The 144,179-nt window shown below is 37.7% G+C and overlaps 5 protein-coding genes, 2 long non-coding RNA genes and 1 pseudogene across 13 annotated transcripts in view; 3 read left to right on the forward strand and 5 right to left on the reverse strand.

Annotated features, from left to right (window-relative positions):
• LOC132270433 (uncharacterized) overlaps window positions 1–12,587 on the reverse strand; it is a 23,033-nt gene extending 10,446 nt beyond the window's left edge. Inside the window, exons 1-4 of the mRNA XM_059771613.1 lie at window positions 12,506–12,587; window positions 12,062–12,307; window positions 11,903–11,955; window positions 11,646–11,847 (exon numbers count right to left, since the gene is read on the reverse strand). Coding sequence (XP_059627596.1) covers window positions 11,646–11,847; window positions 11,903–11,955; window positions 12,062–12,307; window positions 12,506–12,587 — 583 coding nt within the window. The remainder of the gene's footprint in view (window positions 1–11,645; window positions 11,848–11,902; window positions 11,956–12,061; window positions 12,308–12,505) is intronic.
• A 2,784-nt stretch (window positions 12,588–15,371) lies between these two features.
• LOC132271938 (K(+) efflux antiporter 5) lies at window positions 15,372–69,842 on the forward strand. 3 transcript variants are annotated; one of them, XM_059773440.1, is made up of 20 exons: window positions 15,372–15,953; window positions 19,368–19,411; window positions 19,980–20,047; window positions 20,186–20,261; window positions 20,374–20,435; window positions 20,585–20,660; window positions 20,808–20,882; window positions 36,653–36,724; window positions 36,901–36,984; window positions 37,103–37,171; window positions 37,271–37,348; window positions 37,470–37,558; window positions 37,725–37,821; window positions 38,378–38,431; window positions 42,231–42,326; window positions 44,600–44,788; window positions 45,511–45,588; window positions 57,670–57,714; window positions 57,797–57,889; window positions 69,327–69,842. In XM_059773440.1, the coding sequence occupies exons 1-20, from the start codon at window positions 15,722–15,724 to the stop codon at window positions 69,366–69,368; spliced, it is 1,719 nt and encodes a 572-aa protein (XP_059629423.1). In that variant the 5' UTR covers window positions 15,372–15,721; the 3' UTR covers window positions 69,369–69,842. The 3 variants fall into 3 exon arrangements, with proteins under 3 accessions (XP_059629423.1, XP_059629424.1, XP_059629425.1); XM_059773441.1 differs by having other exon boundaries at window positions 15,375–15,953; window positions 57,797–57,917; XM_059773442.1 differs by lacking the exon at window positions 19,368–19,411 and having other exon boundaries at window positions 15,873–15,953.
• Window positions 69,843–71,539: 1,697 nt separating this feature from the next.
• On the reverse strand, window positions 71,540–88,625 carry LOC132271940 (uncharacterized). Of its 2 annotated transcripts, XM_059773444.1 has the most exons (12): window positions 88,497–88,625; window positions 86,213–86,485; window positions 86,035–86,118; window positions 85,397–85,527; window positions 85,151–85,248; window positions 82,687–82,775; window positions 82,505–82,610; window positions 81,818–81,972; window positions 81,667–81,734; window positions 79,133–79,250; window positions 78,770–78,955; window positions 71,540–71,734 (listed from the first exon to the last, which is right to left on the reverse strand). In XM_059773444.1, exons 2-11 carry the CDS (start codon window positions 86,444–86,446, stop codon window positions 78,788–78,790), a joined length of 1,251 nt encoding a protein of 416 aa, XP_059629427.1. In that variant the 5' UTR covers window positions 86,447–86,485; window positions 88,497–88,625; the 3' UTR covers window positions 71,540–71,734; window positions 78,770–78,787. The 2 variants fall into 2 exon arrangements, with proteins under 2 accessions (XP_059629427.1, XP_059629426.1); XM_059773443.1 differs by lacking the exon at window positions 71,540–71,734 and having other exon boundaries at window positions 79,133–79,247; window positions 81,665–81,734; window positions 88,497–88,623.
• Window positions 88,626–88,740: 115 nt separating this feature from the next.
• Window positions 88,741–89,985, forward strand: LOC132271941 (uncharacterized). Its single transcript, XR_009469897.1, has 2 exons — window positions 88,741–89,213; window positions 89,408–89,985. It is a non-coding gene; the product is annotated as an uncharacterized LOC132271941 (long non-coding RNA).
• A 6,887-nt stretch (window positions 89,986–96,872) lies between these two features.
• Window positions 96,873–98,953, forward strand: LOC132271942 (uncharacterized). The gene is made up of 2 exons (XR_009469898.1): window positions 96,873–97,129; window positions 98,037–98,953. It is a non-coding gene; the product is annotated as an uncharacterized LOC132271942 (long non-coding RNA).
• Window positions 98,954–99,327: 374 nt separating this feature from the next.
• LOC132270434 (receptor-like protein EIX2) lies at window positions 99,328–100,618 on the reverse strand. Its single transcript, XM_059771614.1, has 3 exons — window positions 100,565–100,618; window positions 100,378–100,457; window positions 99,328–100,201 (listed from the first exon to the last, which is right to left on the reverse strand). Exons 1-3 carry the CDS (start codon window positions 100,616–100,618, stop codon window positions 99,328–99,330), a joined length of 1,008 nt encoding a protein of 335 aa, XP_059627597.1.
• Window positions 100,619–100,685: 67 nt separating this feature from the next.
• Window positions 100,686–104,667, reverse strand: LOC132270435 (receptor-like protein EIX1; annotated as a pseudogene).
• Window positions 104,668–122,053: 17,386 nt separating this feature from the next.
• On the reverse strand, window positions 122,054–128,650 carry LOC132271943 (uncharacterized). 4 transcript variants are annotated; one of them, XR_009469899.1, is made up of 6 exons: window positions 128,476–128,650; window positions 123,905–123,958; window positions 123,373–123,515; window positions 123,180–123,244; window positions 122,705–123,072; window positions 122,056–122,582 (listed from the first exon to the last, which is right to left on the reverse strand). XR_009469899.1 is itself a non-coding variant. In XM_059773446.1 (5 exons), exons 1-4 carry the CDS (start codon window positions 128,611–128,613, stop codon window positions 123,226–123,228), a joined length of 354 nt encoding a protein of 117 aa, XP_059629429.1. In that variant the 5' UTR covers window positions 128,614–128,643; the 3' UTR covers window positions 122,054–123,072; window positions 123,180–123,225. The 4 variants fall into 4 exon arrangements, 1 of the variants encoding a protein (XP_059629429.1); XR_009469900.1 differs by having other exon boundaries at window positions 122,059–122,582; window positions 122,705–122,762; window positions 128,476–128,641; XM_059773446.1 differs by having other exon boundaries at window positions 122,054–123,072; window positions 128,476–128,643.
• Window positions 128,651–144,179: the final 15,529 nt, after the last annotated feature.

Raw genomic sequence — 144,179 nt, forward strand, 5'->3', positions numbered from 1 at the left:
ATTTAAATTACCACATAAGCATAACATCAATTACACAAATAATTCAATTCAATAAAAATAATTAAACAAATAATTTTAAAAAATAAAATAATTTAACAGATAATTTAACAAAATAAAATAATTAAATAATTAAATAAACAATTAAGCAAAGAAAAATTCATAAAACGATTAATTAAATACCGAGACTATCCTTTTAAAATTAGGAGTATTACATTCTTCCCCCCTAACAAAAGGAATTTTATCCTTGAAATTCGCTCTTACCTTCTTCCAATATTTCAGGAAATTACGAGCGAATGACATCCTCCCGTTCCCAAGTAGACTCATTCTCATTGTGATGACTCCACTGAACACATACTAAAGGAATAACCTTATTTCGAAGAATCTGATCCCTACGGTCGACAATACGACACGGTGGCTCCAAATAGGTTGCATCCGGCTATAACTCAATCTCCTAACATCGACATGTTGATACCGATCCTCATCGTGCAGAAATTTCCGCAACATTGAAACATGAAACACATTGTGCACATGATCCAAATTATCCGAAAGTGCCAACCGATAAGCTACAGCTCCAACTCGATTCGTAATCATGAAGGGACCGACAAACCGCGATGACAACTTCTCTTTCTTCCCAAAGCGCATTACACCCTTCATAGGAGACACTTTGAGTAGAACCTGATCCCCAACCTGAAACTCCAAAGTACGAGTGCAATGATCGACATAACTCTTCTGTTGACTCTGGGCAGTGCGCATACGATCCTGAATAAGAGCAATCTTCTCAGAAGTATCCTTAATGAACTCAGGACCCAAGAATTTGCTCTCTCCAACCTCCATCCAACAAATAGGCGATTGACACGGTCGGCCGTATAATGCCTCAAATGGTGCCATACCAATAGTCTTCTGGAAACTATTGTTATATGAAAACTTCACTAGTGGCAAATAATCTTCCCAGTGGCCCTTGAAATCAAGAACACACGAACGAAGCATATCCTCCATGATCTGGTTAACCCGCTCGGTCTGTCCATCAGTTTGAGGATGATAAGCAGTGCTAAGATGCAACTCTGTACCCAAAGCCTGCTAAAAACTCTTCTAAAATCTAGACACAAAACTTGAATCCCTGTCTGATATAATAGACAACAGAATGCCATGCAGCTTCACAATCTCTGAAATGTATAGTCTCGCCAACTGCTCCAAAGTGAAGTCAGAGCGGATAGGCAAGAAATGAGCTGATTTAGTCAATCTATCCATAATGACCCAAATGAAATTGCGATCCTTGAAGGAATTAGGCAATCCCTCCATGAAATCCATAGAAATGCTCTCCCATTTCCACTTCGGTATCGGTAGTGGCTGTAGAGCTCCTAGCGGCCGCTGATGATCAATTTTGACCATCTGACAAGTACTACACCAAGAGACAAAAATGGCAATATTCTTTTTTATACCTGCCCACCAAAACTGCCGCTTCATATACTGATACATCTTGTCTCCTCCTGGATGAACAGAAAACTCAGAATGAAGAGTCTCAGTCATCACATCCTTCCTCAAATCATCAGCAGAAGTTACCACCAAACATCCCTTGTACCTCAAACCTCCATCAGTCCCAACATAGTAAAATGGGACCTCTCCAGAAGTTATCTCCGCAATTTTGTCAATGCACTGCTGATTCGTGAGTTGTGCCTTCAAAACTTTGTGAATAATAAAATGTGTAACTACCATGCAAGCCATGAAAGCATCCGACAACTCATCCACTATCTTCAAAGCATTCCACTCAGTGGTGAATAAAGTAGAAAGACTAGCAGCAGGTCGACGACTGAGTACATCTGCCACCATATTCGCTTTCCCTAGATGGTATTGTATAGAGAAATGATAGTCTTTCACAAACTCTAACCATCGGTGCTATCTTATATTTAGCTCCCGTTGAGTGAACAAATACTGCAGACTCTTGTGATCACTAAATAATCTGAAGGATTCTCCCAATAAATAATGCCTCCAAATACGTGAGGCAAAGACCACAGCTGCCAACTCCAAATCATGTGTTGGATAATTAAGCTCATGAGGCTTAAGCTTACGAGATCCATACGAAATCGGTCATTCCTCCTGCATCAAAACACATCACAGACCTTGCAAAGAAGCATCGGTGTAGACAAGATACTCTATCCTGCTCTGTGGAGTAGACAGAACCGGTGCAGAAGTCAACTTGTGCTTTAGCTCATCAAAAGCTTTCTGACAGTGTTTATCCCACACGAACCGTACACCCTTCTTAGTCAAATGAGTGAGTCGTCTCGCTATCTTTGAGAACCCCTAGATGAGCCTACAATAATATCCTGCCAATCCGAGAAAACTCTGAATCTCAGTAGGTGAAATAGGTTGTCCCCACTCAACCATTACGGAAACCTTTGGCTGGATCTATCGCTATTCCCCTTTCTGACACCATGTGACGCAGAAACTTCACTTCCCGCTGCTAAAATTCACACTTCTCAAACTTAGTATATAACTGGTATTCACGAAGTGTCTACAACACAATCTGAAGATGTCTAGCATGATCGTCCTCCAACTTAGAATAGATCAAGATATCATCAATGAAGACAATGACAAACTGATCCAAATAAGCCCTGAAGACTCTGTTCATTAAGTCTATGAAGACTGCTGGTGTATTAATCAACCCGAATGGCATGACACAAAACTCATAAGAACCATATCTAGTGAGAAACATTGTCTTCGAAATATCTTGCTCCCTAACCCGAAGTTGATGATATCCAGAACGAAGTTCAATCTTAAAGAAGTATGTAGCTCCCTTCAATTGATCAAAAAGATCATCAATCCTGGGCAAAGGGTACTTGTTACGAATAGTAACCTTGTTCAACTCCCTGTAATCTATACACAGCCAAAGTGAACCATCCTTCTTCTTCACAAACAGAATTGGTGCTCCCCAGGATGAAGTACTCCTATGAATAAAACCCTGGCTAAGTAATTGCTGAATCTAATCCCTCAACTCTCGCATCTCCACTGGTGCCATCCTGTATGGTGCCCTAGCAATAGGCGTAGTGCCTGGAGCCAAGTCAATTACAAAATCTATCTCACGACTAGGTGACAACCCTGGAATCTCCTGAAATACATCCAAAAAATCCTATATAATTGGTAGGCTATCCAATGACACAGTAATCCCCTCTTTCATTTCCTCCTCTATATGGAACAAATAAGTGCTAATGACCCCATTAGAATGTGGCATATCAACGACGTACATATTTTGACCAAATATGGTGAACACAATAGACCTATCATAACAATTAACTTGGGCATAGTAGTGCGATAACAAATCCATCCCAAGTATTACATCATAAGTGTGCATGTCCAGGACCAAAAGATTGGCTAGAAATCTAAGTCTACCAATATCTAGTGTCACAAGCCCATCATTTTCATGTAAAATGGCAGTGTTGCCTAACGGTGTAGAAATACCCTGAGGTATATCACATACCCGTGTCATCATCCCGGATAAAGTAACAAAAGACTGAGATACAAATGAGTGTGTAGCACCCATATCAAACAAAACATGACCTTTTGAACCCTGAATAAGAAACATACCCTCAACAGCCTGAGGTGCCTGAATATCCTGCAGCATGGGGTTGAAAACCCCACCGTAATGCAACTATTGCGGTGCCTGTCCATGAGGCTGTGGCGGTGCTGGTAATGCTGGATAAGTCTGTCCCTGAATCCATGGAACTTGTGGAGCGGGTAAAGGTACCGGTACCCTCTGTCCCTGCTGCACATGCTGTCCCTGTCTCTGTCCTGCTTTAGGACACTGCCTGGAAGTATGACCATACTCTCCACAAATGTAGCAACTACCCTGGAAAGTGCCAAATGGCCTCCTCTGTCGGTTTGCATGTGGCTGACCCTGTCCTACCTGTGGTCCACCATTCTACTACCTCTAAATAGGTGCCCCATTCCTGTGAGCATCTGAACCACCCTTGTGCTTCTTCTAAGGTTATTATCCCTGGAATTGTCCTTGTTATTCTGCCGGTGTCCATTGCCATTTCCTTTTTCAGCTGATTGATTAGCAGAGTCTCTGTCACCCCGCTTCTCACCTCTAGCATGTCTGAAGTCCACGGTCAACTGATACTGCTGCAAAGCGGCGTCTACCACCTAAGCATAAGTAGTGTAGGCTGGACTACCTGTAATAGCTTGCTAAATAGACCACATCAGTCCCTTAACGGAACTATTGCGCTTCTTCTTCTTTGTATCCACCTCCTTTGGAGCAAAAAGAGATAAACGCTTAAACTGCTGCTCATACTCTGCCACTATCATATTTCCCTATTGCAGATTAAGGAACTCTGTCTTCATAGCTGCCCTGACTACATAAGGAAAGTATTTCTTATCAAAGCGTGCACTGAACTGATCATAAGTCAATGACATCCTCTCCTCTGTGGTGGTAACTGACTCCCACCACTGTAGTGCATCTCCAACTAGCTTGAAGGTAGCAAACATCTGCTTCTGAACCTCCATGCTGTAATGACCCGGTCATTTTCCTTCCTTTCCTTTTCTTAGATTTTCACGGATATTTTTTTCCCGTTGATTTTTTCCTTTTTGAGTTCAGTTTATTATCACTTAGTGTCATCTTGAGTGCTTGAGGATGGTATTTGAGACTCTTTTCTTTGGATTGACAACCTCCTTTGAGGACCGAGTCATTTCCACATTTTCACTTTTTGGACACTATTCACTTTTCGTCTTTTTCCTTATTTTGTCTTTTCCCCGTTTGTCACTTTTTGGCACAACTTCAGTTTTTGTGCTCAAAGTTGGTTTTTGACTTCATGTATCTTCATTCTAAGTGATTTCCATGAAATACATATCTTTACTTTTGTAGAAAAGTACTCTAGTTGCTCCCGGTTCCCATAGGGGCATGGATGCACTATTTTTCATAAAACTTTTTCTTTTCTTGGGGTGTTTTTCATAAATATCTTTTGAAGATATTTATTTTAGGGGTTTTTAAGAAAATATCTTTTTGGAAGATATTTTTATTCTGGGCCAGTTTCGCAGTTATTGCTTTTTGGAAGGGTCATTGTGTAATTAATGAAAGTTATTGTAAAATACTTTGTTTTGAGCCTGGATAATCGTACGAGATTCATTTTCACTTTTCGTTGAGTCATGTACTCTTAGAATTTCTTTCTAGTTGTTTTTCTCCAGTTTCAGAATTTTTGGCCCCTGTTGCCACTGAACTTGTTCGGGGCATATCTTTCTGTTCGAGACTCAATTTTTGATGCCGTTTCTTCTGTTGTTCATTTTTTCTCATTATGGTTCTTTTTTGTTCACGGAGGTTTCGTTTGAGCGTGTCTGCTCAAATTTTACTTTTCCGGACCCGGCGGGGCCCTTTCGGGGCACTTTTAAGGTTTTTCTATAAATAAGGCAACTTAAGAAGAAAAATCAGATTTTTCTCTTCTTTTCCCTCTCGTGGTTGGCAGCCATGGAAGCCCATGGGGCTGCCACCTTCTCTCTCCTCTTTTGAGCTTCTTCCCTTCAATGAAAAGTCATAGTGCCTTTGTGTTTTATACTCGCCTTAACTGCGCGCATCTTTTCCCCTTATTCGAATCTATTTTTGGCCAATTTTTGAATTCGGGTTTAAGGCCAAGTTAGGATTTTGGTATGCCCTCTTTGGAGTTTTATGTTCACCTTGTTGTCCCCCTACAAAAACTAGAAGTTTCTTTGGATTCAGAGCGGTTTCAATTTGGTGGCTTTGAGATTTTCATCTTAAATTGAGGTAGGGGGTGTTATAGTTTCAATTTCTTGCTGTCTTGCATGCTAATGATACTTAAACAACTTGTATGCATGTTTTTATTCATAATCTAGAAATTTAATTTAATTATTTCTTGTATAAGATTTAATTTATATAGTTGTCTATGGCTTGGAATCAAATTGTGGCATGCTAGGAAATTAAGTCTTGATATGATTATTAACATATATTAAATTGGGTGGATTTGAATAAGTATTGAGACTTTTATTTAATATTTTTCTTTGATAAAAGTTTAATTTACATTGTTGTAACTAGCATGAAATCAACTCGTAATGAGATATTAAAATAGACATTGGCATGTTCTTTAACCTATGTTAACTTAAAAACATTTGAAGTTGTTTTAAATTCTAGAGGAATTTAATTAATTAGTCACTTAATTAGATTTTAACCTATGTTAACTTAAGGACATTTGAAGTTGTTTTAAATTCTAGAGGAAATTAATTAATTAGATTAAGTAATTTCATTTTAAGTGTTTTAGTCACTTAATCGGAGTTTTAACTTGATATTGTTGATAACCATGCTATGTCCCTTAACATATATTAAATTGAGGCCATTTGGAATAGATTTGAAATCTTGAGAATTTAATTATTTTTATTTAATTAAATTTTATCTAATTGTTCCATATATTTAACTGTGTTGTAGAAGTTATTTCTATATTTAAATCATGGATTTGGACTTATTGTGTAGTCACTTGGTTATGTTTTAAGCATTGAGTAATATTGTTGTTAAATTTATGTTCATGAGAACATGTTTCCAATATTAAATATATTATTATCTTGTGTAGTGAATTGCACACTTGTATATGACATTATATATGCCATTTTAGAATTGAAATTCTAAGGCATGGATTGTGTGGTTTCAACCTACTTATGCATGGAAGGTGATTTCGTGCATTATATAAATTATGCATAAGTTGTGAACTTATTTGGTTTATTTTGGAGTCTTGGGACATTGTTACAAATGATATGGCTAGAGTTTGGCTCTAGTGCGGGAGGTATGAGTTCTCCCCAATTGAGATAGTGCGCACTATGGTTGTCTTCCCAGCGGGTTAATGCCCGAAATAACCATGTTGTTTTTGGTTTAGTCCGAGACGTAATGTCCAAGTCTTCCACTATTTGATTTCGCATTCAATTCCAAGTTGACAACCAATGTTTAATTATGACTTGTGATTTTGGTTATTGACAATTTAATATTGTTAAGTACATTTATGCATTATGATTTTGAATGAATTATAGCATGCTTTTAATGTTGTTAAATACATTCATGTGTTATGATTTTTGATGAATCATTGTAAACTTTGATGTTGTTAAGTACATTAAGTTGTATTATTCAAATGTAGCTTAGGAATGATCCTATAAATTCAATTGGAACATAGACGTTAGGTGGCATGACCCACTTTTGTCGTTTTCGCATTTTAGATTTCAAATTAATGGCTTTGAGAATCTATATTTTGTTGCTTTGTATTGCATGCACCTATGTTGTTGAAATTTCAGGAAGGATATGTTTTATGCTAGAAATGATTTAAGGTAGCTTAGGATGATCCCTGAGTCTCACCTTTGATATAGACATTAGGTGGCATGACCCTTTTGAATTGTTTCAAGTTAATGTAAAATTCTATAAGAAATCGAGTCGATGCATGCTCATTTCCTACGAGTAGCTTTATGTTACTCACCCCGAAGTTATTGGGGGTATTGTTCAGGTACAGGATTCAAGATTCGAAGATTGCACTTTCCTCGGGTGATTTGTAGATTTGAGGTTACTTAAATGCATTCTTGTTCACATACAAGTGTTAGCATGTTTAAGTTTTGCCTATGAAATGTAATTTTTCTAACTTGGAGGTTTGACATGTCAAATGTTGTAAACGAATTATAATAAGGTCATTGGCCATTGTAACATGTTTAAAATTCCATATTGCACTTTCGTGTATGTTCACATCATCACACAATAGCACATAATGCAATTTAATCATGTTATGGGGGATCCATTTGAGACTTAGGAACTTCTTTTCATTTTTGGTGCATAACAGGTTCATTCTTCACATTTTCGACCTGTTTCGGTCGACCGGTGGCTTGTTTCGATAGACCAAAACAAAGGCTCATTCCCCTTCTTTTCTTGGTTCACTTCGGTCGACCGAACCATCATTTTGGATGACCGAAATGATGCTGCCTTGTGGGTTTTGTTTGGTTTGTTGCCTAGATAGGTTGACTTCATTTGTTTGTTCCCACAGGACCTTGTTTATCTTGTGTTAAGCTATTTGATGGCACACATGGTCTAGTTTGAACTAGATCTTGTTTCTTTGGTCGTTATTGGTGCCATAGGGTACCATTTGACCCATTTCATTCTAGCTTTCGCTTTTGATTATTTTCCTTGAGTTCCGTAACTTCATGGAAGGTCACTCTGGTGCCTTAGGGATAATTTATATCTCTAGAGACTTTGGTTTGTCTTTTGCTTCCGCATTTCGGGTCCGTTATTGGGTCAACTTTTGGCTCATCACTGACGCACCGGGTTACAAAACTTAGGCCGTCACATGTGCACTAAACCAAGCGAAGATGTCGCTCGATATCCTATTTCCACTAGTGAGCTGCTTGCACATCGGTGGAGCCGGAGAACTAAGGTGGGCTCCCCTTTGTGAAAGAACTCCTAGCATTTTCCTAAGTATCAGTCTGAACCACTGGTGATGGTATAGGTGCCTGCTGAACCTGTGGTTGATTCCGGAGTGCAGCTGTTACCCCTGCTTCTATAGCCCGAGCAATGAGGTCATTGATATGAGGAGGATACTCTGGATCTCCTCCTTTATCTTGTGTTTGCTGAACTTCCTCTTGCTCTTCGTAGAACTGACCATCATCATCCTGAAACCCAGGCAATTGTTGTTCTTCCATTAGTTGAAGCTGTAGGCGTTCTTGCTGCTTACGTGCCGCTCTCCTTTGCCTCCTATTTCCTTGCATGTTCTGTCCTCTTCTAGCGTTAACCATATGTTAATACGAAAAGACAGACATCAGAATGATTTAAACCGAATTGTAAAGGAATACAATGAATCCTAAACTTAAGCTCTAATCAAGAGAAAACGCTACGCGGAAGCCTTGTACGATACAATCCTAGAGACACTGAACCTGGAGTGCTCTGATACCAACTGTGATACCCCTCGACTTCGAGACATGGGTTAATCAGCCCAAGCCCAAACCCGAGGGAATATCAAACAATTAATATATAAACAAACACAGAATACAAAAAGATTTATGAATGAAATATTAAAGCTGAAGGAATTCTAAAATATAATCCCTTAAAATTAAAACTTAAAATCTAATAATCCCAATACCATTAGAAATAAATATGAATAATGATCTGCCAATCCAAAACCTCCAAGATAACAACTCGGGAATCCATCTAGTGGACCCCTAATAAAATCCCAAACTGAAACGAAAAACTAAAAGAAAACCAATACTAAATCATGAAGAGAGATCCTACATCATCGGAAGAATGAGTGACCATCTTTGCTCAGCGCGAACAAGCTCTAAGCCTAGAACTGACGAACACCTGGACAAAACAGAAGTGGGTTAGGCCCACGAACAAGTTCTATCCTACTACAATCCAAACAGAGACTCGATACCCATGTACATCCTAAACAACTCAACAATAGCTATATAATCCGTACATAGGTATATATCCACACTACGAGACTCTCACTGGACTGTGAAGAGGGTCTCAACCTGAATAGAAGGCAACATGCAAAACACACCTGAGTGGGCATGGGTACCTAAGCCTAACAGGGTATACCTCAACCAACATAGCCAGCTACGCATCCTATTACATATACGCTCCCTAACCGTCGACTCTGAGACTCAAGTTCATATCGCGATGCCATAAATATATATTTAAAGTTCTATCCTATCTATCCATAATAAATCTAGTTAGTCGTTCAGCTTGTTCAGCTGCACTGACTTACATATAAGTAGGATTTTATTTTTATAATCCATTCCCTTATTCCAAAATAGGTAGGACTTAGCGATTTGAGCTAATCCATCCATAGTATGCCACCATCCCATACCGGTGCATACAATTCAAACATCCAGTAGTTGATAATACAGACAGTGAGTATAAATATCAACCAAACCATAAATCCAACAATTGATAATAAAAAATTAAATATAAACATCAATTGTTCCGTACTAAGCATGATAAAGTTTTGTAAATCAACAAGCTTATTTGATACTACTCCAAAGGTCCAATAATTGATAATACATATCACACATGTAAACATCAATTAATCCTTAGCAAGCATTAGACAGATTTAAACATGCTTATTCCTACCACTGATACTTGATTAGAGTGGTCTAACCATCCACAGAAAACTGCTAAATTAAACATAAGTAATTAAAATTCTCCACGTCTAACAACAGTATACCAATTTGTTTTAAAAATTATATACTGTTTCCGCTATAAGCACTAGGTGATTTATTACACATTAACTAACCTCTGGAAGTTTTAATATGGCCTTAGACATTACTGAAAACCCCCATTACAACTCCTACCTGAATCTGAAAACTTCAAAATCCAAGCACCGTAGCCAAACAAGTCACTAAAAAGCTGAAAAATAAAAATAAAAAAATCGAGGGAGCCGCCTCCCTAGTTCATGGACCTGGCTCCCTCCTTGAGGGAGCCACCTCCAAAGGCTCTAGAGCCGGCTCCCTCCTTGAGGGAGCCTGCTCTTTCCTTAGGGGAGCCTACTCCCTTCAAAAGGGAGCCGGTTCTCCTCATATTCCTTCATCTTCTTCAAGTCCGGCGACTTTTCCAACATCTGTCCTCCATTCCTAGGGTTCCTAGGTGTCTAAACTAGGTTCCAGTGTGTTTCAGAAACAATTAAATTCTTTATTCATTAATCGACATCAATTAAAACATGAATTATGCAAGAAAATTTAAAAACAAGCAACCACCAATTAATGTGTAGATATACTGTTATAATTGAACCTAACATGCGAACCAAATTAATTTTAATATTTATATATTCTTGGAATTGTGTTAGGCATGTAAAGAACATAAGTTAAAGGGAGAGAGTTAAGAATAGAACTTGACTTTGAGATTTCGGTTCAAAACCTCAGCGTCGTCTTCCTAAATTCTCCGGCGATCCTTCATTGTTTTGCTCCTCTGTTTCCTCCTTGATTCAACACATGAACCACACCCCTTTAATCCTTCCTTGGTTAAATCTTAGCCCTAGCTAAACCCTAGTTTTCCTCTCTCTGTTTCACTCTGCCTCCAGTACGTGAATAAGGTTCCAAAAACCCTTGGTAAACCCCCTGTTGTATTTATAGGTTTAAGAAAAACATACCAACCCTAATTCTAATATAATTTAGAGGCGGGAACCGAACAATTCATTCTATATCTAAGTCGGCTAAATAAAACGTGACTACCTAAAAACAAAACCCTAATGAAATAATTAAAACAATTTCCAACAACTGATCCTAAGTTAACAATTAATGAAAACAACTAATTTAAATTACCACATAAGCATAACATCAATTACACAAATAATTCAATTCAATAAAAACAATTAAATAAATAATTTAACAAAATAAAATAATTAAACAAATAATTTAACAAAATAAAATAATAAAACAATTAAACAAATAATTAAATAAGCAATTAAGGGAAGAAAAATCCATAAAACAATTAATTAAACACCGAGACTATTCTTTTAAAATTAGGGGTATTATAGTTGTGCCTTACACCAGTACGTACAATTGTGATATCTTTATTTGGAATGATTTATCTTCACCATTTCTAGAGGCATAAATCCTCCACCCACATTTAGCCTTTCATATCACTGTGATTCTATCTCCATCATTCTTTATAAATGTTAGGTTAAACTTACCTTTTATAGTTTTATCCCCTACTGCTTCTTTAAATTCTGCTTGAGAATCAAACTTCATGCCTATTTCAAGTTTTTTATTTCCCAAGTCTGTATGAACATTGAAATTTGGATAAGATGGCCCACTTGTGGCACCATCCTCATATTCTCCACCACTTGAGTATACCAAACTCATCAACTCCTCACTTGGTGCATATTCAGAAGCCTAATACTGTCATTATCTTTATCAGATTAAATCTCAGGTTGTTCATTTTTTTTACCTCATTCACATCAGTTGCATCTTCATTATTTCTTACTTCATCAATCTCCTCATCTATCATAAAAGTGTCATCATAAAAATTCAAAAAAACATTGTCATTGTAATATTCATCATTCACATCTTCAATATCATTACCTATTCACATCTTCAATTTCATTACCATTTCTATCAACATCACTGTCATTTTCATTTTCAAGCAGATCAAAATCACTGTCACCTACATCTTCAGTTTCAGGCATATCAAAATCACTATCATCTTCATCTTTAATTTCAGGCACATCAAAATGACTACCATCTTCAGTTGCTATTGCAAGCACCTCTAGTGATCTATCTCCATCATTCTCACCTTCTGCATTTCCCACCTCTACTGATCTATCTCCATCATTCTCACCTTCTGTATTTCCCTCTTCAGTGATTGACACCACATATATTTTAATTAGGGAGAGCCTTTAGTAGTGTTCGAGCATGTTAATCACATCCCTGTCAGTCTTTAACTCCTTTAAAATCTCATCAATGTAAGACTTGTATAATAGTTTACTTGTTGTAGTAGGACAACCAAGCAGACCTATCATGTATTGAAGTTATATCATTGACATGAGATCACTGTCTATATCCTCATATATCTCAACAGACCCACTAAAATATGGACTTAATTCTGTATTACCAAACTGACCACCATAATGCATTTCTAGTGTGTATAACTTTTGAAAAGCAGGATTAAAACATAAAACAAGTAATTTCAACAAAACAATAGCAAACATAAGATAACTAAAAAAAATAATTTTGACACAGTTGCAGTAATTTTAAACAAGTATTGTCAAAGATCACTGGAATCACAACCTTATATTACTTAATTTAATGATGACTGAGACCACAAAGAAACCCTAATTTTTATTACAAAATCACTAAACCCTAATATCAATACTCCCACCCAACAATAAGGACCCACATTTAAAAGGAAAAAAACCCTAATTTTTATTACAAAATCACTAAACCCTAATATCAATACTCCCACCCAACAATAAGGACCCACATTTAAAAGGAAAGACTATAAAACCCTAAGTACTACAAAGCAAAAAAAAAAATAGTATTTACTACTAATTTCAACAATAAATTTCTAAACTCTAAATTATGAAAAAGTAGTTTGATCAATAAACAAACCCTAATCTTTGATCACTCGGACCACAGCCCTATAAACAACCTTAATTTTTATTACAGAAAATTTAAACTCTAATATCAATATCAAGACACAGCCCACCTCGAATTATACCCACCCAACATTATAGACTCATATTGAAAAGGAAAGAATATAAAACCCTAACTACAAAGCAACGACAATGGATGAAAGTTTGTCCATACCTGGCACCATTTTATCTAAGAAAAGTAACACAAACCACTTAGAATCGACCAAGATCTTCGACCACTAGCGATTACAGAAAAAAGACACAAACAACACTCGCTTTCATCAACACTCAACACTCAATTTCATCAACACTCGTTTTCATTAACACTTCATACTTGTTTTCATTAACACTCAGCGCATACACAAACATAAACACAAAACATATATGGATGGGGTTTTATATAGTTTTTGTAAACAATAAGGGGGTTTTGAGTAGTTTTTGTAAACAACAACATTTATTACAAAACGCTACAAGTCAAGGGAATTAAATGCTATTTACCCTAATACGGGTCACGAGATAGTGGGTTTAGCTTCTTACCATTGTTAAAATATGTGTGAATTCATGTAACCAAGTTTTATTCTTGGCTAACAATGAAGATTAGGTAGGTTGTGGTGGTCGAACTTCGGACTCGGACTGACAGTTATAAAATCAGATGTCTAATCAGACATTAAATTGTCGTACGAGGATTTATCTTCACCATCCACTTTTGGAGGTAGATGAAATAGCAGTAGAACACAAGGCCCTTGGTTACAATCTTTGATATTTATTTATCCTAGTAACCTGGGGGGGGGGGGGGGGGGGACCAACTACGTCATTGGGTAACGCCCAACCTTTGATATTTATTATTTTTTTTCTCAAAAAAAAAAAAAAAATTTATTTTTTTTGGCTTTGTTAAATAAACTTATTTTAATGGGCACTCCACTTTTCTCCAATTGCACTCAATTTACTTTTTTCTTTTACATGAAATAACAAGAAGATACTTAAATTTATTAATGCACCATCCCTTAATTTATAATGTCATAACTACCTTTTATACAATTTTAACCATTTTTTTTTTTTTTTTTTTTTTACCTTCTTTACTATTTTTTTCCTTTCTATTTGTTTTTTTTTCCTAAGTTCCTCTCAAAGAAAATAATTTATTCGATACTAATAATTTTATTTTTGGCTGTCAAAAGAGATAATTTATTCCCTAATGACTTCTTTATTTTATTTATTTATTTATTTTTTTTGTGGTACAATCGGAAGAAATATTTTCAACAAAGTTAACTTTTTTTCAATTTTGTCAAAAGAGATAACTTTTTTTTTTTTTTTGGTAATTTTTTTTGGGTCGTGTCAAAAGAAATAATTTATGAGATAAATTATTATTATTTTTTTGAGTCTTATCATAAGAGATAATCTATTCAATAGGGATATTTTTTATAATCCTTTTCTTTTGTACTTTTTTTGGAATCTTGACAAAAGAGATAATTTCTTCAATAAATATAAAATTTTTTGGGGGGTTATAATTTTTGTAATGGTTACTTTTTATTTTTTGGAAAAAAAATAATTTATTTAATAATTTATTATTATTATTATTATTATTATTTTTGCGTCTCCAATGGCCTCTCAAACTCAAAATATAGCAGATGGATGAAAATAAGGCACTCTAATGGGTTCTTAAAAGATCTCTCATATTTTGAGATTTTCAAATGTATTATCAAATATAGTAGCTCTCAAATGGCTTTTCAAACTCAAAATATAACAAGTGAATGAAAATAGGCACTCCAATAGACTTTCTCAAAAAATCTCTCATTTTTTGAGATTGTCAAAAGTTGATAAAATGAAAATAAGGCACCCCAATGGTTCTCAAATACATGGAATGGTTGTTGTGTCAAAAAAATAACATTTTGAATTAAATGCGTCATTAGAGCACAATACAAAAATATAACATTTTGACACTATAACTCCTCTCAAAATATAAATTTGGCAAAGAAATATAACATTTTACATTGAAAATAATCTAAGTGGAGGAAATTTAAAAGTATAATTGTGTCCTTTAAAAAGTAATATGATAAAAAAAATTAAAAATTTGGGCCGGCGGCTGGCGGGTGATTTCAATCATTGCTAGTTTGAGAAAAGACCGAAAGGGCCGAGGCCATGATCAATTAAGAAATAGATTTTTTAAAATAATCCTAGTCTCATACAAAGACTCAAAGATTTTATTAAATAATACTTGTCTTATTCAAAGACTCAAAAGTGACGAATATATATTAGTAGTTCAACATCCAAGCAACAAAAGAAAAAGAAAAAGAAAAAGAAAAAGAAAAAAAAAAAAAATTGTGCACTGCAAACCCGTCCAAAATACATAGTAATACACACAGATGCAATTACTAAATGTATTTTGTACGAGTAACGACTAACATGGGCGAGCACGAAACGGAGTTGAAGATACTGGAAAATCACAGGACTCTCTTCCATTTTACGATTGCATTTTACCATCCATCTACCAAACCTCTCTCCCTTTCTCCCTCCCTCCCTCCCTCCCTCCCTCGAGCCTAGAGCCTGTGTGTGCATCAACTTCTGCTGAGAAATTTTCTCTCTTCTCAACACTCTTCACATGAATTGCGATCTGCTTTGAAGTTCTCTACATATACATAATGGCGGTGATTAGCGCAAGACGAGAGAACTTTGGATTCTGGATTTGTCTTGTGGTGTTGACGTTTTGCGCGATCGCCTCTGTTGCAGCTAGATCTGATAAGGAAATCAGAGAAAGATTTTATGGCAATCTCTCTCTTAATTCGACGACATCGCCCTCCGGCGAGGGCAGTATTGCCAAAATGTTCGATAAGGTTCTCGAACATGAATTCTCCGAAAACGATCAGCAGGAAGGTTAGGGTTTATTTCTTCTTTTTTATTTTTTATTTTTTATTTCTTTTGTTTTTGTTCATTCGATTTTTCCTATTAAATTCACATTTATTTGGTTTAATCTGAGCGTTAATCATGCGAATTGGTTGGATTGATTGTGAAATTCTTGACATTTAAAATTATTGATGTTGTTTTGTCCGGAGAACATAAAATTGTGATGTAAAAATTTTAGCAAGAGGTAAAAATAGAATTATTTGTTTCCATTTTAGAGAAAAAAAAAAAAACCTTTGTTTCCTTAACTCTTAAACTTTAATTTGACAAGACCCAACTCGAACTATCTGAGTTCTGCAGTATGCTACATCAGTGGTGGTCATTCTTAAAAGTCTAAAGTGGTTAAACTCACAGCATTTTCAAACATACAGAAGAGAGGTAGTGGGAAATGCTGGAGTAGGACCATTTTTTCTCTCTTTCGTTGGCAAAAATGCCACTGATATTTAATGGCGGAGGTAGCAGTTGGGTGCAGGTTGTCTCACTGCCACTGAGCCTGGCTTAGTGGGAAGGCTTTTGAACAGGCTCGCTGGTGTGTGTTTTTCCCTCATAAATTGGTTGGGCAACTTGCCCGCTGCTGGGTTATCTACCACTAAGGGTGCAGTGGAAGGAGTGCCACCACTTAGGTTCAAGTTACCTCTTTGACAAATGTACAATCATACAATGAGTAGAAAAAAGCTAAAGTTGTTTTTTCATAGAACCCCTCAAGTTTCTGTCACAACTTCTTCCTCAGTTTTCATCTTTGTAGAACATATTAGTGCAGTGGGGGCCCAAATCCGTGATTTCTGGAGGGGTTTGCCTTTATGTGTAGGGCATATGGTGGTGTTTATGGCTCGAGAGAAATATGAGATCCTTTGAAGGAAAGGAGAATCCTACTGGAACGCTGAAATTTTCCATTATAAGCACCGTTTGTTGTTGGGTTCTTGGGGAAAATGTAAATCCATAGAGGAGTTTGCACATCTTTTGGGTTCTTTGAGGGGTTAGAGGCCCTATTTGGCTTTGTGTAGCTTTTGCGGGATGCGTTCCCCTTTTGAACGCTCTTTATACAATCTTTACTTATCAATATATATATATATATATATATCCCTCCTTACTTTTTGAAACTCACCAGGATTCCCCTATAGTGTGACAAAAAAAGGCATTTTTTTGAATTTACCTTTGGAGAACTTTCGTAAATTTTATTTAAAAGTGTCCTAAGATCTCTCTTTCGCTCGTAAAACTACCCGTCATTCCTAAAACTTCCATCGAACACAATTTAAACTCCAACATCCACTTTAACCAGAGAAATCCTTGACGCTGGAAAATAGGGAGCTAGTAGGAAATACAATTGAAAATTTAAGTGATAAAATTAGCTCCCTTTTTTAAGGAATCCACCAGTAGGATAAGAAATAAGAACAAAATGAACAAGACCTTCTACCTAATGAGGGAAAGGCTCAAATATCATTTAAACTTCATCAAAAGCTACTTATTTTTTACTTGACTAGAAATTTTAATAGAGGAGGCATGAAACAACTCTCTCGCAAATTGTGGATTTTCAAAGAAAAACATCACTTTCTAGGTAGACTTAACAGATAATGAACAAAAGAAGATCAAAATACTAAACTTGATAACTATACTTAATCAAGGCCATGGGATTTGAAAGGGAATCAAAAGGGGCCTTGGAAATAAGAGTTACACATGTTAAAAGGTGGCTGTAGCCTGTTGGAACCAAATTGAGTATTGCCTGGACAAATTAAAGGCTCTCCCCTGGCTGTAATTCTTGCAGTCAACTTTGACACTGATTCACCTAATTTACTTCTACATAACTTTAAGTATCTCAAAGTATGAATTGTTATATTTGAATTGAATTTAAAATCTTATACCTTTCCAAACCATGTGCACAGTTGCACACTGCACAGTTTTCAACATCATCTGATGACTTAGATGGAACGTTGGACAATATTCCTCTGGTTGGAGAAAATTTATTGTCAAATTTTATAATGAAGTAGGATTCCTCTAAATTTAACTCCTTTAAATGCACTTAATATTTCAATTGATAACTATAAGCTCTCATGACTTCAAAGGTGTGGCGACCTTGTGGGCTGGTGTGTGTGAGCGTGTGCTGGTGGCACCAATAGGCTACCAAATTGGGTGAGCTATAGGTGCACAATCCTACATTGCTTGGATGTGGAAGGGGCAAGTACTATATGTCGGTTCAACACCCTTCTATGACAGAACGTGTTTTAAAGCCATGATGGCTGTGAACCCGCCAGAACTCCAGAGTTAAGTGTGCTTAACTTGGAGGAGTACCAAGATGGGTGGCCTCCTGGGAAGTCTCTGGTCCGGAGGAGCAAAAAACAGACAATATTTTGTCTGGTAAGGGTGAGGGTCGTTAAAAAAGGTACCTTGAATAAGGTAATTTTTAACTCAAATCTTTCATTTTCTTTGAAAGTTTCTAACTTTATACATTAAAACACTCTCGTGACTTCAAAGGTACCTTGAAAAAGTCATTTTGTACTTGAAACTCACATTTTCTTAGTGGAGAAGTCGAAACATGCTCCAAACCTTACCATTCCACTTGAATGGTTCTATCTAGAGTTTTGCCTCAATTAATCTTAATTCTTCAATTTAATGTGAAAATCTTCTTTACGAATTATCACCAAGAAGTACAAAACCCAAATTTAAAGTTGGATCCAAGATTAAATACTCATCATTCTGAGTAATCTTCTGTGATTATGGAAGGTTCAATCTACACGTCAATTCTTTCTTTTTCTTCTTCGTTTTGGTTTTTTTTTTTTTTGTTTTTGTTTTTTTTGTTTTTTTGTTTTTTCCTAATCTAAGAAAAGTTTCACAAGTTTTACTATCAGTGATAATAGGAGTCACCTTGCATTGATCTCTTGTAAATTCTTAAATTCAATGGGACCCACCAATTTTGTATTATGTTTACCTTGTTAATCACTTGAATCAACTAGTTTATCCCAGTCGATAATACATTAAAGTTTCAAGTAGAATTTCTGAAGGTAAACTTGGTCTCATCGAGTCTTGCTTAGAAATGTCTCAAGTACACTCATCTTGCTAGAAAGACAACAGATTCTTTGGGTAGTAGTGGTCTGTGCTGCCATCTTTTGGTATTCTATCATCATCCTTGTATGGAAAAATCTAATTGATAAATCATTTCCATAGAAATGTGGACTTGAAGAATTTATAATCGATATATGATATGCTTGATTTCAATAATGAAAGTCACCTGAAAAAGACTTGAAATATACACCAAATTCTTGGACTTACTACAAGGTTCTGATTCTGACACCACAGTTTTAATGTGATAGAAGGGGATAGCCTTCTCCTGTTCGTCATTGATGCTTTATATACAATGTTTAGTTGATACTGATTCTGCCTTCTTTTTTCTAGGTTCTGATAAAAGTAGCTTTAACAGCAGTGTGGCTGATCAACAAGTACGTGTAATTTTCATATCAAACTTTCTGTTTAAAAGGATAATGATTTGAATCGATCTCACCTGATATCCTCGGCCTTAGTGCTCCCCCGCATGTATTGTGGAACTTTTTTTTTCTCTGTCAAACTTGTGATATCACAATCAACTTCTTATTTTCCTGGTTCTTACTTGAGCTGGCAATTTATACCCCAGTGATACTGCCCTAGATGCTTTGGCAAGAGCATGGCTTCCTAATAAATTCTGGGGAATAAATTGAAGGAAAGAAAGTCTAGCCAGGGATATTGCTACGTGTAAATTTGTGTATGTGCCAGGCCAAACAGCTAGTTAATGATTTAACTGGCCGTTGCATCTTCTATATTCCATTGGAATCTTGGGATTCTTACGATGCCGTTTTGAAAATTTAACATTCGGATGTAGTGCGTCCAAAATCGATTGTTAATGGAAACTTTTGGGCTATGTATATGCCACTTGACTGGAGAATATTAAATCAATGTAACCTTTTGCTATAATTTAGAATGTTTCACATTTCTTTTCTGCTAAAGATGAATTATTTTGATTATGTTTCACAGGCTGAACTGGAGACTGTTGCTAAAATCACCCATGACAAGGTGAAGAAAAATGAAACTCGAGAGGCAAAGTAAGGATATCCATGTACTTTTATTTGAAATTAAAAAATTAGTGCATAATTCATGGAGCATATTTTTTTCCTTTCACAGTTCCTCCCGGATCAACTTTACCAAAGTTATTTGTTATATATGTATATATATTTTGGCAGTGGTACACGATCATTCCAGTTTCTTTCCCATGAAAATGAAGGTTCTGATGACATGGCAACCTTGATAGATAAAAAGGTTACTGAACTCTATTAATTTCTTTAAGATGCCGAAACTTTAGTGCAAATAATTTAAAAATAACTGATCTTTATTCTACTTTAGCACTTACTTGCTTCACTCTCGATGGCAGGACAATGTGTTTGTGATGTCAAACAAGAAATCAAAATATCCAATACTTCAAGTAGATTTAAGGTTAATTTCTTTTTTATTTCCTCCTGGTTATTATGCATGAATTATTTGAGTTTTTGGGGTATCATTGATGAACGGTTGATGTTGTAAATTATCGAATTAATCTATTTCTGGTGACATGTGCTCTGGTTTATCATGTTGAATTTGTGCAGACTAATTTCAGACTTGGTGGTTGTTATAGTTTCTGCTGCCATTGGTGGAATTATCTTTTCCTGCCTGGGACAACCGGTTTGTATCTTTAGTTGCTAGCTGCGTTTTTTTGGCTGCTTCTGCACTGGATGGTTATTCATAGCCTTACGTTCATAATTCCATACACATTAACTATGTGCAAATTATGGTGGTCTCTGTTTGTTTATGCTACCTGTGGCTGTGCAGGTCATTGTTGGCTATCTTCTTGCTGGTTCACTTGTTGGACCTGGGGGTTTGAATTTCATCAGTGAAATGGTTCAGGTATGTTGTTCTGAGTAGTTGAAGACCATTGCCTGTTTAATGAAGAAATTATGTTTTACTTTTTATTTTTATTTTTTTATTCTCTCTTTTATTCTGCTTGTTTTTTGACATAAAGTGTGTTTCCTCGCATATGACATGAGGAGTATGCTTGTTTTTTTTGTCACTGGAAGAAGACTTTTGGTATCTTGTACCACTTGTTTTTTTTTTTTTTTTTTTGGGATAAATCCACTTGTTTTGATTTTGAGAAGTTGAGAGAACAGAGCAAAAATGAAATTTATTCTTTTGATCTTGTTTTGATTCCGGAAATAAATAAAAAATGCAGTTCAGCCTACCAAATAGCTATTTGATGCTCAGGTTTCTAAGTTTTTGGTTTCCTTGGCTCTCAAGTTACGAAAAACTTTTTTGCCAAACAATTCTTTTAATTCCCAGTGTCAGGTTTTGGCTAAACAGATCCCTTTTCTCCATTCATATCTAATATGTGGTGTATTGTTTTTTGTTGATGATTGGAAATTATGTCTTTTCTCATGACCTGATCTACATTCGTGTTGGCCTTCCTACTGCCGTCGTTTTTAGTTTGAATTAAACCGCTCCTCCTAGCGGGTTTGAGGTGATGCATAAAAGATAGAAGGTATCACATGCAATATTATGGGACTCCCTAGTGGACTGGGCTAGGGTAGAAGTTGAGGCTAACTCACCAAAGAGGGAGAAAGTGGCATTTGAGAGACTCCTTTAGGGCCTTGTTAAGACAACAAATGAGATTTCTTGAGGTAAGGTCCGGCTCAGGATAATCTTGAGGTGTTTAATCTAACAGAATTTATGCAGACAAGACAAGCTATGTATGCATTTTTCTTTATCTTTTTCTGCCCCTACGTGTAGGACGAGTGTCTATTTGTAATTGACGAAGCAAAGTGGTTCTACCTCAAGCCAATGGAGTGGCTCCACGTGCACTAGGGCTGTCCAATTTGAACAAGATGTGGTGTTGTCGTGGCTAGAGGGCAGGTGATTTTAGCTATAGGGTGAAGCTGAAGTGGCAAACCTTCCCCATAAATTTCTCTGTGGTGCAATCAAATACCTACACATGTAGATGTGGTATTTTTATTTATTTTGATAAGTAAGATTGTATTAGAAAGCGTTCAAAAAGGGAAACGCAATCCACAAAAGCTACACAATGCCAAAAAAGGTCCCTATACTCCAAAGGGTCCAAAAAATCAACTATCTCCCCCATGGAATTACCATTTCTCTGAAGAACCCAACAAAAAAGAGAACTAAAAATAGAGAACTTGAGCACCCCGATAGGAGATTCCTCTCCTTCAAAGGATCTTCTATTCCGTTCAAGCCATAAGCACCACCAAACACACAGAGGCGCTACCCTCCAAAAGTCACGGACTTGGGCACCCACCACACACCTTCTCTAAGCCTCAATCAAACCTCTCAAAGTCCTAACCCACTGGACACCAAATAAACTCAACAATGAACTCTAGCTATCCCTAGCGACAAGGCAGTGCAATTGAAGATGATCACGTGGCTCCTCGTTACGCTTACACATCCAACACCAATTGACAACCACTTGCCAAAAAAAAAAGAGCAGGCCCGGGAGCTTCTGAAAGGCACTTATCGAGAGAGCGAACATCAAAGTGCCCCTGAGGAGAGAGAACCCAAATCTGGGAATCCAGCCCATCGCCCACAACTTCCTGGCGATACTACAATCCAGTGGCATCCCTCCAACTCCTAATCTTGAAAATGCCTCGAGGATCGGACATCTCAAGTTGTCCTCCCGCTCATCCACCAAGGCAATCCCGAAGAGTTTGGAAAAAGTGCAAGCCAGAGATTGGTCACCACACCAGATCTCCTCCCAGAATCAGATTCCCCTCCTATCCCTGATTCTGAACCTGATAGGCTGATATGTTTAGAAAGTTTATCCCACTCCATCTGGATGAATTTCCAAACTCCTATACCAGTGTTATTAAAAGCACAAGGCGCTAGAGGTCCCTTGGAGCCTAGGCATGAGGCACACGGCGAGGCGCGCGCCTGAGTGATGTGAGGCGCACAAGTAAAATTTTAAAACAATATTTCTCAGCAAAAATAACACAATTAAACAATGAACATTCAATAATAAAAACACTAAATATATCACAATTAATCCAATAAAGCAACCAAAAAAATAGAACAATTAAACTAATAAAGCTCCTCTAAGAAAAACAGCAAATGGAAGCTATTTAAATTCATAAGAAAGATTTGAAAGAAGCAAAACATAAACCAATTAACCATATATTATAAATTTATACTTGATGTCTTAAGCAAAAGCTATCATTTGAGTCCAAAACAGATCCATCAAAAGATACTTAGAAGCCTACCAATTCTATAAAGTATCACAGTCAATACTTAGTACCCTACCAGGTCTATAAAGTAGCACAGTCAATACTTAGTAGCCTACCAAATCTATAAACCAAGCAACAAAATATTAGTTTCAGTTTTGAGTTTTGACTTGGACTCCTAAAACCAAACAATTTTAAGGGACCTAAATATCATCCTCTTCACCAAACAACATAGTCTCATTATCGTCCCCATCAAAAAATTTGTAACCCTCAGCATCTTCTTTCTCTTCTGTCTCCTCGGAGTTTGCCTCTTCCTCATCTATGATTCATAGTGAAGACGAGCATGAAGGTGTTGTCCTATTTGTTGCCCTTGGAGCTGATCTTGATCTTAAATTATGGCTGGACTCTCCAGCCCCGTTGGCTCTAGCAATTGCACCCCATGTCAAAGAGTCATCTTCAAACACCAACTCATCTTCGGCATCTACATCTTCATCCATTGTTCCAACCAACCACTCATTGCTATCATCTATATCATTTAAAAGGATGGGATCGATCCTATTATGCATGTCATATCGTCGTTTTAGTGTTCTATTATACTTGATGAAAACCAAATCATTCAATCGACATTGAGTTAGCCAGTTCCTCTTCTTGCTATGAAGCTGCATTAATTCAAATAATTAATAAGTATAACTTTTTATAATCTAATTTTTTATCATTGAATTACTAATACTATAAACTTACATGTTCCAATACACTCCAATTTCGTTCACACTCAGATGCGCTACATGTGAGTCTAAGCACTTTAATAGCAAACTTTTGCAAGTTAAGAGTTGTAGAACCATATGCGGACCACTAATTATTTACATATTATTAGTAAAAAATTAACAAAATTAATTTTCAAATATACTAAAAAATGATTAATTGAGTTGTTTATCGAGTGCCCTTGACTTTCTTTGTCTAATAGTAATTGATGAGCCAAATAGACCATGAACTTTCATATATCTACTCAACTCCAAAGAAATTTTATCTTGCAATTCAGTGGTTGGGACCAATCTTTCTATGCATTGATATAAACCACGCATCACCTCTTCATCTTGCTCAATATTTGGATTGCTATACAAATATTATGGGTTCAAGAAATACCTAGCTGCATGCAAAGGGTGATGGAGTTGGATATTCCACCTAGCATCAATGATCTTAAAGATGTCCTCATTCTTCTCCTCATTCCCACCAAAAGCTTTGGCTATGGCTTCTTTAGCCCTATCCATCGCCTCATAAATATATCCCATTGGAGGCTTTCTCTCACCATCAACCAACTTAAGTACACGAACAAGAGGGCTTGCTACTTTGTGAGAGTACACAATGTTTGTCCAAAATGTAGGCATCAACACAATCTGTGCTACATTTTCCCTTGTGTCTCTTTCGCCCATTTACTGGAGGTCCATTCTTGTGAAGTGAACATCTTTCTCAAGCAATCCTTTTGATAATGGATGCTTGATAACATGATAAATTAAGTGGCAAATCGAGTCTTTGCAGGTCTAAGCAACTCTTTATGTCCAGTATAACGCCTCATCATGTTTAACAAACCCGAACGGTTATAAATTTAACCATTTAACATTATCGCTCTCTTTATGGTCCTCATTATATTTGAGATCTTAGCAATGTCCTCCAACATTCCTCCAACATCAGGTCCACACAATGTGCAGCACAAGGTGACCAATACAAAGGTCGGTGCCTTCCCTCCAACATTCTTCCTATTGTAAAGAAAGAAAATTTGGATTAATAGCAGGCTAGAAGCAATAAACCTAAAATTTTTACATCAAGTACATATTGACATTTATACTTGCCACAACATTAGAAGAGGCACTATTAGTGACTACTTGAATCACATTTGTTGCTCCAATTTGCAACACGAACTTGTTGAGTAAGTCAAACATTTTTTCACCGGTCTTTGAATAAGAGGAAGCATCAACAGATTTAATGAACATTGTCCCTTTAGGACAATTCACCAGAAAATTAATCAAACGCCTCTGTCTTTTATCCTCCCATCCATCTGCCATAATTGTGCATCCGTATTTTGCCCATTCCTTTCTATGATCCCGCATTAAATTGTCTGTATGCTCAAGTTCTTTCTTGAGGAGGGGAACTCTCACCTCATGATAAGAAGGAGGTTTCATTCCCGGACCATGTTGGCCAATAGCTTCAACAACTGGTGCACAACTATCATAATTAAGTGCATTGAATGATATCCCATCATCATACATCCATCGTGCAAACCGTTGGCATGCTCGGTTTCTAAGTTCTTTCTTGCAAGCATTATCAATTGTTATTTGCTTACCCTTGTCATTTTTATTTTTTAGTTTGCACAGCTACTTTTGGAGGAGGGTGAAGTACAAATCAATAGGACCTTTTGCTTTTGCTTTTTTGATTGAATATTATTGCTTCCAGTTCCACTTGCCTCTCTTTTACCCTTAACATCAATAATTGCAACATCATCCTCATCTTGACCATCCATGTCATCAAAGCAGGCAACAAATTTGTGTATTCCTTTTCTTTTTTCTTCTTGCTCATGTATTCTCTAATCTCCTTTTTCACATGTTCAGTTCACTTTTTACATGCTTGTACGTTTCTATGTCCTCCTACAATGTGTTGCTTAGCCCTATAAATACTTCCTTTCAGAACTTTTTCACAAAAAATACACGTTGTTGCATTCCTATCTTGTGGGTTTTGCAGGCGACAATAATTCCAAGCTGGATCCTTCGACATTTTTTCCTATCTATTTACAATGAGAAATAGATTGGAATCAATGGACCAAGTTAAATTCAGCAAACAACATTCAGGCTATTCAGCAAATAGCATTCAGAAAGATGCATTCAAAATATAAATAATCTAGCAAAATCCAGCAAACAGCATGCAGCAAAATTCAACAAATTGCATTCAAAAGAAGAAAAAGCAGAACACAACAACAACAACAAAAAAGAGATAGACAACCTTCAAAGAAGAAGGGAGGAAAAAAATGAGAGATAGAGATTAGAGGAAGAAAAAGTCAGAGGGACATCAAACAGAGATTGAAAAAAAAAAAAGAATAGAGATAAGAAGTAGATGAAGAAAAGAAAGAAAGAAAGAAAAAACAGAGGAGTAGATGAAGGAAAAAAAAAAAAAAAAACAGAGCCCCTCCACTATTCATGAGAAAAAAACAGAGATTGAAAAAAATAATAATAAATAAATAAATAAAACACTTTTCATGAGTAAAGGGAAGAAATACAGAGAGACAGATGGGAGAGGAGTAGATGACGAAGAAGAAAGAAAAAAAAAACAGTAAAAAAAACCAGAGACGAAGAAAAGACAGAAGAAGAAAAAAAACGAGACCCAGAAAAAAAAAAAAAAAAACACCAGAGACGAAGAAAAGAAAGAAGAAGAAAAAACCAGAGGAGAGGAGGAGAAGGAGGAAAGAAAAACTGAACTTACCTGGTAGGCTGATTCCTGGCTTCATCTTCGTTGGAAGGAGGCAACTAATAATCCTTTCTTTCTACTTATCAAAAAAAATAATAATAATAAAATAATCCTTTCTTTCTCTCTTTCTCTTCTCTTTCCCACTCCCTCACGTCTTTCTTTCTTCTGCAGCTTTTGCTTGATTGATTTGTTGACTATTGGGACCATTGCGTTGCCTCACAATAAGACAAAATTTGCTTGATTGATTTGTTGACTATTGGGACCATTGGGTTGCCTCACAAGAAGACAAAATTACCATTTTTTGCTTTTAGTTTCCAAAAGCCTTTTTAGTTTCCAAAGCCTGTAAGTATATACTAATATATAATAATATAAACTATAAAAGCAAACACATAAAATATATAAAATATATTGGGTTGCCTCATAATACATGAGGCGCCTCGGCTATCATGAGGCGCAACTGTTGCGCTTATATGCGCCTAGCGCCCAGGCGCGCTTTTAATAACACTGACCTATACCACATGGGCTCCTCTCCTCAAAAGAGCACCAACCTCCTCTCTCCTCGATATCTGCAAGCAATTACCCTCCTCCAGAGTTTGTGCCTCTCACACACCAAATCTCCACAGCCACTTACCAAGAAAAGCCTTATTAAAAGACACCAAACGCCTGATACCCAGGCCTCCCAACTGAATCAAACTACAGACCTGATCCCATTGAACCAAATGGTACTTAAATTCCTCCCCCATCCCACCTCGAAAGAAATTCCATTGAAACCTTACAATCCTCAAAGTCCCAGAAGAGGGAATCTGAAAAGAGAGAGAGGAAATAGGCTAGAAGGCTCGACAATGTGCTTTTCATCAAGGTGACCATCTCAACTTTCGACAAATACTGCTTCTTACACCCCGCCAGCCTCCTCTCAAACCTCTCCACAACAGGGTCCCACCCACCCACCCACCCACTCTCCTTAAAGGCACCCCCAAAGGCAACCCTAGATATGAAATGGGAAAAAAGCCAACACTACACCCAAAAATGTCAACAAGGGAGAAAATATCTTTGACCTCCCTGATCGGGACCGTAACACTCTTAACCCCACATTCATTTTCAAGTCAGAGATGACTTAAAACCAAATCAAAGCCCACCTTAAAGCCTCTGATGAACCCCAAGTCTGCTGCCCTCCTCATTAACTTGATGAGAGCCTCCATCACAATGAGGAACAGAAAGGGAGAGAGCGGATCCACTGCCTTATACCTCAACAGCTACTGAAGAAACGAGAACCAATCACCAGGAGCGAGAATTGATTAGTGGAAATGCAGAACTCAATCCATCTCCTCCACCTCTCTAGAAGAATGAAAGAGAAATGTGTAAAGGATTAAATGAGAAGTAAATCACTAATTCATAGCTTTGGTATTTATATACTAAAAGAGCATATGTTAGTATTATTACAAGAAAGGAAATTAAATAAAATCACTGTAGATTCTATGCCTAGACATATGCTTAAATAAAGTCAAACTCCATGATTTGTGGCTATCATATATCTCTGCTAATATGGTAAGTTACATCCGATGATTGGTGGCTATCATATCTCTGCTAACACTGCCTCTCAAGTTGGCGCGTGGATATCTGAGAACGTTACACTACAGTTTAATTGTTTAGTGACACTACTAATATAAATAAGATTTGTAGTCAACTGCGAAGATGAAGTGTATCCGACAAAGTTAAAGGAGTAACTAATATGTGACCCTTCCCAGCAATGGAATTGCCAGAGCAGATACTATAAGATTGGAAGACGGAGGACATACCGGTTATATTGTCCGAAGCACCAAAAATTAGTGATTCATCATGGCGAAGATCTAGATACGCTATGTGCAGAGGTAATAGTACCTAAATGGGCATAAGTGGAGGATGGCTGAGATGATGCCTCTATTTGATTAAAGAACTATTTGAATTTGCCCAAATTAGCCTGAGTCAAGGTAATTGCGGCAGAAGATGAAGAGGCAGAGTTGTCATGAGTCGACAATGGGACTGGTTGGCTGTGTAACGAAATGTGCAGAGGATTGAGGTTGTTGTTGTGGGCGTCTACGTAGTACACAACAATGAGATTTGATGTGACCAAGCTTCCAGCAATGATCACACAGCCCATGTTGTCATAAGAGAGGAGGGCCAGTGGTAGAACTCTAAACTGATTGGGATGGTGTAGTTCCTGAAGGGTTGGGAACACAAAGTGCCATAGCGAAGCGGTCAAAAGCAATATCTAATGGATAAGTCCGACAGCTATCATCTGACAACAACACATAGGAGTATGCATCCTCAAGAGTAGGGAATGAAGACAAGCCCTATAAATGAATACAAGCATACTCAAACTCAACGTTGAACCCGGCAAGAAATCGAAACACCTGATTCTTATCCACAATCCCTGCATATAAAAGTGCATCGTCAAGATACTTCCAAGAGTGGAAGGAATCGTAACCTGAAACTGTCACTAATACTCATGATATGTTGCCCAAGTGGGAAAATCTGTACATTTTTCTTCCTCTGATAATAAGTGCGTTGTATAGTTTACACCCTAGAAGCTGTGTTGACATCATGCGTTCGTAAATATTTGTCTCCCGGTGTGGACATCCCTTATTCAAGCACTTTTTTGATGCACGAGTACGGTGTGGTTGCCCCTGATACTGGGATCGCAGGCTCTTTTTCTTTGTTTTCACTCGCTTCGCTCTCTTTCTCCAACCATGGAAGGGGCTAATGACAGTCAATTTGATTCACAGTAAAAAGAAAGAATAAAAAAAGTGGTTTCAATCTCGCCGAACATGAAGGGACGAACCGGAACTTCTTGCTAATTCAAAGGCACAAGCAAATGTTCAAGGTTGAAGCTCAAAATCAATAAAGTGAGATGTGGAAGCAAGGTGCCCCTCGTAGCGAAAGAGAGCAGGAACAAAACCAAACCAAATTAGCTCTATTCATGGAATCAACAGTAGGGGCTGCGTGAAAGGGGGGTTAGGCTAGCTGATGGGCGGGCGTAGAAGGGCCATCAATACCAACACCGTGCCTGACCATTCCTAACTCTCAAGAAGGAATCTCATAGTGAAGCCACCCGGCCTTGGAGCTTTATCCTCATTACAACTCTTCAGCGCCATTAACACTTCCTCTTCGGAAAACGGCATCTCCAAGTCACCTCTATCCGTATTAGAGATGGAGTTGAACTTCAATCCCTGCAACAAAGGTCTCCAGCTAGAAGTCTTTGTATACAACTTCTAATAAAATGAGGCAATTACCCTACACACCTCTTCCTCCTTGTACAAAACCTCCCCATCAACCCGAATCTTCCCAATGTGGTTACCCCTCCAATGAGCATTCGCTAGCCTAAACCTCGTGATTCTGTCTCCCTCCTTAAGCCACAAAGCTCATTTCTGCCTACACGAAATCTCCTCTGAAATAGCAATCGCTGCAGTCTCCGCCTGGCACTCCTCCCTTTTGCACCTTACCTCCTCCTCTAGGACTCCAAAACTCTCCAAACGATCAATCTCAGCAATCTCATGAAAACCTCTATTCTTCCTCCATTCCAAGTTCCAAACACCTCCTTGTTCCACCTCTTAATGTCTTCTTTCAGAAGTTGGAGTTTACTCGCAAGGGAAAAGCTTGGCATGCTGCTCACAACAAAACTCTCCCACCATGAGCGAGAACTGTCTCCTTGAAGCCCTCCGCCCAAACCACATGTTCTTAAATCTAAAAGAGAACTCTCCGGACGAGACAAGGTAGGAGACAATCTACTGCTAGACCAAGTAAAAGTTGCTCCCTCCAACACAGCAAGGAATTGGTCAATCTCCTCTGTACAGACCTCTCCATGTGGTCTTTTAATAGTGTTGCCATGTCGTAAGGGAATATGACATATGAGAATGTCTTCTCTTCAAGTCCACTTGAGTTGTGTACAGATCTTGAGATGTCACCTTAACGAATCTTGTGCTTCATCGCTTCAACCATCAAACTGGATACACTAGAATTCCACTAGATTGGGTCGGTCATTTATGCCTTAGAAGCACAGCACGATTGCTTCTTTTAAAGTGTTGCGTTCGTGCGGACACTCCAATATGCTTGTCTGACACCATGAATGTGTCCAATGCCTAAGAAGCATGGTTGCTTCTATTAAAGTGTTGTGTTCGCGTGGACACTCCAAGACGTTTGTTCGACACCATAGATGTGTCCAACTACACTTGCGTTTTTCTCTCCTTAGTCCTTACTTTAAGGACCCTCTTAACATCTTTCTCTTTCTGATTTAGGACCCTAATTTCCCAGTCCTAAAAAATAAAAATAAAAAAGTCAAGAATCATCCAACTTCTCGAAAAGGTGGAAAAATTGTTTGTAGAGACTGCACGTTTTGCTATTGAAATGGGTCTCTTCAGGTGTTAGAGAGAGAGAGAAATACTGGTGGTTGTGATTTGGCAGCATGCGGTGGTGGTTATGGGCCTTGTGGTTTTGGAGTAGTGAGAGCAGGGACGGGGGTCATGGTGTTGGCGGAGCGTGTGTGTTTTGGTGAGGGGAGAGAGAAGTGGTGATGGCAGCGGAAGGTAGAGAGAGAGAGGTGGCAGTTAGTGGTGGCGGAGGGAGCTGGTGGAGGATATTTATATATATATATATATATATGACGTATTTTTCAAAACATTTTGATGAATTCTCATTTTGGAGAAAGCAGTGTTATTAAAAGCGCGCCTGGGCGCACGCCTAGGCGCACCTCATGTGCCTCATGCTAGCCCAGGCGCAGCGACCTTCACTAGGTGCGTGCCTGGGCTGCGCCTTGGATAGTTTAAGAGGCGCGCTTAGGCGCGCTTCATATATTCTATGCTCCTTCAAATATTTGTTTGATGTATTACGTGTATGTTTGCTTGTTTAGTTTATATTATTATATATATATATATAGTTACAGCTTTTGGAAACTGAAAGAGTACAAAATGGAAACTTAAAGTACAAAAAGAAAAGGCTGCAGCAGAAATACAAAATGGAAATGTCTCCCCAACAGTCAACAAAACAAATCAGTCAAAGAGCAAAGGCTGCAGTAGAAATAAAGACGTGTGGGAGTGGGAAAGAGAAAGAGAAGAGAGAGAAGAGAGAAAGAAAGAGAAGAGAAGAGCAGAGATGAGGAGAGGGCTACTAGTCCGGCCGACCAGGAATCACCTAATCAAATTAACAGGTCAGTTTTGTTTTTTTTTTTTTTTCCTTCTCCAGTTCTCCTCTTCTCTTCTCCTCATCTCTCTCTCTCTTCATTTGCTCTAATCTCTATATCTCAGCCTTTAATTTTTTTTTTTTTTCTTCTTCTTCTCTATTTCTCTGATTTTCTTCTTTCTTTTTCTGGGTCTATCAAATTAACAGGTCAGTTTTTTTTTTTCCTTCTCCAGTTCTCCTCTTCTCTTCTCCTCTTCTGTCTCTCTCTTCATTTGCTCTAATCTTTATATCTCGGCCTTTAATTTTTTTTTTTTAATTTTTTTTTTTCTTCTTCTTCTCTATTTCTCTGATTTTCTTCTTTCTTCTTCTGGGTCTATCAAATTAACAGGTCATTTTTTTTTTTTTTTTTCCTTCTCCAGTTCTCCTCTTCACTTCTCCTCTTCTCTCTCTCTCTCTTCATTTGCTCTAATCTCTATATCTCGCCCCTTTTCTTTCTTTTTTTTTCTTTTTCTTCTCTATTTCTCTGATTTTCTTCTTTCTTTTTCTGGGTCTCTAGTAGACTGGTATTTTTTTTTTTCAGGTCTTTTATTTTTTTTCTTCTATCTTTTTCTCTATCTCTGTATATTTTTTTTTTCTTCTTTTTTTTTTCTCCGGCTCTGTTTCTGTTCTTCTGGGTCTTTTTTTTTCTTCCTCCTCTCTATATATCTGGTTTTGTGTTTTTTTAGCTTTCTTTTTCTGGGTCTTTTTTTTTTTTTTTTCTTCTTTCTTTTTCTTCATCTACTCCTCTCCCGTGTCTTGCTATATATATATATATATATAATTTTTTTTTTGTTCTCTCTGGCCTGTATTTTTTTTCTCGTTGTATTTTTTTCCATCATTTTCAACTTCTTGGTGTATAGCTGTAAATCTGTACGCTCTTCAATCTTCATCATCATCAGTCTTCAGCAAACATAGTTTGCAGTGCTATATTACCCGTAGGAGAATCAGTACACCACCTCACCCTTTAATAAAGAAATACCGAACAGAATAAGACTTTTTAAAATTATTATTTTTTTATTGTCTGTTGCATCTTAATTGCTGTAAAATTTCAGACTCTGTTTTTGTTCTCTCTAGCCTTCATTTTTTTTCCCTTCATCTACTCCACCGTATTTTTTATTTTATTTTTTTGTTGTTGTGTTCTGCTGAAATTTGCTACATGGATTATTTAAATTTTGAATGCATATTTTTGAATGGTGTTTGCTGAAAGTGTGAATGTTGTTTGCTGAATTTAACTTGGTCCATCACTCCATTGACTCCATTATATTTCTCATTGTAAATACTAAATAGATAGGAAAAAATGTCAAAGGATCCAGCTTGGAATTATTGTCACCTGCAAAACCCACAAGATAGGAATGCAACAACATGTAATATTTGTGAAAAAGTTATGAAAGGGGGTATTTACAGGGCTAAGCAACACATTGTAGGAGGACATAGAAATGTACAAGCATGTAAAAAGTGCCCTGAACATGTGAAAGAGGAGATTAGAGAATACATGAGCAAGAAGAAAGAAGAAAATGAATACACAAATTTGTTGCCGGATTTTGATGACATGGATGATTAAGATGAGGATGATGTTGCAATTATTGATGTTAAGGGTAAAAGAGTGACAAGTGGAACTGGAAGCAATAATATTCAATCAAAAAAGCAGAAGCAGAAAGGTTCTATTGATTTGTACTTCACCCCTCCTCCGGAAGTGGCTGTGCAAAATAGAAAAAATGACAAGGGTAAGCAAACAACAATTGACAGTGCTTGCAAGAAAGAACTTAGAAACCGAGCATGCCAACGGTTTGCAAGATGGATGTATGATGCCGGGATATCATTCAATGCCCTTAATTATGATAGTTTTGCACTAGTTGTTGAAGCTATTGGCCAACATGGTCCAGGAATGAAACCTCCGTCTTATCATGAGGTGAGAGTTCCCCTCCTCAAGAAAGAACTGGAGCATACAGACAGTTTAATGCGGGATCATAAGGAGGAATGGGCAAAATACGGATGCACAATTATGGCAGATGGATGGGAGGATAAAAGACAGAGGTGTTTGATTAATTTTCTGGTGAATTATCCTAAAGGGACAATGTTCATTCAATCTGTCGATGCTTCCTCTTATTTAAAGATCGGTGAAAAAATGTTCGACTTGCTTAACAAGTTCGTGCAGCAAATTGGAGCAACAAATGTGGTTCAAGTAGTCACTGATAGTGCATCTTCTAATGTTGTGGCAGGTATAGATGTCAATATGCACTTGATGTCAAAATTTTAGGTTTATTGCTTCTAGCCTTCTATTAATCCAAATTTTCTTTCTTTACAATAGGAAGAATGTTGGAGGGAAGGCACCGACATTTGTATTGGTCACCTTGTGCTGCACATTGTGTGGACCTGATGTTGGAGGACATTGCTAAGATCCCAAATATAATGATGACCATAAAGAGAGCTATAATGTTAAATGGTTATATTTATAACCGTTCGGGTTTGTTAAACATGATGAGGCGTTATACTGGACATAGTTGCTTAGACCTGCAATGACTCGATTTGCCACTTCATTTATCACATTATCAAGCATCCATCGTCAAAAGGATTGCTTGAGGAAGATGTTCACTTCACAAGAATGGACCTCCAGTAAATGGGCGAAAGAGATACAAGGGAAAAATGTAGCACATATTGTGTTGATGCCTTCATTTTGGACAAGCATTGTGTACTCTCTCAAAGTAGCAAGCCCTCTTGTTCGTGTACTTAAGTTGGTTGATGGTGAGAGAAGGCCTCCAATGGGATATATTTATGAGGCTATGGAAAGGGCTAAAGAAGCGATAGCTAAAGCTTTTGGTGGGAATGAGGAGAAGTATAAGGACATCTTTGAGATCATTGATAGAAGGTGGAATATCCAACTCCATCGCCCTTTGCATGCAGCTGGGCATTTCTTAAACCCAGAATATTTTTATAGCAATCCAAATATTGAGCAAGATGAAGAAGTGATGGGTGGTTTATATCAATGCATAGAAAGATTGGTTCCAACCACTGAAGTGCAAGATAAAATTTCTTTGGAGTTGAGTAGATATATGAAAGCTGATGGTCTATTTGGCTCATCAATTGCTATTAGACAAAGAAAGTCAAGGGCACCAGGTAAACAACTCAATTAATCATTTTTTAGTATATTTGAATTTTAATTTTGTTAATTTTTTACTAATAATATGTAAATAACAGCCGATTGGTGGTCCGCATATGGTTCTACAACTCCTAATTTGCAAAAATTTGCTATTAAAGTACTTAGCCTCACATGTAGTGCATCTGGGTGTGAACGAAATTGGAGTGTATTTGAACATGTAAGTTTGTAGTATTAGTAATTCAATGATAAAAAATTATATTAGAAATAGTTATACACTTATACTTATTAATTATTTGAATTAATGCAGCTTCATAGCAAGAAGAGGAACCGGCTAACTCAATGTCGATTGAATGATTTGGTTTTCATCAAGTATAATAGAGCACTAAAACGACGATATGATATGCGTGATAGGATCGATCCAATCCTTTTAAATGATATAGATGATAGCAATGAGTGGTTGGTTGGAATAATGGATGAAGATGTAGATGCCGAAAATGAGTCTGTGTTTGAATATGACTCTTTGACATGGGGTGCAGTTGCTAGAGCTACCGGGGCTGGAGAGTCCAGCCATAATTTAAGATCAAGATCAGCTCCAAGGGCAACAAAAAGGACAACATCTTCATGCTCGTCTTCACTACGAATCATAGATGATGACGAGGCAAACTCTGAGGACACAGAAGAGGAAGAAGATGCCGAGGGTTACAAATCTTTTGATGGGGACGATGATGAGACTATGTTGTTTGGTGAAGAGGATGATATTTAGGTCCCTTAAGATTGTTTGGTAACTTTGGTTTTAGGAGTCCTTGCTAAAACTCAAAACTGAAACTGATATTTTGTTGCTTGGTTTATAAATTTGGTAGGCTACTAAGTATTGACTATGATACTTTATAGATTTGGTAGGCTACTAAGTATCTTTTGATGGATCTGTTTTGGAGTCAAATGATAGCTTTTGCTTAAGACATCAAGTATAAATTTATAATATATGGTTAATTGGTTTATGTTTTGCTTTTTTTGAATCTTTCTTATGAATAAATAGCTTTATTAGTTTAATTATTCTATTTTTCTAGTTGCTTTATTGGTTTAATTGTGATATATTTAGACTAATTTAGTGTTTTTATTATTGGATGTTCATTGTTTAATTGTGTTATTTTTGTTAACAATTAGTGTTTTAAAATTTTACTTGTGCGCCTCACATCACTTAGGCTCGCGCCTTGCCGTGCGCCTCGCGCCTAGGCTCCAAGGGACCTCTAGCGCCTCGGTGCGCCTTGGACTTTTAATAACTATGGGAGAAAGAGAATTCATGTCGCCGACCTCATTTAATATATGTTTTTATTTATATAAAAATGAGAATCTTGTAAGCTATTGTTACCAGGAGACTTATAATTTTATCTATGTAAATTGAGATTTTCTATATATGTTTATTGTTACATTAATTCATATCCGTTTCCGTATTTCTTTGCGTAATTCGTAAATTCTTATAATGTTTTTTTAGTACTTCGCTGTTCTATTTTCCTGTGGAGATGATGCTTCTCACCTTGACTTGAAATTTCTCTTTGACATTAATACATTATTATTGCTTTAGCTATTTATTTCTCCTACTCTGGCAAATAGCATATTGTACACGTTCTTAATATATTTTAAGCTGCTCCGTCTAGTGTGTTCTTCCAGGAAATTTTATGCAGTAACTTGAGGTGTTTGTTGTTCTATCATTACAGGTTGAAACTTTTGCTCAATTTGGTGTTATCTTCCTTCTATTTGCTTTAGGGCTGGAGTTTTCTTTGACAAAGGTCTATTGCTTTCTGCTTATGTTGTTCTCGTTAAGTAACTATCCTGCAGTAGCTTGTTCCGAAAATTTTGTAGTTATTTATAGATCTTTAAACTATTTCTTCTTTTATTTATTTTTAAAAAAATTAATACATTTTTCTTCATTTAGAGAAGTGATCCTAACTTGTCATTGATGCAGCTAAAAGTCGTGGGTCCTGTTGCTGTTCTTGGTGGGTTACTTCAAATAATTATACTTATGTTCTTGTGTGGGGTTGCTGCCTTGGTATAGTTCTGAGCATCAGTTTTTTTTTTTTTTTTTTCTTTTCTTTTTTTTAATCTTTCTGGTTCTAATAGATTTCTGAAGTTCTGAATCTGAAATGCATGCTAAAACTTGACTGCAGTTATGTGGAGCTAAGTTGTCAGAGGGCGTTTTTGTCGGTTGCTTCCTGTCAATGTCGTCAACAGCAGTGGTATATTTATTGACATCGTCTGATGTTATGCATTTCTCCTACTTCTTATGGTTGCTACAGTTTGATTATGGCTCAGTCTTGCCCATTTCTGTTCAACAGGTTGTAAAATTTCTGTTGGAAAAGAACAGTAATAATGCTCTTCATGGCCAAGTTACAATTGGGACACTTATTTTTCAGGTATTCTTTCAACTATTCAATCTCATATTGTAAGTCTATTAATAACTGAATGACAAGTTGAGGCATTGTGCTTGATTTTTTGGTGCGCATCCGTTCATTCCTTCACCATCGATTATTTCAGGATTGTGCTGTAGGTTTACTATTTGCCCTTCTCCCAATTTTGGGTGGTAACAGTGGCATTCTGCAAGGAATGATCTCAGTGGGAAAGCTGTAAGTTTAATCTCGTTCTTTAGGATGATAAATTTTTAATGATAGTGAAATAGTTGATTATCTGATGCATCCACTTTAATTTTTCAAGTTGATACATTCTTCGTCAGCATGTGCAAGTGCCAAACGCCCTCATATATACTTAACCCATTATTATCATTAATTTCAGGCTGCTGGTTTTGTCCATATATCTCTCTGTTGCATCTGTACTAACTTGGTCGTTTATTCCTCGCTTTTTAAAGCTAATGATACAGCTTTCATCTCAAGTAAGTAAATCACCTGTATTTCACTTCTACTTTTTCTGCTTTGCTCTAAGTGGAGACTTCTACACGAATGTAACAAATGCATATCATGTAATTCTCTAATTTGTTTATTTTTCACCAAGTCCATTTTTAAAAAATATAAAAATGTATCACTCTAATGTAAGGAATACCATGAATTCATAGTCATTTAACTTTTGGCACTGACCAGTGGAATTAGTGTAACTGGTGGCCATCTCTTAAATTGGTTGGATCCTGCAGTAACTAACAAAAGAAAGAAAATCAAACATTCAGTTTATCTAGGATATTCATCTGTTTGAGGTTATCAGACTTGTGGTGGCAAACTAGATAAGCAAGTTTAATGTTCAGCTTATTTAGATTACTCTCAGTTTGGCTGGTACGTATTTTTTAAGTATGTATTTATTTGTGATATTCATCTGTTTGAGGTTTATCAGACTTGTGGTGGCAAACTAGATGACCAAGTTTAATGTTCAGCTTATTTAGATTACTCTCAGTTTGGCTGGTACTTGTTTTTAAATTTGTATTTATTTGTGATCTTCAGACAAATGAACTTTACCAGCTAGCTATGGTGGCTTTCTGCTTGTTATCTGCTTGGGTAAGTTCAATATATCATACATTTTCTATTGTTTGGTTTATTATGGACAAGATGTACATATTTTTGCAATCTTTTAATATGAATGCTCCTTAATGTGTGGCTCATTTTTCATGCATTATTACTTCATAATTTTTTTAGTGATGTTTTCAGTATAATTTTTATCATATGTTCAATTCAATGATTTCTGAATGTTGTGGCCAAGTAAAGTTTCACCAGGTCAGGCTGAATATCAAATGGTTGAAAGGTTTGGATGGGAAAAAGATGTAGAGGGAATCAGAGCTTAAATCTTTTTGTTTGGAGTGAGAAGAATTAGAGGGGAAGCATTGGTTACTGAAACAAGTCGAAATGATTTAAGCACAAAACTTGAAAAATGTGGAAGCTAAAAATTTTCAAATGTTGTATTTAGAATAAAAATGTATGCCAAGTTATATGGGAGTATAAGTTATTGGGACAACAGTTGCAGGTATAAAATTTGGTTATGAGATAATTAGGACATCAAAATGTTGATGATTGTTGTGTAGTGAGCATGCAAAGTGGCCTAGCTGATAAGGGCAAGGAACACAATTTGACGTTTTTCGATGATGTATGGAAGTCATTTGTTGAAGTGGGTTTTTGGCATTTTGCGCAGTCAGAGCTTGTGAGAATTGTTTCTAGGGTTAGAGAGGAGAAGTAGAAGAAAAATAAGACGGACAAGAAGAAAAATAAAGAAATGTAATATGATGGTTGTAGGGTTTCTACACACCACCTCTCTTATATATATGTATATTGAGATAAGAAAATGACAATAATGCCCCAAAGTAAATAAGTAAAACACTAAACACTGTCTAACTCTAACACTCCCCCTCAAGCTGGAGTAAACAAATTAAACATGCCCAGCTTGAAACACAACTGTTGAAAGGCACCACGAGCTAACAGCTTTGTAAGAATATTACCCAGCTGATCATTGGAGCAAATATAAGGAGTAACAATCTGTTTGCGCATCGACAGATCGGGAATAAAATGACAATCAACCTCTATATGCTTGGTACGCTCATGAAAAACAGGATTACTATCAATAAACATAGCTGCTTGATTTTCACAATGCATCGGCATAGGAGATGGAACATCGGTACCCATCTCTTTAAGAAGAGAGCGAACCCACAACATCTTAGAATATGTGTGAGCCATAGCAAGATACTCTGCCTCAACACTAGAATGAGCAACGACGTTCTGTTTTTTACTTTGCCAAGTAACAAGATTACCGCCAACAAATGTGCAATAACCAGATGTAGAGTCTGTCAGAGCGTTTTTCAGTCCAGTCTGCATCGTTAAAACTGATCACAGATAAGGAGGAAGAAGGCTTATACAACAGCCCACTTCCTCGCGCACCCTTTCAAGTAACACAGAATACGACAAATAGCCTCAAAGTGAGGTTGATGAGGAGCTTGCATATATTGACTAACCACTCCAACAACATGAGTAATATCGGGGCAAGTAACAGTAAGATATATTAATTTCCCAACAAGACGATGGTATCGTCCAACATCAGTAAACAACTCCCCCCCTGCTCACCATCAAGTTTGATGGTAGAGTCCATAAGAGTAGCACCTAAGAGACGAGTCTCGAAAAGAAGATCAAGAACATATTTCTGTTGAGATAGTGAGATTCCCTGATGCAAGGAAATAGCGAAGTGCACCCAGGTCTTTAGTATGGAATTGTTTACCCAAATGGCTTTTAACTCTGTGATTCCTATGGCATCACTTCCAGAGATGATAATATCATCAACATAGACAATCAAGACAGTGGTGCCTTAGAAGAATGACGAACAAACACAGAATGATCAGAAGTGGAGTGCTTAAAACCATAATCAATCACCATAGTGCTAAATCTATCAAACCAGGCACGGGGAGATTGCTTTAGACTATATAGAGCCTTTTGCAGGTGACAAATGAGGTGCTCGGTACCAGTAACAACATAACTAGGCAGCTGATCCATGTAAACTTCCTCCTGTGGATCGCCATGAGAAATGCACTCTTTATATCAAGCTGATATAAAAGCCAAGAACAACAGATTGCCACAGATAGAAGAACATTGACAGTTAAGACGGGCTATAGGAAAAAAGGTCTCTCAGTAATCAACCCTATAGGTTCGAGTGTACCGTTTGGCAACCAAATGCGCCTTAAGACACTCAACAGAACCACCAGGATGATATTTAACAGTATAAACCCAATGACACCCAACAGTTCGTTTCCAAGAAGGAAGAGAACTAAGTTCCTAGGTCTGATTCTTGTGAAGAGCACTCATTTCCTCATCCATAGCGTGTTTCCATCCAGACATAGCAAGCCTGCTCATAAGATAAGGGAATAAAAATAAAGGACATGGTAAAAGGAAAAGATTGCAAGGTGGAGGAAAGACAATGATAAGGCACAAAATTAGCAATGGGATGTTGAGTACAAGTACGTTTACGTCAACACAGTGCAATTGGTAAATCATCGTAAGTGGAGGGTGGAGGAACAGGAACCTCTGGTGGAGAAGATGCCATGTCTGGACTATAAGAAACAACCGGCCGAGATCTGGATCGCTAATTAACATGCACTGGGGAATTAGAAGGTAGAGGTAATGGCATTGGCAGTGTAGGAGAAGAGACGGAATGCTCCCCCTCACGAGGAGATATGAGATCTAGAGACATTCTGGCACACGATGAGAAGAAGGCAGTAAACTCAAAAAACGTCACTGACAAGGTATTACCGAGATTCAGGACTGTAACAACGATACCCCTTTTGAGGGCGGGAGTACCCAAGAAACACACACATAGGCGCACGAGGGGACAGTTTGTCATGCCAAGAAACACACATACACGCACGAGGGGACAGTTTGTGAAATCAGTTTATTTATTTTTTTAGGCCTTTTATCAACTTAAAATATCACTTTGATTGAATCTCCCTGACCTTCTAGACCCAAATAAAAAAACCATTTTATGTTATCATATATATATATTTTTTTATATAGAAAATAAAAAATAAAATAGAAAAAAAGAAAAAAAGAAAAGAAGTAGAAGAAGAACAAAAGAGAAGTATCTAGGAATACCATAAAACAAATTACTAACTGAAAGCTTGTAAGGAAGACGAGAATCCATTACTTCTCTAATTGTTAGAAGATCCAAAGCTTTTAAGCAATATTCTAGCATTACTTTCTGCCCAATTACCCCTCTGATATGACCTCCAAAATGCCAATTCACTAGAATTTACATTTTCAGCTAATGGCCAAACTAACCAAAAAAAAAAAAAAAACACATGTTCCCCACTAATGAAGAAATATTTTCCACACAGCAAACATGCATTACTGAATTACTTTAGCAGAATGTCTGGAACTCCCACAATGTATGCATTGTGACATAAGTGTTAGGCATTGAATGGGACTGCCTCCATGACCGCCTAATAATCTTATAAATGAAAATGCTGTAATTCATTGGGTGGAATATGTTGAAAACCAAATTTTTGAAATTGAATTTGAATTATGAACATATTTATCAATCTAGTTGAACTGAAATAGACCAGTTGCAACATTTAAAGAATTATGTTCATAACTTGAACCATGTGTCTTTTAGATAGTTTTTACAAGATCCTTGAATATGATATGTTGTTGGTTAATGGGTTTTTGCAAATATACTCAAGATCCAAGCATGTGAAGCATTTGATGCATAAACAGTTATTCTGAGCTCTAGCTTTTAAGACTTGTATGAGGGAATCAGCTACTTGAAATTTTGAAACTTTTTCTCATTGCTATTTTAATTCTCTGGTATGCCCTTTAAATTTTTCAGTGCAGTGATAAGCTGAACCTTAGTCTTGAGTTGGGTTCTTTTCTGGCTGGAGTTATGATATCTACAACTGACTTTGCACAACACACATTGGATCAGGTGCTTTTCTTGGCAACTTGCTAGTAATGTCATTGATCTTGATGCATTTAGCATGCTAGTCTCAAATTATTTTTTCAGGCTATAGTATTTCAGCAGTCTGCGTTAGTAAGTCATCCTTTGGTTGACAATGGACATACTACTACATTAAAATTTCAGTAACTTTGTATGTCACAGTTTTGAGGTTTATGCTGTAATAATAAACTTCCTGGAGAGAATTGTTTAACTTCCTGCATTTTTTTTCTCTCTTTCCTGGAACAAAATTCTCCTTTTCAGTTATTTCATCTTTCTCATACATTTACACTGTTGCGTGGGTGGATTGGACAGCTTGGACTATCAAGTGAGAAAATGCATAAATAAAATTGGTGGTATTGGTTTGTGCCCAAATCTAGACCTCCCCAGTGTTGTTTAAGGCGCGCCTAGGCTCGAGGCGCAGGTCTAGCGCCTGTTGTCATCCCAGGCTCATTGATGTTTACTAGGTGCTCTTCTCGTCCTGTTTGTCAGGCGCGCCTCACTGATTTTTTTTAAAAAAACTATGGTTATTCTATTTCTTAAGCCAAAAAGGGTACTTTTGGCAACCTAATAAACAAATAAGAAAGCCCAAGCGTACGAGAGAAGAAACTTTTGTTCAAAAGAATAAACAAATAAGAAAGTCCAAGAGTCAAAGTGTCAACCGAACAGAGAAAGAGTGAGACCGTGAGACGAACGACGAAGCCCTAGTTGCAGAGATGAACGAAGAAGCCACGTCAGTTCTTTCTTCTACTTCTCTCTCCTCCTTTCTTATCTTTGTTTACATCTCTCCTTCTAGTTCTCTTCTCTCTATCTATCTTCTTCTTCTTCTTCTTCTTCCTCTTCTTCTGTTTTTTTTTTTTTTTTTTGGTTAACAGATTTATTTCTTTTTGTGCTCTGTTTTGCCACTCAAAAAACAAATTCTGCTTTGCCTTTCAAGAAAACAAATTTGTGCTCTGTTTTATGGTTGTTGGATGCTTGTTTAGTTGATGGATTTACTTTTTTATATTTGATATTAATATTTAGAATATTGATATGACTTATGAGATATGAATGTTTTAATGGTAGTTTAAATTTTCAATCGTGCGCCTCACTTCACTTAGGCGCGTGCCTCTCGCCTAGGCTCCCAAGGACCTCTAGCGCCTTGGTGCGCCTTGGGCCTTTAATAACACTAAGCGCTCCCGACACAAGATTTTTCGGACTAGAACTGGGTGACATTTTTTACCCATATGATCTAGGTGTAGAACAATTAAAGGAGAAGAAATGGAAATGAACTGAATCCAAATGATTGCAAAAGAATTGGATGCTATAGTTCTAGCAAATGAATTGGTGGAATTAAGTCCATAAAAAACTCAAGAGAAAGCAAATTTAGAGGAGAGTAATTTCATGATTTGGTACAATTTAAGGCAGGCCCAATTGGTACTCTGCATAATTATGTTTTGAGGACATCAATTCTTATTTTATATTTTCTGAAGTTAGCTTTCGCTTTAATTATTTGTGATTTATTAGGATATGGAAGGCAAGGCTTCTTGGTAATTTCTAATTGTCTGGATGTTGGTTCATGGGTCTTGTTTGCTCATGTTATTAGTTCTTTACTTGGCTTAGTTTTTAAACTAGGAGTTATTCTAAGACTTTTTTCTTTCACTCTTCTTTAAATTCTTGCGTCTTTTAAGCCTTTGGAACCCATTGCCACACTTGGGTAGCCTTTTTTTACCCTCTAAAATCCCATTTGACAAGCCTTATTGGACGAATCCCTTTCATCCAATCAATCAATCTGGCACACAAAACAATTTCAAAATAGCCTTTTTTAAGGTTCACATCTACTCTTCACAGCCCGGGAACTTCTTCTTTCCGAAACCTGTAAAAGCCTTCCATGCACCCTTGCAAACCCTAATTCTTCATTTGCTCATGAACCCTTACCTACAGTGTTTAAGCTCTTTTAATGCTGCCTTACATTAAGCTTTGTCTCATAGTTCATTGGAAGGAGGGGGCATCTCTGCACTTGCAACCATCATGTTGTTTCATCTTTGTCATTTATACCTTGGTTTTTGTGGACTATTCAACTGTGTTTCAAATTCAAGCCATTTACTCTCTCTCTCTCTCTCTCTCTACACATTTTTATGAGTACTCATGTCATTTACATTCACTGTGAAAGGATTTGGGATCAGAAGATCTCTGTTAACCAGTTTCAATTAGATTCCTGCATTTTTTTGAGTTTTTTGACTCACTCCTTATAAGTGTCAAATATGCTGTTTTTCTTGTTGTAGGTGGAACCGATCCGTAATCTATTTGCTGCTCTCTTCCTTTCTAGCATTGGAATGCTCATACATGTACACTTCCTGTGGCTTCATGTGGATATATTGCTAGCTTCTGTTATCCTGGTTATTGTTGTTAAGACCACAGTTGCTGCTATGACTACGAAGGCCTTCGGATATAGCATTAGAACATCATTTGTTGTAAGTTGACTTTTTGAATTTTTTTTTTTTGGGGGGAACGAGATAAACTTGTCTTAATCAGGACTTGAACCTTGTACCTCTTACCATGGTGGTAACAAGAGATGCCACTTAATGGTGTCCTGCCTACGCGGGGTGATGGGAGGGGAATAGTGTAACCAGGCTCAACCTTTAACATTGTTTTTTGCACAAAGTTGATCCTCTTGGGAAAACTAACAGCTGGATTTGACTTGCTAAATTTGATTAAATTTGTTAGTGGTGAGGGCTGTTGTGTGGTTCAGCGGTAAAACGCTTGAGCAGCAATGCCACAGGCTAGATCGAGCCTCAGAGCAGTCATTTTGTGAAATACGAAAGATTAAGTCTATCGAGTCCTCCCTCCTCGGGACCTTGTTGTGGCATGATTAGAAATGGAGAAATGTCACCTTTTTTTTAAACTTATGCTCCGTTTGGTAGGAAGGAAGAGGGGTGGAGGGAAGATAAGAAAGAAGGAGCTTGCCCTGGCCCACAAATTTTAATCCCTCCAAACATAGCAATGCATCACCTCATCCATTCTTTCTACTATCCCTTCCATTCAACCAAACAAAAACGAAGGAAGACGCCTTCCCTCCCCAAGGGATGCTTCATCCATCTCTCCCCATCTCTGTCCATCCATTTTTCCCTCCCTCCTACATACAGAGCATTAAATATGTAACTAATTGATTTATTGTTTTCAATCTATTTTGCAGGTTGGAACATTGCTTGCTCAAATTGGTGAATTTGCTTTTGTTCTTCTGAGTCGTGCCTCAAATCTGCATCTTGTTCAGGTGCTTTCTCTCTCTCAATACATATGCATGCTATATCCTTAACATGATTCAACTCAACGAGCCATTATCTTTTTCTTTTTCTTTTTTAAATCTAATTTCATTTAAGGCACTCAAGAGGAGAGCACTCCCAAGAGAATATACATAAAGCCAAGAAGGCCAACTATAACTTTAAACTATCAATAAAATCCACAAAATCTTTCACAGATTTGCAATTTTGCCCATTATTTACCCAAAAGAATTTAAAAAAACTCAAAATGGCATATTTTAGAGACCAAATAGGGGTCTCCTCTCCATCAAAGAATCTCCTATTTTTCCCACGCCCACAAACCCCACCATAAACAAAGGGGAGTGGCCCTCCAAGCATCTCTGACTCGGCTATCCACTATACACCCTTTCCAAGCCTCAATCATGTCAACCGTAGAACCGGGAGATAGCCAAAACATACCGAAACATACTTGGACTTGACATCACGAGTTCATGTTTTTGAGGTGGTTCCTTGTAGAGTCACATTAAATGTTAAAGCAAAGACAGTATTTCCTTTATCACAGATTTTATTATTTTGAAAATGCTTAATCCCTTTCTTTGTTACAATTTAGCTTTATTAGTAATGTATTTGCTGTGTATAATGTGTCTATATTCTTCAACGATGATACACTAATCTCATGGTTATGCTTTTACACTGATCTTGTGAAATGAAATTTAAGGGCATGATAAGAATTTGTGGATTTGTAGAACGGTGATTAGAATTTATACTTGATCTGGCTACTTCTTCTATTTGATACTTCAAATGCAAATCGAGCTGGTACGAAGTTACTCACCACCTACATATTGACTTGTTGATTGCTCCAGTTGTTTAACCATCTTCGAACTAATTTTAGGGATACTGATACATTCCATAACTTAATGGGAGCTTGAACCAAGCGAATTAGAAACTTTAACTTGTTATTCTTATTGATTCATACTTATCTGGTACAATAAAAAATTTCAGCATGATTGATATTTGTAGATTAGTATCTTTATTCATAGTTTTGATATGATCTAGTTAGTTTCCTCAGCTAATTGATGCGTTTCGAGATGATCTGGTTATTTTCCTCAACTAATTGATATGTTATATGCAATTCGAGTTGGTCCAGACTTCACAATTGTTTAATACCTGATTATTGACTCCTTTACTATTTGTAAGGTTTAGTCATCTGGTTCAGACTTACTTTAGTGATATGTGATGCATTTGATACGTTTTAACGGATCTTCAACCAAAAATAATACCTTTTTTGAAAATTTAAAGGATCTTAAACCAAACATAATACGTATTTTGAAACTTTAACTCATCATTTCCAATGAAATTACATTTAGAATTGTTTAATTCCTTTGTACATTTACTATTTTCAAATCTTCACACCCAGAGGATCTCTTCAGGTCGTCCTTTATCCAAATCCATCTAACAACAACTCAATCCAATCGAGCTCTGCTTCTTTCGTTTGGAGCTACTTTTTGATACCAATCAATCCACTTCAGTCGTTCGTTTGAGTCTTGAATACTCAATAAGTAAGCGTTGATGTTGACGTTGTGTGCACAACACCGCTACAATTGTATCAACACTCAAATAACATCATAATCACCATATCTAATGTAGGACGATATGTATGAATGATGAAAAATGATATAGATATGAAATCTATCTGTATGGATGCTAGACACCCTCACAATATGCACTCTCACACAGAACACTTGAGGATACATAAACAAATAAAATATTGAAAAAGCTTTCAATAAGAATCACTATGCTTTTTTCTATGCGACACACTAGGTTTTGTATAAACTCTAGTATTTATAGAGAACTAAACTTGTTTCCTAAGTCCAAGACTTCTAGGTTAAGAAAACCCAGTTTAGGAAACTTTTCCCGAGCTTTTTGAGTCATGCGATGGATACTTGTAGGACTTCAATCAATCGATGAACATAGTCACTTCCATTGTGTACTATATAGGTTACTATGATCAATATTTCTTAAGCTGCAATCGATCGATGAAATCTAAACTTCGATCATGACAAATCTTCTTGTAATCGATGCTAACACTAGCTGTGATCGATCCACTTGTATGAAGGTTCTAGAAATTTGTTTTCTTGATGCACAAGCGATGTCTAAGTTATCGAAACTTCGAACTTGACAAAATAAGCACGGATGCATGTTTAGAAAACTTTTTGTTGATAATTCCCAAAGTAGGTTTAACAAAACTTGTAAACTTAACATATATGGCCTATGCATGTAAAAAGAAACAATTATATATATGTGTGTGTGTATATATATATACACCTCATACAATACTGTACAACAATATATATATATATATATATATATATATATATATATATATATATATATATATATATTGTTGTACAGTATTGTATGAGGTGTCACACGTGTGCAGTTAGATTACATTGTATACTAGGGTTTTCTGTATTCTGTATCCGTCTTCACCTACTACTCATTACCATATATAGCATTACTATGTATAAGGTTTACTTGTTCTCCACTCACCTACTCCTGCTGCTTCTCCTATATAAACACCGTTGTATTATTGTATTATTTACTCAATAATATATTATCTCTCTCTTTTTCAACATGGTATCAGAGAGGAAATCGATCCCTCTTAAAAAAAATTTTATAGTCTTATTCAGACTCCGATTTTGATTCCATCTCAGCTTTCTATCAGCAATCTCTTCTCGGTGATCTCTCCTAGGTAATCTTGGTTCTCGTCTGGGCAATCTCTTTCGGATCCCTCCTCGGCTCTCTCCTCGATAATTTCTCTTGGGTTCATCTCGGCTTGATCTTGGTTCTCTTATCTCGGCTCCCTCTTGCTACTATGTCTCATTTGTTCGACAACTCTTATTATGGATACCAAGGGGTAATAGAGATGCGGCTTGAGTCCATTAGTCTGACCATTCACCGGAGTCATGAACTCCGGTGAAATCCTCTGTTACTTTTCTTTGCTCTCCTTTTTTCTCTGGTGTTTTGCTTTTAGGGGGTTTTTCGTTTCTTGTTTCCTTGTTCTCATTTGGCTGCTTTCATGAGAGTCGTCGATGGCTAGAAGCTGTCGTTTTTGGAGGTCACAAGCCTCCCTTGTCTGGATCTACAAGGAGAGGTGGAGTGTGTATCTTGATTCAGAGGGCATGTTTTTAGGGTGGACAATCACAACACTTCCACTCGCAAATTGATGCTCAAGTCTTGCCTTGTTGGGAGATTTGACAGTGATGCGGGGTCTTTGGACGAGATTGAAGAGTGGGCTATGAAGACATGGAGGATCTCGTGTGGGTTAGGGTTTCTTCTTTGGCTGATGGTCTTCTGTTGTTCCGATTCCCGTCGATTAAGGAGGCACAAAAGGTACTTGATAGGGGAAAGAAAACATGGGGCGATGCGCAACTGTTCATCGACCTATGGTGTTATAGGGTTGGGTGTTTTGGGTTGAGAAAGAAGACTAATCGCCGGAGAGTCATCGTGTACGGTCTTCCTTTGCATCTATGGTGTCAAAGCTATTTGTTGCAATTGGGGATTTATGTGGAGGGTTTTGGGATGTTGAGGCGTATGAAATAAGCGACACAGAGAGGATTGTTATTATTGTGGTTGAAGGCAGCGAGATCCCGGAGTCCATCATCGTGGAGGACAGGTGGTGGGTTTTCAGAATTTCATAACAAAAGAAATCGCTCCTTCCCTTGTGCCATTTTCCAAGTCCTGTGTCGGAAGTGAAGGTTCGAGGCCATCTGTGGTGTTGGAAAGAAGGAAGCGACCGTCCCGCAGGCCTGGGACTGGGTACTGGGTCTGGGAGTGTGTCGGAGGTTCAGAAGATGGATCTGCAGGACCGTCGAACTCAAGGACAGGGACGCGTGAAGTTGAGTGCGCCAAAGGTGAGTGGGATTGGGAGAGACGTTAGTGGGACACGTGGTTGGCGGACAGCTGCCTCCTGTTGCAAGTGGATGACAGCTGCTTCTACACATGAAGGGGCACGCGAGAGTAGGGGATATTTGAGTTCTGCATCTGATGGGCCTGGTGAGATTGGGCCTAGACAGCGTGGGCCTATGTAGATTGGATCGTGGGTTGACAAAGCTTCAGAAAGTTGGGTCGGGTGTGATAGGCCCAAGTCATTTGGGCCAACCTCTTATCCTAGGCCTGCACATGCTAAGTCCAAACACAAAGGCAGAAGAAATAGGGTGGTGAGCTGGGCCCAAACAAATGCTTAACTGTTTCTATCAATGTATTGCAGCCCAGCACAACTTTTGTTAAGGTGCCCAGTAAGGTTTCTCAAGGCATTATCCATGATTTGGCACAACAGAAGTCGGACTTAAGGTATTGGTCGCGATCGGAGAAGGAGCATTGGGCAAAGGTGAGTGTGAACAAGAAGAAGGGTGCTGGTTTGATATCGAAGAAGTTTTGGCACGGTGAGTGCTGTCAGAACTTGTTCTCTGGTAACAGATTTGGACCGCTTCAGTCGGGCTCTCTGTGATGTCGAGTATGGTAGTTGTCCATCCATCAAAGATGATTGTCAATCGTCGATTAGATCGCATAAGTTCGGTAAAAGATGGACTAGAAAAGACAAGCAAAAAATGGGTCCGCCCGTAAGGTTAATCATTCAGATCCTGGTATGTACCCTTCATAGTTGTCAAAGGCGCCGAAGGCGCTCGCCCGAGGCGCGCGCCCGAGGCGCAAGACGCATACAGGCGTGGTAATTGCGCCTGTAGTACAGCCAGGCGAAGCCCTTTGATGAGGCGTGCGCCTTTAGTGTACAGCGAGGATCCCGAGGCGCAAGGCGGGCGCGCCTGATTAAAGTTTCTTTTTAAATGTATTTTTACTTGCAGGTTATAAAAGGGAAAAGGTATATATATACCTTATAAGAGTTAGTACAGGCTGTGGAAGTCAACTTTTGACCAACTTGACCCAAAACAAAAAGGAAAATAAATAAAAACAAAAAGGAAAGTTAATCAGAAAGAGAAAGAGAGTGAATGAAAAGAGACAGAAGACTAGGGCTCGCTAGTTGCGACTGCGAAGTCTGCGTCGCTGCGATTGAAGATCTCTTTGTCTCATAATCTCATTGGCTCGAATTGAAGGTATCAGGTAAGCTCTCTTCATCTTCTCTCTTCTTTTCTCTCTCTTCTTCTCTCTTTTTCATCGACTGAATTGCTGAAATCTGTTTTTCTTAAGTTGCGCTTCATTTTTTTGGTTTGTTTCTCTTATCTTCTTCTCCTTTTTTTTTTTTCTCTGAAATCTATGGTTATTTTGTTTTTTTTTTTCTTATTACTATTCTTCTTCTTTTTTGGAAAATCTATATATATATTTTTTGTTGCGGTTCTTTCTGGCTGCTCTCAGTCTTCAACTGAATTCCCTATTTTTTTTGTTTAAATCTGTTTCTCTGCACCTCTTATTTTTCTTAAATCTGTTGGTGTTACTCTTCTTCTTCAGCTGGAAGTCTGGAATTGGAAGCTCTGTTTTTCTTTTTTAATAAATCTGTTTCTCTAAAGTCTAAACTTCTTTTTTTTTAATCAAAAATCTGTTTCTACTTCTTCCTTTTCTGAAGTCTGTCCTTTTTTTTTTTTGGCTGCTACTCTTCTCCTTCTTAGTTTCCACAGTTGAGTCCAGAAGAGAGAAGAAGAAATCTCTGTTGTGTCTGATTATTTTGTTTTTCTGAAATCACAGCACCATTAGCATGTTTTTTTTTCTTCTGAAATCTCTGTACTTGCCTTTTTCCCTGTAGGCTGTAGTTGAAGGTAAGGCCTTCTATGCATGACCAATTGCGAAAAACATAAACCCACGCACACATTTTAGGTGATGATCAAGATTGTGATATGTTTATTGATGATGATGATGATGATGTTTAGATCCTTTGGTGTTGTCTTCTTAGGAGTTTAGGAAGAAGTGAACATTTCTATGTTTGTTTTGGTTTTATTTAAACTGACTTTTGCATCTTTATATTAGTATGTTTGTTACTATTGAACGTAGTTCCCTTTTGCATTTTTATGTTAGTATGTTGATTATTAAACTCAAGTTTTTGGTTTACATGATTTTGCATCTTTATATTTACTATTGCCTCTTTATTAGATTGTCATTTTTAATTTTTTCTCAACTTGCACCTCACTTCACTCGGGCGCGCTCCTCGCCTTGCGCCTTGTGCCTTGCGCCTCAGGCTCCTGGGGACCTTGGCGCCTTGGTGCGTCTTGAGCCTTTAACAACTATGGTACCCTTCTTCCTTTTCTCAGAGCTCTTTTTCTGCTCTTTCTTCTTTTTCTTCTTCTTCTACTCCTTTTTGTGGGGTGTTGAGGAGTGAGGTGGGGGAGGATTTTGATGGGACGTCGTTGATGTCTCGGATGTTATCGCCAGTGGTGGAGGTGTCTCCGTAGAGGAGGTGATTGATACGGATTTTACTGGGAATGGGGCTTTTAGGCTATCAGAAAGGGATGGGACGGTTAGTTTGCTTGTTGATCGGGATATTGATCAGAACTATGTAGGGCATGATGAGTTTTGCTCTGATTTCTCCTCTTCCATTCAGTATGATACGTCTGGAGATGATTTGGGTGGGCTGGCTGAGCCTTATCCAGGCAGGGGGGAAGGAATAAGGCTTTGTTTACCCAAAGGTGATGTTTTGGAGACACCTTAGATGGTTCTTTTGCCCGAAAAGATGACAGTTTGCGCTGGCAAGGACATCCGTATTACCCTTAGTGATGAATCAGCTACTTTGTTGGTCCAGGAATTGTAGAAGCACAGGTTTTTGTCTGATGTTGTGCTCACTAATGATTCGGATTCTTACCTTGATGTACAGGAAGGTGGGGTGGACAATATAGTTGACTAAATGTCCTGTGTTGATGAGGTGGAGGAGCCCCGAGGGAGGTGATGTTGATGGGAGTAGGGCCGAGCAAGGCAGGTCTCTTGACATTAACTTGTGGGCGGAGGAGGGTCACCCAAATCTGGGGTTGGTTGATCCACTGGCGGTTGTGAGACCGGAGGGTATGGACAGTGATATTGTAAGGCAGGATTGTGGTGATATTGGCAAAGAATGGGTCATGGCAAATATCGGGGTCACTAGCGAACTGTTGGGTGTCTCTTGCAAGGGCAATCGGGACCAGGCGTTATCGATTCTTCATGCTACGGTGGAGGGGAGAGAAGGGGAGATGCAAAGATCTCTAGAAGGGGGAGTAGAAGGAAAAAGAATCCCCCCTCTTGGAGAAGGGAGAGGGAGCTGAGAAATCATTGTTTAGACGTGAACTATGAAAGGAAGATAGGGGGAGAAGAAAACGGGCAGTGCTAAGGGGGGAAGGAGGGGTAAGGGAGAGGTGGTGTTAATGTTTCCTCATGAAGCTAAGAATTTTATCTTGGAATGTCCGCGGATGGTGGTGAAGTTGGCAGTGAGAAAATGAGGGGTTCATTTGGTGTGCCTTCAAGAAACGAAGATTAATTCAATGACCGATAGAGTGGTTAAGAGCCTTTGGGGAAGTAGGTTCGTTGAGTGGGAGTTTTGGATTCTTCAGGGGCCTCTGGAGGCATTCTTCTCGTGGGATAGGAGATGGATGGCAAGGGTGGATATTCGGAGAGGGCGATTGTCCTTATCTTGTGCTTTTGTGATGGAGGATGGCTTTTCTTCGGTTTTTTCTGGCGTTTATGGGCCGGTGGATGATTGTGAGGGGCTTACGCTGTGGGAGGAACTTAGTGTGGTGAAGGGGTTGTGGTCTCTTCCATGGTGTGTGGCCGGGGATTTTAATGTGGTTAGGTCCCTGTCATATAGATCTACAGGTGGTCGATGGACTCTGGCTATGATGCAATTTTCGGAGTTTATTGATGAACATCAGCTTATAGACCTTCCATTAGAGGGAGCTACTTTTACATGGTCTAGTGGTAGGGAGGTGCCTACTCTTTCCAGCCTAGATAGATTCTTGATTTCTAGGGTGATGGAGGAGAAGTTTTCGGACGCAGTTCAAGCTGTTTTGCTAAGGTGCCGTCGAACCATATTCCTTTGGTTTTGGATTGTGGAGGATTGAGACCTCGTTGTACTCCATTCAGATTTGAGAACATTTGGCTTAGAGTGGTTGATTTTCAAGGGAAAGTGCAGTCTTGGTGGGAGGAGGATATGGTGGTGGGAATGTCGAGTTTTATTTTGTCTCAGGAAAGCTTTGACTCTTGAAGAACAAACTCAAAAGATGGAACAAGGAGGTGTTCGATAATCTAGAGTGGAGGAAGAATAAGGCTCTCGCAAATATTGCTGAGATTGATAGATTGGAAGGGGTGGGTGGTATTGTTGAGTCTCAATATGATAGGAGAGCAGCTTGTCAGGCAGAGATTGCTGTTATGGAGGAAATTTCGTGGCGATAGAAATCTCAGGTTTTATGGCTTAAAGAGGGAGACCGAAATACAATTTTTTTTCATAGAACTGCTAATGCCCATAGGAGGGGTAATCATATTGGGCGGACTTGTGTAGACGGAACGGTGTTGAGTACGGAGGAGGAGGTGCGTAGGGGGATCGTTTCTTTCTACCAGAGGCTCTACTATGAGCCTCTACGTTGGAGGCCACGGCTCGATGGCCTTCATTTTGACTCTATATCAGCTGTGGTCTGTGGATAGGGATGGGTTAGAGAGTCCTTTTACAGAGGAGGAGGTTTTGAAGACTTTGAAGAGTTGTAATGGTGACAAAGCTCCAGGTCCGGATGGTTTCACAATGAGGTTTTTATTGGAGAGCTGAAGGTGGTAAGACAGGAGGTTATGGGCACTTTTCATGAGTTCCATTCTAATGGGAGGTTTGAAAAGTCGCTGAATGCATCTTTTATTACTCTAATTCCTAAGAAGGGTGGTGCTTCTGACGTTAAGGATTTTAGACCAATAAGTCTGATTGGGTGTATCTATAAGCTTATCCCTAAAGTCCTTGCGTTAAGATTGAGGGAGGTTCTGGACGGAGTCATCTTTGAATCTCAAAATGCTTTCATTGGGGCAGACAGATCCTGGATTCCGCTCTCATTGCCCGTAAATGAGTGGATTATAGGCTCAGTAGCGGTGTTCCTGTAGTTTTGTGTAAGCTTGATATTAAGAAAGCTTATGATCATGTTTGCTAGAATTTTTTGTATTATCTGTTAGAGAGGATGGGTTTCAGAGAGAGATGGAGGAGATCGATCAACGCGTGTGTTTCCTTTGTCAGATTTTCTGTGTTGGTGAATGGGTCTCCATCTGGGTTTTTTTGGCAGTTCTCATGGTTTGAGGCAAAGGGATCCACTCTCCCCCTTCCTATTCATTATTGTTATGGAGACTCTTAGTAGGTTGACGAGAGGGGTTCCAGATTTAGTTTAGCAGTTGGAGATCTCTCACCTGCGTTTCGCGGATGACACTTTGGTTTTCTGTGAGGTAGATGTGTCCCAACTGAGATATTTGAGATGTGTCCTGGTTTGCTTTCAGGCAGTCTCAGGTTTGAAAGTCAACGTGGGTAAGAGTGTGCTTGTTCCTGTGGGGAGGTTCAGGAGGCGTCTTCTCTTGTGGCGGTTTCAGGTTTAAAAGTAGACGGTCTTGTACCAATCACCCTATTTCCAATTTTGTATCAAATAATAAATTGTCCTCCCTTCTTTCAAGCTTTTTCTTTGTTGTTATTCTCTATTGCTCTTCCTAAGTCCTATAGGGAGGCACTTCCTCATCCATCGTGGAGGAAAGCTATGGAAGAAGAAAGAAACCTTTTAAAATTGAATCATACCTGGGACCTTGTTCCTAAACCTGCTGATACTTAGGTTGTTGGTTGTCGTTGGATTTTCAGCCTTTAGATGGTACTGTAGACCGTCTTAAAGTTTGACTTGTTGCTAAAGGCTACACTCAGACTTATGGCCTTTATTATACTGAGACGTTCACTCTTATGGCCAAACTGAATTTTGTTCGTGTGATAATCTCTCTTGTAGCTAAGATAGACTGGCCACTTCATCAACTTGATGTAAAAATTGTCTGCCTTCACGGTGACATTACTGAGACAGTCTATATGTCTCAACCACCCAGGTTTGAGTTTAAGGGGGAGTGTTTGTGTCATCCCATGAAGTTTATCTATAGCCTCAAACAGTCCCCTCGTGCATGGTTTGATAAGTTCAGTAAAGCAGTGGTAGCTTATGATAGGACCAGAAGCCAGGTTGATCACACTCTCTCTTTTAAGAAAGCGAAACATGGTATTGTGATTCTTGTGGTGTATGTAGATGATAGCTGCATCATCGGCAGTGACAAAGATGGGATACAAGTTTTAATCTATCACTTGAGTTCTAGCTTCCTTAGTAAGGATTTGGGCAAACTTTGGTATTTTATAAGAATTGAGGTGGCTCGGTCGAAGCAAGGCATAGTCTCTCTTAGCACATGTATACTCTTGATCTCTTACTGTTTACTGGATAGCTTGGTTCAAAACCTGTAGCTACACCCATGGAGACTAATGTAAAACTAATGATGGATGATGGGACCGACTCGATGATCCAGAGATGTATCGGAGACTTGTAGGTAAACTTATTTACCTCACAATCACTCATCCAAACATCTCCTATGTAGTGTCAATTCATGACCAGTCCTCGAGTACCTCACATAGAGGTAGTTGTACGCATCTTGAAGTATCTCAAGGGTGCTCCGGGATGTGGTCTGCTTTATCAATCTTCTGGATATCTTCGGATTGAGGGATACACAGATGCAGATTGGGCCGGTTCTCCTTCTGATCGACGGTCCACCACGGGTTACTACACCTTCATAGGAGGAAATTTAGTAACTTGGAGGAGTAAGAAACAATTAGTTGTGGCTCGTTCCAATGCTGAAGCAGAGTATCGTGCCATGGCGCACACTACCTGTGAACGAACTTGGTTGAAGACTCTTTTATAGGAACTTGGGATTTCAATCCAGCACCCAATTCCTCTCCATTTTGACAAACAGGCAGCTATTCATATTGCTAGCAATCTAGTCTACCATGTTACACCTTTTGTTCCTTCTGGCAGACAACAAACATCTTCACTAAGGCGCTTCCCAAGAACTCTATTGATTCCATATGTAGCAAGCTTGGAGTTATTGACATTCACTCTCCAGCTTGAGGGGGAGTGTTGTACAGTATTGTATGAGCTGTCACACGTGTACAGACATATTACATTGCATACTAGGGTTTTTTTGTATTCTGTAGCTGCTTTCACCTACCCCTCATTACCATATATAGCATTATCATGTATAGGGTTTACTTGTTCTCCATTTACCTACTCCTATATCTTCTCCTATATGAAAACCAATGTATTTTTGTGTTACTTACTCAATAATATATACGTTTTCATATATATTCTCTCTCTCTCTTTCAACATATATATATATATATATATATATATATATATATCTAAGAGAAAGCTTTAGAATCTTAATTTTAACATATATATAACATAGACATGTGTAAAAACATGTTTTTCCTATATCGCATTTATAAAAATATATAGATAGATTCTAGATGTAATTTCAGATTTAATGCATGAACCTAGATGGTGATAGATGATAACAAGTGTGATTTTACCTTCTTAACCTCAGATTTGAGATGATGAAATCTTTGACCTTTGTAGATGATCTTTGACATTCTTGTCCTTGTAGCTTTCTTCACCAAGTGTTGTCTTCACACACTTAATTCCATCTAACTACCTAATTCTCAATCACTTACCAAAGGTATATTAATTACACTTCATTAAGTGAGTTTTGTCCTATGAAATTTGCCCACACATTACTAGAATCCTAATAATTCTAACATTACAACATGCACTGATCCATCTCCCATCAAACTCCTCTAGACAAGTTTAATCCTATATAGCAGGATTCATAGGATTAGGATTTATCGGTGAGGAGCCAACTCTACAATTCTAATGAGTTCGTTTTAAAATTACCAGAAAACATTATGAACACAGCAATTTGTGATCTAAAATTGACGTCGGTATTCCTATTTTAGTTTCAGTATTATCTGGTTGTGAATATGAATTGATTTTTATATGCCATGCTTTTTTACTTATCAAATGTGTTCCATTTGTTTACTTATTATAATAAGCTTTATTACTTGCTTATTAACTAAGATTTGGTTTGTTGTTTAGGGGAAGATGTACCTTCTTCTTCTTGGAACTACAGCTCTAAGTCTGGTAATTTCTTATACATTGTAACTGGATCTGAAGCCTTTTTTTATTTTTTATACAAGGCTTATCCCGGTCAATGATGTTACAGGTAACGACTCCCGTCCTGTTCAAATTGATACCTGCTGTGATGCACTTGGGAGTTCTCATGCACTGGTTTCCCTCTGAGAGCATGCAGAATGAGGTTCCTCTCTCCCTCTCGCTCTCCAAGTGTAAGCACGTGCACATGCTGGATGATCATACCTCTCTTTTTGCATGATGATCTAACCCAGATGCATTGTAGACCTACAAGATAAAAAATCATCCCTTATTAACATCTACATCTTGTAATCAATGACTTGTTAACTCTATATTTTCTTCCACAATCATTGCACTCTTACCATTGGGACACACATTGCATGTTAAAATAATATTGTTTAATTCACATTACATGCTCAAAGTTTGAAGTAAAATTGTACTCTCAGGAGCATCTGAATCGAAATCTTTTAATTGTTTACCATATTTGACATGAATAGTCTCAAATCCCTGCATTGAAATATCTGTAATTGAGTTATACAAAAACTTTATCTGTACTTTCTTATTGTCCATATGTGATGTAACTTAAATGAACGAGATTAAAGTCTTTCATGACCCGGTTTTGATCTCTAAGAAATAACTGAAGCCAAAGCTTCTGTAGTTATATGAAACCTTTATCCTAGGGGTTACGCAATCAAAGGAAAGGGTAAAGAAAAATGGGGAAGTCATATATATTATCATATTATGTACTAGTATATGCATGTGTGTGTGTGTGTGTATGTAGAGAGAGAGAGAAAGAGAAATGGGTTCTTTTGCTACATTGGGAGTGCCTAAGAGCCTTTCTTGATGTTAAGAAATATATTAGTGTGTTGGCAATTTCCATAACACGAAAGCATGCAAATGTTAAACAATATGTCTCGAATATCTGGTCTATTTCAACTTGCCAAGGTTCTATACGCTATAAATTAAGATTGATTGTCGAATATGGAATTGTGTAGATTTCAATGGTTTGCTCCACCATTTCTATATACACTTCAGTAAATGTTAGTAATACCAACTAGGGAAAAGCAAATGTTAGTAATACCTTTAGAGAACCTAGAATTTAAGACGGTTAATGGATGGATTAGACTATCTTTATTATGTGGTCTTTGAGGCTATAGACTTGATTAAAATGAGTTAGGGTTAATTTGATTTTTGGAACTTGAAAAGTCATTTTAGAGCTCAAGATTAAGATAGAGTGCATCTATGTGATGCGCAGAAATTATGTGCTGGTAGATGTATGGTACATGTTGTAAGGGTTTTGTACCTGTAGAAGTTTCAGTAGAGGGTTATGTATGTAGAAAATGTCTGTACTAGTAGATGAGTCGGAAATTGAGATATTTAAGAGTTTTTTCCGAATCCAACTTTAATTTGCCTCATATTTGTTTGGACACTAAAGATATGAGTTTTCTTATTGTTTTTCATGATAGAAAGAGAGATATAAAGAGACACATACATAGAGCTATATACTTCAAAAGAGATTGAGAGTTTATGGTTAGGTCAATTACTTAGTTGTAAACGTTACTAATTTGTTCTACCCACCCTACATTATCGTGCCTTTGGAAATTGAAAATGTTGTTGTGAACGATAGTGTTGAATCACTTTAGAAAAAGGACGACATGGAGCAATTGTGTTAACGGTTCAGAAAATGAGATTGTAATTTTCTGGCGTTAACGAGGCTTCTGCGAATCTGCAGCACCTACGCTCTTGGGATAAAAGACTTTAACCTGAGGTTTCGATAGTAACTGAGTTTTGAGGAATTGTAACAGGCATAAAATCAAGTCATGGTTCTGGATTGCAACCTCTTATTTGTATCAGGATTGGTTTGCTCTGAAAGAGATCTTATGATTTTTCCCATTTTGGGTTTTCATACAAAAATTCTGGTTTTAGTCCTTTCTTGCTTTTTACTTTACATGTCTGATTGTTTGCATGGTTAAGTGCTTGATTGATTGGATTAAATTTGTAAGGTTGATTTGTGAATAAGGCTTGGGGATCTGAAGGATGGATTTTTTTTTTCTTTTTTTGATAAGTGCGAAGGATGGATTTATTCAATAAGGCTTTGTTGGGCAAATGGCTTTGGAGGGCGAGCGGACCAAACTTTGTAGGCGAGTCATTTCCTTTCACTATGGGGAGGGAGATGGAGGGTGGCAATCTAGGGAGGCGAGAACTCTAGCGGGCATGGGGTCTTGGAAGCTCATTCGGAAGGGATGGGATGAGTTCTCCAAAATCATCCGATTTAGAGTCCAGAGTGGGAGGCATGTCAGATTTTAGGAGGACAGATGGGGTGGGGATTTTACTTTGGCTCGCAGGTTTCCTCGACTTTGCAGGATTTTTGTGAACGTTGTGGTTGCTGACTATTATTGGCTGGATAATGGGAGGGTGACTTGAAATGTGCAGTTTCGTAGGGAGCTTCATGATTGGGAGCTTATGGAGGTCACAAACTTTCTCGCTTTGATTTATAGACAGGTGGTGGAGGGTGTAGGTATGAACAAGATGGTTTGGGCAGGATCATCGAGAGGGGTTTTGAGGTTAGGTCTTTCTACCAGATCCTGATGTAGATTCCTGGCCCCACTTGTCCATTGGCAAGCAATTTGGAGGATGAAAGACTCTTTGAAGGTGGCTTTCTTTACTTGGTCTGCTGCCCTTGGAGGGAAGTATCATCACTCGTGATAACCTTAGAAGGCAACGACAAATTGTGGTAAACTGGTGTTGAATGTGTAAGAAGTTGAACCATCTTCTGCTTCATTGCCATTTAGCGAGGGACTTGTCGTCTATGTTCTTGGTTGCTTTTGGCCTGGCTTGGGTTTCTCCGGAAACCACGGTAGACATGTTAGAGGCTTGGAAAGGGTGTATAGTGGAGAGCTCAGTTAGAGATGCTTAGAGGTCCACACCCCTTTGTTTATGGTGGGTTTTGTGGCGCGAGAGAAATAGGAGGCCCTTTGATGGTGAAGAGTCTCTTATTTGGACTCTCAAATACAATATAATGTCTTTTTTATTCTTTTGGGTTTATGGGCGGAATTGTATATCTGGGCGGAATTGTATATCTATGGACATTTTTTTGGATTTGGGATAGTTTGAAGTTATAGTGTCGCCATGGGCGGTTTTTTCCTTTAATGAAATCTTACTTATCAAAAAATGTTTTTTAAGGTTGATAAGAAATAAAAAATAAAAAATTCAAAGTATACACGCTAACCCTCTCTAGGTCTTTAGATATTACCACTCTCCATGTATCCAACCCTAAAACTTCACAACTGCTACTCTCATTTGTATCTCTTGTTTCAAGGAATTTTTTATGAGACATACAGTGGTGGGATTAATATGTATTGGGGGTCCTTTACTTATCAAAAAAAAAAAAAAAAAAAATGTATTGGGGGTCCTAAAATCCTTTCCGGCATTACTGGAGGAATTTTCAATATCCTCAACATTTCTAGCTGAAAATAATAATAATAATAATTTCCAGCATCTTCAAATTCCTTTTCTGACGTCTAAAATCTTTTCCAAAATCCTTTATCCAATCATAATAGCCTAATGCTGAAACAATAGATAAATGGCAAAAAAAGTTATTTATCTTTCATATATCTCAAGGGTATTTATACAGAATACACAGACCTATTCAAGGTAAGTCAACTATACAATTCATTTGACAACTAATACACACTAACTCCTAATAGATAACAGCTGTAACTATTAATAGATAACAGCTGTAACTCTTAATAGATAACAGCTGTACATTCAGCTATACACGCTAACTCTCCCCCTCAAGTTGGTGCATAGATATCGCACATGCTCAACTTGGATAGTGATGTATGAAATGAGTCACTAGTAACACCATGAGTCATCATATCAGCCAGCTTGTTCGCACTCTTAATGTAAGGAACCTCTATCACACCAAAATCCAGGTTATCCTTGATGTAGTTTCCGTCAATTTCAATATGCTTAGTTCGATCGTGTTGCACTGGATTATTAGCAATATCAATAGCTGCCGTATTATCACAAAAAATCAATATAGGCTTCTTTGGACCAAACCCAAGCTCACTTAAGAGAATCTTCAACCCTGTAAGCTCCGTAATTGCATGATGAAGAGCACGGTATTAAGCTTCTGCACTAGACAACAATACCACATTCTGTTTATTACTCCTTCAGGTCACCAAATTGCCTCCAACGAATGACACATACCCTGAAGTAAACTTCCTATCCAACTTGGCTCCCGCAAAATCAGAATCTGTATAACCCACAATGTCTAGGTGTCCATCCCTGGAGAACATAACACCTTTACCTGCAGAGGACTTTAGATAAGCCAAAATATGATTCACTGCATTCATGTGTCGGTCACTTGGATTGTTCATGAATTGACTCACAACACTAACTGCATACGACAAGTCAGGCCTAGTGTGAGTCAGATAGATCAACTTCCCCATTAGTCTCTGATATCCCTCCTTGTTTGTCGGAATCTGATCAGGATAGATAGCTAAGCTATGATTTACTTTAATAGAAGTGTCTATATGAACACACGCAGAGTTACCAGTTTCAGCTAATAAGAGATCTAATGTATACTTTCGTTAAGAGAGAAAAAGTCCTTGCTTGGACCGAGACACTAAAATGCCCAGAAAGTATTTCAGAACCCCCAAGTCCTTCATTTCAAATTCCTTGGCCAAATAGCTCCGAAGCTTCTCTATCTCATTGGTGTTGCTACCTGTAACAATCATGTCATCCACATAAACGATAAGCAAAGTAATATCATCACCATTCCTTTTATAGAAGAGAGTGTGATCTACCAAAGCTTGCTTAAAACCATACTTCTTCATTGAGTAGCTCAACCTCCCAAACCATGCTCTTGGTGATTGTTTCAACCCATATAAAGCCTACTTTAGCTTGCATACCTTACCTCCTTCAGGTGTAAACCCCGGGGGAGGATCCATATACACCTCCTCTATCAAATCACCATGAAGGAAGGCATTCTTCACATCAAACTGTTGTAATGGCCAGTCCAAATTAACTACGAGAGAAAGTATAACTCGAACAGTGTTCATCTTGGCCACAGGAGCGAAGGTCTCTTGATAATCAATCCCATAAGTCTGAGTGTATCACTTGGCAACTAGTCTAGCTTTGTACCTCTCAACTGTCCCATCTGACTTATACTTCACTGTAAACACCCAATTACATCCCACTGTCTTCTTTTCCTGAGGTAACTCGACCAACTCCCAAGTAGAGTTCTTCTGGAGAGCCTTCATTTCCTCTACCATAGCAGCCTTCCACTTGGGATCACCAAGGGCATCCTGAAAATGACTAGGAACAGACACAAAAGACAACTAAAGGGCAAAAGCTAGGTGAGTCTTAGACAGACGGTGATAGGAAACAACATTAGAGATAGGATAGACAACATTAGAAGAAAATTTGGAGAAACCCAACCTATCAGGTTCTTTACGATCACGAAAATGATACCTCCTACCCTGATCACCAACTTGTGGATTCAAGGCAACAGTCTCTACAGAAGTTACAGGGTTAGAATTAATATCTAAAGTTGAAGTTAAAAGAGAAGAAACATGTACCTCAGAGTTAATCCTAGAAGATTCATCTGATGGCATGGTAGTATCATCAAGAGGGGTACTAGAGTTAGAAGGAGGTGGCATGACAGTGGCATCCTTGTTCCTTCTCACATATATTTCTTTGAACAAGTGGGCTGGTCTTTCACCTATTTTTTCATTGAACTCAGTCTCCACATAATCAAGAGTATCTAAAGGTTCTCCTTTTTTTATAACAGCTGAATCCTCTTCCTTACCTGAAATCCACAACCTCTTTTCTTCCAGCCATAACCGTTCCTCTTCCTTACTACTAATCTCCCCCTGAAGAGGAATCGGAGTTACATCCCCAAAATAAGACTCGCTTTCACAAAACTGAACATCCATGGACACATAGTATTTACTTGTAGGAGGATGAAAACATTTATAGCCCTTTTATGAACTAGAGTAACCAAGGAAGACACACTTAAGAGAACGAGGGTCAAGCTTATCCCTATGAAGAGAATGTATATGAACATAACACACCCAACCAAAAACCTTAGGACAAAGATTAAGTGTAGAAGGAATAGAGTGAAATCGGGATAGCATTCTCAATGGAGTTTGATATTTAATTATACGAGAAGGCATTCGTTTGATAAGAAAAACAGCAGTCATGACAGCCTCAGCCCAGAAATGCTTAGGAACATTCATAGTAAAGCATAAGGTACGAGCCACCTCTAAGAGATGACGATTCTTACGCTCTGCTATGCCGTTTTGTTGTGGCGTGTAGGCGCACGTTGTCTGGGGGAGGATGCCATGTTGTTTGAAGAAATCAGTAAGAGACTGATTCACATACTCACCACCGTTGTCATAATGGAAAACCTGAACCTGAGTATGAAATTGGGTGACAATCATTTTGTAAAATTGAGGAATAACAGGTATAACATCACTCTTAGATTTTAGCAAATAAACCCAACTCACTCTAGTACAGTCGTCAATAAAAGATACAAAGTATTTATGGCCCGAAGCAGAAGGAGTAGAAAAAGGACCCCACACATCTGTGTAAACACATGAAAAGGAATAGGACTTTTATTGAAACTCACTTTAAAAGGAACACGATGGTTTTTAGCATAAATGCATTGTTCACACGCTAAACTAGAAGCATAAATATTGCAAAATAACTTAGGAAATAAACGTTCTAAATAAGAGAAAGATGGATGTCCCAAACGACAATGCCATAAAAATATCTTCTCTCTATCAGACTCTCTCTTTACTTGAAAACCACGGCTAGGTTCAGATTTTAACTCCCTTACCCCCTTCTCCAAGTAGTAAAGACCTCCTCTCTCCTTACCAATGCCAATCGTCATCTTCGTAAGATTGTCCTGAAACACACAATGGGTAGAATGAAAAGTTACAGAACAATTAAGTTTTTTGGTAATTTTGCTAATGGAAAGAAGGCTGTTAGAGAGATTAGGTGCAAGTAAAACTGAAGACATGGAGAATGTAGGAGAAAGTGAGACATTCCCAGCCCTGTAATTGGCATAGGAGTCCCGTTAGCAACCTGAACAGACTTAACAGGTGAAGGTATTAGAGAGTGAAGTATGGAAGAGTTACTAGTCATATGATCAGTGGCCCCTGAATCAATAACCCAAGTGTTAGAAGCAGTAGAAATAAAGGCCAAACCAGAATTACCTCCTTGAGAAGACACTCGAGATACATGAGAAGCAGAAGATAGAGAAGTGTCGGTGATAGCAACCTGAGCAAATTTCTTGTTCTTCTTCTCAGCTTTGCTTAAGCTTGAACCACTCCGGATAACCATGTTTCTTCCAGCAAACATCAACCATATGTCTCGTACTATTGCAGTGACTGCAGAGACGAGAACTAGAGTCGGTAGAAGGAGGAGCTGGTCGGGAACTCCTTTGGACAGCAAGAGCCGAGGCCTCTGAGTGATCCTTTATTGCCATGGTGACCTGTCTCTGTGCTTCACGACGAACTAGGGAATATGCTTCTTCTAGGCTTGGTAAAGGAGAGGTAGCTAGAACACGACTACTAACTTGATCCAAACTGTGATCCAAACCTGCAAGAAACATATAGACCCGATCCTTAGAAATACGCTTCCTCTGTTTCTCTATATCAGTTGCACACGTCATATCATTTGGTCTTCGATAATCAAGTTACTTGAAGATTGAGTTCAGCTCATTGTAGTACTCTACAAGAGGCCGACCATCCTGACGCAATTGAAAGAACTTCTTCATCAGTTCATAAACTTGAGAAGAATCAGAGACATCAAGATAGCTTCTCTTTACCGCATCCCACACCTCCCTGGCTGTTCCACACTGCACAAAGTGGGACATTAGATTTACCGTCATGGAATTGATAAGCCAAGACTTGACTAGGGCATCTTTAGCCTCCCATTCATCAAAGCTTGGATCATCCTCTGCAGGTGCAACCTTTCTCCCTGTGATATTCCCTTTTTTCTGTCTACCAGCAATATGCATCTCCAAAATTTGAGACCAAACACGATAATTAGCACCATCCAATTTAATAGGAATAGGAGAAGAAGTTTCGTGAATAGTCATCGTGGAGAACTTCTTGCTGTCAGATGAATTTTTAGTTAGAGAGGAAGAATTAGTGGTTGTTTTGGCTGCCATGGATCGTGGCTAAGAGGTATTGAAGACAAGTAGCAGCAAAAGAAAAGAAAAGAAAAGAAAAGAAAGCAGCGGAAATTCCTTTCCTCTTTTTTTTTTTTTTCAGCTCTAATACCAAATAGATAATGGCAGAAAAAGTTATTTATCTTTCATATATCTTAAGGGTATTTATACAGAATACACAGACCTATTCAAGGTAAGTCAACTATACAATTAATTTGACAACTAATACACGCTAACTCATAATAGATAACAGCTAATACACGCTAACTCCTAATAGATAACAGCTATAACTCTTAATAGATAACAGCTGTACATTCAGCTATACACGCTAACTGAAACAAATTCCAAGTGTAGTTTCTAAAAAATCATCTAAGCTATGCTATCTACTTGTCAGCCCTATTTTAGTGGTCCATAAAAGGCCACATTGGCTGTTGAGAGAGAGACTATAGAGTAACCTAAATGTTGACATTGTATTTTCACGTAGTAGCTTCTCAGCGTGAGCAATTTCTTACGAGTAATTGTTGTGAGGACCAACTGTCGGAGATTGTTTGCTTTTGTTGCCTTCTTTGTCTTTTGCAATTTAGGACGCTATTATTGAAGGCTGTTTTTCCCATAAGCTCCATTTATTATGATGTTTCCATATTTGTTGGTGTTTGGTTGCACTAAGAATTAAGAAACATATTTTACACCATTTGCGTAAAAATGACTTATGATCCTAGAATTCGAATCTCATTTCACAAAGAGGTGGCGCATGGTTGATGCTGCAGAACTACTTGACCGGGGAATGGGAACTCACGTGGGGCTGGAGCCATGTCTATTGTTGGGAGATTTGATATGATGCAGAGGAAGTTTATGTGGGGTGGTATGGGAGATGAGTTCAAATACCACTCGGTGATTTTTCAACAAGGCTTTGTTGGGCTAATGGCTTTGGAGATTTTGGGGAGAGAGGTCCTGATTATGTAGGGGTTCATTGCTTGTCGGTGTAGGGAGGGTGATGGAGGGTGGTTGTCTAGGGAGCTGAGATCTCCAGCGAGTGGGAATTTGGAAGCTAATTCAATAGGGTTGGAATGAGTTTTTCAAACGAATTTGGATGAGAGTACGGAGCAGGAGGCACGTCAGATTTTGGGAGGATCACTAGTATGGGGTCATTGGTTTTGCTCGCAGCTTTCCTCGGTTCTTCAGGATTTCTACGAATAGACATGCCCTGGTTGCTGACTATTATCAACTCGATAGCAGGAGGATAACTTGCGACGTGCAGTTTTATAGAGTTCCATGATTGGGAATTTACGGAGGTAGAAAAGTTCTTAGTTCCATGATTGGGTTTCCTCACCTCGTAGGTTTCTATGATTGGATGAGAGGGTTTGGGTGGGTACCCCGAGAGGGGCCTTCGAGGTTAAGTCTTTCTACTAGAGCTTGTTGGAGATCCCAGGTCCTACGTTCCCTTGGAATGCTAATGGAGGTCAAAAGCCCCTTTGAAGGTGTCTTTTTTTTGCTTCGTCAGCTGCTCTTGGAAGCATCCTCACTCTTGAAAATCTTAGAAGGAGATGACATATTGTAGTGAACTGGTGTTGCATGTGCAAGAAGATGGAGGAAATAGTGAATCACCCTCTCTTTAGGGATGTTTGGTCTATGTTTTTGGCTGCATTTTGGTATGTTTTCGGTGTCCCCTAGTTCCACGGTGGACATGATAGAGGCTTGGAGAGGGTGTATAGCGAAGGGTCAAACCAGAAATTCTTGGAGGGCCATTTCCCTTTGTTTATGGTGGGATTTGTGGTGCGAGAGGAATATGAGGTCCTTTGTTTATGGTGTTCTTTTGAATACAATATACTAACTTCTATTCTTTTGGGTTAGTGGACATAATAGTAAATCTATGGGCATCTTTTGGATATTTTGGATAGTTTGAAATTATAGTTGTCGCCTTGTGTATTATCTGAGCTTTTAATGAAATCTTACTTATCAAAAAAAAGAAAAAAAAAAGAAAAAAAAGAAAAAGGACACACAAGTCTCTCTCTCTCTCTCGGCTCAGGTGGGTAAGAACTTGGCCTTAGTGCCTCAGGAAGTATAAGGTCTAAGGTTTGACCCCTCTTCAATGCAAACAATTCCTTGGGGGTGGGTGGGGGATTGAGTATCAACTAGGAAAAAAAAGAAGTCTCTTTCTCTCTCTCAACACTGATGTACTGTGGTCATTCCAGTTCTAGTTTTCAAATATCTTAAAATTAGGAGGTTTGGATGTAAGTTTTTTTAAATGTACTTTTAAAATATACTTGAACCGAACACCGGAAAATAAGAAATACATTTTACATGTAAAATGTATTACATAGAGACAAACAGAACCTAGTCTTAGTCTAGTGAGGTACAATAGCAACCCACCTTCCTTTCTTCTCTGGTAATTCAATAGCAACCCTCTTTTTAACAAAAGGAAGTTGAACTGCGGGGAATAGACAAACTAATCAAATGGACAAATATTGAAACCAGATACACACATACTATGACGACCTGTGGGCGGGTGTGATATGGGCGAGCACTGGAAGGCTACATGGTGTTATGATCCCACATCACCTGGGAAAGGTAAAGTGCTATATGTACGTTCTACACTCTTCTATGACACAACGCATTTTAAAGCCGTGATGGCCGTGAATCTACCAGAACTCCGGAGTTAAGTGTGCTTACCTGGAGTAGTACTAGGATGGGTAACCCCCTGGGAAGTCTCTGGTCTTGGGAAGCCAAAAATGGACAATATTGTGTCTAGATAGGGTGAGAGTGGTTACAAATGATATCAGAACCGGAACCCAGCCGGAAGTGCGGCCAATGAGGATGTTGGGCCCCATGGTGGGTGATTGTGGCGACCTCTGTGGGTGGGTGTGATGTGGGCGAACACTTGCACACATCGCCTGAGAAAGGTAAAGTGCTATATGTAGGTGCTACACCTTTCTATGACACAACCTGTTTTAAAGCCGTGATAGCCGTGAATCTACCAAAACTCCGGAGTTAAGCGTGCTTAACCTGAAGTAGTACCAGGATGGATCTCTGGTCCGAGGAAGCCAAAAGCGGACAATATCTTGTCTGGATAGGGTGAGGGTTGTTACACGCGCGCGCACACACATATATATAGCAATTAAGTCATCTCAATTAGTAATATCCATCTCTCATCTAGAAGATTGATACCAGTATTTCTTTTTATGTTAAAAGAAATGGAGCATCTGCAAACTCCTATTGAGGCAATTCTCTTTAACAGTACAACATTTTGTTTCTATGGTTATGTTCCTTTCTGTTCTTTCCTCAGGGATGCGTATGCACTATAAGCTAAACTTTTTTGAACATTTTCCCCTTAAAAGCTATAAATAATGATTGGATTGTGTTTTTTATACTTTGTTTCATTTTGCCCCCCCCCCCCCTTTTATTTTTATTTTTTTTGCAGGAGAGAGTTTCCATAATCGAAGCACATAACAGATTGTCATGACCTTTCCATAATCGAAGCACATAATAGATTGTCATGACCTTTGATGTGATCACATCTTGTTGTATTGAAGGTTCCAGTTACAGAACAAAGAATTTTGAATTACAGAGTTTTGTCGACAGAGAATTTCATCAGAAGACTTTGGATTACAACTCCGAGTATACAGTTCCAGCAAAAGTTTGGAGTTCATGTGTACAGATATCTTCTATTATTCTATATTCTTTGAATATTGTATAGATGATGACTACTTACGAGAAGCATATCTCTTAGAAGAAGTAATCATTTTAGTATTTGTTAGCATGATATACATCGAATACTTTTTTTTTAATCTTCTTTGGAAGATCGAGGTTTGCCGGCCTTTTATCAGATCTTCCTTGGAGTAAAATTAGTTAAGGAGGACATGATTACGCGAGGGGGTTTTGGATATAGATGTAACTTCTGACATTATTTAAATGAAGTGATTACTTTCATACTCAATTTCATATTGGTACCGAAGCAAATCGCTCTTGCTACTTTTATTTGGATGTTCTCAGAAAGAAATTTAAAATTTATGTTGGGTTTGGTGTTTATTTGATGGTGATATGTGCTAGTGTGTATTTATTGTATTTTTTAAAAAGAGTTTTTCTTTTTTCTAAAACCCAAATATATTCGTTGAACAATTGATGTGTCCTCTTTAAATTCCCTATTATAAATACTCTTTAAATTTCATATTTATGCACGCATATGCCAAGACTCCCAGCACAGGTAATACTATGTTGTCCGTGCCATCAACATAAGTTGGCAGAGAAAGAAAACAGAGAGACAAAAGACGAATGCCAGAGAGAACAAGAAAGAGAGAGCATAAGGGGAACTCACACCGGGAAATAGCGCCATTTTGACCAAGCTGAGAACTCCTGTTACAAGCCAAGTCACATGATGCGGGAGCACAGGAATGGCAAAATCTAAAATTAGGGAATGGCAAAATCTAAAATTAGGTGAAAGCGGGAGAATTTATGTGAAATATTATTATACTAATTTACTAAATATATATATTTTTTGATGCATTTATTTTAATTATATATTTTTTATATTGTATTTATAAATATATTATTGTGTAGTAAATTAGTTGAAATAATACAGAATCAGGCCCAAAAACAATAATGAAGTTCAAAGTGAATGAGACCCAAATTTAAAGTGAATGAAGCGGGCCTAAACAAAAGTAAAAATAAAGACTAAAAAGCAAGTCCATTAGGGCAACAAAAAGGAGGCAGAAAGTTTTAGAATTACAGTCCAAAGTCTTCCCCCCAAATGATTCTTTCAGGGGAAGGTGTATGCTCCCACAGCAGAAAGCTTTCGTCTTCTCCTGTTCTTGTCTATATCCATGTGGGTTCAAGGTCCAAGTATTTCTCTATTTTCTGGCCTCTATCAATCTCCTCCATTTCTAAACATATATGAACTCGTTGTTCAATTCATAGATATGCGAACACACACACATATGCATTCGGTCTTCATCTTCTATCTTCTTTACATAAAAGTGAACAAATCCGAAAGGCTGGTCATGTAACTGGCGTCTTACGACCGGCGAGTCCAGCACAGACTTACGCAAATAGCAAATTCTAAAAATGAGTTTGCAAATTTGGAGTGAATCCGCTCCCAAATCGTCAATCCTCGCACGGAGCTCTTAAGCGTCAGTCATTCGAGCGAATTATGTGACTAAGATGATAAGATGATAAGGAGAGCTCCGCGAAGAATAAAAAATGTTGTTTATTCCACAATGAATTATGGGGTCACTAACAACAGAACTTCTAAGGCCCTTGTGAGTGGTTCAGAATTTTATGCCATCAACATAAGTTGGCGATACAACAACCAGAGCAATAAAGTAATTCTCAAAATTGAGAAATATTTTGAGAAATACCCTGGTTTTAATTTCCATTCCAAATGATAAACTCAAATCCAACAGAAAGCTTGTCACATGGAATGAGAATTAAAACCAGGGTATTTCTTGATACAACAATTACAGTCCATACTACGGCGTACAAAATATGTACAATTAGTCTCTGTAAAAAATCATAACACGAATTTGACTTTGAATACAATCTCTGTAAAAAAAAAAAATTGATTGTAATCCACAAGTACGCAATCGTCTACTTCAAGTTCATTGTAACTTTCACTACAAAATTCATATCAGCTTTCAAAAAAAAAAAAAAAAAAAAAAAAAAGAGCAAGCTAGGGTAGGAACTCGCAAAATTTTTGTTGATTGTAATTCGTAAGTACGCAATCATCCATATGACAAAAAAACAAAATTTTCAATGGACTTGTAGAAATGGATTACTGTGCTTCGTTATGAGATCACATCCCAAATCTTCGAGCTCTGTCGTCATTCTGGAAAACTGCAAAGTCAAGAAAACATAATATTATTGAACAAGAGAAGCTGAAGTTACATGTGTATGAGTACGATGAAAAACATCATAATGTGGCTTGACCAACGGATGATATCAGGCCTTTGATATCATATTACACATTCAATTATCTATATTTCCCATTGACAACAAGGTCCGACAGGGGAGGCTAGAGTAAGTTTGTAACACATTGGGAGGTTCACTTCAAGAGAGGAGAGGTTAGTGGAAAATATTCATAATCTTAATAATACCAAAATGGAACACAAGAAAAGCAAATTCTGTAAAGGAAGCTAAACTGTCAAAAATCATTTTTTGTAAAATTTTAGAAAGTTACAGAACAATTTTAGCCTAGAAAATTTGAGGTATTGCAATTTACTACGATGCAAACAAACAGGAATGTCAGAAACCTTCAAACATCATGATCGGGGACGGACCTATGTACAGATCGGGGGGCAATTGGCCCCCCTGAATTTTTTTTTGATAAGTAAAAATATATTAGAAAAACGTTCAAAAGGGGAACGCATCCCTAATACAAGAGAAAAGATCTAAGGACCAATAGAATCCAAGAGATCAAAGAAATCATCAATCGAGGAACATGCACTTCCTCTAACATAAAAGAATAAAGAACGAAGAATATGAATTTTTAAATTAGCTAAGGACGATTCTTTTCCTTCAAAGAATCTGTTATTTCTCTCACGCCACAAGCACCACCAGACACAATGAGGAACAATCTTCCAATAAGCACGAGCTTGTTTCTTAACAGGACAGCTTTTCCAAGCGTTAATCAATTGAGAGGAGTGCTTAGGCATTACCCAAAAAATGCCGAAAATGCTGAAAATAAAACTCCAACAACCAAACGCCACTGGACAATGCAAAAGAATGTGATCCACGGATTCACTATCATCTTTGCATAAACAACACCAATTAACAATGATGTTGCCTCTCTTTCTCAAATTGTCCAAAGTCAAAATCTTCCCCAATGTAGCTGTCCAAACGAAGAACGCGATTCGAAGAGGGGCTTTAGAACACCACACGGACTTCCAAGGAAACTCGGAACCAACGAAATTGGATAAATGAATAAACATAGAGCGGACATCATACCGACCATGAGCCAAAGGAACCCACAAAATATCATCACACCCTCTGCCTATACAAAATATCCAAAAAAGCAGAAACTTCCTCCATTTCCCAATCCTGAAAAGACCGCCTAAACCGCACATCCCACGTAACTCCATTGTTATCAAGATGATAACAATCAATCACGAAAACATGCTTATTAGTTGCAATGCTATAAAGCCTAGGAAATTAGTGTGAAAGCAACTGGTCGCCACACCAAAGATCCTCCCAAAAACGAACATGCCTGCCATTACGAACTTTGAATCTAATAAGATTAGAGAAAACATCCCATCCCTTCCGAATAAATTTCCACAAACCAACGCCTCCCGTAATAGTGACTGGAAGAGATGACCAACCCCCACTCCCCTCACCAAAACGACACGAGACAACTCTTCTCCACTGACGATGTCGTTCCCTTCCAAATCGCCATAACCACTTTCCTAAGAGAGCACGATTAAAAGGAACAATTTTTCGAATGCCTAACCCTCCGAATCTCAATGGTTGGCAAACTTGATCCCAATTAACAAGATGATACTTAAACTCCTCTCCCCTTCCACCCCACAGAAAATCCCTCTGAATTTTTTCAATTCTATCAGCAACAGAACATGGAATTTGAAACAAAGATAAAAAATAAGTAGGAAGGGATGAAAGAGTACTCTTTATAAGTGTGACTTTCCCACCCTTAGATAGATACTGCTTTTTCCATCCTGCTAATCTTTTCTCATATCTATTAATCACTGAGTCCCAATTCCCAACCAGAGTATAAGAAACTCCCAAAGGCAATCCTAAATAAGGAAGAGGAAAAGAACCAACTCCGCACCCTAAAACAGCAGCTAAGGAGGAAATATCTGGAACATCCCCCACTGGAACAAGCACACTCTTTCCGACATTAATCTTAAGCCCAGAAACTGCTTGGAAGCAAGCAAGAGTGCACCTCAGATATCTGAGTTGAGAAATATCAGCATCACAAAATACCAAAGTATCATCAGCAAATAAAAGATGGGAAATCTGGATCTGATGATCAACATCTCTGCCAACTCTGAACCCCCTAATGTAACCCAAATCTTCCGCTTTTCTCATTAATCTAGTCAGACCTTCCATAACGATGAGAAAAAGAAAAGAAGATAATGGATCACCTTGTCGCAGACCACGTGAGCTAGCAAAAAAACCCGCAGGAGAGCCATTCACAAGAATAGAAAACATAACTGATGAGATACAAGTGTCAATCCATTTTATCCATCTATCACCAAATCCCATCCTCCGAAGAAGATACAAAACAAACTTCCAATTAACATGATCATAAGCTTTCTCGATATCAAGCTTACACAAAACGCCAGGAACCCCGCTTCTTAATCTAGAGTCAACACATTCCCCAGCAATAAGAACAGAATCCAAAATCTGCCTTCCACCAACAAAAGCGTTCTGCGATTCTGAGATAAGACCATCCAACACTTTACTCATCCTGGAAACAAGAACCTTGGCAATAAGCTTATACATACATCCGATTAAGCTAATTGGCCGAAAATCCTTGATATCAGATGCACCGCCCTTTTTAGGGATGAGAGCAATAAAAGATGCATTCAAAGATTTTTCAAATGTGCCATGAGAATAAAAATACTGAAAAGTACTCATCACCTCCTCTCGCACCACCTCCCAACTCTCCTTAAAAAAGCGCATAGTAAATCCGTCTGGCCCTGGTGCTTTGTCCCCGTTGCAACTAGAAAGTGCCTTAAGCACTTCCTCTTCCGTGAATGGAATCTCAATACTATCCCTATCCATCGCAGAAATAGTATTAAATGGAAGACCATCAAGAGTAGGTCTTCGATCCAAAGTTTCAGTGTAAAGCTGCTGGTAAAAAGAAGCAATTCCTCCGCGCACATCTTCTTCTCTCCACAAATCAAAACCATTAACCCGAATACTTCCGATATGATTACACCTTCTGTGAGCATTGGCCAGTCTATGAAAGAATTTTGTATTCCGATCACCATCTTTTAACCACAAAGCCCGAGACTTTTGACACCACGAAATCTCCTCCATATGAGCAATCTCAGCAAAAACCGCTTGACAAGAGGCTCTTTGAGAGCGTAAAGACTCCCTACTCTGTCCCACCTCAGCTAAACGATCAAGCTCAGCAATATCAGCAAGGGCTCTATTCTTTTTCCATTCAAGATTCCCAAAAACCTCTTTATTCCATCTCTTAAGCTCAGTTTTAAGAAACTGAAGCTTTCTAGCTAACACATAACTAGCAGAGCCTGTGAAAGACCCTTTTTGCCACCAAGACTGAACCTTCCCTTGAAAGTCTTTAGATCTAAGCCACATGTTTTCGAATCTGAAAGGAGTGCGTCTAGACCTCAAACCACCACAATCCAAAACAAGAGGTACATGATCAGATGTGACTCTAACCAACACAGCCTGAGAGACATCCGGGAAATGCTCTTCCCAAGCCCCAGAAATCAGGAAACGATCCAATCGAGAAAAAGTAACCGGTTCCCTACCATTAGACCAAGTAAAAGCCGCTCCTTCCAACGGAAGATCGATAAGAAAATTATTGTCAATAAATTCTGAAAACATGGTCATTTCTGAAGACCACCTACCTCCTGTGGATCTCTCAAATGGGGATCTAACAGAGTTAAAATCCCCACCTAAGCACCAAGGCAATGACCATAAGTCCTTAACAAAGCAAAGCTCTTCCCACAGGACTGGTTTATCACTATCAGTAACAGGCCCATACACACCTGAAAACGTCCATTTGAAATTGTCTTCTTCCATCTGAAACATGCATGACACCGAGAAAATACCCTTCCAACAGTTCAAACTTGACAACCATCTACGATCCCACATGAGGAGAATACCACCTGAAGTGCCTGTTGCATTTAAAACTTCAAAGTCCACAAACCTACATCCCCAAAGACTCCTGACAATCTCAACAGTAATATCAGCCAATTTAGTTTCTTGTAAGCAGACAACATGAGCACTCCACTTCCTCAAAGCGACCTTGATAACTCTTCTTCTTTTCGGGTCATTAAGACCACGAACATTCCATGTTATAAGTCGTAGCTTCATGAAGAACCAAAAACAATCAATTCACCTCCTCCCCTTTTACCACTCCTGGTTCTCCCCCTTTCTTTGGTCGACCCATTCTTTCCATCGTAGTTACACAAGAAATCAAATTCTTCACTTCCTGTTCGCCTTTCCGATGTGAATTTCTGACTTTGACTTCTTTTGTGTCACGAATAGGTTCACTGCTACCATTTCCTGCAATAATTTCGTGGAGAATACACAGGGTTTGTTCCTCATAACCTTCTGCAGAGACACCCAAAGCTTCACTAACTGCTCCAACATTCTCGATGACCCATTCCATGCCCAGATCAGTGGTTGTCTCCAAACAATCAGGCCGCACAACAGCCAAAGGTTCCATAAAGTCCACTTCATCGTGAACAGGATCTGTCCCGGAAAAAGATACATTAAAAGGGTGCTGCTGAAGAGCAACATCAACCTCTCTTTCCTGTAAAATCCCCTTTATTTCCGAAGCATTAACTTCTTTGGATGGGATTACTGAAAACTCCTCATGCTCAGATGAAAAATTGCTCAAACCTTTAACTGAAGTAAATAGCCGAAGCTCTTTAAGCAAAGCTACGGCTGAATCATTATTCAATTTGAAATGCAAATCTTTTCCAACACAAACTGTCACTCCATTGAAAAAACCCGTACTCTCGGTAGTAACCTTTGAGACGTCCAACTCTGATTTAGAAGTCGAAATCCCAATGATACTTCTCTGTTGACCCGAAACATTCTCAGCAACATTCCTGTCGCTAGCCACTTCACCCGAAGAAGAAGGAGAAGAAGTAGAAAGAGTGTTGAGAGAAAGATTAGGACTCAAACCTGGAGAAGAAGTGCGAGAACGTGCGACCCATTTCTGCTTTTCATTCCGAGTCCACCGAGATCCATGGCGTCCGACGTTCGTCAATCTCCTCTCGGATTTCATCCAAATATTAGAGGGTTTGGTATGGGCTTGTGATTCATTAGGACCAGGTTTGATGTTTGTAAGTGAGATAGATAATGAGTTAGGCCCTTTTCGTACCTTTCTAATAGGCCCAGACTTGAGAGGCCCAGTTTGGAGTTGCCCAGTTTGACCAAATCTAAGTGGCCCTTTCTGTAGTCTTCTTCTAACAGGCCCAGAACCCAAATACGCTCTGTAAGGTTGAGATTGAATGAGCCCATGATTATCAGGCCCAAATTTCCTGACCTGTCTTGATAACTTATGGCCCAAAGTAAAACCTTTATCAGCCCGAAAATAATCCTTCCCTACCTTATCTTCAAGAGATAAGGATAAAGCTGAATCTAAAGGGGTAGCCCACCGTTCACCACGTGTACACCGGTGTTGCTCATCAACGACACGTTTGCTCAGCGTGTGAATCTCACCTCATCGTCTACCTCCAATAAACTTCACCTTTTGCTGAATTTCACGATCCTTCAGCCACTGTTGAATTTCGAGAATCCCTTCTTCACCTTTGCTAAGAAGCTCGTTCCATTTTTCTTCCGACATAAGATGAGATCCGTCATTGCCTTCAAGACTTTCCGTTGAAGGAACAAGCTCCGGCGAAATTTCTTCCCAAATCGCAACCTTGTAGCAGAAAGTGTCGTCGTTGATATACACAAACTTCGGACAATCACGACCAACTCGTACTATTATCCGAACGCTTTCAGCATCCCTGGTCTCATCCGCGTCAGATCTGACATAACCACCACAAAGTTCTCCCACTTCGACGAACAGAGCATGGCACCATAAATGTAATGGAAGTCCAAACAACCGGATCTGCTTGAGACCTTGATCACTGAGAACGCCACGGCAACCAACACGAAAGGACCACACATCGATCCTCAAAGTTGCAGAACCCCATTGTCTTCGCCCTTCTTTCAACACACGTTTGGCCTCTGCCTGAGAAGGAAACCGGAAAAGAAGCATTGAATCGGATAACGGTGAAACCCCCACTCCACAAGTCGTATTCCAAGCCCTCGCTGCCCATTCTTTCACGCGATCACAACTCCCCACTTCCTTGTCAAATTTCCTACCAAACAAGAGGAGAGAACAGATATCCTTACTCCGACGGATTCCCCGTCGATATACAACGACGGACCGCGATGAGGAACCGCCGACTTCACATCTCCCCCAAGCGAAATTCTTGGTAACCTTGCGATATCCAGAAAAGATTTCATTCCAAACAACCAAAAACACAGATCGCCTCACAAATCGCCCCTAGTGGGGTGAAATCGCACATAGTGACGTGTACATATGCCTTACTAAATTGTTCTTTTTCAGTTATATACCCCCCCCCCCCACCCCCCCCCCCGAAATTACTAAAATACATCATTCTTGCCCCCCCTCATTTAATGGTCTGGGTCAGCCCCCGATCATGATTGCATGTGCATAGTTAAATTATACTCAACAATATCTTTTCCCAACTATATGATGTCAATTACATCAACTTGTTTCGGCATATGGATCAAGATCATCATCATAGGGGTGAAAGACTCAAAATCAATACAACTCCTTATACCGTTCGAAAAAATAGTACAACTCCTCATCTTTCCGGACTTGAGACCAACTATCTAAGATAAGGCACTAGACTATATGAACGGATTATTCGGAACTGGGGAAAAAAATGAGGAGGGTCCGGGAGGGGGGATAATGTGGAGAGAGAGAGAGGGGGGGGGGGGGGGGGGGGGGGGGGGTGGGGGGGAGGAGAGAAGAAAAAGAAAAAGAAAAAGGATTACTTCATAATTGGCAATTGTCAGTATTTCAAATTTTAAAAACTAAAATATAAAAGCAAAAGAAACAAGGAAAGAAGAAAAGATAATAAAATAAGCACTTAACCAAAGCAAAGAAGCGATGGAGGATATGAGACTTGCCAGAATAACATGTAAAAATCAAGGTATTGTAGCAGATTGGGAAGCAACTTGAACCCAAGCAAACTCCTCTTTGTAAGCCAAACTTGCATCGCAAGAAGATTCACAAGTGTACACAATAATAGTTGCCCAATCAAGAGAGTCCACTTCGTTTTTCACACCAAAGTAATAAAGCAGCTGTGGCAAAATCTAAAACCACCAATAAAATAGAAACGTAAGACAAAGAATCTAATGGCAGATCAAATTCTAGGTAATAAGCAAATAGCAAAAAAGTGGTCAATGATGCTGAAATGATGGGGCAAAGGGGTCGCCAGATTAATTAGAGATACTGCATACATGAAATATCAAAGGATAATACTTCCATACCTGAAATTCAAATCCTCGAACGCCACCACAGCTGCTGCATTTAGGAATATCAGCCTTGGATGGCCGGCCACTTGACATAGGCCATAGGCGTTTAGTTTTTTCATATTTAGGATACCTGTTGCATTTATACAAAAAAGAATTCCAAACCAACCAAATGAATATTATAGCTAAAGGTGGTATTTCCAAATAATGATTAGATTTCAAGATGTGACTTTGCCAGTTACTAAGAATAGGGTATTCCAACTCCAACCACTTTTGATTTGTCTATGCATCACGGACAAAAGACATAATAAAAGAGAGTAGAAAGTAGATTGTATAGTGAAAAAAAAAAAAAAAGAATTTATAAATGTAGGACATAGATAGACGATAGCTTGGTGCAATTGTAAAAGTTCAGACAACAAGCTTTAGAATGCAAGTTTGAGAACTACTTTGTGCAGAATAATGCAAGGCAGGGTCCATCTCCAATCTCTCTCTCCGATATCCCATGTAGGCGGCACAGACACTGAGCAATGACCTTTTATATAGTAGATGATTATACAGTCACCTCTCCAATAATTAATAATTGTGAGCAATGCAAACGTTCATATATTAATAAAATTATTAAGTATGAAATTTTCTCCAAATACAAGCACTAAAAAACCTTTTTAATCTTCTAAACAAAAAGATGAAACTTGATTTTCAACAATTTTACAAATAATAATAATAATAGGCTCTGTACAGAAAATAAAAAACGCTACATTAAAGGCATTTTAAAAATGTTATTTCAAAGTGTTTTATATATATATATTCATATTTTAAATAGGGTATAATATCCGTTTCCATCAAACAGAAGGTATCAAGTCTTTAAATTTTTGCATTAATTCAGAAAGCATTATACTACATTTGAAAATTTTATCTTTATATCTAGAATGCGTGTGTGCGTGTATTTCATGCAACCTAGATATCCTAGTTATTGGCCAACAAGGACAATGGTAGCAAAAGAATATTTCAACCCTATAACTTCTCCTAAAATCTCACAGCCCAAAGATCAACTCTGATTGGCCAACAAAGCCCACTGATAACAAAAGAAAATTTTTAAGTATTACCTTTTGTTATGAATGTCTCATATTCTTATTGGGTTGGGTAGAGCTCTATTGGTATAGGAATGTTCTACTTGATCCCCAAGTAGTTGCTTTCCTTTCCCAACAAGGATTTGTATTACTTGTTCACCAAGCTAGGGTTAGAAACTCGCTATAAATAGAGAGGAAGTTGTGTGGAGAAAGCAGAGAAGAAATTGGTGAGAGATGCAGCTTCATAGAAATTGGTAACCTAAATAGATAGGAACTCTCTATCTAAAATATAAGGATAAATATCTAATTTTTTTAATACAAAATTGTTTTATAAAAAACTTTTAAGTAATTATGTAATTTACCATATTGCTGAAAGTTATTAAACAACTCCTAATATTTATACTTCAACTCAACATTGTTTCTAAAACTTTCTTTAAAATCCCCAAGAATGGGACACGTATGTCGGACACATATCCACGGCGTGTCGGACACATTTTTTGGAGTGTCCGAGACGTGTCAAGGTGTGTCCGGTGCGTGTCGGTGTCCAACACTGATTCTTTGCCCTTTTAGGCGTGTCCGTGCTTCCTAGATAAATAGAGAGGGAGGTGTGTGGAGAAGGCAGAGAAGAAAAGATAATGGAATAGTGAGTGAGAAGAGAAGAGAGTGGGTGGGTGCAAAGGGGCACCAAGGGTAGAGAGATCCAGCTTCATAGAAATTAGTGAGTGTGCATGCGCGCGCGCACATGTGTGGGGGTGTTAGAGATGATGAGTGTGTGGGGTAGAACACAGATGATGAGTGGTAGACCGTGAAAGGCTTGAGTGGTATTAGTGTAATTTCTTATGAGGCAGCAAGTGAGTGGGCATTCTCTACAGTTGTATATTCTCTTCTTGATTCATTATAATGAAATTTCCTCTCTCCATGGACGTAGCCCAAATTTTGAGTGAACAACGTAAACCTTGTATATTGTGATTGTCTTGTTGTTTGTTCACTTCCACTGTCCCAACACTTTTTTTATGGTACCTTAACTTTTACTTGTTACGTTGATTAAGAAAGTGCATTAAAACAACATTAACTAATTTGATCATTAACAACAACCATATTTTGATATTAAGCAAAAGATATCATTTGATTCTTCTTATCTAATATTCTTGATTACATGTTTTTATAAATTGTTTCCCAATACAAAAGCATATAAGAGAACTCATTTTCAAATCAGTTTTTAGGAAACATATGTTTGCTTCTACAAAATGGGAAACCAACTGAGCATGCATGATACCTGATTCCACCCAAAGTCAAATAACACATGGCATTTAGAAATAGAAACAATTACATAGTCATAGATACTACACTGGTCTTTACAAATGTAACAAAGACTTGTTGATTCAGTATATATCTTCCCAGGAAGACAAACGACTATAGATTTCCTTATAGCATATATGTAAAACAGAAATATGCATCCTCATATTAAATGTGCCAACTTAACTCAGTACTTGTTCAGGTGCCCTGGCTATGCGCTCTTGGAAAGAGGCCCAACTCGTTCTGTCAGCATCCCCCTGTTTACCAACAACAAAACAGAGCCTGTAGATGTTCATGAAGATAAACATAATTCCATTATCATCAATACAGAAATCCATACCTCAAACTTGTCTAGTAGTGACTTGACCGTGTCATCCATTTGGCTCATAGAAACCAATGAATTTGCACTTTTAGTATCTTCAGACATCTCTGCATCGAATTCACATTCATCCTCATTTACTATCTCATATTGAGGCCATACAGTATTGCTTGCAACTGTTCACAAATAAAATTCTAATCAGCTGTGAAATTCTAAGAAATCTGATGCCATAGTCAAACTTTAGTGAGGACCCCAGAGTTGGAGCTAATGTTGACTGAATGACATGACATGACTTTTAAAATCTAAATATATGTTGCACATTCTCTCACAATCTAAGAACGAAGTGCCAAGCCACATAATCTGAATCATGCTATATATAATCTGCCCCGCACGTCTGACAAGAAGTGCCCAGAAAAAAAAATCGAAGGAAAAAAAAAAAAAAAATCTAACCTAAAAGGAATCATATCACAGATTAGATAGATGATGAGATATCAGATGGAAGGATCAATATACTAGATGTAAATGCCATCTAAGGAGTGACCAGATATGACAGATCCTTGTAATGATATATGAGATGTAAAATGCCATTTAAGGAGTGAACGAACATCATGATGCTACCTAATAAGCATGTGTCCCTTGTAGCAATATACAACCCATATAAGTCCATGCAAACCATACATCCATGCTAAAGCAATCAACTATACTGGCCTTTTTGTATATCTGCTAGACTATTACTGGCGCTACAATCAGATAATTGAGGAGAAACTTTCAACCGTCTACAATCAATTTTGTGACCTGACTTCCAGTGCACAGCCTGCAAACAAGAAACAAAGCATCAGCAAAGTTAACCTTAAAAATAATAATAGAAAAACATAGTTAGCTTCAACAACCTGATGATTCTCAGAACAATATCGTGCTCTTCTGCAACTACTACAAACTTTATCACCTTTCCAGGTACCACACCAACTACAGAGTGGAGCTAAAGCAAGAAAAAAAATCAAAGGGATTAGATTATGAAGATAACAACATGAGTAGTTAAAAGTGCATGGATGTGTTCATACAAGTTTCAGACCTTGTCCTTGTGTTTGAGCTACTGCAATCTAATCAGTCATTAATCATGTTAAAAAAATAAATAAAAAATACTAATTGGACATCTAAATCTGCTCTAAACTTATATGCCTCCCAAGGTAGAGAAATATACATACATACAATTCGAAAAATTAAGTTTGCATTTTGATCTATGGATTCTTAATGCATGGGTTGGATTTTATAATTTTTGGAATTTTGCTTAATTTGGATCTTAAGATCCATGGATGGAATTTGAAGCCTTATTAAGACGTATTTGAAATAACAAGTTGAAAGGAGTCATTTTAATTCTATCCATGGAGGATTCTAGATGTACAAAGAGTTTAGTTAAATATACTCTACTTCTACTCTCTCCCAATCCAACTCCAGTAACCAATCCTCCTATTCATTAGTAAATTAAAATGCCGAATTCCTACTATTTAGATCCAACAACCATAATGCAACCTAAAGGACATAATTAACAAAAAAATAGACACATTGAGCAAAACCTAAGCAATAGCAGATATAAGTTGGAACTGACAAAGGAATTCTTTGTCTGCTACTTGCTACATGATATTCCCTGCCCTTTCTTTTACTTGACCAGGATTTTTGAGTTGTTTTTTTTTTTTTTTTTTTTGGGGGGGGGGGGGGGGGTGGTGTTACTATAACCACACAATTTTTAGTCCTAGTATATATCTATTGAGGAAAATATAATAAAAAAATATGAAAAATAAAACCTAAGTAAATATAGACGGAAAATTGATATGAGAAAGAATAAGATATAGATAAAATGAAACAATAGGTACACGTAACATGAGAAGTGGTAAAAAAATATTGCTAAAATTTTGTTTTTTCTCCAGCAATTGTTTCAATTTTTTTCAAAAAATAAAAATAAAAATTTGAGTACTTGGATTCCACTTTGGGAAAGATACGATTACCTTGATGAAACATTAATAAAACATTTGTACCATTTTAAATAAACAAAATCTCGCAAACTTTAGTAAAATATGATAATTAAGAACAGCATAGAGAAATACTATAGAATAGCAATAGAATTTGACATTTAACAAGTGACAACTGAAGATATTTGCATATATGATAATATTGTTATTGCCATTTTTGCTATCTTAGTTCCACAGACACTTCCATGGAGATGAGTGTATAAATTTAGATTTTTCCTTGTTAACACAATCTAACAAAAATGTGTGTCAACAAAGGTTCATGTATTTATATTAAAAATAATATAATTGATATTATGCATGTGTACACATATGCAAATGTAAATTTGGTAATGATATGTTACAGGAACAACCAAAATAATGGACTTACACTTTGTTTCAGATGATTTGGACTTCACAAGTAAAGCTAAAAAGGTTTAATTAAAATTCTATGAATATAAGTTGTTATTTTCAAACTCATATAATTGAGGCCAATAAATAACTCTTTTGAACAAAATTTGGGAGGCCAATTGAATTTTTTTTATGAGTTTTTGGACCACAAGTGGGCTTTATTTACAAAATGACAATTTTTAAGGGGTATATTAAACAATTTTTAAAAATTTTTGGGGGGCCAAGTGGGGTTTATTTTATAAAAGAACAATTTTAGAGGGTATAAAAAAAATTTGAAAATTTTTGGGGGGCCCATGCCCCACCTTATCACAAGAAACCACACTTGTTAAGTTTGAGTCATATCTTTACAACAACTGATCCCACACCCAGCATTTATTAAGTAAATTTGAATGCCAAATTCCCTCTTTCTGGATCCATCAACCTTATGCAACCTAAAGGACATAATTGAAAATTATTCATATTGATCAAAACCAAGCAGTGGCGCATATAAGTTGAAACTGACAAAGTAACTCAACGTATGCTACTTGCTACATGAGATTCACTACCCCTTCTTTTACATGATGAATAACATAAGAAACCTGACTTGTTATGTTTGATCATTTCTTTAGAACAACTGATCCCACACCCAGCGAAAGGAGTTTGAGTCATATCTGAACCACAACTGATCCAACGACCAGCAAAAAGAGTGTGGGCTAGGTAGTCCGGTGCAGAATTTAAGAGAAACACTGTCAAAGTAATTCCTTCAACACAATTTTTATACAGAAGCATAAATTATGGGGAAAAATATAAATAAATGCAGACGCTCAGAGAGGCCAGGGTTAAGGCTTTGAAGAGTTGAGTTAATAACACTAATAATTTTCATTATCATAATCAAACAATTTAAGTATTCATGAAGAAAGGCTCAGATTAAACCATAAAATGAAATAAAAACACAAGCTACCTCCGATTTCAGAAGGCTTGTCAGTCCCATCATTTCTTGGGGGTTCAATTGGGTAAAAAGGATTGGAACGAGCCAATTGGCAGCGAAAAACCTTCACACTTAGAAAAACCAATTTACAATCAACACAAAGTAAGGGATAAGAGAGTAAAAATGATTCATAACATATCCGATTGATGTGGGGGGAGAGAAAGGGGAAGGGGGGTGGCAATGAAAATTTTAAAAAGTAGATTGGATTCTAAGCAATACCTGCGAGCTGCTTTCTCTGGTTGGCGTTTCCATTGCTCATGTTGGTCTTGGAGAAGACAAGCCATTGATGTACACATGAATACAAATAATGTGCGATGAAATGTTGATTCTTTCTCAAGTGGTGCATAAACCTATGAACTCAACAAAAAAAAAGAACTATCGTCAAAGACAACAATGTAGCACCCTTGCTCCCTCTAATGCATGGCACAAAAAGTGAGGTTTAGAAGACAGCTAAAGTAAAAGAAGTAAGGGGGAGGGGGGGAATGATGAAACTTCTCACTGCCTAACCTTCTCATGGTGCATGGTAAATAAATAAACATGACATAGTAATTAAAAAAACTGCAAAGATTCAATCAATCTATATGATATATACTACTTTGGTTATTCAAATTGCAGTTTAGAGCCGTTACTTGCTTATTTAAATTGCAGTTGAGAGAGGTTGTGTATCCCGCCTTGGTAGTCAGTTTCAAAAGGGAGTTGAATTGGAGGGAAAAAAAGGTGAAAAGAGAGGGAAAAAAAACCTACATAAATTTTTGGTCCTTTTTCATTTCAGGTACAATTTTATCAAAATCTATATGATATATACTGCATATAAAAAAATTCATTAGACTATATGATAATTGTGAAAAGATATATACCTGAAGCAGGAATTGCAAAGGCTCGCCACAAATGTCACAAATGCAAGATACTCCTGAAGGCAAATCAATAGGATCCAACCAAGCCTACATTTCAAGAAAATTAATTATTCACAACAATAACATATTTTGTTGCTATAATTTTAAATGAAAAGATAACTTTAGGGGGCACTAAACGTACAGGAACACCCCCAGCCTTGCTTGGAAATAATTGACGAAGAAGTGACCAGCGATTCTTAATCTTTTCGACAAAACCTAGTTCTACAGGTACTTCTTCTTCCTCGTCTTCGTCATTGTCATCGTCGTTACCGTTATACATGTAAAATTCTCCATCCCCATCAACTCCAGCTCTTTCTTCCTCATCAAGAGAGGAGATATGAAGAGTTCTGAGTTTCTCCAAAGAATCCCCACTCATTACACTACACGACTTCCTTCACACTTATGGCTTTAATTTCTATAAAAAGATTAAAAATTGAAAATTAGAACGAATAAAGAAAGAAAGAAATACGGCAACAAAATTTTCAATTCAAAAAGAAATTTGAACTGCAAAACGTTGTTTTCCCAAATTTATATGTATATACATATAAGTATATGTGCGTGCATGTGTACATATACATATATATATATATATATATATATGAACGTGTGTACATGTACTACCAAGAAAAAAATACATATAGTGATGGTTAAATTTTCAATTCAAGTGAAAAAAATGAACTCCGCAACATTGGTTTTGCACAATTACATGTATATATTAATATATGCATTTAGAAGCATCTGTATATAAATCCATATATCATCGATTCATCAACATCCTTGCCTTTTTTTCCAAATGAACGGGGTCGGCCACATGGATTCTCTTTCTCCATTCTATTCTATTATACAATATGTTTCCTCTAAGATTTAACGTTTTAAAATCATTTTTAATTACTTCATTCCATGTTAGTTTTGGTCATCCTCGTTTTCTCTTGCCGTCTATGCAAAGTACTTTTCCCTTTTTAACGGGGCATCAACGGGTCTACTTTCTCTGTGTCCATACCACCTAAGTCTATTTTCACTCATTTTGTCAATAAGAGGAGCTATGCCAAGAGTCTCCCTCACATTTTGATTAGTAACATCTTTTCTAGTCTCTCCTATCATCCAACTCAACATCCTCATTTCAGTCAAGTGAATGTGTTTTTCTTGTTTCCTTTTTGACGCCCAACACTTTGCCCCACATAATATAGTTGGCCTAATAACCATACTATAAAATTTTCCTTTTAACTTGTTTTGGTATTTTTTATCACATAAGATACCACTAACTTGTCTCCATTTAGTCCACCCTATTCCAATCCTTCTAGTAATATTATCATCTATTTCCTCATTTTCTTGTATTACTGATCCCGAGTATCGAAAATGATGATTTTTAGTGACCATATGATCTTGGATTGCTAATTTTAAATCATTACTTTCCGATTCTTTATTAAATTTACATTCCATATATATTCTGTTTTAGATTTACTAATTTTTAAACCTTTTGTTTCTAGTGCATTTCGCCAAGTCTCTAATTTGATACTCAAGTCTTCCTTAGACGTATCCGCAAACAACATGCACCATGTGATGTCTTTTTGTATAACTTCGTTATTTCATCCAAGACTAGAGTGAATAGGTATGGGCTAAGTACCGAACCTTGGTGTAATTGTAAACCCACTTTCACAGACAAATCATTAGTTTCTCCACAAACAGTATGGACCCTAGTCTTGGTATCCTCGTACACAACCTTAATAATGTTCATAAGATTTAAGGGGACTTGTTTTCTATGCAAGGTCCACGAAATTATATCCCTTGAAACTCTAGCATGTGCCTTCTCTAAGTCTATGAGAACCATGTGCAAATCTGTTTGCTTACTTCTACATTCTTCTATCAATTGCCTAAGTAAATGGCCTCCATAGTAGATCTCCCTGTCATAAATCCAAATTGAAAAAGAAATGTTTTGAACAACAATGGTACCAAATGTTGAACTCTCAAGAAACAACATTTTCAACAACGAGACCAGCTGGAATAAGAATGCAGAGATCAACAGGTGCCAAGACAAAAATATATATACTTTGAAAAGAATTTATTTACAAGAAGGTATTAGGTAGCCATCAGAAAAAGCACAAAGAGTTACAGTACTAACATGTGAAATGAAGACAACTCACTACTGCACAAGTTCAAGACCAAAAAAGGATGCTGTCGCAGTTCAATTCTTATGAACAAAAAAATCTATAAAATGGATAAAAAGGATTATAACGAAATTCTGGCACATCACAGTTTTGCAAATAAATGATGGAATTTGGTTCAATATAACATAGTTTTCCTTCATATATTGTCCTATTTATCAATGCTACCTCTCACCTTTAATTATCAAAATAATCGTAATAATTGAAGCCCAATAACAAAATCACCAAAATATAATACAGAAATAAAATCGGTAAGTAAAATACCAGGAGCGTTAGACGGTGGTTAGTCCACCCGCGACCGTCGTCGGAGAAGGGAGGGAAGGCTGGTGGCCTATTGAACTATCCAGAGGGTCTGGGGTCGTGAGTTTGTGGTATAGTAGGGTATAGGAAGAAAATAAACCCATTTTAAAGAGGGACACGTTTGGAATTTTCTTTTTACACATGGGTAATAAAAATAAAAAGAGTACGCCTCACACAAATTTATAAAATTAAGCGTAAACACCTGGACTTTTACTCTCTCTCCCAGATCTTCTAATTTTAAAGAAAACCCCTAAACTATCACAAATTTTGCAAAAAAACACTCCGGGACCACTGTTCCGTTTGGTTTTTGCGCTGATACATGCACGTGACATATGATATATTTCCAAAAATCCCATTTATACCCTTCTAACCGTTGCTGGTATATCCGTTTGGGTTTGGTTTTTTCCCACGTGTGAGTTTTAACCCAATAAAACCCAATCTGCAATCTGTATTGTTAACCCTAATTTCAATTCCTTTTCTTCCCTACCAAAATTCCCAAATACTACTCGATCGTTTTGTGCAAGCCTTCAACACACAGACCAAACGTATCAATTTCGCTCACAAACCCTTGCTTTTGTTCACAATCTGCCAACAATCAGAAGCATATTGCTGTGATTTACAGTGAGAAAACGAAGGGGTAATAAATCGAAGATGTGTTGAAGTTGTGTTGACAACAGTAAGGTAAGTGTTGAGGACGAACTCTGGTGCTTTATTTGAGTTTCGATCTTTATTACAGCTTTTGTTTTCCTCATCTTCAAAAAAATGAGTACAATGGCCGAATCGTCAATGTCTACAAATCGTTGGGGTCCTCTTTATAATATGAAATGTAAATGTAGAAAAAAAAAAAAAAAAAAAGGCTTCTGTATTCATCTCAGATTCCGATGATAATCCGGGGAGAATCTATTACAAATGTTCAGCTGGAGTTTGCACTTTCTGGGAATGGTGGAAGCATTCTTCATCATCACCACCACCACAAATGCAAACACCACCCCCAATAGCAGTAGTAGCAACAACGGCAATGACAACACCAAATATGAATGTGTTAATTTCATTTAAAAAAAATCTCTTCATTAGCAGCTTGTTTCTTTTTGGGTTATCTGTTTTGGTGTTGGTTGTTGCATTGACACTTAGGTGAGGTTGTGTCTACAACCAAAATGCCAAAAGACTTGTGGAGTGTTTGGTGAATTGATGCTTAGGTGGGTTTTTAGTTGTTGCAATTTTCTGGGTTAAAGTTTGGAGGAATTTTTGCTTGTTTTAGCAGGGGGGCTGACTATGTTTATCTCTTTTGGTGCATTGATATGTAGGAGTTGGTTTCTGGGTTAATAGTGTATATGTAGCAGTGTGTATTGGGGTTAACTAATGTATGGATAGTCGATCTTGATTATGATTTAGAAGAATTAATGTTGTATTGATGATCAATTAATGAAAAAATGAATGATTTTGTTGTTGTCAATTAGTGCAGTTTTTTTTTTTTTTTTTTTAATTCAATTCTTTAGTAAGTATATTAGTGCAATGTTTGGTTAAATGGCCACTCACATTGTCAATGTACACACAAACTTATTAAACAAAAACTGCACAAAACAGAAAATGATCACAAATATATAACGGTTGCTTACATAAAGTCATTGGCAAGTTTCATGACCATACATACATTACAGTACAAAAGATTAATATATTTGCATACATATTAACATTACAGCCACCCACAAAAGAGACTTGCATTAGAGCAAGTACACAAAAAGATTAGAGCCAGAAGACCTGCATCAGAGAAAATACGAAAAAGATCATAGCCAGAATGACTGCATCACAGCAACCCATATATACTGCAAACAACAACAAAAAAGTGAGAGCCAACCAACAACTCCCACCATCACCAAGCAGCATATTCACTACCCTCTTCATTCATCAATGACTTGCAAATTTTGACACATCAATGTTATTTTTCTCATATAGTCAATGTCTCTATAAATGGAAACTGAAATAGTCTTCTTGCCTTGATGATGATGCTTGTGTTTCAACCAATTGGGATAATGGAATATTATGAACCTGCAAAAATAAATAATAGTTTTAGTTAAAATTTTTAATTTTTTAACAAATGAACTTCAAATATACTGAGATTCAACATTTACCTCTTGAGACTGTCTTGCCTGAATTTGGGCCGGGGTGCACTGTATGCCCACCATCACCACCCCTTGGCCATAATACACCACCACCCCTTCTCTGCATAGTTGAACCACCACCCCTTGACTACATAACTGAACCACCAGTCCTTCCCATAGCTGAACCACCACCCCTTAACTGCATAACTGAACCACCACCCCTTCCCATAGCTGAACCACCACCCCTTGACTGCATAACTAAGCCACCACCCCTTAACTTCATAACTAAACCACTACCCCTTCCTATAGCTGAACCACCACCCCTTGACTGCATAACTGAACTCCACTCCTTCCTCTAGTAGTTAATGGTGGTCTTCCTCCTCTTTTGGGCGGAAGTTTCTTAACCAAAATTGGTTCAAATGCTTTGCAAGTTCTTGTGTTGTGCCGATAATCATTACATCTTGAACATTGCAATTGTGGTTTTGACTTGCTCAGTGTGGTTGAAGTACTTGGTTCATCACTTTTTTTGTTCCTTTGCCTTTTTTGGTCTACCAATTGGTTTCCTATAGGTAGGTGGAAGTAATGGGTCTGTGGGTTCTGAATTTAATAGTCTCCTCATTGGAATGGGATATATCAAGTTTCCATAGGTCTTCAAATTAGTGTCTCTGTGATAGTATGAATCAACATATATTTCTGGTAGTTCCCTCCTTGCAAATATGCATGCAATAACATGATTACAAGGGATACCACTAACATCCCATATTCTACAAGAGCATGTGTTCTTCCCAATGTTCACTGCCTCACTAATTCCTCTACATTCCACCTCATATTTGTCATCACCAGCATAATGCACTTTACAGATTCTTGCACTTCTCTTCCTCTTATTTATTTCTTCCTGAATGTCTGGACATAACAACCCACACTTTGAATTCATGAAGTGTCTTTTTTTTTGAAACCTCAACATCAGATTCTTCCTAATCCATTCTAAATAGGCTTGTCCCTTGCATTAAGAATCATTGCATTCCAAGACTCACACATATTTTTTACGACCAAAACTGGTTTTGAATGACAACCAAAACTGGACCTTGTCCATACATGTGGTGGTACTCTCCTCAGCCACTCATATGCTCTAGCATTCATCTCTTTAATCTTGTTCATATGTAACTCAAAATCAGCTTTTGTGTATGATTGAGCTACTTCCAAAACCTCATTTTTCAGATTTTGTCCTCTATATTTTAGTTTGAACTTTTCATAGAGGTGTCTCACACAAAATATGTGTTCAGTCCCATATAGAATGGTATCAAACTATCAACTAATCCCTAAAATTCAATTAAGAATATAAATGAAATGTGAATACAAAACAAATTAATTGAACTGCAAATAGAGAACAAATTAATTGCAAAATAAATTAATTAAACAACATAAAAAGTACTGACTTAAAGAACTATTATTGGATTAAAGAACTGAAATGAAATAAAAGTATAATTTACTCACCTTTTGTCTTATAAAAACAAATTAATTGCAAAATAAATTATGTGAACAACATAAAAAATACTGACTTAAAGAACTGTTATTGAATTAAAGAACTGAAATGAAATAAAAGTATAGATTTATTCACTTTTTGTCTTATAAAAATAAATTAATTGTAAAATAAATTAAGTGAACAACATACAAAATACTGTAACTGTTATTGAATTAAAGAACTGAAATGAAATAAAAGTAAATATTTACTCACTTTTTGTCTATCTGACATGAAGGTGATGTCAAAGTGAGGTCCAACAGCCTCCATCAACTCTGTCATGAACCAGCTCCAAGAGTCTTTTGTTTCAGCCTCTACAATTGCAATAGTAGCAGGAAACATTTGGTCATTCCCATCACAAGTCATAGCAAACAGTAGGTGACCAACATATGTTCCCTTTAAAAAGCACCCATCAACACCAAGGAATGGTCTACAACCATCTCTAAATCGCTTCTTCATTGCAGCATAACAAATAAAAATTATTTGGAAGGTCTTGATTTCATTATCATAAGACGTGGGATTAACACCTATTGTTGCATGACTTCCAGGATTGGTTCTTTGGATCAATGCACAACAATCCCTCAACTTTGATTACTGTGCAGCTTCATCACCCTTAATAATGCTTAATGCCCTTTTCTTTGGCCTACGCGCTTTGTATGTGAACACATCAATGTCTAACTCCATTGGAATAGTACTTTGAAATGCCATATGACCTATAGTTGGGTTTAATCTCACTTGTTCCAAGTACTTGTTTGCAAGATAGGAAGATGAGGTTTGATTGCTATAATGACTCTACAAGCAATTGTTATGCTCTTTGCTTAATTTTTTTGTTCTTAAACACTGCTCAATACTTAGTTTACTTGCATGTATCCTCCAGCCACAACCTTCTGAGCACACTGCAGACACTTTATCACCATCATTTTGTTTTTGAATTTAATATCAAACTTTTCCCTTATTACATAATCTTTTAGTGCAAGTCTGAAATCTTTGGCTGATGCAAACCTCATGCCAAGTTCAAGTTGTTTAACACCCAAATCCCTTGAAGGCAAGAATTCTTGGTTGTTAGGGATAGGATGGACACCAATAGTATCACTGTCATCATCATCATCTGAACCAGGTAGGCTTCTCTACTCATCAAAAGGAACATACACAGACTCCAATTCAGTATAATCAAAATGTGTTTCATCAATCTCACCAGCAAACTCCACTTCATCAAATTCCATATATGCTTCATCAATCTCATCATCATCAATTGGAGAAGAAATATCTTTGTCTTTTTTTTTTTTTTATATATATATATATTTTTTTTTATCTACATTGTTCTCATTTATTTCTTCAAGATCTCTAAGGTTTTCTACACCCTCTTCCAACTGTGGTGCAACAATGTAGATATGGATTTCCTTGACTTCTATTTATGGCTCAAAAGCAGAAAACATGTTCATTACATGTAGGTGAGACTTCATTTCTTTGAATCCTTCACCATTGGGCATTTTGTAATAAGCTTCACTAATAATCCCATAACCAACCTGCTTTGCCATATCTTGCACTTCAATGTAAGACATTTTGTCTGGATCCACATTGTCATAATATGCTACTTTTCCTCCTAAGTAAGCCATATGGGGTATTTTCTTAAACACACCCCCATAGTGCAACCCAATACTATATAATATATCCATCTACAATAGAAACCATGCACATACGTAAATAATAGGGACAATGCACTGTTTTCGTACTTTAAAATAAAGTAAGAGAGATAAAAATAAACAACAATACGTATACAAAAAAGGGGACTTCTTCACAACATAATAAATCAAAAATGGACCACTCAACCACCAGTTTCAAAGGAATTAAACGACCAGACAACACTACATACTTTGTTGCTCGAATCTTTGAATACAGGAAGGGACCACAAACAAATAGAATCAGTGAATCTTACCAAACTAACAACTATCATTTTATAGTTACAAACAAAAGTACAAAAAATAAAATACTTGCACCACCATTAACCACATCTTTTCATTTTTTACAACATAAAAAGAAGAAGGAATACAATAAAACAATCAGAACGGTATAGATATTTTACTACCATCCAAAATCACAAACAAAACTACAAAAAATAACTTTACTAACCACATTTATTCCAACACATTAAATCAAATTTTAATGCATTTCCCACGTATTTAATAGCTGACAAACACGATTATGTTTATTGCACAAAACAAAGTATGAAACATTTATAGAGAGACAGTGTTGTGATAATAGACTAAAATCAAATATGAAACCATTTACATAAAGATTACTTTGATTACAGACCAAAATCATACCTAATATTACAATTATTAAGTGATTAGGGTTTACTCCGTGCAAGACATCTCGAGGAGTGATCATCCAGTAGCAATGTTGCAATGGAAGGAGTTGTGTTTTTTGAGATTGTGAATTAGAGTCAAACACGTAGAAAGGGATAGGTGAAGCTTAGCTAGTGTTTGGTGCTAAAATGTGTCTTATACACATATGTTTGCCGCTAAAATGATAAAGGGGGGTAGGTGAGGCTTGTTGATAAGGTTGTGTCGTCAATATCCCATTGGTTGTTGAGATTACACTTTGACAAGTCAGTGATAAGGTGTGTGTTGTTGACATATCGTTGGTTGCTGAAGTTAAACTTGCCAAATCAGCAACAATCACATTGAAACAGCGTCATTTTAATTAATGGCAATTTAGTAATCTCACTTTTTCGGTGAGCTCTGGTGAACAGATATTTCAATTTGCCCTTAATTTTCATATTTTAAATAGATTAGGGGGTATTAGTTAGTTTAGGGGGATTTTCTGTTTTTTGCTGAAAGTTCAGGGGGGTTTATTGCCCTTTACCCTAAAAATAAGGCCAAAATTTTAAACGTCACGGAGGTGGCTCAGGATCCTCTCCAAGTTACATAGAGCATCCAGTTCTTTCAGTGGAGTAAATGAATAGTTTATATGCAATTTCTTTATATATATACAACGTTTCCTCCTCCCTCTCTTTCGAATTTTTTGGCAACCTATATGACGTCGCCTTCCTTTACTATCATGGAAGACATCGTCTATTATTACCTGGGCAGTTAAGGCCCAAGAAATAAACATATGTTTATTTGTTTCCAAAACGAATCACAAATCTATTTCTCCATTCCTTTATTTCCATAAATTTCTTCTTTCATTTCTTCGTATACTAATTCATTTTATTCCAAATTAACAAAGTAACATCGGAACAGAGCAACATCGCCTAGGAAATAAACATATTTTGATTTGTTTCCAAAATGTGTTACAGATCTATTTTTCCATTCCTTTGTTTCCATAAATTTCTCCTCCCTTTCTTTGTATACTAGGTCCTTTTATTCCAAATTAACAAAGCAATATCGGAATACAGCAACATCTGGACTGGCATAATTTTTTTGTATAATTATTTGTGTACTGCATAACATCCTAAGCATTTTATAATTTAAATCAATATAAGTTATACGCAACATCCCAACATAATCCTAATGGATTATTTGTACATAACATCCAAGCAGTTTGTAACTTAAGTCAATATAAGTTGTACGCAACATCCCAACATAATCCTACTGTATGATAGTCATTGAGTCTAATCGGAGAAACATCATAATCCTACTGGATGATAGTCATCGACTCTAATCGGAGAAACACTAGTTCAAATTATAATCTACTTAACATCCCAAGCAATATGTAGTTTGCATCCCAAGCAGTACGCACTTTATTTCATGCTTATGTTATACGTAAAATCCCAACAAAATTCTACTAAAGAGAGTAATTGCAGTACGTAATTAAGTAGGAGAAGGGTCAGGAACAAACATGAAGAGATAGAGAAAAGAACACCAACACAGACCAAGCTTCTTCTTCAATTCCAGAGTAACAAATTATGAATCAATAAACCAATAATTTTTAGACAAAATGAAGAGAATTGACTGTTATCACATGAATTCAAGTTAAACCACGTAAACAATATGAATTTGGAATGAACCAATAATTATTCAGACAAAAGGGAACAAATTTGATGATAATAAAAGGAATTTCACTGGATCCCCCAAAATAAAATACCATAAACCAAGGAGAGGAAGGAAGATGACCTAGAACACAAAATTGAGAGTTAAATAATATTAAACCGGACCCATCTTCTCTATTAAAGTAACTTATACCGTATTTTGGAAATAATGTTTAAAGTTTTTATATATGTGGAATAAAACTTAAAGAGGGATGGTGAAAAATTAGTTACTCAATATTTTTAATTGACGTGGTGTGTAATGTCCCGGATTTTTCTCAATTTTTTATTTCAAACAATTATTTTATTTATTTTTTCACCTCGTTTTGCATGCCACGAGGATCTCGAGGGCTGTTTCGGTCATTTTCTTGAGCCGAGAGTTTTAGGAACGTAATTTTAATTATTTTAAGTCAATTAGAGGCGATGGGATTAATTTTAAAATTTTTTGAAAGTCGAGACGATTTTCGGACTCGGGAACTTCTCTCAGTTTTGCCATTTTAGGTGAGGGGCATTGTGGTCTTTTTGTATATATATATACACACACCTATATCTGTATATTTATGGGACAAGGAAGGAAATGGATGGTTTAATGGAGGGTAAATTGGTAACTTTGCACAAATTAGAAATCAACCAAAATTTGACAAGTGGCACATTAATAGCCATAGGACCAAAAGGAAGGCAAGCGAACCCCTCCTTGTTTTTTTTTCATTTTTCGGATCCTTTCTCTCTCTCTAACCTTTCCCTTTCTCTATCTATACTTATACACATATATGTGAAACATAATTCAAGCTTGGATTTGAAGAGGTTAGAGTGGGATTTGGCTAAGCTCATAGAAGAGAAAGTTACTCTACTCATCTTGGGCTTTCATTTGAGACCACTCTTGCTTGCATTTGGAGGGATTTTGAAATTGGGGCTAGATAAGGCCTTGTTTGGCTAAGCATCATTAATCGAGGTAAGGATTCCTAACACACTAAACTTTGTCTTTCATTGAACAAAAATTCTTGAATCTTCTTGAATTAGCTATGGTATGTGGAAAGGTGAATTTTAAATGACTATGTGTTGATTTGAAAGCATGCTAGCGTATTAGTGCAAGAATATGTTTATTTTCATGCTAAAGATGTGTATAATGTGGCCTTGGTGCAAAATTGCTCAAATGATGATTTTAGCATGATTGGTGATGTTACTATTTCTATGAAGAGCATGCTTGTGACTAAATTGATGTGAATGCCTTATTTGTAATTGAATTGTGTAACATGCCATGTTTGAAATTTGCATTTTAGAAAATGCCATTGTTGTCGTATAAATGAAAATGAAGTTAAAACAATGAATTTGATTCATGTACATGGCATGGCGGGAAAGGATAATGAGAAAGGGCATAAAATATTTTTTTTATAAAAATGATCCGAATTTCACAAGTCCGATGCTAACTTGACCTAGACGGAGCGTGGCCCAGTGTAGGGCATGAAAAAGTTGATACTAGATCCCAAATAGTTGCCGGATTTAGAACCAGGGACAGCTATCAATTTCGCCTCGGTAAAGTCAGTTAGCGGTTTTCAAAATGTGGGTTTGGGGTCGGTAGAGACCAAGTTAGGGCCGGTAGAGGCTGAGTTGGGGTCGGTTGAGACCAAGATTGGGAAATGTGGGCATTGCATTGCATCTTGTGCATACTTGTGTTTAAAAATGCCTAAGTGTTATAGTTGTGATTAATTGGTAAATTAAATGCTATGAAAAAACCCTATATGATCCCGGTTTCCTTTTCATCCCGTATGTGTGATGTGTGGCTCAAGGGAGTCCAAAGTTAGTTACTTAGGCATCTACTACTGAGCCTCCGTGCTCACCCTTCCTCTTACATTTTTCAGGTTATGACGGAGACGTAGTCGATGACGGACCCTCTCATGTATAACTAGGGCAGACGTTTGTTGTGGTTGGAAGATTGTGGACAGTCGGATTTTTTATTTTTTATTTTTTATTTTATTTTATTTTTTTCTCACGCACCCATTCACAAAAACCTTTTCAACCACACCTGGATCAAACTCCCTCCTCTTTGCGGAAGGGGAGGTTATGCCATTGTGCTAGATTGGAGATTCATATTCTACTTAATTTATTAAGTAAAATTTTCATTGTCACAAGCACCATAGGGCCCAATAAACTAATTTTATTTTAAGAAAAATTAGATTTTAGTGACCAAAATTAAAAATAATAACCTTAAAGCCAGCTTAAAGTTACAAAAAAAATGAATAGTCATCAATCTTTGAAACTAAATTGCTCTTTAGTGGTATCTCACCACAACATCCGACACACTCTTACACCAATCCCTCCCAAAACTCACACCCTGGTCCTTCATCTTCTTTGTGTCGATTCTCTTATTCTTTGTCCTACCACTGCCATCTCTGCGGCAAGGGATCGACTCACTCAACGCCGCACGTCAATCTCAATATTTTGGTCTTTTTCCAAGGGATGCACTATAAATATTATATATATATATATATATATATTTTTTTTTTTTTTTTCATTGGTAAGAAATATTAATTGTGAAGGAGGATTTGATGCAGGAAACAAATAATATATATGAATCTTAATGCAAAAAATGGGGAGAAGCATGGGAGGGAGAGTGAAAAAGGGTATTTGTGGAATGAAGTGGTTACGGAAGTGCAATATAGTTTTAAGATTGATGACTATTTAGCTTCTTTTTTTTTTTTTTTTTATGCAAATTACTAAAAGCATATGTTCATGTGTAAATCATGAATGGTAAATAAGCCGACCATTTAACTTCTTACTATATATACTTGATGATGTTCATTTCAAACAATCAATTCATTGTGACATCACTTTTACAATAACACATCTCTTCTAAAATCCAATTGAATTGAGAATTCAAAACCCTACAAACAATGTAATAGCAAGTTTGTGCAAGCAGCTCGTGTGGTTTCAAATCCCTCTTTAAGATACTTGCTGAGGGGCATTCTTTTTCTTCCAATGACTTATTGTTGTTGTTATTCATTATGAGAATGATCATGATAGGAAATTGATGTAAGATGGAGACAGAGCACAATCCAATAAACTGTGTAGAAAATCATAGATTAGTTTATAGATAAATAACGATCTGAACTTTTTATTGATTTATTGATGTTATTGTATCATTTGTGCACTTCATATAACACTATGAAACTTGTACCAAATGTTGTCCATGAACTGAAAACATACAACTCTCCAAGAAATGCTAAACAGAAATGGACCAACTACACCCCAAAAGCCCACCACAAATCCTAGAGCCATGCTCACATAAAACCAGTCCACTTCAAATCCATCGCCTCTTTTGCCTGCTCCATTTGCAATAGTAGATGGTGTATCACTAACATTGCACTGGTTATTAACTGGAGGTCCACACAGGCTGTTTCCAACGAAATTGGATGCATTGAAACTTTGAAGTTGAGTGCTTGATGGTATTTTTCCACTCAAATTGTTGTAGGACAAGTTCAAGTAACTTAGGAAATTCAAATTTGACATACTCGAAGGGATTTCACCAAAAAGATGATTCATAGAGAAATCAATAACTTCTAGTTGTTCCATAGCACCTATACCCTCTGGAATCCTTCCTGTGAAATGATTAAATGACAAATTTAATGAACGAAGCCCTCGAAGACTTGTCAATTCCTTAAGGATCTCTCCTGATAAATTGTTATTTGAAAAATCCATGATAGTAACTAGTTGAAGAATGGTGCTATATCCATGTCCTTTCATTACCAGTATTGCATGCTCTAAAAAGCCTTCAAAAGATACTAGTGCAGGGAAAGAATCAGGCCAGTATAACATTTTGCCACTTGAATTTTGTTGTATGATCATAGCACTCAAATTCATGAAACATCCGGGTAAGCTTCCAGAAAAATTGTTACGTGAAAGGTCCAAGATTTGAAGAGAATTGAGTGCACAAAGTTCCTTAGGAATGTGCTTATAAAACTTATTTGATCGCAAGATAAGAATCTTGAGAACTGAAAGTCTTTTCCTATCCGTGTGGGCATACTTCCTGAAAATTCATTTTCACTCAAATCAATAAACTCCAATCTTGAACAATTTTGTAGAGACATAGGTAACTCTCCAGAAAGGCTATTGTTTCCTACATGCAGTGATTTGAGGAAACTTAGAGATTCCATGGACCATGGAATTTTTCCCTTCAGATTGTTATTTATTAAATTTACGAACTTCAATTTAGACCAGCTTGTCCAACAGTTGGGCAATTCTTCTGACAAAAGATTTCCTTCTAGATTCAAAAGCTGCAAGTTCTTCAATACATCCATATTGTAGCACAAAAACTCTGAAATAGATCCAGAAAATAAATTCTTGGAAAGATCCAGTGTGGAGACATTTGAGGACAAATGGGGTAATGTACCATTGAAGTAACTACTGTAGAGTCCTGCGCAAATACTAAAAGCTCATTTACCATCTCTCCGTGGATATGATTGTGAGAGAGATTTAAATAGTCAAACTGGGATGATAAGTTCCAAAACCACCTAGGAATGGTACCTGAAATTCCTGTATCGGATATGTCTACACACATTAGATTTCTCTGCGAGTGAAGCTAGTGGGGAAATTGTGGCCCTAACTGCCATGATCCAAGAGATAACTCTTGAATTTGAAATTGAGGAACCCAATTTGGACTGACACTCAAGTTTTATTTGATTCCGAGATCCATCGAGAGCATTCAATCTTGTGAGGTTGGTGAAGTGAACTTCAGACATGATACCTTGTAATGAATTTTGTGACACACAAAACCACTCTAGATGTGCAAGTTGACCAAGACTTTCAGGGATAGGTCCAATCAAGTTATTATTAGAAAGATCTAAAAAACGGAGGAATGATAATCTTCTCGACGACGTTGGAAGTTGACCAGGACGAGTCTTTTTAGAAAGAGTAAGTTGATCAATAACATCAGGAAAATGACCTGAAAGTTGATTACCGCTTAAAACAAGCCCTTCAAGTTCATCTGGAATGCATCTAGAAAGAATGTCTAGAATCTCCAATATATCGCCACCAAGTTTGACCTCTGACAAGAAAAGTGATTTCAAGTTGCAAAGATTTTCAAAGGATCTTGGCAATCCCCCTGTGAACTCATTGTATGACAGATCAAGGAAGGAAAGAGAAGTAAAATTGACTACATACATCTAGAGGAGGAAAGTTATTGAGCTTGCAAGAGGATAAGGACAACTTTACCAAAGAAGGGAGCATGTTGGTCACCTGCGGCCAGCCCAATGCTTTACTGAGATCCACATAAGACAGATCAAGGACCTCCAGGAAGGAATTACCAGAAAGCCATTGAAGACTCTCAGCATATAGATCGCCACGAACACTACGAAGTGTTAGATGGTACAAATTGGACAGGTTTCCTAGTTGACTAGGAATGACTCCCCCAAAATTAGCGTCTCAGAGGTCAAGATATCTTAAACTCCCCAAGGAACCAATGAAGTTCGGAATCTGAATCCCACCAAAATCGTTGTGGCTAAGGTCCAGGTAACTCAGATGCTTCAAATCCAGTAAAGATGGGTTTAGCCTACCACCCAACCCAGACCTCAGATAATTAAGATTTTGAAGGCGGAGCTCCTCAACATTTCCAGTTAAATAGTTACAGACGACTCCATCCCATTTACAACAGCCCTGTGATTCATGAGCCCAAGAGAAGAGCCGGTTTGAAGGGTCGGTGAGATCTTGGTTGAATGTCAGAAGGGCTTGTTTCTCACTCTCCACGCAAACCGCATGAGAGGAGTTTCCAGTACTGCAAAAGACAATTATATCAAGAGTTAGAAACATAATCGCAAGAATGCTGGCATCTCTCATGGATATGGCCATGATCTATGCAAGCATGCAAACAGCCACTAATACTAGATTTTTGTATATATATTGATGATGGATGAAAATGGACTTCAATGAAGATGTGCAATGTAATTTATATTATATATTGATGATGGATGAGAATGAACTTTAATGAAGATGTGCAATGTATTTATGGTAGGTGTGAAACAAAGGTCTTTTATTTTTCTTTGTCGCGTTGCATCAAGGAAAGTTTCATAATCACTTAGACTCTCAAAAAAAAAGTTTCATATTCCACAGTCAAAAGTTTGCTTCATGGAAGTGGAGCCCAGCGTAGTGGGAATCTGAGTTCGATTGAGTGATACAAAAACAACCTTCGTTTTTTTTTTTTTTGGTAAAAAAAAAGCCTTTTTGTTAATGTTATTTATGGATGGAGTTGAGCGCTTTAAATTGAAGTTAGAATAAATTAAGTCTATTCACAACCAAGAAAACAAGACAAATTATATGACAAAATATTTTTAATGTTAGGTCAAATCTCACTCAAAGGAAAGTAAGAGTAATTTACCGATAAAAAAATATATGCTTATAAACATTATTTCAGAACCTAATTCAATCAATCAATGTACAAGTATTCTCACACATATAGATGAGGGGATTTAGGGACAACACACAAAGGCTCCGTTTGTTCAGACATAAAATATTTTTCAGAAATTTTTTTATTTTTATTTTATGATATTTGGTTGTCATAAAATATTTAAGAAGAAAAAATATATTAAAATTTAATAAAAATAATTTATTCATAAATTTTATGGTAAATTATTTTATATACCCCACCGACAAAATAAAAATAAAAATAATATTTTACCTAAAAAAAATTATTAGGTTGAAACAAACGGAGCCAAAATGTCATCTTGATGATAGATTTTCTCTTTCTACACTGTGATGGACTTTTTCACAAAGCGCGTCTTGAAAAAATTGTTTGAAGAACAATCGTAGTCTTCCAGTAATCTATGAGCAAAGTGTCACGGGCTTAGAGTTTCAGCACCACTCTAGCTGCTCCCGTGCGGCACCAAGACGTTGCTTTCACTCTCGCAAGTACTTGGTTAGCCTAACTCCCGTGCAGACCTTAGCCAACACACTCCCCTCGTGCGCTTACTAGTGTTGTAGTTGCCCTCGCCCTCTCCTCATTTGGCTTGCACACTCACACACACTAAGGCACTTAAGTTGGCAAGGAAAGAACAATTCTATTACTTCAAAGAATGCTTTGTACAAGGCTAACACTCAAGTTCTCTACAAGGCTCTCAAGACTCACTCCAGGACTTGTTCCCTACAAAATGAAGTCCTACCTCTATTTATAGGCATCCCCATCCCTAATGGACGGCTAGGATGCATTCTAACCAACGGTGGAGATTGATTATCTAGAATCTTCTCCCACCTTCTTCACACTTCCATACTTATCTACTAGTATCTACAACATTCTAGAATTCTCCATACTACTCCATAAAACTCTAGAGAACTCTAGAACCTTCCACACACTTCTACACATTTCTACACATATCTAGAATCTTCCACATAACTCTAGACTATTCCGGAAGACTCTAGAAACTCCACTTGCCATGCAGTTGCCATGCAGCGTCCTCCTCAGCGTCTGCGTGTCGCCTGCGTGGCACAACCTCCATAGGCGGGGCGTGACAATCTCCCCCACCCATTTCCGTGACGCCCTCGTCACGGTTTCTTCAGCTGACCCAGCCTCTCGCAGGTCATCAGCACTTGCGCATATGTCCTTGGCCCAAACGTACGAGCGCCCTTCGGGAGATGTGAAGTCCTCACGAGCTCCATCGTGTTGACTGCCACCTCTGGACTCTCCTTCCTGCCCACGAGCGGCACCATGCATGCGGCCTTTCCTTCCTCGCCTCCAAGTATCATCAACGCACCAAGGCATGGTAGTGGCGCGGTGTTGTTCCTGTCCATGAACTCCAGCCCCAGCACCATGTCGTGGTCGTCCATCTCCGCAACTTGGAAGTCAGCCTTGCCCTTCCATCCTTACATGCATAGCTCCACCTCCTTGCACACTCTACTCACGCGTGCCTCCTCGGAGTTAACGGCCTTGATCCAGCCCTCCGTCTTGCGCATCTCCAAGCCAAGTCGTTGCGCCTCATCCGGGGTAATGAAGTTGTGTGTAGCACCCGTGTCTACCAACGCTTGCACGGCTTTGCCACCAACCTGCGCATCCACATAGCGCACCCCAGCTACCTTCTTTGCCTTGCCCTTCTTCTTGGTGTCATGCGCCATGCTACTCAGCATCTGCATAGCCCCCATGCACCTATCTTCATCGCTACCCGCATCGTCCACCCTGCCCTTGCCCTTATCCTTCACAAGGGCGCTCATGGTCTTCTTGTTGGGGCAGTGTCGCAATATGTGCGGCCCTTCACACAAGTAGCACTTCGGCTCCCACTTGCCCTTATCGCGGCGCTCCCCTTTGCCACTAGCCTTAGACCTCTCTCCATGGTCCTTGCCCTTATCATGGCGTGGGCGTCTCTCCTCATCGCTGTGCTCATCATCACTTGACTTGGGCGAGCCCCTTTTCTTGAAGCGACGGTCTCCCCCACCTTTGCCGTGGTCCCTTTTGGGAGACGTGGCCCTCTTGTCATCGCGCCTAAAGTCTTCAAGGCGCTCCGCTATAGCCATTGCGGATGCCAAATCTCTAGGCTCCCTCCTTCTCAGCTCTGTGGCTACCCAAGACTGCAACCCATCAATGAACAAACACACACGTTACCGCTCCGGCATCTTTGGGATCTCCAGCATCAAGTTGGAGTACTCCTTCACATACTCCCTTATGCTGCCCTTCTGCTTCAGGCGCCTTAGGTTGATCATGGCCAGGTCCTCAACGCACTCAGGATAGAACTGCCTCTTGAGCTGCCTCTTGAACTCCTCCCATGTGTCAACTGCTCTTGCACCTCTACCAGTGAAGCGCTGCCTCCACCATAGAGCAGCAGTGTCCATGAGGTACATAGTGCCTGTCTGCACCTTCTCCTCATCATCCTCGATCTCCATACACTCGAAGTACCGTTCCATGTGCCAGAAGAAGTTGTCAATCTGGCGCGCATTCCTTGCCCCATCGTACTCCTTGGGCTCCGGCGCCTTCTTCTTCCTTGGCTTCACCACGACCTCGCGCACCTGGGAGAACTCCTTCTTACACTCGGCAATCTCCATGCGCAAGTCGTCTACCTGATCATACAAGTCCCTTTCCTTCTCTCGCGCCTTGTTGGCAATGCTGTCAATCAGCTCGTAGAGTTCCGCCATCTTTCTCTCGAGCCTGTTAAACTTGGTTTCCGTGTAGACCAAGTGTGTGGCAAGCTTCTCCTCCAAGCTCTGCTCTAAGATGTGGACTTGGTGGTCTCCTCCGCTAGCCATGTCTACTCCAACAAAGCTCCCTTGGTGAACCTGGCTCTGATACTAACTGTCACGGGCTTAGAGTTTCAGCACCACTCTAGCTGCTCCCGTGCGGCACCAAGACGTTGCTTTCACTCTCGCAAGTACTTGGTCAGCCTAACTCCCGTGCACACCTTAGCCAACACACTCCCCTCGTGCGCTTACTAGTGTTGTAGTTGCCCTCGCCCTCTCCTCACTTGGCTTGCACACTCACACACACTAAGGCACTTAAGTTGGCAAGGAAAGAACACTTCTATTACTTCAAAGAATGCTTTGTACAAGGCTAACACTCAAGTTCTCTACAAGGCTCTCAAGACTCACTCCAGGACTTGTTCCCTACAAAATGAAGTCCTACCTCTATTTATAGGCATCCCCATCCCTAATGGACGGCTAGGATGCATTCTAACCAACGTTGGAGATTGATTATCTAGAATCTTCTCCCACCTTCTTCACACTTCCATACTTATCTACTAGTATCTATAACATTCTAGAATTCTCCATACTACTCCACAAAACTCTGGAGAACTCTAGAACCTTCCACACACTTCTACACATTTCTACACATATCTAGAATCTTCCACATAACTCTAGACTTTTTCGGAAGACTCTAGAAACTCCACTTGCCATGCAGTTGCCATGCAGCGTCCTCCTCAGCGTCTGCGTGTCGCCTGCGTGGCACAACCTCCATAGGCGGGGCGTGACAAAAGTCTGACTTCTGAGGCTAGGGTAAGACTAGAGTCTGCAACAACGGGACGAGGAATCTCAAGGTTCAGACTTGGATTTTGAGCAGGTAGATATTGGTAGTAGTAGATGTGAGATTGAGATATGTTTGTGTAATTTTTACTTGAGATATTGTATTGATTTACTGGAGATGGCTTAGTGTCCGTGGTTTTCTCTTCATTTAGATATTTTCACCCTAAATTTTTTTTCCTGGCTTACTTTTTTACTTTAGTGTTTCTTTGGTTTATAATGAATTGTTAATGAGTTTGGAAAATTAATCAATAATAAAAATTGTGCAAAAAAACCTATTCACCTTTTTAGATTTTAAGAACATTAAATTTTATTAAATTAATTAATTATTTTTGCATCGGACAACCCACACAAATAACTATTCTCATAAGAGTCAATTATATCATGCCCAGGGGCACACACAAAGTGAGAATGTAGTCTTTATAGATTTTATTATAAAAACTTTTTGACTCAATTAATGGGTTAGTTGATTTAATTGTGATTAACTCCTTTAATGACCTAGATGAGATTAATATGTTAACTTGTCTAATTTTTGTAATTAATTAAATTACCTAAGCAATATCAATTAAACATCCACAATCACAAAGATAAATATTGAAAAGTAAAGCAAGTAGAGTTAGAGAGGTTGAACTAGGATTTTTAGCGAGGAAACCCCAATTGGTAAAATAGACTAATTGTTTGCGTGCGGAAAACCTCGTGGACTATACAATCCAAAGTAAACCGATCCATTATATTTGAAACAAAGTACAATGGATTTTAACTCAGGCTCACACCCTATTGTTTTACCAAACACCAATAGCTGACAATCCTCTGGCTTTGCGATGTCCCATCTAACAACTCTTGACCTCAGACTTACTCTTAATCTCTGTAGAAAGATTGCCGGTAGATCAAACAACACTCCTCGAATGCTTTAACACTTTCAAAGTTTGATCGTTTCACCTCTGTTCTTCAAGATCTGAATTCGTTATAGAAGAATAGATCTGCTCTTTCAAAATCTCTGAATCTCCAATTAATCTCCAATTCCGATGAGATAGAGAACAACACTACTAAATTACTCATGAATATATATGTGTGCTCTCAAAAATATATTCAAAACAATCAGATTTAATTTTCTAAAGAATATCTCTTTAAATGCTTTATTAAAATATTAAATTAATATTCCTCAGAGCCATAGCTCAATAATGAATGAAAGAGGTATATATATATAGAAGTTTGGAAGACCTAAGCATTCTTGTAAAACACATAGAATTCGTGCATAGGTTTTGGAAAGAGATCCGGACGAAAAAGGAATCAAAATGGACTAGCCTAATTGGAAACTGAAGTTACCATTCATGTTTTGGAGCCTTGAACCGGTACAAGATCTGGCTGCCGATTCAGAAAAGGTAGTGTCAAATCCGACGTACTTTGGCTACCAGTAGAGCTCTTGGCTACCGGTTCAGAAATGGCAGTGACCAATTCCTTTTAAACAACAGTTGGCTACTGGTACAAGTATGGTGCTACCGGTTCTTAATGGACAAAACTAAACCTGCTATTTCCTGCAACTTTCTAAATCTTCGTAAGTATTCTCACTCACTCACATACCTTTCTAAAACATTGTTCTTATCATTCCGAAGTGTATTAAATCATAAACACTTAACTTCTTTAAATCCGCATTCGATCTTCAATCTTAAAATTTTGAACTGAAAGATTATAATTCAATCGAATTTGTTTTGATAACAAAATTAACCAAATACAAAATATATATCTCACACGTCTAATTTAATTTAATTTATTGCGTAGCGCGTAGAAAGTTTACTAATAACACTTTCCACAAACAAAATAAAAAGTTTGGTTGTTGGAGTATAAATTAATGAGCAAAGTCTTTAGGAGTGCAAAGCGTTTGGTCCACTAATTAATACTATAATACGTGGTGTTGGACTCGCATAAAGTTTCTACTAGCTGGTGATTACCAGTTCCACCAGCCGCCAATTGCTTTAGGAAATCGGTACATTCTATAATTTACTTTGGTTGGCTGAATACGAATTCCACCACCCACCATTTATCTTATTCATATAAGAATACTATAAAGTGCAAAAAATCACCTTAAATTATTAACTTTTTACAATTAATCCCCCTAAGTTAAAGATTGTTTCCTAAACTATTGATTTGTTGCAATTAAGGATAAATTTATCACAAAAGACTATTTTACCCTTTCTTTTTAAAATTGTCATTTCTTTTTAAATTATTTTTTATTATATTTTCTCGTATTTAAATATTAATTATACCATTTACCTTAATTTTATAATTAGTATCAATTGATTATAAAATGTAACTATCATTTTCTAAAATAATTAACTTATTATAATAAAACTTATTATACTCACTTTAAAAAAATTAGTATAAAAAAAATATCTTCTTTTTCAAACAATATTCATGAAAAATTAATAAATTACATAAATAAAAAATATTTTCTTTTTAATGCAATATATTCATGAAAATTAAGAACTTGCTTAAATTGTTTCAAAATTTTCTATTTAAGATTTTTATTTAAATAATTAATTTAAAAAGTTAAAGGCAAACTTATGTAAATTTAATGAAGAATATTTCATTAAATTAGTATGAATTTTTTTCATAATTTATTTCAACAAGAAAAATATGTCAAGTGTAATTCAATAAGACATGGTATTATGGTCGTTTAATAAAAAATAGGTAAGATAATGGGACATTTTGTAACTAAATGTGATAGTTTAGGGAGTTTTATACACAAAATATAGTTCATGAGGTTATTCACAAATTTAAACATAGTTGAGAGGGTCTTTTGCACTTTACCCTTGAAAAAATAACCCTTGCATTGTAACGAATCACAAGTCCCACGGGTGCGTTAAATTTTTCGATCCGGAAATGTAGACCAATCACTAAGTTTGCGGTTTATCCCAAATGTAGAATTATGTGCCATCTACCAATCTTATTGGAAGCTTTATAGCATCCTGGGAAATTTGTAAGCCCTTGGAGTGATGTACCAACAGTGAACAGTAGGCTATTAGTGTCAATAACTTTTAAATGAATAAAAATTAAAATAACAAACAAAACCTAAGGTGAATTTTATTTATGTTATGGTAGATATCATGCAATTGAACGGAAAAATATTTAATACCCCTTGTTTATAAACCATTTTAGTGAAGGAAGAATTCTTATTTGGAGTAGAGTTCTATATTTTTGCCCGTACCCAATACCTACTCGCTTGTATTTGGAATGGTATTCTCGTACCCAATACCTCTCGAATTAAACTCTTGTATTTGGAATGAGCAATAAGTTCGAAAGTTCGACATATCCGGCTAAACTTGGGTGAATAAATGAAGTCATAATGATATCACGAGGACAAATGATGATGACATCTTTCATTCACATAGAACAGTCAAATACATTGAATTTTCGATTTACTTATTATTATTCATTTGGAATTAGTAAAAGAGTAATAGGGAGTCCCACTATTGGACATATGGAATTATTTTTATGCAAGGGATGATGACTTTATGAATATTGATGCTATCATGATGATGTCAACTCCCACACATAAATTATTTAGGTTTGTCCAACTTTTCAACTCCAAATCATTTTCGAAATTATTGGTAGCGTCGAATTGGATTGTTGAATAGTTTAATAGATCGATGAGGTAAGAGCGTAACTAAATTAAAGCTTTTTAGTATCGGTCTATTAACCATTTTGACACTTGATTTTTCAAAACTAAATTAAAAAACTGTTAATCCTTAGAAAACTATTTATTATATAGTTCCTTCAAAACACTTATCATAGTTTTTTCAAATCAGTAAAAAATAATAATAATAAAAAATAAAATAAAAATCAGAAAATGAAACAGTTCCTTTTTGCTGCCGTTCACTCTATAATAATATATTATATTATTATTCTTTTGTCTATGTCCCTTATTATTATGATTATTTTTATTATTACTACTTCTGATTTTCTATTTTGATTTATTTATTTAATCTTTTTTTTTTTAGATTTGTTATATAACTATGTTTATCGGGCCTCCAAAAGCTTGAGTAATTAAGAAAGGGTGTACCAGAATCCAGATTATCAACGTTGCATAAGTTTCAAGCATTTGCAAACTACTCCATGCCATTCACAATAATCCGCTTCAGGATCCTAAGAGAAGTCAGTTAGAAGTTACACTCTGATCTTGCTTATCTATATATTCATGCAAATTATATAGGTGTTATATTAATTATGCTCTAAGATTAAGTCATAGAAAAAACCTTATCAAGGAAAAAAAAAAAAAAAAAAAAAAAATTCTATTCCTCTAATATAATCTTATTTTGATCTTTATTATAAGCGAAGAGATGCACACTTTACTTCGAGACTAAAATATGTCACAGCTCCATTCTTGACAAGTTTTTTTTAATAATGATTTCAATTATGATTATTTGTACACAAAATTCAAAATTGCTTTATGAAATGGGAAATATTATATAATTTACTTTGGCAGTGGGAATTACGGTTGCATTTAGCATACGCAACAAGTCTTTAAACCGCCAAAGTCTTCTAGTCTGGCTGGTAAGATGTCTCGAGTGTTTTCAAATATGGTACCCACAAACATTCAAACTTTAACTCAAGTACGTAGACTATGCAGAGTCAGAAACAACTTCGAACCTTCAATATCATGCACAACAATTACGATCCCCACATAAAGCTCAAATTCACATGTCAAATACTCTCAAACTATAGCATCCTTTTAAAAGTGAACTCGCATCTATTTATGTTACTTACCATCCATACTCATACATATTTCACAACCTTCCTCAACTTGCTAGCAAATTCTTCAAATTTTTTATTACCAAGGCATAAATAACAATTTTAACACAAGTATGCATTTTTTTCAATATTTGTATATATTTTTTTTCAATAAGAGTTGTGTGCAATATTCGGATCCTCTAAGCTCTCTAGAAAACCCATGTACCAAGTTTTCGATCAATGACTCCCAAATTGGCTAAATTTACGGCATTAGATGTCAAGACCCCGAATGACTTAATCATTCGAGTTAACTAGGCTACGAATCCAAACTAACTCTTCAACTTTCTTTTTTTTAAGTTTTTCACCCTTTGGTGTGAAATCTCAATGCTTAATGAGTTAAGAGTCACAATTTTTTAGTGAAAAACAGTCTAATTTTTGCATATAAACCTATCATTATGCCATAGTCCTCAAATTTTTCAAACCCACCAACTCATCTCAGTCAATCACAAAATACAACAAGATGTCAAGTTTATACCCCACAGAATAAATGCAAGTGTGCTCATGTAAAGTTTTTGACTTATCTATATATATAATTAGTATAATGACTTTTCAACTGTGGGGCCCACCTGAGATATAAGGGTCATTACAGACCCATTTAATTCCAATTTGCTTTCTCTCTCGGGCAGCTTATATCTCTCTCTCTCGCTGCTTCTGTTTTTTTTCTTTTCTTTTTTCTTTTTCAACTTCAATCCTTGATTTCTCTCTCAATTCTTGGCGGATTTAGGTGCCGTTTGAGGCAAAACGACTAGCACGACGAGCTCTACGTGCTAGTACCAGAAATTCCAGCTTTTGGTCCTCTTTGGGAGCTCGAATTTAAGGACCTATTTTAAGGGTTTTGTGCAATCTTGAGGTAGGGGCCCTTAACTCATGATGTTCTTGCTCTTTTGTAAATTATACCTCCTAAATTGTTGAAAAGTATGCTTATTTTTGAATTAATTGTATTAAAGATGATGTAAGTGTTATATGTGAGGTTATGATTAAATGTGTTACTTGAGTTGTATGAGAACATGTTTATTTGACTAATTTCCTTGTCTAATAAATTGATTTACCATGTTTATATTGTTGTAAAACTTGCTAGAATGATATGGGATGGCATGTGTAATTTTCCTAGAGTACTTGTAATGTATGCACAATTGTATAATGTGAAAGCCTTCACTTCCATGGCATTAAGAACATGATGTACATGCATACCATGAGACATGATTGGGAAGATTGTTTTTGAAATGAAAATAGGGAGTTTTGGGGAAAAGTATTTTGATGAAAGTGTTTTTGGAAAACCCGGTCGCCGCGGGGGTACCAAAGGGCCGGAGTGTTAATATAGCCTAGAGGGGACTAGGGAGTCGCCCTAGCGTGGTTGAGCTAGCTGGGCCCCATAATGACGCCGCGGGGTTACCAAGGGTCAGGGACACTAGCCAATCCTCCTCTCGTGTCGCTGCGGGGTCACCAAAGGGCGGGTTATATTAACAGTTTGAAAGTGATGGATTTTAAATGTGAAAACGGGGAGCGACATCGGCATGCATTCGCATTTCATGGCATTGCATTGTTTGTACTTGAGTTTGATTGGAATGTTGTATTATCCCGATATTGTATGATCCCCATTCCCATTGACCTATTCTATGTTTGGATTCACGGGGACACAAGATGCGTGTCTTAAGTGTCACCTACTGAGCATATAGCTCACCCTGCATACTTATTATTTTTTTCAGGTCATGGCAAAGAAACGGCGAATGACAATCCTCCGCAAACTTGAAAGTTGTTAGAAGGTTGTTTGCTATTTTGTATTTTGACCATTCTATGTATATTCATAGTTGTGGAAATGTAACTAAGTTAGTATTCATGGCCTTGTAACTTAAGAACGAACTTATCTTTTGTTTGATGTAAATGAAACTAGTGGAATTATGGTATATGTTTCCATGCAATTGTATCATGTAACGTTGTAAGACAGGGATTTTAAATCTTAACCATGTATTTTGGGACTGTAATTATGATAATTTAGATTAATTGGTGTGTGGATGTTCCACCATGAAAGGAACTATGTTAAGGTATAATGAACGGATGAATGAGATGCTAGATGATTTTATGTGTTTTGTGTATTGGGACAGGTTGTTGAAGGCCCATTTTTAGGGGAGGTTATGCCGAATTTTTTTTAAATTTTGGCATCTGCTAGGGTCGTTACAAATTTGGTATCAGAGCGATGGTTCGAATACCATTAGGACGACGGGTAGAGGCTTACCTAGGGTTGTCTGGGAAGTCATTTGCGTTGTTATTTCCTTGTTTGGAAAAGTGTTTTGCTATGTGAAAAAGCATGCTTAACTACTTACTTGTTTACGTGCTTATGTGCTTATATGCCTATATTAATGTGTTCATTGCATAGTATTACATGCTAAATGTTTGTACAGTATCTTTTTGCATTGGGTTGTTCACGGTTGGACCTTAGTGTTATCGTTATTGAATTGTTTCCTTTGTTTTATAGAACGATGTCACAGCGTGAAGAAATCAGGGAAGTTGGCCCTAGACCGACTAGGGGTGATGTTGGTGAAAGCTCCAGCTCCAATCCGGAAGAGCTAAATGATGAGGACACACTTCTTAGGGACTTGATTCCCCCGAGAGCTGTCCCCACAAGGAGGGATAATGTTGAAGCACCCGTAGAAGTGGGTGAAGGTTCTGTGGCACTGGAGTTTAATCGTTTGTTGCAAAATGTCGTGAGGGCAACGATTGCTGCTTAGTCGCAGTCAGCACCACAACCTACAGTTCAAGTTGAGGAGACGCCAGCTCAGAAGCGTCTCAAGATTATTAAGGGGTTTTCTCAGCTGATGTCGGTTTTGTTTGAGGGCGGTGCGGATCCAATGATAGCAGATGACTACATGGAGCAAGTTGAAACTCAATTGATTTCTATGGATGTGACGGAGGATCATTTGAAGATCATCCTAGCTACTTATAAGTTTGCTAAGGATGCCAAATTATGGTGGAAGTCGGTTACGAGCCGGTACAAGGTAGAAGAGATGAGTTGGGACAAGTTTAAGAAATTGTTTTATGAAAAGTACTTTCCGCTTTCTAAAAGATGGGAGTTACAAGACCAGTTTCATAACCTTATCCAAGGGAGCATGTCAGTGGCAGAATATGAAAACAAGTTCACTTCACTTTCTCGCTTTGCTCCAGAAATGGTGAGAGATGAAGTTAACAAGACTCGGAAGTTTGTTTCTGGTCTTAATGATCGGATGAGGCCGTTGATCATAGCACAGTTCATTAAGGTTTACTCTAAAGCAGTGGAAAGGGCTTTGATGCTGGAAGCTGATAATAAAGAGAAGGATGCAAGAAAAGAACAGTTGAAGCAAAAGAGGGGTGCAGGGCCATCTTCAGAAGGATCTTCTTGGAAAAGGAACAGGGGCGGTCCATCTCAGTTTCAGGGACAGCAGTCTGCACAATCTTTTCCTACCATTCCGTTGCCAGCTGGGTCTGATAGGAATGCAGTTGTTTGCTTTCAATGTCAGCAGCCTGGGCATTATAAGTCCAGTTGTCCTATGAGATTGACTTCAGTTTCTTCAGCTCCGAAGGCTTGTTATGGGTGTGGCCAGCAGAGCCATTTGATTTGGGACTGTCCAAGTCAGGGAGCAGGCACCACTAGTGGCAGAGGGTCACGACAGAGGCCGTTACAGTCGGCTACGGTTCAATCAGGTTTCAGACCACCGCCGCCACCACCACAGCCTGCCTTGTCTTCTCAGGGTTCACGACCAGCTAGGAGGGATACTCCTACTGTGTCGGCACAACAGTCTGGTGTTCAGATTAGTAGTTCACAGGCACAGGCACCGCAGGGGCGTGTCTTTGCCCTTGCACCGACTGATGCATCTCCAGGATCTTCAGTTCTCCGAGGTATATTTCCAGTGTTTGGTTCTTGGGCCCGTGTTTTGTTTGATTCTGGTGCATCTCATTCTTTCATTTTATCATCATTTGCACTTGCATCGGGGTTAGAGGTCAGTTTTATGGATCGGGCGTTGTGTGTTGATACGCCAGTTGGAGTTTCAGTGTCTTTGAGCGGAGTCGTGAGGGACTGTTCCATTGTGATAGCCGGGCGGACTTTTGTGTTTGACCTTATCCTCCTAGAAATGACTAGTTTTGATGTCATTCTCGGGATGGATTGGTTAGCTTCATTTCATGCCACGATCGACGGTTTTAGAGGAAGGGTTACAGTTTGTACTCCCGAGGGAGACTGTTTCTTTTTCGTGGGAGATCGGAGTGATTCCCACATTTCATCGTTTTATAGAATTCGTGGACAGAGTCGTGGTGATTGCTTTTTGGCTAGCCTTATAGCCGAAAAGGATGATGTTGTGGAAGAATATTATCCTGCAGTTGTTCGTGATTTTCTGGATGTGTTTCCGGAGGATTTAGCAGAGTTGCCTCCACACCGAGAAGTGGAGTTCTCTATTGAGTTAATGCCAGGTACCGCGCCGATTTCTATGGCACCGTATCGTATGGCACCAGTTGAATTGGAGGAATTAAAAAGACAGCTTGATGATTTGAGGATAAAAGGTTTCATCCGACTGAGTATGTCACCATAGGGCGCACCGGTCTTGTCTGCTAAGAAGAAAGATGGTTCTTTGAGGTTGTGCATCGATTATCGGAAGTTGAATCGTGCCACCATCAAGAACAAGTATCCTTTGCCAAGGATATATGATTTATTTGATCAGTTGAGGGGAGCCAGTTGTTTCTCCAAGATTGACTTGAGGTCTGGCTATTATCAGTTGCGGGTTAGGGATGAGGATATCCCTAAGACAGCATTCCGTACACGGTATGGACACTATGAGTTCCTTGTTATGCCTTTTGGCTTGACTAATACTCTAGCGGCATTCATGGACTTAATGAACCGCGTCTTTCACGATTACTTGGACCAGTTTGTGGTAGTTTTCGTGGATGACATTCTTGTGTATTCACAATCTCGGGAGGAGCACGAGATCCATTTAAGTATTGTTTTACAAATTTTGCGGGAGCACCGGTTGTATGCCAAATATGAGAAATGTGAGTTTAGGCTACAAGAGGTGAAGTTTTTGGGACATGTTGTTTCAGAAGGCGAAGTGTCAGTTGATCCATCAAAGATTAAAGCTGTTTTGAATTGGGAGCAACCCAAGAATGTGTTTGAGATCCATAGTTTTCTTGGTCTAGCGGGTTACTATCGAAGATTTGTGAAAGATTTCTCCCGTTTGGCAGCGTCTATGACCTGTTTAACCCAAAAAGGGATTAAGTTTGCATGGAATGAAGCCTGTGAGTCATCTTTCCAGGAATTGAAGACAAGATTGACTACGGCTCCAGTGTTGGTGATACCTGAGCGTGGCTTGGGTTATGTGATCTATTGTGATGCTTCACGTGATGGTTTAGGGTGTGTGTTGATGCAGAATGGTAGAGTAGTGGCTTATGAGTCTCAACAATTGAAGACTCACGAGTACAACTACCCTACTCATGATTTGGAGTTGGCGGCAGTTGTGTTTGCTTTGAAGTGTTGGAGACACTACTTGTATGGTGAAAGATTCGAGGTGTACTCGGATCATAAAAGTCTCAAGTACCTTTTCTCCCAAAAGGACTTGAACAATAGACAGAGAAGATGGGTTGAATTCTTGGAAGATTATAATTTTGACTTGCAGTATCATCCGGGCAAGGCAAATGTGGTAGCAGATGCCATAAGCCAAAAATCTCGTGGAACTTTGGCCTGTCTGGTTATTCGGAAGTGGAAGATGCTTAAGGATTTGGCAGAGATGGGATTGTATTGTTTTGATGACGATGTTGACAGCGAGCCGGCATTCTTGTTTAGTCTTATGGCTCAGCCTACTCTTGTTGTACGAGTGATTGAGTCACAGAGACAGGACCTGGATTTAGATGCCATTCACGCTTTGATCTCTAGTGGTGAGACAGTGAAAGATTGGGCTTTATATACAGATGGGGGGTCTATAGTTCAGGGGTTTGTTAGTGGTTCCTACGGTTTGTCGTGAGGACGTCCTACGGGAGTTTCACACTTCCCGCTTTGCAGTTCATCCAGGTGGTACCAAGATGTATCACAATTTGAGACATTAGTATTGGTGGAACGGGATGAAGAAAGATGTTGCACAGTTTGTGGCTAGATACCTTACCTGTCAGCAGGTGAAGGCCGAACATCAGAGACCAGCCGGTTTGTTGCAACCATTACCTGTAGCGCAATGGAAATGGGAGCATATTGTTATGGATTTTGTGACAGGTCTTCTAAGGTCACGAAGGGGCAATGAGTCCGTATGGGTCATCATTGACAGATTGACCAAAACGGCTCACTTTTTGCCTATTAAGGCAACAGATGATGCAGAGAAGCTTGGTGTTCCTTATGTGAAGGAGATTGTAAGGTTGCATGGAGTTCCAGTAACCATTGTTTCAGATAGGGATGCTAAGTTCACTTCGAAGTTCTGGGAAGGACTTCAAGCAGCGTTTGGCTCAGCGTTGCACCTGAATACGGCATTCCATCCACAGACTGACGGTCAGTCGGAGCGTACTATCCAGATTTTGGAGGATATGCTTCGGGCATGTGTGCTTGACTTGGGTGGTAGTTGGGAGGATCACCTTCCACTTATTGAATTTGCCTACAACAACAGTTATCAGGCGAGCATTCAAATGGCTCCATTTGAGGCGTTGTATGGTAGACTTTGTAGGTCTCCTGTTTGTTGGACTGAGGTAGGTGAGACAGCCGCCTTAGAACCTGACATTGTTCTCGAGACTACTGAGAAGATTAAGTTGATAAGACAGAGGTTATTTACAGCTCAGAGCCGACAGAAGAGTTATGCGGATAAGCGGAGACGGTCGTTATCCTTTGAGGTGGGAGACCACGTTTTTCTTCGGGTTTCTCCACGGAAGGGATTGATGAGATTCGGAAAAAGTGGCAAGTTGTCGCCACGATTCATTGGACCATTTGAGATTTTGGACCGTGTAGGAGAGGTTGCCTACAGACTTGCTTTACCACCACAGTTGGACAGGGTCCACAATGTTTTTCATGTATCGATGTTACAGAAGTACGAGCCAGATCCATCTCACATTTTGAGTTAGGTTGATGTAGACATTGATGAGGATGTTTCCTACGAGGAAGGACCAGTTCAGATTCTTGACACACAACAAAAGGTGTTGAGGAACAAGACGATGTCAATGGTGAAAGTCCTTTGGAGACACCACGGAGTCGAGGAGGCTACTTGGGAGCTCGAACAAGAGGTTCGCTCCAAGTATCCAGAGTTGTTTTCTTCTCCAGGTATGTCTTGATTTCGGGGACGAAACCTTTTAAAATTTGGGAGAATGTAAAGTTTTTGACTTATCTATATATATAATTAGTATAATGACTTTTCAACTGTGGGGCCCACCTGAGATATAAGGGTCATTACAGACCCATTTAATTCCAATTTGCTTTCTCTCTCGGGCAGCTTATGTCTCTCTCTCGCTATTTCTGTTTTTTTTCTTTTCTTTTTTCTTTTTCAACTTCAATCCTTGATTTCTCTCTCAATTCTTGGCGGATTTAGGTGCCGTTTGAGGCAAAACGACTAGCACGACGAGCTCTACGTGTTAGTACCAGAAATTCCAGCTTTTGGTCCTCTTTGGGAGCTTGAATTTAAGGACCTATTTTAAGGGTTTTGTGCAATCTTGAGGTAGGGGCCCTTAACTCATGATGTTCTTGCTCTTTTGTAAATTATACCTCCTAAATTGTTGAAAAGCATGCTTATTTTTGAATTAATTGTATTAAATATGATGTAAGTGTTATATGTGAGGTTATGATTAAATGTGTTACTTGAGTTGTATGAGAATATGTTTATTTGACTAATTTCCTTGTCTAATAAATTGATTTACCATGTTTATATTGTTGTAAAACTTGCTAGAATGATATGGGATGGCATATGTAATTTTCCTAGAGTACTTGTAATGTATGCACAATTGTATAATGTGAAAGCCTTCACTTCCATGGCATTAAGAACATGATGTACATGCATACCATGAGACATGATTGGGAAAATTGTTTTTAAAATGAAAATAGGGAGTTTTGGGGAAAAGTATTTTGATGACAGTGTTTTTGGAAAACCCGGTCGCCGCGGGGGTACCAAAGGGCCGGAGTGTTAATATAGCCTAGAGGGGACTAGGGAGTCGCCCTAGCGTGGTTGAGCTAGCTGGGCCCCATAATGACGCCGCGGGGTTACCAAGGGTCAGGGACACTAGCCAATCCTCCTCTCGTGTCGCTGCGGGGTCACCAAAGGGCGGGTTATATTAACAGTTTGAAAGTGATGGATTTTAAATGTGAAAACGGGGAGCGACATCGGCATGCATTCGCATTTCATGGCATTGCATTGTTTGTACTTGAGTTTGATTGGAATGTTGTATTATCCCGATATTGTATGATCTCCATTCCCATGGACCTATTCTATGTTTGGATTCACGGGGACACAAGATGCGTGTCTTAAGTGTCACCTACTGAGCATATAGCTCACCCTGCATACTTATTATTATTTTCAGGTCATGGCAAAGAAACGGCGGATGACAATCCTCCGCAAACTTGAAAGTTGTTAAAAGGTTGTTTGCTATTTTGTATTTTAACCATTCTATGTATATTCATAGTTGTGGAAATGTAACTAAGTTAGTATTCATGGCCTTGTAACTTAAGAACGAACTTATCTTTTGTTTGATGTAAATGAAACTAGTGGAATTATGGTATATGTTTCCATGCAATTGTATCATGTAACGTTGTAAGACAGGGATTTTAAATCTTAACCATGTATTTTGGGACTGTAATTATGATAATTTAGATTAATTGGTGTGTGGATGTTCTACCATGAAAGGAACTATGTTAAGGTATAATGAACGGATGAATGGGATGCTAGATGATTTTATGTGTTTTGTGTATTGGGACAGGTTGTTGAAGGCCCATTTTTAGGGTAGGTTATGCCGAATTTTTTTAAAATTTTTGCATCAGCTAGGGTCGTTACAGCTCATGTGAAGGTGAAGTACTCTAGAAGGCGGAAATCATGAGAATGTGGAAACACCAATAATGTGGACCACTACGTGGAAACACAATGTCAAAAAAATTCAATTTATCCCCAAAATAGCATTAATACTACATACATGATGTATTAATATATTAAAAATTGTTTTAGGATACCAAACTAACTTCACATAGAAACAAAAAAAATCATTGCTAAAAACCACATGCTTTCAACTCTACCATTCAAAAATTACAAATTTTTTCAAAAAGTGTGGAATTAATCAACAAATTTACAATTATATTGTCTTACAAACTGTACATTGTCCTCAATGTGCAACGAGAACAAAAATAAAAAATAAAAAAGGATTAGAACAATATTACCATATAAGTGATGAATGTTAAAAATAACATCTCTAGTTTATTCGGTGGTGGCTTAGGCTCAAGTTTGGATCCGCCACTGTTGGGACCTAAGAAAGAATATTAAGCTTATTCGGTGGTGGCTTAGGCTCAAGTTTGTGAGTAGACTCAAGAGAAGAACAAGGAGGAGAAATCGAAATCAAAGGAAGAGATTCTTTTGTTGGAAAGACTATGACTGAATCCTCATCAATTACATTGATAAGGAAACACTCATCTTTTTCCGAAGAATATGGAGTGGTGTTGAAAATGTTTAATTTGACTTTCATGTTCTCAAAAGAAATATCATTGATGAGGATTCAGTCATCTTTTTCCGAAGAATATGGAGTGGTGTTGAAAATGTTTAATTTGACCTTCATGTTACCAAAAGAAATATCAATAACCTCAGTTCTACAATTAATGTTGGCATTTGCTGTAACTAAAAATTAAAAATGGACGACCAAGGATCACTGGAATACATCTATTGGGATCGTGGACAGCCTCTGTATCAGGAACAAGAAAGTCTACCGAAAAAGAGAACTTGTCCACTTTAATGAGAATATCTTCAATTATCTCGCGTGATTGTTTCATAATTGATCAGCAAGTTGCAACACAACCGATGTAGGTTTAAGCTCTTCAAAACCCAATTGCAAATACACCTATATGATGGGCAACTCATAGGTTGTTCTCACGTGGGACCAATAAAGAAAGAGATTCATTCATTGTGTAATGGAATGAAAGCAAGGGAGCCGTCAAGCGTACATATCATGGTCTTGGCAAGCGATCTGCTGGAGCTGTTCAATTAATTTGATACCACAAAAAATCGATTCTTGGCTGCTGGTGATGAGTTCAGGGTCAAATTTTGGGACATGGACAGTGTTAACTTATTGACAACCACTGATGCAGAGGGTGGACTAACGGTAAATGTAAGATATGTGTTGTTCAATATATTTCTTTTTTCAAAAAATCCCTCGTAACCAAGTCTCATGGTTTTTAATTATTTAACCAGGATTCTCCCTGTATCCGATTTAACAAGGAAGGTATATTGTTGGCTGTTTCTACAAATTCTAGCAAATGCAGATGGCATTTGGATACTACGAACTGTGGAAAATCGCTCATTTGATCCTTCTAGAGTTGCCTCTGCAGCTGTGGTGAAGGTAATTGGACACGTTTGGTTCTGCGTAGAGTTTCTGTAAATCCTTCTAGACAGAGTTGCTTCATATATGTACAGGCTCCCACAATGAGCAGGTTTGGTGCTCCTAATGCAACTGTTGGATCAAGCATCGTTGATCGAGCTGCTCCAATGTCATCCATGGTTGCAATGGTAAGTATTACTCTCTCCATCATGGGGAATCTGGATTACAAAAGGAGCATCTTCATTTGTTGATGTTGTTAATGTAATACATGCATATTGTTTCATATGACATAGATATCTATGCGCTCTTAGATGTAGATATGCTTTGTGCATTTAGAATGGGGATAACCCCCAGAATTAATTGCTGATGAAACAGTAGATAAATCTAGGATTTGGAAACTGACAGAAATCACAATGCCGCTCCCTAAGGCTCCCAGACAATTTAACGGCAATGAGGGTATGGATCCAATCTGTTCAAGCGTATAAGAAACTATTGAATTATCACTTCTTAATGCTTCTGTCCATTTCGTCCAGGTTTCTAGGTTGATGTATACAAATTCTGGCACTAGCAGGCAATGCTGTTCACAAGCTGTGGAAACGGCAAAGGAATGATCGAAGCTCAACTAGGAAGGTAACAAGTCATGTGCGCCTAGAAAGTTGCATTGTAATTTTGTTTCATTAATATCCATAACTTTTCGATCTGCTTATACAATATGCCTATTGCAGGCAACTAACTGCTAGTGTTGTACCACAACTGTGGCAGCCCTCAAGTGGACTATTGATGACCAATGACATTAGTTCCAGACAAGAATGTTCGGTAGAAATCTGAAATGATGGAATTGTTTTTCAATTTTTGCAAACTTTGTTAATGAACAAAACATTACACATAAAAAAAAAAAAACAAGGAAATGATATATACCAAAAAAAAAAAAAGAAAAAGAAAGACACCAATATCTGTTTCATCATTTCCGGTAGAAGAAAACCACTCAGCAAATGCACATTTTATCTATTAGTTCCTACTTCGACTCAACTTGGTGCGCCTTCTGGAATTGGCGGGGCAAGGGTTTCCCCTTTGATGCCATCTGAATCGGTCATGTTGGCAAGTGTCCTTTGGCCTTCAAGATAGACTTTTAAGACTCTAATCTGTGACCAATATTCATAATTACAATGAAGCCAAGCAATGTAAGAATTAAATACAAGCAGATATTTGCCACGGTGTGAAAATTAACCACAATGTTGAAATAAGAAAACACCACCACCAATACCTGTTCTTCCAGATCGGCTATCTTCTCATCTCTGGACCTCAGTAGTGATGGATAATCCCTGAAAGTACACGAATTATTAAAATATCGTCCAAAATTGGCACATCTCATTCATACTCGCGTGATTAGCAGCACATATTAGCTCTCATCACACATACCATCGTCACACCATTATTGGGTGTTTTCTTAGCAATTGCCTTGTTACTTTTTAGCATGCATTCAAGATAAAGAGGAATACAAAAAAGATGATGATGAATTCATCATTTGGCAGTATATTATTAAATTAAATAAATATAAATATGGATGAACTTTCCTGCTTGAAAATATATATCGGCACCAAACTAAATCATTAGCAAGTACCAAACAGTTGTCTGCAAACACAGACAACATTTAATTTTAGAAACCTCCTAATTAGTATCATGATTAGAAAACATTAATATGTAATTATGTATGCAAAACTGGAGGGAAGACAATGTACCTCTCCTTGTGTTCCTTGACCATTTTCTGCAAGACATCTAGGTTTTTCACAAGCTCTTTATTTGTCTAAGACACGAGAGATGTTAATAAGGGTTAGGACTTGTGCCTGACTATATAAATAAGATAGACGTGGAGTCTTTGATACATTGTGCAGACTCTAAATGCTTGGACTATTGAGTAAAAAGAAAACTTACCTCTTCTTCATTTTATGTACCTCAACCAATTTTTCCAGTTCACATTGAATATCCTGCATCTTTGAAGCCACAGCCTTCTCCACTGCTTCGGATCTGGAACTTTCCCTTCTACTTTTTGCCTCTGCAATTAGTGGTTCATAGTGCTGAAAGAAAACACCGGTGAAAATGTGAAAGAAATAAGATGAGACTACCCATTCTACAAAATCTACTAAATAGGACTTCCAAATAGTGGACTCTATATATCCCAAATGCCACCTAAACAATCTCTTAGTAAAATAAGTTAAGCTATTTAAATGTAAGCATGAACTCTAGCAGTGCCTGCAGATACGTGTTTCCATTTGCAAACAAAAATTATACCACCACAACAATCTCTTAATAAAAAAAAATATAGCTAGTTAAATGTAAGTATGAACTCTAACAGTGCCTGCACATACATGTTTCCATTTGCTAACAAAAACTATACGAGGGAAAACCAATCCGAAACCAACAACCTGAGGGTGGGGATGAGAGTATGAGACAAGGATGTACGTACTTGTTTTTGAATCTCCGTCAGGGTTGCAAGAAGAGGGTAGAACTTGTCCAGAATCTATTGTCAAGTATATATAGAACAATAATCACATCATCCATATGGAAAACAAACAATCGTATATTTAACAATATAGGTTTTGTGGTACATTTCAAATATATATATATATATATATATATATATAGGTTTTGTGGTGAGAATGAAATTTGTAACACCTAAAGTGGACCTTGTGGAGTTCAATTAGTCTTAAAATTGCTGAAATGCAAAAAAGTTAGTGAAAGTACTAGAATGTAGATTAACATAGTAGAATGCAGTTAAACTTCATGTTTATTATCAAAAAAAAAAAAAATTGCAGTTAAACTTCATGTTGAAGTGTTTTCCTTCTTAGCTCCAACCAATCAAAAGGCACCAAGCATATGTGTATATGCCAGTTATAAAAAAATAAAAAAATAAAAAATAAAATGAAATAAAAAAATCAGCTTTCCCCACTCCACCTATACATTCTCCTATACACTTCTACATCTTTCCCCACTCCTCATCCCCCTATATATTCATAAGTCTTCATAAACCCACTACCATCTTGCAAACCTTCCATTCACCAAATTCCGTCTGCCTAAATTTCTCTAAACCAACTATCCTACCCCCATTAGAATTCCTTCCCCATACCCACTTTCCTTTCTTCTTCCTTCCTCACCATATTATACCATTGATTGTTCCTCTAATTATCATTCACCATAACCACTTCCCTTGCCATTAGTTTATTACCCATCTCGTGTGCCAATTTGGAGAAGAAATTCAAATCATTCAAGGCAATTTCTTAAGGAATTGGAGGTGCCCACCCACTGTTCGACAAAAAGCCTCAAAGAATTTTTCTTCATAATGGCTTCAAGAAAGAAGAATGCAACACAAGGTGGTGCTTCTACAAGCCGCTTAAGACCAACTCCATCTTCTGAATTGCCGCCAACTCTTCGAGACTCCGTGGATGAGAGGTGGCATGGTCGACCTCTTAATTATGAATTTGGTTTTGACAGCCATCTTATTTGCATCCATCCCAGAAACTCAATGGTTCATTGAGGATTTACGGTGCCGGCAAGCTGATTGTCTTTTGAGCCGGCAAGTGCACTCATCTACCCCAAGTTGGTCAAGGTATTTTATCAGAATCTTCATCCCAAGCCAGATGAACAGGGAGTACTACTTTCATCCCTTGATGGTACTATGATCCTAATTGATCCATGGACTATTGCCACTGCTATGGGATGTCCACACCAAATCCCGGCCAACTTGGAGTCAATTTTCACTCCTATGCCAGAGGATCCGACTATTCCTCTAATGATCAGTCACCTTTCTACTTGCATTTTATCAGGGCCAAAGAATAATTCTACTTCCAAATCGGCCGTCCCACTACATTTATCGTTCACTGATGCCATTCTTATTCATAATGTGTGCCCCCTTGGTCATCGGTTTGAACATCGGCAAGATTTTTCGCGTGCCTTACATGCTATACATTTTGGCCATTGGATATCTTTTTCGGCAATCATCTGGGGGCAGATTAGAAAGTTTTATGATTTCATGATCAAGAAAACTCCAGATAATGACAAAGATTGGGCTTTCCCTTTCGCATTCGTTATTTTTCGACTTCTAAAATGTTGCAGCAGACGAGTTGTCTTATAAGCGGGACATTCGCTATGGTGAGATTGACTTATTCGTAGTCGCTCTCACATGGATATTAAGGTGGTGGCTGCACCTGGAGAGAAGGCTCGGAAAATTGTGGAAGGAGAACAGGTGTTGCCTATTAATCCCAATCAATTGGCTATTGGACAGATCTTGGAGGATGAACCCCTTTATGAGCGTATGAAAGCGGCAGCCGCTGATGATGCTGATGACATTGATGAGCATCCATATGATTATTTGGTGGGTGAGGTGACCCAACTCCGAGCTGAAGTTCAAGAAATTCGTCAAGAACAGAGGATGATTCGTTAGGATCAAAGGTCAATGATGGACTTGTGCGAGCTCTTATGATCCACAATGGGCTTAATCCCGATGCTCCACTGCCTCCATTCTAGATATCCTGCCAAGTGATTTTGTTCTTTGTTTTTCTTTTCTTAGTAGTTGTTATTTTTCTTGATTTTGATTTTTGCCCAGTGAGGACATTGTCCAATTCAAGTTTGGGGGCATAGAGTCTAGTCTAGTTTAAAATATATATAAATATATATTTAATTCAATTCTTTTTCTTTGGTCTATTGATTTTAATTCAAGCATTTGAGAATTGTTTAAGGGATTAAGACACTTAAGTAATTTTTAAATTATTTTCTTAGATAGTCCTGAATTCCTAATATTTGTGCTTTACCTTATGTGGGTTCCATTATCTAGTATGATGGGAGTTCTAGTATTTGTCAGTCCCTAATGGATTTAACATGCACAATGCACACTAGAATTTTATTTATCGGTAATTGTATTTTTAGTTGAATTCTGATGACTATGGATGGATATAAATTACTAAACGTTGAATCCCCACTCATTACACTACACGACTTCCTTCACACTTTTGGCTTTAATGTCTATAAAAAAATTAAAAATTAAAAATTAGAACGATAAAGAAAGAAAGAAATACGGTAACAAAATTTTCAATTCAAACAGAAATTTGAACTGCAAAACGTTGATTTCCCAAAATTATATGTATATATATAAGTATATGTGCGTGCATGTGTGTGTGTGTGTATATATATATATATGAATGTGTGTACATGTGCTACCAAGAAAAAATACATATAGTGATAGTTAAATTTTCAATTCAATTGAAAAAATGAACTCCATAACATTGTTTTTGCACAATTACATGTATATATTAACATATGCATTTAGAAGCATGTGTATTTAAATCCATATATCATCATCATCCTTGCCTTTTTTTTCCAAATGAATTGGGTCGGCCAAATGGATTCTCTGTCTCCATTCTATTCTATTATACAATATGTCTCCTCTAAGATTTAATGTTTTAAAATCATTTTTAATTACTTCATTCCATGTTAGTTTTGGTCATCCTCGTTTTCTCTTACCGTCCATGCAAAGTACTTTTCCTTTTTTAACGGGGCATCAACGGGTCTACTTTCTCTGTGTCCATACCACCTAAGTCTATTTTCACTTATTTTGTCAATAAGAGGAACTACGCCAAGAGTCTCCCTCACATTTTGATTAGTAACATCTTTTATTGTCTCTCCTATCATCCACCTCAACATCCTCATACCAGTCAAGTGAATGTGCTCTTCTTGTTTCCTTTTTAACGCCCAACACTTTGCCCCACATAATATAGTTGGCCTAATAACAGTCCTATAAAATTTTCCTTTCAACTTGTTTTGGTATTTTTTTATCACATAAGATACCACTAACTTGTCTCCATTTAGTCCATCCTATTCCAATCCTTCTAGTAATATTATCATCTATTTCCCCATTTTCTTGTATTACTGATCCCAAGTATCGAAAATGATGATTTTTAGTGACCATATGATCTTGGATTGCTAATTTTAAATCATTACTTTCCGATTCTTTATTAAATTAACATTCCATATATATTCTGTTTTAGATTTACTAATTTCTAAACCTTTTGTTTCTAGTGCATTTCGCCATGTCTCTAATTCGATACTCAAGTCTTCCTTAGACGTATCCACCAACACTGTGTCATCCGCAAAAAACATCCACCATGTGATGTCTTTTTGTATATACTTCGTTATCTCATCCAAGACTAGTGTAAATAGGTATGGGCTAAGTACCGATCCTTGGTGTAACTGTAAACCCACTTTCACAGAGAAATCGTTAGTTTCTCCACAAACAGTATGGACCCTGGTCTTGGTATCCTCATACACAACCTTAATAATGTTCATAAGATTTAAGGGGACTTGTTTTCTATGTAAGGCCCACGAAATTATATCCCTTGAAACTCTAGCATATGCCTTCTCTAAGTCTATGAAAACCATGTGTAAATCTGTTTGCTTACTTCTACATTCTTCTATCACTAAGTAAATGGCCTCCATAGTAGATCTCCCTGTCATAAATCCAAATTGAAAAAGAAATGTTTTGAACAACAATGGTACCAAATGTTGAACTCTCAAGAAACAGCATTTCCAACAACGAGACCAGCTGGAATAAGAATGCAGAGATCAACAGGTGCCAAGACAAAAATTTTAATAATTTGAAAAGAATTTATTTACAAGAAGGTATTAGGTAGCCATCAGAAAAAGCACAAAGAGTTGCAGTACTAACATGTGAAATGAATACAACTCACTACTGCACAAGTTCAAGACCAAAAAAAGGATGCTGTCGTAGTTCAATTCTTGTGAACAAAAAAATCTATAAAATGGGGGGGAAAAAATGATTATAACGAAATTCTGGCACATCACTGTTTTGCAAATAAATGATGGAATTTGTGTAAATTTAACATATTTTTCCTTCATATATAGTCCTATTTATCAATGCTACCTCTCACCTTTAATTATCAAAATAATCGCAATAATTGAAGCCCAATAACAAAATCACCAAAATATAAATATATAATACAGAAATAAAATCGGTAAGTAAAATACCTGGAGTGTGAGACGGTGGTTAGTCCAGTGGAAGTCGCCGGTGACCGACGTCGGAGAAGGGAAGGAAGGCTGGAGGCCTATTGAACTATTCAGAGAGGAAATGGTCTCTGGTTCGTGAGTGGGAAAAAATAAACTCATTTTATAGAGGGACACGTTTGGAATAATTTTTTTTAAAGCGTAGAGATGGTGTGATAGCAGAATTTAGTTACTAATGAGGGTCGGAGTAAATAATTAGGAGTGAGAAAATAGATTAAAGATTGCTTCAACAGATGCAACTAATAAATAAAGATAAGATAATAAGAAAGGGAGATAGTAAATGAGAATTTATATCATTCATGGGAGATTTTATACTAGTATCTAATAACTAAGTTTAAATTTGTTTAGTTAATTAATATTTTCTGTTCTAGCAAAAGGAGATAAGAATATACAATCATATTACATTTTTTTTTAATATATTAAAACTATTATGTGAATTTCATGATTATATTACAGTAAACATAAAATCTTAGCATGAATTATAGAATAAATTATAGTGTTATGTTGGTAGAGTAAATTGTACTAAGAATTCATGAACTCTTAATATAATCTACCGTTATGTTTCGCTAGGCCGACTTGGACAAAAATTCTCTCCATTGGAACAGGGAACTTGTTCCCCCCAATTCAATGGTGTGGCCCGGAATGGGCCACGTCATTTTTTTTAAAAAAAAACACTCTTAAGAAAGTAACCCAAGTTACTCCATAGTGTATATTTACTGTATATGTATTGTATATAGTGTATAATCCCCATTTCTGTATATATTATATAGTGTATATATATACAGAGTATTATATAGCGTACACATTTTTTGAAATCCCCCCTTCTCATTTCATTTCATTTCCCTCCCAAATTGTTGTCTAGGTCAAGAGAAGGAATTGGAAGACAAATTGGAAGAAGGGCATTGAAGGAATTGGAACACAAATTGGAAGAAGGGCGTTGGAGGAATTGGAACGGCAGTATAACACATCATTGATATAGTGTATATTTTCTGAAATCCCCCTTTCTACATAAGAAGAGATATTGGAAGAAGGACGTTAAAGGAATTGGAAGAAGGGCGCTGAAGGAATTGGAACAGAAATTGGAAGAAAAGCGTTGAAGGACTAGCAATGGCGTTGAAAATCTTGAAGGGAAGTCGTGGTTCGTCCAAGTGTTCATCATTGAGTAAGAGCTTTTGAAGAAAGGTTTGAGCTTTATTTATGGGTTGTTATTTATAAATGATTTTTTTTTTTTGTTAATGCAAGAAACAGGTTAAGGTATTTATTGTTAGGAGGGACCTAGGGTTTGTATTTTTCATTATTTCAGTGTTTTACATATGAAATTTTGAATTGTATGAAATTGTTTTTCATTACTTTCGTTATTCGTGAAATATTATTAAATTGTGGAAAAATGAATGCGAAACTATGAAAACTTTATTCGTGATAAATACTACAAAATAGTTGGGATATTCTCTATTATAAGTTATGTTAGGTTTTAAAGTTCCAATTTAAGATGTTAGAATAAATTTTCCATTCTAGTCCTGTAAGGCAGTATTTTATTCGTGATAAGTACTACAAAATAGTTGGGATATTCTCTATGATAAGGAATGGATATTTTACACTTCCAATTTAAGATGTTAGAATAAATTTTCCATTCTATTCCTTTATGCCAATGTTTTATACAATTTGTAATTGTAATTGAGAATTATGATTGGTAATTATAAATAAAGTAACATGGTTGTAATTTTAAACTTCCAATTTAAGATCTTAGAAAAAAAATTCCATTCTATTATTGTAAGGCTATATTTTATACAATTTCTAATGGTAATTGGTGTGTCGTATCTATTCTTGGGTGGTATGAGTTTCCTGCTGCACTATATTTGCAGTTAATTTTCTGTTCGTTTTATGTGTTTGTAGTTCAAATTTTGTTGACAATTGGTCCAAAGGTTGTTCGTGCATAATAGAGTTTGGTTTAGTGCGATGTAAAGACTGGTTTAGAAATGGGTCGGCAGAAGTTGATAGCTCGAAAGAAATCTCCTTTTTTACCAAAAAAAATACCTATACGGAAAAAAATGGCGGACAATATCATACATCCGCCTCCTTCTCCTACTCTCCAATCTATGATGCGAAGCATCCGTAATCGTTCTTCTTTTGTGGGTCGTATACCCCCCCCCCCCTAAATCATCTACTCGTTAAAACTGGGTGGAACAAATGTTGGATCTCCAAATTCATTAACACAGTATCCAAACTTGGAGAGGAAAAGAGGAAGGATGTTGCAGATACAGGTTTCAGCAATTTGTTGAACCTACAATGTGAGCATTTGTCTACCCCACCTTTTACTACATCATTGGGCATTTAGAGTTAGAGAAATGGCGCATTAAACTTGATGATAATCAATATCTCCCAATTAATGCAATTGATGTTCACAATACCCTCAGCTTACCTGCTGGAATCACGACTGTGCCTACATCTCAGCAATTTGATGCCGATTGGATAAGTGAAGGTGGACATCGCAATGGCTTGCATGTAAATACTTTGATGGAAATGGTAGAACAATCAGAGCCAGGCAAAGATTTCTAAAGAGCCTTTGTATTTTTTGCATGTGCCGCTTTTCTAACACCTAATGGACGTTACAGTGCACATGTAAAAGAATTAAAGGTTGTTCATAATGTGAATGAAATAAAGTCTTACAACTGGTGCACATCTGTGCTTCAAACTTTAATGGATCACTTGGGTGAAGGTGAAGAAGGTGAAGAAGGTGAAAAAATAAAGCATAAGTATACTTGATGCGTGCTCTTCCTGCAAGTAAATAACATAACCTACTTATATTTTGCAAATTACTTTATTATTTATGTAATTAGTATGAATCATGACTGATTAAACACGTTGCAATTCAATTCAGCTTTTATATGTCATGAGGTGTAAAATGCAATACCCTTGTTATCCCAACACCGGTGATAAAACCAGCCTTGGTTTTTAGGACACTGCCCTTGTACACGAAAGCTTAAAATGGGAGCTGAAAATGGAAAGTTTTAGATTGGGTCAGGTATTACAGTAAATTTAAAAAGTATTTTCAAGTTCCCATTTTTTGTTGTATTTTATGATACCATTTCGTTGCTTAAGTACAGTAGGTTGAAAATATTTATATGGAACAGTTAATTCCTCTTTAGGCAAATATGTCCCATTCTCCATCGTCGTCGTGGTCGGGAGGTGAAAAAGACAATGGTAGTTGTTCGGAAAGTGAGGTTAAGGTAACGATATATTACTTTACGATTAATGAGTATGAATGAAATTGTAAATATGTAATTGATCAATGACAACCAATTACAATTTTGTATGTAACGTTGCGTTAAAGATATTTGCAACGAAATGGAAAGAGAAACAGAAAACAAAAAAAAAAAAAAAACATTGAAGAGGCTGGTCAAGCAAATGGAGAGTTTGGTGAGAAAAAAAGTCAAAAAGGGCTAGAAGAAAAGCAACTGTTTCTAGAGCAGATGGGGGAGTGTCAGTTGAGGAGAAAGATGCGCCACAGAATTCTAAACATGAAGTTGAGAAGGAAACATTTTACTCCCCCATTCATACAGGTGAGGAACCAGAATTTGGCGATAGAGATGATTGGTGGTATGGTTTGTCGCGTCCCAAAACCCAAAAGTTTGTGCACCAAAAGATAATGGTGTAGAGCTATGATGAATGTGGCCAAGTTTTACATTTAGAATTTGCCACTACTACCTTTCACTAAAAATATAGTTAGGGCAAGTAGGGATCGTCCCAAGGAATTGGTGGATCATACTAGGTTGTGGAATCGAGATTAGGGTTAGTAGGTCGAGTGATCAAAAGATTGGTTGGTGGTTGAATTATACTAAGATGCAATTTAAACTAAAGTAGGCAATTAAATGTGATGAAGAGAAAATAAGAGAGAGATCTTGGGGTTTAGAGATCACCACTAAGCATAGCTTTTCTACACTCTTAATGAATGATTAATGAGGGGGGAAACATGTATTGCAACATAGTGTGTGTGTGTGGTTGTTTCAACAAGCATGGATGATAAATTAAGTATATATTATCTAAGCAACATGGTGGATAGCACAATATATCAAACTAAGCCATTAATCATTTCTTTAAGCCGACAATCCAAGCACATCACAAGGTTAGAGATATATACTACTTGCTTTCGTAAGTATGGAACATCAAACAACAGCATGGATTGTCCTCCCATTTAACATCTAAACTACAACTACACTACAATTAAGCTAATGACATGAAATTAAACTAATTAAACTAAGGGAGAGGCACAATTTATCAAGAAATGAGTATAAACCATCAAACAAACCACAAGAACATTCCATTAAGCACTATGTCTTGACAATCTCTAAATCTATAGCATTAATACACTTAGACATGCATCAATAACACAAGAAATAAAGACAAACACATGAACATCTATTCTAGCATACATAGACATATAGATAGAATGAAATGATCAATTGGAAGCATTAAACCACACAAATCATTGAATAAACAAGATCTATATATATAAAAGTGTCAAAACATGTATCAAAATACAAATCCCCTCAAAAATACATAAATCAAGATGTAGAAAGCATGTTTAAGGCTAACTCTAGCCCTAAGAGGATGTCTAGCCACTCATGGATGGTGTCCTCCAACCCTCAAGGGCTAACTCTATGGTAGAGATTGCTCGTCTTCTTGGTTGATGGAAGAACTCCAAGCTTGTGTCTCTAGCCTACTCCTTTCTTTTCTTCTTCACTAAAAATATAGAAATTGCGTTTCTATCTACTCTCAAGTATATCTCTCAAAAAGTGGCTCATATTCCTTATATAGGTAGGTTACATATCACCCCAAATGAGCTGGGCTCGTACACTAATATTCCTCCCAATGATTGGATATGAGACAACTTTCAGTGAGCTGGAATTTGGATTTTCTCAGGATTTGGGAAGTTCAATCGATCGAACTTGTGGTGAGATTGATCGAACATAGCTAAGATCTATCGAATTTAAGTTGGATCGATTCTCTATGGCGGCACCTTTTTGAATAAAAATAAATCTGAGATATTTTGAATATATTTTTGGGAAAGAGACAAATATGATAGGTATGGTGGTACAAGTGGATAAGATGGAATCTTTTTAATCGATCGGAAGAAAGTTGGATCGATCAAACTTTGTGGGATCTTTGGATAAGGATAAAAGAGCTTGGATCCATCTTGAAATGCTGAGATCGATGAACTTTCGATCGATCGAATATTTTATGAGATCGATCGAACATGTTGAATTTCTACCACTTACTTCCTTTTGTTCCCACTTTACTCCTTTCTTTGATTCATCTCAAGATTGCTTCAATTATGCTCTTATTTAGCTGAGTTAGCTTATTTTGGGGATAAGTACCTGAAAATGGAAAAAATACAAAATCAATCTAAAGCGGGAAAATAAGATAGATAAAGATTCCAGAATACCTAAGCTTAAGGGATTTAAATGCATACTTTTCAGAGCTCATCACACCCCCAAACTTAAATATTGCTAGTCCCTAGCAATGAACTAGAAAGTAAATAAATGAAATGAACAACTATACAACTAAGAACTAGAAAGCAATAAATGGATAACGTCACTTTCGTAGGGAACACGATTACATTTAGCATATGCAACAAGCCTTTTAAACCCCTAGGTTACCTCTAGTGAACGAGTGAAGTCTCGTGAGGCTTTCCAGAAATGATACCCACAAACATTAAGCTCATTCTTTTAAAAGAGGCACTAATATTGCAAACAAGCATTGGGAGAAAACTACCTCAAGTAGCAATTTTTCAAACATTTCCAAGCAATCTCCCAAAATTTCAACATCAAGCAAACAAGTATGGTCCTCTACACATCAAGAAAATGATCATGAAAATCAAAACAACTCTAGAATCCTTTTTAAGTGGACCGGCATCAAGTATGTTGCTATCTTAGCTAACTAAAGAAATGATCACATCCTTACCCTCAAACTAGCATACAAATCTAGTACCGATCATCAAGACAAAAAGTGAACATTTTATTAAAACTTTACTGTTCTAGGTGCGTTTATTCTTTTCACTCAATTTTTTTTTTTTTTTTTTAGGATCAAAGATAGAAGCATGGTGCAATGTAGTGATCTATTAAGCTTTCTAGCGATTCATGAGGTCGAGCGTTAGGTCAATGACTCCCAAACCAAACGGCTTTAGTGCACTAGGTGTTCAAACACCCTAAGGACTTACAAGCTCAAATCAACTAGGTTACAAATCAAGACAACCTCCATCTAATCATTTCCCACTACTCACCTTTTGGGAGAAGTCCTCACTTTTTTATTGCTTTTGCGACTTTCTTTCTTCTTCTTCTTCTTCTTTTTTTTCAAGTTCATTTATTAACCTAGAGTTTGGGCCCTCCACCTTTCGGCGTGAGAAATTCAGTGTTTGATGAGGCTAAAATCCCGACTACTTAGTGAAAAGGGGTTGTTATCCACCTTTATCAAGAATGAAAACTTTCAATGCACTACTAGCCTAATCGAGATATAACCAATTCAATAACCAATAAAGCATGTACCTCACAAATGAATACTAGTGTGCGCCTGTGCTAGTGTAGAATATTAGAGTGAATCTCAAAATAATCACAAAATCAAGATGATGTGGATCACAAGTGCAAGCATGATATCAATCTTTCGAAAAATTTATCCTTAAATGGCATCCACATGGCATACAAGGAGTATTGGACTCTCTAGTCAAGCAATTTTTAAATTTTAAGCAATATAGTCCTTAAAAGATCAAAATCATAGCTAGTTATGGACCAATCATAGAAAATCCCTCAAATACACGAGTCATGTTCAAAATTTTGAATTTAAAGCAAACACTGCAAATCACACTATTACCCCCAAACTTAAATGGCATAGTGTCCTCAATGTGCAAAGAGAACAAAAGGAAAGAGTATACCAGTGCAACTATAGCAAAGAATAGCCGGAACACAAGTATCCAAAATAGGTGGCATAGTCCCCCCAAACTTGGGATTAACTGTGGTCCTGAAAATTTGGCACTTGGATAAAACTCATCAGATAATAAAAGGGATAATAACAGTGCATAGTGGACATGCAAGTGTAAATAGGATAACAACTGAAAATAGAGAGAGGTATAAGGGTGGTCCTAAAAATTTTGGGCAGTACTCTCTCTCACTAAAGTCACTGGGATGCACCTGATGGAGTCAGTCACAGACAGATATATCAATAGAAGAATATGACATCCAAAAGATTATGGATAAAATAGAAAAACAGAACAAAGTACAGTACATCCAGTGAGATATCAAAGCCAATAAACTGGCCGCAAAAATAATATAACAATATAAAAAATATGTAGATATCACAGATATATAAGAGGAGTAAGAAGATATGGAAATCATGAAGAGGAGGTAGAACGAGCAGGGCGTGCTCCGCGGATGTCTCTGGATAGATCACGTAATGTAGCTAAGACATCCGTATGGAATGAAGTAATGTCAACTCGGATAGAAACAGTGTCTGCTCGAATAGAGACTACGGCATCCTCCAAAGCCTGGATGCGCTCTCCAAAGCCGGGTGTCTGTGTTGGAGCCGGGAGAGTGATGATCCCGAGCCTGCTCCTTATCCTGAATGGGCGACCCAGCCAGAGAGTGATACTTCTGGTCCTCTGCGGGCTGCTCCAAGTTAATATCCATGTGCATGGCAGGCGGATCGACTGGTATATCATCCGCCACCTGCTCTGCTGCTGCTGCTGCCTGCTCCATCTCCTCTCTCTCTAGCTCCTCAGCTGCCTCGACAACGTCGTCCTGCATACTCTTGATAAGAGCCTTGTAACTCTTGTCCCAATCCTTCTTCTAGAATGTGCAGGCCCCGGACTCAGTACACTCCTGTGGCTGGAAGGGATATCACTGGTCTCTCAGAATCTGTGTGATGAGATGGCCGAATGGGAGATACTTAGCCCTTTTGGGCTTGGCCTTGCTGATATGGTCAACATACAACTTCATCATAACGCTCCAGATGAGCGCATGAATGGATAGCCAGTGCCCTGTATAGAAGGCTTATAAAGCTGTAAGATAGTCGCTGTGCCTCTGTATCTTGTGGCCAGCCATAAAAACATTTCAGTATAGCACCAAATCGAAGAACCACAGGTCGTCTGGCAGATAAGTCCGGGTGGCGAAAGTCTCACCACCGGCATAGTGACCTGTGAGTGCAACGGCCATGTCTGCACATGTAGGCCTCCATAGAGTATGATAGGTATCCTGGAGATCGGGAGGGCAGACGTGTGGATAACGGCAGGATCTGGAAAGAGTGTCCACCGTGATACTGATAAGGTGGCTGTCAATGGTAGTCCGCAGCTCCGCCAGGTTACTCGGGGCAGGTCAGAGGTTCTGGAAGAACATCCGGACCAACCTCGGGTACACTGGGTATGTGACAGGGGCTAGTATGGCTGAGATGCCCCTCCGGTCTATATCGTCATATGCTGCTCTGGTAAGAACAGACCAGGAGAAGTAGTCTATGTGAAAGACCGACTCGTGCGCCACCCGAAGGCATGAGTATCTCGGTAATGGCCGGTCTAAGGCCTGGGCTGGTTGAGCTGGTGGTGGTGATGGAGATGGTATGTGCTCAGCCTCAGCGTCAGCCTGTGAAGAAGATGCCTCGGCTGAAGACTGTAGTCGACTGTCGGATGGAGACTGAGGTGGAGTGGGCTCTGCTGGCTCCTCTTGAATGGGGTCCTGGGCTTGAAATGGACCTGCCTCGTCGTCCAAACTCTGCTTGGCCCTGCGGTGTTAATGTCCGCGAGCAACAGTCTTTACCCTAGTCATGGCCTGCAAAATAAAAGGAAAACTTGCAAAAAGAAAGTTAGTGCCGGTATAAAGAATTAAAGCACAATTGATAGAATCATGTATGTTAAATAAGATAGACAAAACAGATAAGGAATATGTATCTATGTAAGTGACAAGGAATAAGTGACATGATGTGAAACATACTGGACAATATTAGTATGGAATGCATCCAATGTGAAAAACACAGGCATTGGGCATGTATGAAATAGCATGAAACACAAGAGATGGCGTGTGAAATGTGTGAAGTATATCTGTGAAGTTCGATTGATCATAAAAATGTGAGATCGATGCAAGTTCGATCGATCGAGAATATGTGAGATAGATCTGTTACAGATCGATCGAATAAAAAGTTCGATCGATCGAACTGTGAGGTGAAACTTGAAAAGTCACAGATCTGTGACGTGGATGGCATGAGGCCTTCACGAACATGGTCGTGGGCCTATCTACACAACAAAGTATCAACATTGGTTACTTGATTCGTCCCGTGACCCCTGAAATCAAATCAAAAATCAAAAACATATAAAACCATATATACATATATATATATATATATATATATATACATATATTCAAAGAGATTCGAAGCTTCATCAATGGCGATATGCATCATCAAAACAACATAGATCTAATATTTAAAGCATGGATTGCTCAAATCGAAGCTTAAAACACAAGAGGGGTTCGGAACTCACCTATAAACTGAGAGGGAAGTTGAGATGCGAAAGGGTGAGATATGAATGAGATCTACGATGGAAGAGAGAGAGGATTGACGCTTGGGATGGTCGCCGGAGTCTCGTCGGAGATGGAAAAGATGGGTTGTGCAGCGGCGAAGGGAACGAGGGTTTAAGAAGGTGTAGATCGATCTTTGAATTGATCTATAAACCCTTGACTTTATATTTTTAAAAATCTTCCCGAGCCAGTTCGATCAATCGAACTGCAACTTCAGATCGATCGAACTTAGATCGATCTTTCTTCTAAAATTTTTGAGTTTTTTTGAAAATTTTTGAAAAATAAAAAATTGAAACTGTTTTTTGGTTTTTTTTTTTTTTAATAAATAATTTGAAAAAATAAAAAAAAAAATCAAAAATGGAAAATTAAAAATTGAAAATATTTTTGGATTTTTGGAAAAATAAAAGAAAATAAAAGAAAAGAGAATAAAATCTTTTTTTTTTTTTTTTTTAAGTTTAAAATTTAAAAGTCAAAACAGAGTCAAAGTAATGAATTCCAGAATTGAGATCGATCTGAACTAAATGTTTGATCGATCTAAAAGAGAGCAAAAATATGCAGGTTTTTGGGTTCAAAATTTTTTCTAAGTGTTGGACACTGCAGATCGATCCAATGGTGAAGTTGGATTGATCGAAGAACTTCAGATCGATCTAGGAAAGTCTTCGATCGATGGGACAGATAGCTGAAATATGCAGGTTTTTCTCGATCGATGGGACAGAGGGTGATTTGGATGTAGGTGGGAAGTTCGATCGATCGAACTCATTTTGAGATCGATCGAACTTATGCAAAATGCTCAATTTCAACATAAAAGTGCATGCAATCCTAATCACAGTTCCTAGCAATGCATATGAACCCAGAGCCAATATCTAGACTTCGCAAGAAATGAAATTAAAGATAGAAATGAGGGAGAAATAGGGTTTTGACACCCTACGAAATGCCTTGCTAGTCTTTAACGTTTCTAGTAAGACGTTGGGCTCTTTTAGCCCGGATCAAACATCTTATAATGCATCCCCTCCTTGACGGGGTAATAGATGCTTTGAACTCCACCCAACAAATGGTTCTTTAAGGAACTTGTTGGATTAAGCTCAAAAGAAGTTTTCGGTCCTTGGTCAAAACAATCTTTGGGCTTTCATGCCCTTTCAAAGCAAGAATTTGAAACAATTTTCTTAGAATGAAGGGTTGAAGATGAACTTTTTGAAACTTCAGTCTTACACAAAAACTCAATTCCTTCACATTTAAGGTCATGACATTTCTCCACAACATTAACTTCTTCATGCTTGTCAAATGAATTGGGGGTCAGATTGAAGATATTCAACTTCACCTTTATGTGGCCAAATGAGATGTTCGTTATCCCCGTCCTACAATTAATGTTGGCATTCGTGGTTGCCAAGAAAGGACGGCCAAGGATAACGGGAATTTGGCTCCTAGGATTCGAGACCGGTTCCGTGTCAATGACAACAAAATTAATGGGGAAAAAGAATTTATCAATCTTAATCAATACGTCCTCAATGATACCCCTAGGCTTTTTGATAGATCGATCGGCAAGTTGCAAAACCACCGACGTCGGTTTCAAGTCTCCTAAGCCTAATTTGACATATACCGAGTATGGAAGAAGATTAACACTTGCTCCTAAGTCAAGAAGAGCCCGATTAATGATATGATCTCTAATGATGCATGAAGTAATAGGTGAACCGGGGTCCTTAAACTTCGGAAGAGTGTTATGCTACAAAATTGAGCTTACTTGCTCGGTTAAGACCACTTTCCTAGGTGCTTGGCTTTTGTTCTTCCTCTTTTCGGTGCATAAGTCTTTCAAAAACTTGGTATAAGCCGGAATTTGCTTGATTGCATCCAAAAGTGGAAGATTGAATTTCACTTGCCTAAACACATCCATAATTTCATTTGTTTTGGCCTTTTGCTTGTCAATTGAAATGGATCCTTTTAAGGCATCCGGGAATGGAGCTCTTGGCTCAAAAACCTTTTCAAACATTTTCTTTGAAGTCTCTTCAACATAAGAAATTTTGAAATCATGTTGCAAATTTTTCTTTTCAAAATCACTTTTTAAATCACTTTTCAAGATATTCTCATTTGAAAGATCATGCATATGCAATGAAGGAGGAATAGGATGTGAAATGGGACGGGTGTCAACTTGTGGTTGCACCAGTTCACTCTCTTCATTGGACATACCCACTTGGTTGTTTACAATCTTCCCACTTCTCAAGGTAGTCACCGCATTGACATGCTCTATTGTGTGACCTTCCGATAAGGAATGAGTCTCCACAACACATTGTTGCTTTTGTGGGGCATTCAAAGGCATTTTCCCTTTCTCTCTAGTATTTAAAGTACTAGCTATTTGCCCTACTTGGATTTCTAGCTTAGCAATGGATTGAGAATGAGAATGAAGTAATTGAGTATTCGCCTCTAGAGTGTCTAGAGCGGTCAAAACTTTCTCTTCAAAAGCGGGACTCCTAGCATTTCCTTGAGAATATGATGGTTAATTAGGAAAATGAGAATTAGAAAATTGATTTCCTTGTGATTGAAATGGTCTATATCCTTGGGAACCTTGGCTTTGCATTGGAGGTGGAACATATTTCCCTTGGAAACCACCTAAGGGAGGGTTTAAGCCTTCCCCTTGGTTTCTCCAAGAGAAATTTGGGTGATTCCTCCAACTAGGATTATAATGATTGCCATAAGGTTTGTTTGTGATACCCCTCGGATCCGAGACACGGGTTGATCAGGCCCAGGCCCAAACCCGAGGGAATATCAAACAATTAATATTTTATAATGAACACGGAATACAAAATAAATTAAGAAATGAAATTAAAGCTGGAAGGAACTAAAAATAGAATCCGCAAAATATTATAATTATTAAAATTCATCAAACCCAAACTCCAAAACTCCATCAGTTTACAACTTGGGAATCCATCTCTAGTGGGCCCCTATTAAACATCCAAACGGAAAATAGAACAACTGTAATAAGCGTCTAGAAATAAAACTATAGAGAGAGCCCTACATCGTCGGAAGAGTGAATAGAGACCTCTGCTCAGCACGAACACGTCTAAGCCTGGAACTGTCGTGTACCTGAAAAATAGAAGTGGGTCAGGCCCACGCGCAAGTTCTATACTACTACAATCCAAACAGAGGCCCGATACGCATGTACATCCTAAACAATTCAACAATAGCTAATAGTTCGTAAATATATATATAGTCACACTAAAGGACTCTCACTGGACTACAGGCCGGTCTCAACCTGAATAGAGGTAACATGCTAAAACGCATACGAAGTGGGCATATGTACCTATACCTAAACAGGGTACACCTCCAACCATTGTAGCCAGCTACACATCCCGATGCATATACGCTCCCTAGCCATCGGTCCTGAGGCTCAAGCTCATACCGAGGCACCATAACAGTACATATATAAAATCCATCCAAAACCCCTGGTATTGCCGCTCAACAAGTAGTTGCCATGACAATACAAATTCACGGGACTTAACTTTTAGTTAATCCCATCCTTATTCCAAGTAGGTGGGTAATGGTATTGTTTTAAAAACCAAACCCATCCTTAGTATGCCACCGTCCCATACCGGTGCCTACTTTCCAATCCTCTAGTAGTCAATAATACCAATAAATCAAGTATATATCAACTAAATTCCAATATCCAACATTCAATGTTAGAAGTGATAAAATAAGCATTGATAAACAGGGTCACAATAACAACATATACATGCCCAATTTAAGTTGTTCCCTTTAGTCTGATATAAAGACAGAATTAATTAAAACTTCAATTTAACACTTTACAAATGACATACAGATATGTAGGGTATGTATCACAAAATCCTAACCTCCACAGTTGATATTAACTGTGATAATGTAAGCATCAAAACAATATTCACAGTATGTATGTAGACATGCTCAAGTTTTAGTGTTCCACAAAACCGATCTAGTGTTAAACTCAAATCCTCCTAGTATTTAAGTTCCAACAGTTGCTATTACAGAAGTTAAGATAGCTATCATCTAGACCGATCCTTCCAATAATTTATACTAGCAGTGGTAAGGAAAAACGTGAACCACAGAACCACAATGCATCCACAAACATGCTTAGTCTAGGTTGAACAAGCATACAACACTACTGTAACTACCAGTTTCATAGCAAAACAGATATCATTTTAGTTTCGTTTAATCTTCATTAATCCTGGAATCATTTAAGAGTATGAAGCCTAAGGGAAAGAGTAAGGATAGAATCTTGCCTCAGAAACTTTTGTTCAAAGTTTCAACGTCGTCTTCTTAAAAAATCCCGACGAGTTCCAAAACCCAGTTACTGTTCACTGGTACGAAACACTATTCCCGAACTCAAAATCTGATCTCCACCGTTCAGATTGTGCGACACTGAGTCATGAACCTATCCTCCAAATTTCAGCTCGATCGGACCACAGACAAAGCGGAATCGGATGTTTGATGAAATCTGGGCAGAATGGAAAAAACCTTTAAAAAATCCCGGCGAGTTCCAAAACCCAGTTACTGTTCACGGGTACGAAACACTATTCCCGAACTCAAAATCTGATCTCCACTGTTCAGATTGTGCGACACTGAGTCATGAACCTATCCTCCAAATTTTAGCTCGATCAGACCACGGACGAAGCAGGATCGGATGTTTGATGAAATCTGGGTAGAATGGAAAAAACCTGTGCGACCCAGTTATTGTTCACGAGTACGAATCACTGTTCCCGAGGTCAAACTCTGATCTCCACCGTTAGATTGTGCGTCACTGAGTCGTGAACCTCTCCTCCAAAATTCAGCTCAATCGGACCACGGACAAAGCAGGATCGGATGTTTGATGAAATCTGGGCAGAATGTGAAAAACTGCGTTTTTCCTTCTCCACTTCCACAAAACGTGTGCTTTGTTTAAAAAACCCTACACAGACGTCTACCTTATACTTATAGAGTTTTCCTAAACCCTAGGTTCATTTAAGTCCAACTCACAATCCTAACTGGCCCATCCAATTAACGTAGAAACCTACGATGGCTATAATATAAAAACCCTAATTTATACTGTAATTAAAACCCTAGTTAGATGTATTTACCTAATTACCCTATTCACCATTAAATACTTAACAAATAATCTAATTGAACAAAATAATAATTAGTAAACCCAATTAAACCAAATAAGACACACATAAAATAAGACACACATAGAATAATTAAACCAATTACACTTAAACCATTAATGCCAATTAAATAATTAAAACACTAACAAGTAATTCCAATCAAATAACTAAAAATAAATATCATTTAAATAAATTAAATCACCACAAAAGAAAACAATTAAGCACCTAATAAAAAAATAATAACACATAATCAAATAAAATGCACTTAAATAATAAATTAAATACCATTAAATAGTAGGAATATCCTTTTTAAAATTAGGGGTATTACATTATTCCCTTGATTAACAAAAGCTGCATTGACTTGTTCATGATGCTCACTTTGCATATGTCCATGGGTACAATTGGAAGTAGAATGTAAAACACTTGAACAAGTCATACATATCTCATTGGATGTATGACGGGAATGGTTAGGGACAGAAGATACTTGATTTGCCGAGTTTTGGTTAATCAAGAATTAATCAAATCTTTGAGATAAGGATTTCATCTCGGCGGCTATTTCATTGGAATGGTCGACTTGATGTAAGCCAACACTCTTCCTTCCACTTGAATTCCTACCATTCTTGGAAGATAAAGTTCGATGCAAGGAATTTTCACTCATGCTCTCATAAAGACGCCACACGTCATCCTCATGCCTATCAATATAAGAGCCACCCATGGAAGCATCAACCATGCCCTTATAATTGTCCGATAAGCTCTCAAAGAAATATTGAACTAATTGCCATTTAGGCATGTCATGATGTGGATACTTCCTAAGCAACTCATTGAATCTTTCCTATGTCTCATGGAACATTTCCCCATCCCCGTGTGAAAACTCTCGAATTGAGGTTCTCATAGCATTGGTCTTAGAAACCGGATAGTACTTTTTCAAGAACTCTTGTTGCATTTTTGCCCAAGAAGTTATTGAAAAAGGCCTAAGACTATTAAACCAATATTTTGCCTTGTCTTTAAGGGTAAA

The sequence above is a fragment of the Cornus florida genome, unplaced genomic scaffold (genome assembly GCF_030987335.1).
Source record: "Cornus florida cultivar Cherokee Brave unplaced genomic scaffold, ASM3098733v1 CherokeeBrave_3.0.0_Hap2_Chr08, whole genome shotgun sequence".
Taxonomy (NCBI): Eukaryota; Viridiplantae; Streptophyta; class Magnoliopsida; order Cornales; family Cornaceae; genus Cornus; species Cornus florida.

What these genes read in the sequence shown, in the direction of transcription:
- LOC132271943 (XM_059773446.1), bottom strand. Translation starts at nt 128,613, where the DNA reads ATGAGTTTATTTTTTCCCACTCACGAACCAGAGACCATTTCCTCTCTG. An exon ending in ACCACCGTCTCACACTCCAG is followed by an intron (nt 123,959 to 128,475) that starts GTATTTTACTTA and finishes ACTTGACAATAG; the next exon opens with ATTCTGGACAAGTTCTACCC. An exon ending in TGACGGAGATTCAAAAACAA is followed by an intron (nt 123,516 to 123,904) that starts GTACGTACATCC and finishes GTTTTCTTTCAG; the next exon opens with CACTATGAACCACTAATTGC.
- LOC132271938 (XM_059773440.1), top strand. Translation starts at nt 15,722, where the DNA reads ATGGCGGTGATTAGCGCAAGACGAGAGAACTTTGGATTCTGGATTTGT. An exon ending in GCAGTGTGGCTGATCAACAA is followed by an intron (nt 19,412 to 19,979) that starts GTACGTGTAATT and finishes TATGTTTCACAG; the next exon opens with GCTGAACTGGAGACTGTTGC. An exon ending in TGATACAGCTTTCATCTCAA is followed by an intron (nt 37,822 to 38,377) that starts GTAAGTAAATCA and finishes TGTGATCTTCAG; the next exon opens with ACAAATGAACTTTACCAGCT.
- LOC132271940 (XM_059773444.1), bottom strand. Translation starts at nt 86,446, where the DNA reads ATGAGTGGGGATTCTTTGGAGAAACTCAGAACTCTTCATATCTCCTCT. An exon ending in TCTAGCAGATATACAAAAAG is followed by an intron (nt 81,973 to 82,504) that starts GCCAGTATAGTT and finishes ATTTGTGAACAG; the next exon opens with TTGCAAGCAATACTGTATGG. An exon ending in TTCGAGGATTTGAATTTCAG is followed by an intron (nt 78,956 to 79,132) that starts GTATGGAAGTAT and finishes TGGTGGTTTTAG; the next exon opens with ATTTTGCCACAGCTGCTTTA.
- LOC132270434 (XM_059771614.1), bottom strand. Translation starts at nt 100,618, where the DNA reads ATGGTAAATGAGCTTTTAGTATTTGCGCAGGACTCTACAGTAGTTACT. An exon ending in CTACAGTAGTTACTTCAATG is followed by an intron (nt 100,458 to 100,564) that starts GTACATTACCCC and finishes GATGTATTGAAG; the next exon opens with AACTTGCAGCTTTTGAATCT. An exon ending in ACAAGCTGGTCTAAATTGAA is followed by an intron (nt 100,202 to 100,377) that starts GTTCGTAAATTT and finishes ATGAATTTTCAG; the next exon opens with GAAGTATGCCCACACGGATA.